We start from the raw sequence: 126,286 nt of genomic DNA on the forward strand, positions 1-126,286 counted from the left end.
ACTGCTGTGCTCTTTGGAAACGTCAGCAGTTGAATCTCTGTTTCTAGTTAATTTAGCCACTGTGTCAAATAAATACCTAGGATTATGTTTGTTTTCTATTAAGAGATTTGAAAAATAAGTAGATCTAGCAGAATGTTTCAAAACATTTTCAAAATATATATGAATGTTTTGACACATAGCGGCATTGGTGAGTGGACTTTATTCCCCACTGCCGCAGCAGTGATTCCAGCCACAGCTCTCTCAACAGCTTTCAAACTAAAACTTTGTTGCCCACTGCCACAGCAGTGATTTCGGCCACCACTCTCGCAACACTTTTCAGATCAAACTTTATTTCCCCACTGCCGCAGCAGTGATTTCAGCCACTGCTCTCGCATCAGCTTTCAGATTAAAACTTTATTTCTATCTACCACAGCAATGATATCTCCCCCACTGCTCTCTCAACTCACTTCTCACTGCCGCAGCAGCGATTTCAGCCTCCACTCTCGAAGCAGTTCTCCAACTAACCATCTGCAGGGACAGAAAAGTATCCATACACTACCCCAGCAGTGATTTCTCACTCTGTTCCTGCAGGAGCCTTTCATTTTCTCTTTTAGCTCCCGCAGGAAATTCACCACACAAGCTTTCTTATTTTTCCCCCAATATGGCAACAGCAAAAAATATTCTACTCATCTTTGGGGGTGGAGAGGGATTAAATCCTTTAAGTCTTCTGTACTTTTATCGCTGAACTACTCTTAGTTGACTGCCCAGCTTGCTGTCCTTGTAAATATCTTTTTGGGGGTTTAACTCGGAGCTCGAGCCGAGCCTCAGGTTCGAGACTCCTTCGAGGACAGCAAGCCAAGTTTGTTTTACCATTAATCATTCAGATTGAATAGGCAGGCAAACTTGTGAAATGGATTATAAGCAATTTATCTTAGATGATGACCACAATTTTGTGTGTGTGTGTATGTGTGTGTGTGTGTGTGTGTGTGTGTGTGTGTGTGTGTGTGTGTGTGTGTGTGTGTGTGTGTGTTTGTGTGTATGTGTGTGGTCCTGGTAAACACTGTGTTGTGAACCAAATGTCCCAACAAGGACGGTAATACCAGTAATTTTAGACCTTGTTTGGACATTTTTTTGGTCCCCATGAGGAAAACAGCTTTACTTTACATACCAAATTATCTTTTTTGTAAATCTAAAATATCAGAAAGTTTTCTGTGATGGGTAGGTTTAGGAGTAGGGGTAGTGTAGGGGGATAGAATTTACAGTTTGTACAGTATAAAAACCATCATGCCTATGGAGAGTCCCCGTAAACCACGCGCGCGTGTGTGTGTGTGTGTGTGTGTGTCTGTCTGTGTGTGTGTGTGAGGATCAGAGGTGGGAAGTCCAGGGGTCAGAGAGTAAAAGTCCTGCCATATTTTTATTCCACCCACTGAAGCATTAATGAGATAAATAAGTGATTAATTGAGTGATGATTGACCATTATTGAAGACACCTGATGATAACAAGCAGAATCACCAAAGGAGAAAATCACAATTTTTAAGTTACCATCATCGAGGTCAGGGTTTGTTTTAGTTGAGCTCTTGACCCTTGACTTTTAAACATTAGGTTTTGTTTGGGCAGTTTTAACTGCGTTAAAGCCAACCAGAAAAGCAAAGTTAGAAGCTGATATTTTCACATAATCATTATTCATTTGATCTGAATCACTGAACTCATTTAGAGCTCAATCTCTGAGTTAGATTTACGTTATTGATTCAATTTTATCAATACAATTTTTTTTTTAAAGTTATCCTTATCACAAAAGAAGATTTATTTTAGGCACACACAGACATCAAGAATCAGCCTGTGAATCTCAACAACGGTGACAAGCAACATATTCTGATAAACAGATCAACTCTGAACATTAGAGCTCCAAGCTACTAAAAAGTCACAGAAAAACAGCAAAATTTAAATAGTGAGAATAAAGAAAATTGCTAAGACAATTCAGCTCATAATTTATTCATGCAGCAATGCATGATGGGAGCCATGGATGAATTTTGATTGGTGGCACCCAGAATGCACTGCAACATGCTTTATTACTCTCACCACTGTTGAGATTCACAGACTGATTCTTGATGTCTGTGTGTTTAAATAAAACTATTTTTTTAAAATCAGACTTTAAAAATATATATATATATTTTTGTATTGATAAAGTTGATTTTCTGCTGTAGAATCACAGGCTCTAAATGAGTTCAGTTCATCTTTTCTCTTTGCTTCTCTGGTTGGTTTTAATGCACTTAAAACTGCCCAAATAAAATCTAATATTATAAAAAAAAAATAAAAGTCAAGGGTCAAGAGCTCAACTAAATCAGACCCTGACCTCGATGATGGTAACTTAAAAATAGTGATTTTCTCCTTTGGTGATTCTGCTTGTTATCATCAGGTGTCTTCAATAACGGTCAATCATCACTCAATTAAACACTTATTTATCTCATTAATGCTTCAGTGGGTGGAATAAAAATATGGCAGGACTTTTACTCTCTGACCCCTGGACTTCCCACCTCTGGTGAGGATTGAGAGAGAGAGAGAGAAAGTGAGAGACAGATACAGAGGGATTTGAAATTTGTGAACACAGAGCAGGACAGAGTAAGGGAAAAGAAACAGTCAATGACTGTATAACATCAGATTGATCAAAGATGCATCAGAGGAAGAGAGACAGATGGCATCGTTTTACATTAAAGTATGCCATGTGGTACTGTAAACAGAGGCATTACCATGGTAGAGACTGTCACATTACTGTTACTCACCCTTAATCTGTAAAGGTCAACTATTGTATAGATACGCTTAAAATTAAGGTATTTGGTATTTTGTTTTAAAATGCATTTTTATGTATTTTTGCCCAACTCTGATTGTGGCTTTAACAGATCAAATATTCACATATCCCTGTGATCTCCCAAATGAAGGTTAGTTTTAAAGTAACCAACAGTTTAATGTTTAACAGTTGCGAATGACTCATATAATTGTATCCTAATTTATTTACTTGGTGTTTGGTAATAAAGGGCCTATTTTGCATCAGAAACACTGACTCAATGACAAACAAGTCATTCATAAGAAGAGAACGGATGGTGCCTGGATTCATAGCAACTAATTTCAAACAAATTAATTATCTGATTGTTAATCATAAATATAGGGGGCTGCTGCTCAGTATAATAGTTTTCAAGAACATTATGTAAACAACTTCATCTAACCAGAATTTCTCTTGCAATTTTTGCTAAAACAAATGTGCTTCAAAAACACACAGTTACTACAGCCAGAAAAACATTAAAGTTATGACATCAAGGGTCAAGAGCCCAACTAAAGCAAACGCTCACCTCCATAACACCTCCATAACTTCAAAATTTACTTATTTATTTTTAATAAAACATCAACATCTAAGAGTTTTGTATGAAAGAAATAGTCAAACTGGATTGTAATAAGTAAATATGCTGAGATCTAGACAGATCTATTAGCGTTTAATGTTCTGTTGCTGCCGGTCATGTGACAGTGTTTTCAGCTTATTTAAATAAGATTTTACTTTACTGCCAGTCATTTGACCGTTTTATCATCTAACTGTTTTGTTATTGTATCAATAACAGATTATTTTTGCAATTTTACAGACATTTGTATGTAATTTAAGAAAACAGAAAATACTGTATAAAAATACAGCCAATCAGAGCATGGGAAACAAAAGTGGGCTGCCTACACAAAACCTGCATGGGCCCACCTGGGCAAGCCCACACTGGGCCTGTTTAGGTTTGGTGTGGGCTGGCCCTAGCCCACTGTGCCCGCAAAAAAAGCCAGCATGGGCCACGCAGGGGCATGTTTGCAGGGTATGGCTGTGTTGCAAGCCTACCAGGCTGATCTGCTGAAGGACCTGGCTTTGCCAGGAGGGGCTCTCACACGTTTTTACATCTGGCCCTAAAGCTGGACCTATGTTGTTTTGGGCAGTTTGTTTTTACTTTTACATCTTCCTTACTGAGGGTTTGGCATTAGTGGCTAGTTGTGAATGCGCTGTCTGATGCCAGCTAGTTTACTGAGTAGCAGGCTCTCTGTGAGCATTCTTGGTGACTACTTAGTTTTAATGGGGTGTGTTTACTAAGCTTTCTGTGTTTGGACATTGCTAGGCCAATATTCGAGGCCCCCGTCTGTAGAGCTCCACCTTCTGGCAATGCTGATTTGTTAGGCTTTTTAGCCTCCTTAGCCATTACTATAAGAAGCACATTATACCTGTGATGCCCCTGCTTTTTCTAGCAGTGTTGTCAAGTCGTTAGGCTCTCTTTGAGCCTCCTTTGCTACTTTCTTTTATAGAATCTGCTAACAGCAGCATCATGCTGTATTGATAGCAGTGTTTTTTTGTATTGCTAGGCCTTCTCTCGCTAGGGTGATATTTTTCTGAGGTCTACGCTTCCCCAGAGCTCAGTTTGCATATTGAGTGCAAGTTATAGGCTCTCTGTGAGCCTCCTTGCAGGATATCCTGAGTTTTTGGGCATTGTTAATTCTCCTCTCGATTTAAAGAGTTGTCATTTGAGACTTCCGCTCCTAGAGCTCAGTTCCATTTGCTAAGTTGTTAGGCTCTCTCTGAGCCTTTTTGGCTACTGCAGTTGTTTGAAAAATTATATTTATTTAGGTCTCCAATCTCCAGGCTCCCCATTAGAAATTTTACTTTCCCAAACTATACATTGTCTAGTAACATTCCCAGTACAGTCAGAGACAGTCACAATCTCTGACAGTGTCACAAACATCATGAACCAGCATATGAACCTGAACAATGGTGACATTTATTTACATTTATTATTTTTCTCACCTGCTGTGTCTCGTGTTTAAAGAAATGAGTCACACACTTCCCAGCCAGCACAGCATGGTGGGGCCCAGATGGGTGTCACCTGGGCTGTCTAACTGGGGTTTAGCCGGTTTTGTCCACGGTTTCCATGTAGGCCCCACATGGTTTAGCCCAGATGAAATGAACACTGCTCAGTGTGCACACTACAGGCTGTTAAATGTAACACAGAAACATGCTGGAGTTAATGAGATAATTAGGTGATAACGAGCAGAATCACTGAAGGACAGAGAAACAAGAACTACAACTTCAGCCACAGCCTTCGATGAAATCAACTGAAGATAAAAGACATTAAATCTCTCAAGATCTGATTAAACATCTCCACAAACAGCATTACCAGCTTCACTTATTACTAACCAGACTGACTTTATTCTGACATACATCTACAAAAGTTGTTATTGAGAATTACCAGAGGTTTAGATGTTGATCATTTGTTGAAAATAATAGTTTGGTTTGATGTCACCGTGATCGAGGTCAGTGTTGACATGGATGGGAGACCTTTTTTGAAAGAACTGGTCTGTCATTGTGAGATGCTTTAGTGAGACCAGCAGGGGGTGCTCACTCCCTGGCCTGTATGGTTTCTAAACACAGAACGCAGGGTTAGGGGCTCTAGACTGTGGGAAAAACCAACCTTTAAAGGGGTCATGAACTGCATTGGTTTATTGTTTTTTAATGTTTCCTGGGGTGCACTTATAATGTTAGTATGCTTTTTACATCCAAAATGTTTGTAATTTATAAATAAAAGGCATTTTTCCTACCCTGATTTTTGCCCTCTGGTTTGGTGCCTGCTGTAAGACTTCAGTGTAAACGCCCACTGCTGTGATTGGCTAACATCTTTGCATATGAAATGGCCAAGTATTACTCTCTTTTAGCGCATTTTTACTATTACAGCTTTAAGGTTATCTAATCGTGAAAAGTGTTGCATTACATTTAGATCTATGGTGTTATATTTAGATTATGGCATGAAAGGTTGCAGAAATGAACACTGTAGCTGATCACAGACATGTTGAGTGAATGAAAGCAGTGATCTCGTCATTGAAACTCAATTTCTGCACACTAACAAATGCTTTCATCTTCACTAACAGTGCAAACGCGATATAACTAAAAGATTTGTTGAATAAAACGGGAGTTTGATTGACAGCTTCAGCGCGCGCTGCTCCAACGATTGCAAAGGGGGCTTTCTTTGATCGCTTTCTTTATATAATTTAATCACCGATAAATAACAGATTATTTTCATCCTACTTAGAGAAAAAAACGCAAGTTGACACACAGACTGACACACAGACAAAGATCATCTGACTGTACATGAATCATTAATATCAGATGAGGCATTAGAATGAACACAGTTACTGACATGTTGTTGCGTTACTGTCGAGTCCAGGTCCTGCACAATATAATCCTCAATGGCTTGTTTATTGCTTGGTAACTCGATCTGGTTTAGCACCACGTAGGCCTATGTTACTTAGGCCAAAGAATATACACTAACAAGAAGCGACACTCAATAAAAAGTTCCTTTGAAACACCGGCGCCCAGCAGCAGCCCTGCATTTCCGCCATTTTGTGGTGAAAGTTTTGTGGTCCACTAGTTTCTGGCAATATCAGCTGCTTTGTTTAAAAAAAAAAAAAAAAAAAATTACAGTTTATTTTACACACTTTGTGTTTAAGCCTTCCACTTTTTTCACAAAACCTTTGCTCTCTAGAAACCCAGTCAGTTTGGGTTAAAATTCTTTGAAGTTCAACTATTAGCATTGTAAACACTGAGTTAATAACAACATATGAAACTAAACTAAGAACATGCATCAGAAAAATTGGGAATGTTGGACAATAAACAACTTGATTTTGCAGTGCTTAATGTCTGTTAAATCTCTTTAACCAGAAAGAACACATGAATGAATGACTGTAACTGTATGTTACTGCCTCTGAAATAAAGCAACATGCAGTATAACATTGATGTTTTCCGGCTCATCCTGGACTGAAGCACAGGCTCTGCTCTCCAGCACAATGGTCAGAGGTGGGAAGTCCAGGGGTCAAAGAGTAAAAGTTCTGCCATATTTTTATTCCACCCACTGAAGCATTAATGAGATAAATAAGTGTTTAATTGAGTGATGATTGACCATTATTGAAGACACCTGATGATAACAAGCAGAATCGCCAAAGGAGAAAATCACAATGTTTAAGTTACCATCATCGAGGTCAGGGTTTGTTTTAGTTGAGCTCTTGACCCTTGACTTTTTAATATTAGATTTTGTTTGGGCAGTTTTAACTGCATTAAAGCCAACCAGAGAGAAAAGATCAACTTTATCAATACATTTTTTTTTTTTTTTTTTTTTAAGTTATACTTACCCTAAAAAAAATAAAAAAATCTTAGGCATATAAATGAGGATTATGTGAAAACATAACCATCACCACCTGATCACTTTCTTTGCTTGTCTGGTTGGTTTTAATGCAGTTAAAACTGCCCAAACAAAATCTAATGTGTAAAAGTCAAGGGTCAAGAGCCCAACTAAAACAAACCCTTACCTCGATGATGGTAACTTAAAAATTGTGATTTTCTCCTTTGGTGATTCTGCTTGTTATCATCAGGTGTCTTCAATAACGGTCAATCATCACTCAATTAAACACTTATTTATCTCATTAATGCTTCAGTGGGTGGAATAAAAATATGGCAGGACTTTTACTCTCTGACCCCTGGACTTCCCACCTCTGGACATCACGGATACAGTTTGATTTAGATCAGGGATGGACAACTCCGGTCCTGGAGGGCCAGTGTCCAGCAGAGTTTAGCTCCAACCCTAATCAAACACACCTGAACCAGCTAATCAAGGTATTTAGGATTAGTACACAGCAAAAACTGCAGTGTTAAATTAACTCTCCTGGGAGTACATATGAGATCATACTCAAGAGTGTTAAAGTGTTAAAATACGAGTGTTAAATGAACACTGAAAAATGTTAAAGTTAATAAGATAATTAAGTGATTAATTGAGTAATGATTGACCATTATTGAAGACACCTGATGATAACAAGCAGAATCACCAAAGGAGAAAATCAAAATTTTTAAGCCACCATCGTGGAGATGAGGGTTTGCTTTAGTTGGGCTCTTGTCCCTTGACTTTTTAAAATAATATTTTGTTTGGGCAGTTTTAACTGAGTTATAACATCCAGACAAACAAATGAAAAAAATGATCAGGTGATGTTGGTTATGTGTTCACATAATCATTATTTGGTCTGAATATCTGAACTCATTTAGAGCCCAATCTCTGAGTTAGATTTACATTGTTGATTACAGCAGTACTGTAACTCTACAGCAGAAGATCAGCTTTATCAATATAATCTGAAGGATTTCACAAACAGTTGTTCTGAGCAAAAAAAAGAAGAATTCTTTTCTTAGGCACACACAGACATCAAGAATCAGCCTGTGAATCTCAACGACGGTGACAAGCAACATATTCTGATCAACAGATCAACTCTGAACATCAGAAAACAAGCTACTAAAAAGTCGCATAAACGGAACAAAATAAAATATGAGAATAAAGGAAATTACTAAGACAATTCAGCTCATAATTTATTCATTCAGCAATGCATGGTGGGAGCCATGGATGAATTTTGATTGGAGGCACCCAGAATGCACTGCAACATGGTTTATTATTCTCACCACTGTTGAGATTCACAGGCTGATTCTTGATGTCTGTGTGTGCCTAAGAGGAAGATTTTTTTTTTTTGCTCAGAACAACTGTTTGTGAAATCCTTCTGATTATATTGATAAAGCTGATTTTGTGCTGTAGAATCACAGTTCTGCTGTAATCAACAATGTGAATCTAACTCAGAGATTGGGCTCTAAATGAGTTCAGTGATTCAGATCAAGCAATGATTATGTAAAAATATAACCAACACCACCTGATCATTTTTTCCATTTGTTTGTCTGGATGTTATAACTTAGTTAAAACTGCCCAAACTAAATTTTATTTTAAAAAGTCAAGGGACAAGAGCCCAACTAAAGCAAACACTCATCTCCACGATGGTGGCTTAAAAATTGTGATTTTCTCCTTTGGTGATTCTACTTGTTATCATCAGGTGTCTTCAATAATGGTCAGTCATCACTCAATTAATCACTTAATTAATTCATTAACTTTAACACCGCTTCAGTGTTCATTTAACACTCGTATTTTAACACTTTAACACTCTTGAGTATGATCTCACATGTACTCCCAAGAGAGTTAATTTAACACTGCAGTTTTTGCTGTGTACTAATCCTAAAGACCTTGATTAGCTTGATTAGTTTGATTAGGGTTGGAGCTAAACTCTGCTGGACACTGGCCCTCCAGGACCGGAGTTGTCCATCCCTGATTTAGATATTACATATAGGTGAAACCGGGGCATATCTTACATTTATGTGAATTCACACCTGAACTCCTGTCGTCACCGGCGCGCAATGAATTGTGGGATAGTGTAGACCGCGAAGTGTTTTGAGATGGGCGCTTCATTCCACTGGGAAACGGAGAGGGTGCACTTGAAGTCGCTCTCGAATTATGTCAGCCCTCCTCGCGCTGCGGTGAATCACACTTCAAAGGTTGCTTTCCCCCCCACATTTCTCAAGAACAGAATACAGTGCATAAAATAGGTACATTAAAATGTGTCGATATAAATAGGCCTACTATTTAAATGTCACAGCCTAATTTACAGCTTATTTTTGTGATGTAAGTTAAAAATGAAATGCATAAGTTGTACATTATATTTGTAATGTAATTTATTTGTAAATAAGCCAGAGTAATTTCTGTTACTGTAATTTCTGTTCTATATGTTTTTTTTTTTACAATTTTTTTAAATAAAATAATTGTTCTGTTCATTGTTTATTTCTTTTATGCAACTTATAATTTTACATGAAACATTATAATGTATACAATCATTTTTTATCATCTAAATTAAATGTTTTTACATTAAAATACATCGTTCTAAAGCTACATTACATAAAGTACATTTACAACTATTTACAACAGAACTAAGGTTTAACATCAGAAAAATAACATTTTCAATTAACAGTACATAAAACAGAACAAAGCATATTTGTGAACACTTTCATTCAGCTGAGCAGGGAGACCCTGGTGGAGTTGCTGGACCTGGATGGGCTTCAGAGACTTGCAGGGCTGATTCAATCAACAGCTGCCATATAAGAATAAAAGAAATTAACTCACATACTCAAATCAAACCATAATATTTGAACATACAAAACAGATGTATGGTCCATTCAGTTTTTGTCTTGATCATCCTAGCTTTAAAATTCTTGCCTGTTACAATTAGTCATGCTCAGCAGGTATATTTTAAGATATGTCAGTGCAAGTTTATTTTAGTTAAAACAACTGAAACATGAATTTTAGTCTGGGACTAAACATTTTTAATGTTTCTTTCATAAAGTGTTATACTGTGTATTTTCACCAATATGTAATATCTAAATAAACTGTAATATCCATGATGTCCAAAGACCAAAATGTCAGTTTTTCATAGATACAATATTTGTCTCTAAGATGGAGTGCAGTTGAATAAAATCCTAAAGTACTGTACTTTAAATTTAGACTTAAATAGAGAGTAAATGTATAAATATCAATGTATATATTTTCAGTTAACGTTTCATTTAACATAAAAAGCAAACAAGGTTAACTAGTTTCTAATGATATAAAACTAACATTACATAGTTTAACCATACATATTTTGGTCCAGTGTCCCGTCGTGAAGCATGTCAGAACCCAATAAAGTCATAAAACTTTAAAATGCACACACAAACACGTCAACTGTCAGCTGTCTGTCACACAGCCGCTAGCCATGTTACGATGCTCGGCTCATTGTTGCCACGTCTGGGATTGGGATACTTTTACACTTGTGCTGTGATTACACTACTTTTGGGATGGTTTTGTTGCACAGACCTGGCAACCCTCCACTCCAAAACCCACCCCTTTCATGCACTTCGAAGTGCATAGCCCCTGAATTGGGACACAGCTAAAAGTCTTTTTCTGCTGCCATTGTTTTCCTTGGATTTGCTTCTCAGTTCCATGCAATTTTTTTATTCACTTTGGTACTATTCTCACAAGGTGTAGCTACATTTTCAAAACTCTTAGTACTAATATCACAACAGATCATCAAAAGTGCACTTTTTTCAAACATTTCAGCATATTTTCAATTGTTTTAGTACAATACACAAAATCACAAAGTATCCTTTTCACTACACAAAATAAGTGTTTCATCTATATAAATGTTTCATTCACAGTAACTGCCTTTCATACTATCAAACTTTTGATTTGCATCTCTTTTCATTCAGTTTAATACATCTGTCTATTATTTAATCCAACTGAACTTAATGGTTAATCAATGGATCATTTGGTACACCTATAGATATCTATAGATATTGATTTTATAGGCCTAAGCATAGTTTCTATAGATTTTTTTTTTTGCAATTTTGGATATGGATAATCAAATGTAATTAATTATAAGCAATTTATCTTAGATGAGGAACACAATTTTCAAAGTGTGTGTGTGGTCCTGCAACACATTGTGAACCAAATATCCCAACAATCATGGTAATACCAGTAATTTTAAACCTTGTTTGGAGCTCAACACTTCACCACAACAGTAATCACCAACTGTTAGTTTTGTCTTTCTATGACAATCAAACATTCAGATCTTAAAGTTCACTACAAAAAGCTTTTGAGCAGTGTCTTTGGGGGTAGAAAATGAATAAACAACTTGAATATTTGTTCCCAACATGTGGGCGGGAATGAAACGCCCCTTTCCGCTGATTGGTCAACCAAACATTAAACTGTGCCGTCATCAGTTCTTCCGCTGTTCAGCTCAGCAGAATAATAGTCCTTCGCTGCGATGGATTTAACGCGTTTATTGCAACTATAATCACTTTTAAATTTACATTTAATCTTAATCTCTATCTCTTGATCTCTATCTCTCAAACAGCCAGACTAACGAATGACTTGAGACACAAATCGAGGCAGAGCCTGTAGAGGGTTTCTTCTGTGTGTCCATAAAAACGCGTGTTTAGCTCAGAAATATTATTATCTCAGATATAATAATTTACTTCGCACCTGCACTCACAACTACCTAATAGCCAATACCTTTGACACACTGTCTGTTTTATTATTGCTGACCACCATCGTAGTTAATGTTCACAGCACATCTATTATAGTTCTATTATGACTTTTATTCAGTCAACACATGTATAATGCCACTATCTAATGTTTCAGTGATTTACTTTAATTAGTGAAATATGAATTTGACATAACGATTTTACGGCGAACTTGTTTGAATTATATGAATAAAACCCTGAAATAAGACACAATAAACCAGAGTTGAAAGGTTTTCATATGTAATGCCATCTACCAGTGTCAGAAATTAACTTAAATGGGACAAATGATTTTCAGGGATATTTTTTTTTTACCTTTATATATAATTTCTTTCCTAATCTTATTAAATATTTATGCTATCTATAATGTTAAATTCTTAAATGTAGTCAAATAAATTAGAATAATATGACACTAGGCTGTTACCAATTAAATCAGTATCAGTCAACTGCATGATGCTTTCAGATGTAGCTACTTACAGTAAATACATTTACACATTAATTACAACTGTATAATATAATGAGATTAATATTTTAAACAACATTTTTATTCAGAAATATGAAATGACAAGATGAAATAATACTTGGATTATGAAAGTAATATCGCCACTAGGTGGCGGTAAGTCATTGTGTTAAAGAAGGAGTCATTTATTCATTTGTCGATTCGTTCAAAGCGCTGGTTCATTCAGGAATAAAATCAAGTGGCTGTCTATATTAACTGGTCACTTAATCATCGTCTATTAATGGGTTGTTCAAAGACTCTTATTCATTCAGGAACGAAACAACTCTGTGTGCCTACTGGGAGTCAGTCGCACAACGGTTCTGTGACTTTATTTGCTTTGGAGGTTTAGTTGGCAGAGAAAATAACCGTTCTGTATGCCATCCGTTAGCCGGCCAATTAATAATAATTAAATAATCTCAGCGTATTGCCTGTATTTTTTTTTTTTTTTTTTTTTTTTTTGAAAAATTGTTAAAAACCACAGTAGAGCTCTATATACTATTTTTGGCGGCTGTTACAGAAACATTTTTACAAAAAAATTCTGATTAAACCTTGAGATTTTAAGCATTAGATAGCTTAGATAGATATTTGCACCACTACAATGACAATAATTCTTAATTTCTGATAGAAATGCAAAATCAATCGGTAGTTATTAACGAGACAAACCTTTACATTCAATCGCGTTTGGTCCCATTTATTTTTGATCACAGTGCATACTGCATACACATACAAACTTTAAGTCCAAAAGTGCGCACATTCGTAGAAATGAACATTTACCTCAGATTTCATTAGCCTAGATAGAATAAGCCGGGCCGTACGCAGGGTTTCATATTTGCCGAGGTCAGAAAATGTAGTTTCCTAGGGGGGTACTGGAGCATGCTCCCCCGACAATTTAGATTTCCCTGGTGTACATGCATTTTTAAGACGTTTTAAGACCAACAAATTGGATAACAATTTAAAACCATGTCAACAAATAAATGCATGCACAGTTTTGAGGCAGCTTTAATCGCATGTTTGGTAATTTCATAACTTAACTTACAACAGAACAACGACGGTCATTGCTCATAGTTTCTATTGCGCTTTGTTTAAGCTATAATAAAGTAATTAAATGCAGCGCGCGCCGGCGCATTTGCTCATGCAATTCTTGAGTGCGCGCCGCTATCTCTGTGCTGTCGCGTGAGTCGCGCAGCGTTGCCACACAGATTATTACGGAGCCCCGCACGTCACCCATAGGAGAAAAAAAAAACAATCCGTGCCGACGGTTTTGCAATCCGTTCCCTCACTTTATAAACCGTACCCACGAATTCTTAAACTGTTCCCTCGGTTTAATAAATCGTGCCCACGGATTAATAAACCGTACCCACGAATTTCCAATCCGTGCGCTCAGATTTTGCAAACCGTACCCTCGGTTTTTAAATCCGTTCCCACAAATTCATAATCCGTGCGCACGCTTTCACAATCCGTTCCCACGGTTTTGTAAAAACTGTACTCACGGATTCATTTTAGAAGAAGAACATAGTATAGGCCTACTTTACTACAGTAAACTGCAGTGTATATTGTAGAAAACTTAGTTCAATATTGGGTAAAGTAATTGTTTATATTACTATAGTTGTTATATTATCACAGCAACTATAGAATTACCACAATAAATTAATTCAGGTACTTCACTATATATGGTTAAAAAACACTATAGTATTTACTATAAATTACTATAGTATTTTTTTCACCTGGGCCAGGTACGTGTTAACGAATCTTATTGTTTTATTGTGTATTATTCATCAAATTATATTAACTGTGCTTCAAAATCTTGTGTTTATTTGTGATAATCTTAGCACTTTATTATTATCGCCCAATAAACCTGGCATTGTGTATTATGACTGACTTTTAATTTCTTTGTTCCTCTTTTCTTCTAAATGCATGTAGCCTAAATGTAACAATAGGCTAATAATAATAACAACAACAACTATTATTATTATTTATTGTATTTATTATTTAAATGTATTTTTTTATTAATTATTTTTATTCATTCATTATTTTTTATTATTTATTACTATAAATTAGTGCACTTAAGACAGTATGTTTATCATAAAATAATTAATGAATGCTTTATTTAAAAAAAAAAAAAAAAACTTTTTACAGTTTTAGAAATGTTTGTGTACTATTCAGTCTGAACATGAAGACTTGTTTTGGTGGTTTTATTATACTAAGCTTTTTACCCAAAATGGACTTTAAAAGATAAAAATAACGGAAATTCTCAAATGAATTCTGAATGGAAGTTCAGGAAATTCTCCATTTTGTAAAATAAAATAAAATAAAATAAAGTTTATTGCATCCCGCACCTAAATAGGTGGCCTGGTTGAATCTGCCGGCAAAGATTGGAGGCGGGGCCACAAATCCGGCAGTTTTTACAAAACCGTGGGAACGGATTGTGAAAGCGTGCGCACGGATTATGAATTTGTGGGAACGGATTTAAAAACCGAGGGTACGGGTTTGCGAAATCTGAGCGCACGGATTGGAAATTCGTGGGTACGGTTTATTAATCCGTGGGCACGATTTGTTAAACCGAGGGAATAGTTTAAGAATCCGTGAGCACGGTTTATAAAGTGAGGGAACGGATTGCAAAACCGTCGGCACGGATTGTTTTTTTTTCTCCTATGGGTGACGTGCGGGGCTCCGTAGTTTTTGATAGGTGGTCAGCAATAATAAAACAGACAGTGTGTCAAAGGTATTGGCTATTAGGTAGTTGTGAGTGCAGGTGCGAAGTAAATTGTTATTTCTGAGGTATAATGATTATAATAGCCTATTTCTGAGCTAAACGCGCGTTTTTATGGACACACAGAAGAACGCCTTGTCTATAGGCTCTGCCTCGATTTGTGTCTCAAATAATTCGTTAGTCTGGCTGTTTGAGAGATAGAGATCAGGAGATAGAGATTAAGATTAAATGTAAATTTAAAAGTGATTATAGTTGCAATAAACGCGTTAAATCCATCGCAGCGAAGGACTATTATTCTGCTGCTCTGAACTGCGGAAGAGCTGATGACGGCACAGTTTAATGTTTGGTTGACCAATCAGCGGAAAGGGGCGTTTCATTTCCGCCCACATGTTGAGATCAAATATTCAAGTTGTTTATTCATTTTCTACCCCTGAACGAAAAACGAAAAATCAAGCCGAATTCTTGTTTTTCGTTTTGTTTGAAAAAAATGAAAAACGAAAAAGGTGCCGTTTTTCATTTTCCGATTTCATTATTAAATCAAAAAACGAATGACCAAAAGATACACGGACCCTACGCAATTATGTGAAAACATACACCTGATCATCTTTTCTCTTTGCTTTTCTGGTTGGTATTAAAGCAGTTAAAACTGCCCAAAAAAAATCTAATATTAAAAAGTCAAGGGTCGAGAGCTCAACTAAAACAAACTCTGACCTCGATGGTCCGTGTACGTTTTGATAGTTTGTTTTCCAATTTGAAATGAAATATGCAGAAACGAGAAAACGGTCGTTTCCCGTTTTTTTGTTTGTTAAAAAAAACGGAAAACGAGATTTTGACTCGATTTTCGTTTTTTTCGGGTCACGGATAGAAAACGGAAACACGACTTCAAAACTCGTTTTCCACATGTGGGCGGTCATTACACGCCCCTTTCAGCCGATTGGTCAATCAAATCTGAGCCAGTGACGTCATCTTCAGTTCGTTCAACAAAATAACAGTCCTCTGCCGCTATATCAGTAGATGTCATAAATCGGCTTTCTTCTGTGCAACCTAACGCATAGCCTATTTCACAGAAATATTTATTTCAGAAATGTTAATCAGCACACAGACTGTTGTAATGCGGTTTGTAGTTTAATATGCATAGTGAAACTGCACTACCCACACAGAGGACCGGATGAAAAGCACAGATTAAAAAAAAAAAAAAAAAACTACAGTTTTTATTTTATTCTATTTTGAATAAATAGAATAAATCACAATAAATAAGTAGTGTAAGCAATTTTGAAAAACGAACAATAGCTCATCTCTCTTTATTTATTTATTTTATATAGCCTAACATTGCCTGCTGAATATAGGCTAATGTTAATAACCCTTTGGTTAAAAGATTGAGGGAATATGTAAAGATCAAACATTAAAGATCAAAATTACAGCTACATAGCTATTTTAGTTATCACAAAAATAATATATAAATGTTAAGCCAAAACTAATTAATTTAAAGCTGAACTGAAACAGAAACCAGCGTTATAACCTAGGCTACCTCTCTAATTTGACACAAATCCAAATGTTTCAATATTCACGATTTGGAGGCTAAACTGTATTTATTATTTAAACGCTTTTATTGTACACAGACTACTTAAAATGAGCAGTATAACTTTTTATATATTTGGTTGAATTTTGACAGTTGAGATTCATCATCATCACGCAGCTGCCGCGCTTCTGTGAATGGAGAACAAAGGATTCAATTATATAAAAGGAATAAATAGCCTATGTCTATGCGCGAAATTTATTTCACTTAAGTAATTAACATATTACCAAAATGAAAGGGGAAAAAATGCGACAATATGAGTGTCGGTTCATTTTTGAGAAGTTCACAGAAAGGAAACCGAGACGGCAGAAAATGTCTTTGTTTATTTTACGAGCAATGTTTTGTTTTTATTGTGAGTACAAAAATAATAGGCCTATTTAACCCTTCACAGATTCGAATGGTGTTACATATATTTGACCATAAATGTCTGAGTATTTTAAGTTGTTTCGGCTTTTAGGATAAGAAAATTCAAGTGAACGCGTCGGCGCCTCACGCGCAACATCATTTTTAGTAACTTGACATCACAGCCTGTTAACTGTCAAAATAACATACATTCAACCAAATATATAAAAAGTTATACTGCTCATTTTAAGTAGTCTGTGTAGGCTACAATAAAAGCGTTTAAATAATAAATATAGTTTAGCCTCCAAATCGTGAATATTGAAACATTTGGATTTGTGTCAAATTAGAGAGGTAGTTATAACGCCGGTTTCCGTTTCAATTCAGCTTTAAATTAATTCGTTTTGGCTTAACATTTATATATTATTAAAATATATATAATATTATTATATATTATTAAAATATATTATAACTAAAATAGCTATGTAGCTGTAATTTTGATCTTTAATGTTTGATCTTTACATATTCCCTCAATCTTTTAACCAAAGGGTTATTAACATTAGCCTATATCAGCAGGCAATGTTAGGCTATATAAAATAAATAAATAAAGAGAGATGAGCTATTGTTCGTTTTTCAAAATTGCTTACACTACTTATTTATTGTGATTTATTGTATTTATTCAAAATAGAATAAAATAAAAACTATAGTTTTTTTTTTTTTTTTTTTTTTTTTTTTTTTTAAATCTGTGCTTTTCATCCGCTCCTCTATGTGGGTGCAGTTTCACTATGCATATTAAACTACAAACAGCATTACAACAGTCTGTGTGCTGATTAACATTTCTGAAATAAATATTTCTGTGAAATACGCGTTAGGTTGCACAGAAGAAAGCCGATTTATGACATCTACTGATATAGCGGCAGAGGACTGTTATTTTGTTGAACGAACTGAAAATGACGTCACTGGCTCAGATTTGATTGACCAATCGGCTGAAAGGGGCGTGTAATGACCGCCCACATGTGGAAAACGAGTTTTGAAGTCGTGTTTCCGTTTTCTATCCGTGACCCGAAAAAAACGAAAATCGAGTCAAAATCTCGTTTTTCTGTTTTTTTTAACAAACGAAAAAACGGGAAACGACCGTTTTCTCGTTTCTGCCTATTTCATTTCAAATTGGAAAACAAACTATCAAAACGTACACGGACCCAAGTTGTTATTTAATATGTAAAAATGCTAAATTTAATTTCCAGTGTTTTGCGTCATACACACAGACGCTAAAGCGCCCTCTAGTGCCTTTTCCTCTGGCGTCAATAGAATGACTCACTTCAAGAGCTAGCCTAAATTACATTGATTGATTTTCATTCATTAAATTACTACTATTATTTGTACATTTATATTTTAACCTAAACATTAAATTTCTAAACCTTATAGCCTCTTGTTTAGCGCTCTAACATGGTCGAGTTCCCGCTTGTGGTCTCAATCCCGTCATTTTGCTTTTTACTCTGTTTTATGCGAATAAAGGCCAAAACGATCTAAATTACTGACTTTTTTGTCTGGCTCTGTTAGGGGTTTTACATAGTTTTATATTGAAAAATTGTTTGGGATTAGGAGTCACTTTATAGCTATGCTATGCTGTTCAAATTGAAAATATTTGTTATGATGACAAAATTATACCCGAATAAATATTTCTCATTTCTTATTGAAAGCAATGCGTTACGGTTGTGTCGCTGGACATTACGCTTTACGTGGCTTAATCCTACTAAAACAACCAGGCAGAAACTACATTTTCTCACACATTTTCTTGTCATCACTAGCATCTGCTATAACTGCAACGTAAACAAAATGGAAGGACAATATAAAGTTATGCGTTTATAACTGTTTTCTACAAGTGGAAAACGCTGAACGTTGAAAGCACGTTGCCTTCGGCCTGACCTGCTTGTCTGCACATCTTTATTGGTAATTTAATATCAGTGTCTTAATGCATAAGCGTTTTCTTCATAACTGTGTTTTATTTTCTAGGAAAATGCTTAACGTGTTATTAATTGTGTTCATAGTGGGCTGCTTATAAGGTGTAGTGAATTTGCTCCTCCAATATCACCATTAAGCCACATTAATATTTTTCACGTTAAGCACTTAGAATGTCCCGCTTCGCTGGACGCGTTTGCTGCCAGTATCTCTTGAACATGCGGCAGTATCGGACCCCTCGTGAGTGAGAACGGGGTGGAAATCAAGTCAAGATAGGGTGACCACCCGTCTCGCATTTTGCGGGACAGTCCCGAATTTGGGAGCTTTGTCCCGCTTCCCGCAAGACTTAAGTAGAGTCTCGCATTTCATTTATGTCTGTATTATTTTTTTTTTCATCCCTGAAATTACAATACCACAGTAAGAAATATAATAAAAACTAGGAACATTTAAAAATCTATTTGCGCAGCCGTCATATTCTAGCTGTGAAAATAACCAACGCAATCATAGAGAGAGGTTTTCCCTCTGATGACAACTGAATGGACAGCGCAAAGAGCAGGCCTCGTCTGTAAACACAACTACACTAGCAAGGATTTCATCTTACATACTGGATAAGAACCTCAAGACCTGCTTAAAGCTGCCCAAATCGATTAAAGCATGTAATCATCCATCCTGATGTTAAATATTTCCAACGCACGGCGACGATCAAGCGCCACACACGGAAATGGTTGAGCACCTACAGAAAAACGAGATATTCTCCATTTGTTTTAACCAATACAAAATTGCGAAATTCAGACACGACTTTCTTCACACGTTAATAGTTCATTTAATGCGGGTTTTATGGCGTTATTATAATGAAAAATATCGAGAGCGCATTATTGTATCACGAGAGCGCATTAAATACGCGAGCAGGAATCTCTCCGCTCACAGGCGGATTCACTTGCACAAAACTGGACGCGCGCGCGCTATCGCTCAGATATTACATCTGCGCGCTCAAACTTTGTCCTCCTGCATGCAGCCGTGAATCTATCTTCTCTCCAGGATTTAATGTTGCCATAGGCGCAACATTATAAGCACCTACCGGCAGAAACATTAATCGGCGCATATGCCAAGTTTGCCAACAAATGTAAATCAATATTTACATAGCGTAATAGTTGTAAATGTATCTGTCTCATGTGTCTCGCAAAATCACATCTACTGTCCTACAGATCAATAGCCAGGTGGTCACCCTAAGTCATGTATTATCATGTTTCAGAGACATGGCTCTCGAAAGTGTGGGGGAAACAACAATTTTACAAAAGAAAACTTGTAAATTGACATTTCTTCAACTTTAATCTGTCCTTTTTTAATTTTGGTTTATGAAGATGCAAAACGTAATAAACAAAAATCTGAAAATAAGTCAATATTTATTTTGTGCACATGAAATTTGTGTATTCGGTTTTGTTTTTCTTGACGTGGTTAAAAAACGAAAAAGGAATGGATGCAAAAGTACACGGACCCCATACACACTGATTTTTTTTAATCTCTATTATTTACTTAATCATTGAGTATCTCTCTAAAGCTACTAAAATAGAACAACAAAATGATCAAGTAGTCTTTGATATTTGTTTCTCTTTTTCTCTGTGGATTTTTAAAAATATTTCCTGTTTCAGACTATACATAAGGTTATTTTAAAAAATAATCCCACACCCCCAAGTCACATGTTTCTTCCTCCACAGCCTCTGCTCTGCTGTAACATGATATCTGAGAATTTTCCAGGAAATAAAACTTGCAACTTGCTTGACTTGTTACAAACCTCTTTCCTGGACACATTTACTAAATGTGGCAGTAGAGGAATACAACTTTTTACCAGCTTGAGAACAGCATGATATTTTTTGTTTTTCTGTGTGTGCTGTCATTTCCAGCAGCTGTTTTTACTGGTAGGATTTGCCTTTAATCAGGTAGTAAGTGTTGTGTGTTTTAATTGTGTATTTTAAACAAGTACAGTTACAGTCAGCATGTTGAGATTCAACCCCCCCCCCCCCCCCCCCCCCCAAAGAAAAAAAAAAAAATATAATAAAAAAATATATATATAAAAAATACTGCTTCAGTTTTGTTGTGGGATGTCAACATGCTGACTAACTGAAAATGACTTTTATTACTGTTTCTTACAGGTTCTCACTCCTTGCAGTTCCTTGTAACTTGCATTAAAAGAGAGGCACCACTTCCTGAATTTAGTGTTTTATATATGTTGGATGACATCCCAGTTGGATATTATGATTCAGAGACGAGAATCTACATTCCAAGAGGAAATACTACAAATGAAGATGAGGAGGTTGATCACATAAGTTATAACATAAGGGAATTTTTGCAACCTATTATTTTGAGTAGACTTGCAGGAAGGTTTGTGAACAAAACAAAAGGTAAGTGCAAGTGGAAAACATACAAGTGATATTGAGACAAAATTTGCATGAATCAATATATGCAATGTTGTAATTTCTTAAAAATAACACTTAAGCTTCTAAAGTTATAAAAAAAAAGTGAAATGCTAAATTTTGGTGGTATTTGTTTAGAATATTCTTCTCAATCTTAACAGGTCCTTTGGTTCATCAGATGTTGAGTCTGTGTGAAGTGTCGGACAATGACAAACCTGGGCAAATGATCACTAAGATTGCTTTTGAAGGCTCCACTACAGATGAAATACGTTTCATTGATGACACATTAACACATCAAGGCATTGAAAAACAATCAACACTACATCTAGAGATATACAGATATCGTCATGCGACTGTACACTACCCACGCTGCACAACAGGTCTCAGAAAGTACCTTAAAAAAAGAGGAATGCAAGGAAAGAGGAGAGGTAAGCATCTACAGTGTTTCTCCAGTCTTCTGGTGCCATAAGAAAAGCAATTATATTTTATGCTGCTTATGGGCAGAGGTGGGAAGTCCAGGGATCAAAGAGTAAAAGTCCTGCCATATTTTTATTCCACCCACTGAAGCATTAATGAGATAAATAAGTGTTTAATTGAGTGATGATTGACCATTATTGAAGACACCTGATGATAACAAGCAGAATCACCAAAGGAGAAAATCACAATGTTTAAGTTACCATCATCGAGATCAGGGTTTGCTTTAGTTGAGCTCTTGACCCTTAACTTTTAAATATAAGATTTTGTTTGGGCAGTTTTAACTGCATTAAAACCAGCCAGACAAGTAAATAAAAAAAGATGATCAGGTGGTGTTGGTTGTTTTCACATAATCATTATTTGATCTGAATCACTGAACTCATTTAGAGCCCAATTTTAGTTAGATTTACATTATTGATTACAGCAGCACTGTGATTCTACAGATCAACTTTATCAATACAATTTTTTTTTTGAAAGTTATCCTTACCACAAAAAAAAAAAACATTATTTTAGGCACACACAGACATCAAGAATCAGCGAATGAATCTCAACAACGGTGACAAGCAACATATTCTGATAAACAGATCAACTCTGAACATTAGAAAACAAGCTACTAAAAAGTCACAGAAAAACAGCAAAATTTAAATAGTGACAATAAAGAAAATTACTAAGACAATTCAGCTCATAATTTATTCATGCAGCAATGCATGATGGGAGGCATGGATGAATTTTGATTGGTGGCACCCAGAATGCATTGCAACATGCTTTATTACTCTCTGCTGAGATTCACACACTGATTCTTGATGTCTGTGTGTTTAAAGGAAGCTTTTTTTTTTATCAGAACTTAAAAAAATATATATATTTTTGTATTGCTGTACTGCTGTAGAGTCACAGTGCTGCTGTAATCATTAACGTAAATCTAACTCAGAACTCCACATCGTGACCGTCTCTGAACGTTCTGGGAAAGTTACTAAGTGACAGGTTACCCCGCTAAAAATTTTACGTTCCCAGAACATTCTCAGAATGTCCCCACTTGTGTAAGGATGTTGTCTAATAACGTTCCCAGTACGTTCACGATGTGGAGTTCTTTTAAGAACCCATATGCAGAATCTTGATATCTTTGTGAATCTACATGATCCCTTCTGAATTTCTGCATAATGACAAAAACAATCAAAATATCAAAGCAGGATTATATTACTACAATAACATGAGAGAAATACCACATACAGAAATCATTGAATGATGATGAAATCATCAACAAAAAACAATTAAAACTATTTAAACAGATTTTCTAAAAGATGCGCTTTAGAAACACATAGTTACGACAATTGGATAAAAATTAAAGTTAAAAAGTCAAGGTTCAGGAGCCCAACTAAAGCAAGCGCTTACCTCTATAATGGTGACATTTATAAATTTTAATAAAACAACACCTCATTAAGAAGTTTTGAATGAAAGAAATAAAGTCAGAGTGGTTTGTAATAAGTGAAGATGCTGATATCTAGAGAGATCTGTTAGTGTTTAATGTTCTCTTTCTGTTATAGTTTTGTGAGGTCACCATTGTGCTGGAGAGTAGAGCCTGTGCTTCAGTCAGTGATGATCCAGAAACACTGATGTTCTGCTGCATGTTACTTTATTTAAAGACAGTAACTGTGTAGTTGCTGATGCAGTGATACAGCAGTTACATTAGCTCATGCATGTGCTGTTGTCAGCTAATGACTTACTGCAAGAGATTTGCATTTAAATAAAAGGTTTCATAACAATAAACCAGGAAATACCCATAAAGAACATTTTTTGTAAGTCATTAAAGAAGACGTGTTGGTTTGAACAGCCACTTTTGTTCAATTTAGCTCTAATTTTCATTTCAATTTTTTTCACAAGGGCAGCAGGGATGTTCTGAGAACATTTCCAAATAAAATATGTTTATAAAATATTTCAGTACCACTGTTTTGTCTTAAGATGCACTCCAGTAAGGCATATTTTAAAAAGGTACTTAAATGTCTTAATTGAACTAAGGCCCAATCCTGGCTTAATCTAAGCCCTGTCTGTGAAACAAGGCCATAACCTTCAGAAAATGTTTATCATCAAGTTCAGGAGATCAAACTAAATATTACTTGTAAGAATTAACAAAATGTTGTGAAAAGAGTCTAAATTATGCTATTTCTTCAGTGTCTTGATTTTAAGTCTACTGTAGAATACTAGTATTGTATAATTTATTACATAAAAGATAATATCCCTATATTCATTAGTCATTTTCCTCACAGTGAAACCACGAGTCAGGCTCTTCAAGACAGAACTGTCTTCTGGGTTTAGTGTGAGTTGTTTGGCGACAGGATTTTACCCTCGTCACATCAACCTGACCCTGTTCAGAGATGGACAGCCTGTACCTGATCATGAGATCACTGGAGGAGATCTGCTGCCCAATGGTGACGGGACGTACCAGATGAGGAAGAGTCTAGAGATCAGTGCAGACGAACACAAATACACCTGCTCTGCCACACACCTCAGTCTGGACAACAAACTGGACGTCACTTTAGGTAATCAGGTCTTACAGAAAACATCATTTAACAATCAAAACAAAAACCATTAAAGTCAATCACTCAGTCTGTGGTTCATGTTTCAGAGTATGATCACAAGGAACCATTTAAATCAGTGATTCCTTCGATTCTGACAGTTTTGGCTCTGACATTGGTGTTTGGAGTTGCAGCTGCTATATGGAAAAAACGATGTGCAGGTACAACAAGAACTGAAAGAAAATAAAACGCCTAGTATAGCAACAAGGGATAGTTCACCGTAAAAAGGAAAATGCTGTCATCATTTACTTACGCTGATGTTGTTCCAAACCTGTATGAGTTTTTTTTTTTTTTATATGTTGAACTTTTTTTGAAGAATTTTGGTACCCAGACAGTTGAAAGGAGCCACTGACTTTCATAGTATTTTTTTTTTTCCTACTATGGAAGTCAATGGCTACCGTCAACTGTCTGGTTACAAACATTCTTCAAAATATCTTCTTTTTAGTTCAACAGAAGAAAGAAACTCATACAGGTCTGGAACAGGTTCGAAAAAAATTTCATTTTTGGGCAAACTATTCCTTTAAAAATTGTTTTAAAAAACGTGTTTAGAATAACATTAAGAAATTTGTCATTTTTTGGGTGAAGTATTCATTTAAGAGAAATCCAAGATAAATATTTGAAATGTATTGTTAATAACAATAATTCTCTCTTAATTCCTTTGGTGTTTAGACTCCTTAAAAAATGGTTATTCTAATCCAAGTAAGTACTTTTAGTTACTACTTTATTTGTTAGTAAATAGAAGTTTTGCTTTTCTTTACATTAGTAGATCAGATTATATTTTGTCCTCATACAGAACACATTTTGGTTTGGCACAAACAATGTTTATCCTTGTTGCACGTGAATCTAATGTAGTCCGGCCCGTTTTGTTCATGGTTTCAGAGCATGACAGAATGTCACAAAACCAGACCATGTTGGCATCTTATTTGTTCTGACAGATGTTTGTGCTAAAATACCACAGAGTTAGATTGGTTGCAATGTAACACACTATGCATTAACTTCCTTGAACACTTGAGAGCGTCTGATGTTAGGAAACATTTGAGTAAATATAACCCAAGCCCAAACAGACATCATGAAAGGTGGGGATTTTCAGAGTGAAGCTGATGCTGGCCACATGGTGAAACTCGACACACTAGGGTCTGATTGGAAAAATACTGCTTTCCCGTGTGAACATGTTGCATTTACTTCCTTATCCCATCCTCCACTGTATAAGCATCTTTTGTGATCAAATAGCTCGGCTTCAATTCCATCTCAACTTTACATTTTCTCTTTAATCTGGCCTGTTATTAATAGTCTAAGACACTTTCTGACATGTCTTGATTATCAGTCAGAATATGTTCACATACCTGCATACAACTTTATATTAGATTTATTGTTATACTGTATTGATATTAAATGATTATACTAGTCTTGTTTTTGTAATGTTGCTGATGTCCTAGATTATGGTTACTGACTAGACTTCCAGATTTAGTAGGCTGTGTAAAATTTGAGCTGTAATTTCTCATGAACAATCACTAAATATTATATTTCATTTTCAGCATCTGAAGAAACTGTGGGAACAAAATAAAAAAAGATTATATAATGTCCTGGATGAGTGAAATATCTTCAAACAATGAACAAAAAATTCAGGATGCTCATAAATGGATCATACATCTTTAACAACACAATTAACAAACTACAGTGCATAAATCCACTTGTTACATATGCACACAATACCAAACGAAGGAAGCATAATGTCTGTTTGGTTTTCACCTGCTCCATGAGGAGCTATATTCTGAAAATGCTAATCAACGCTAGGAAACTGCTGGAAATGGACGGTGCATAGTGTCTTTACGTTGCTGCTTTGACAGTGTTCTCTGACATTGGCTGATTGCCACAGCAAGTCTCACAAACACAAAAACTTAAAACATTTACAATGGGTATTTTTAACACATGTAATTTTCGCAGTTAAAGGTTGCATACACTGTTAGACCTTGCCGGGCTTTTTTACAGTAAAATACTGGCAACACTGTCGCCAGTTATTTACTGTAATCTACAGTATGTTACTGTAAAGATACCATGCACTAAATTAAAACTCGTGTTACCTCATTTCATTTGCAGAAACCAAAGGCCTCAAATTGTCAGAGTGCCATTTAAATTTACAAACTAATTTTTATTATACGCTAATAATAGGAGCATATCATCACAATGAACTTATTTCTTTAGAATTCAATAAAAACATTTTAAATAAAAAGACTGTCACTGCACCAGCAACTACACAGTCACCATCTGTTAAATAAAACAACATGCAGCACATCACCATTGTCTCTCGATCTTCTCCTGAACCTAAGCACAGGCTCTACTCTTCAGCACAATGGTGACCCACAAAACTCAATTTTACAGTAAACTACTGGCAACAGTGTTTGTAACTGTTAAATTACATTTTGTGAGTGTGTCTTTTTATCTTACACCTTTAACCCTTTCAACCCCACAGGAACATCCTCTAGTGTCCACGCTACAGAGTAAAAGTAACATTGACGCTGTGTTGCAGTGAGATAATTAAGTTTATACTTAAGTGATGTTTGAGCATTAATGATGAACACCTGCTGTTAACAAGCAGAACTACTGAAAAGAGGAACAAGAACAGAATAAATACTAGCAGAAACTACAACTACGAGCAGAATTACAACTGTCTTCCAGCCATTACACATTATTACACTTATTACTAACCAGTTTAACTTTACTTCTACAGAAGATCTTATTGAGAATTAACAGAAGTTTAGATGTTGATATTTTGGTGAAAATGTTTGGTTTGATGTTACCATTGAGGAGATAAGCGTTTGCTTTAGTTGAGCTCTTTACCCATGACCTTCTAATACATCAGTTTTATTTTTTTCTTTGACTGATTAAACTGTTCAAAAATTGTTGGTGATAATACAACCATCACATAGTCTCTTGAATCACTGAATTCATGCTTTTTTTTATCTGTTGTTACAATATTAAAGGTCCTGTTTTTTTTGAAGCTTTTATTGTGTTTATAGTGTGCAATATAACATGTGTTCATGTTTCACGTGTAAAAAAACACAGTATTTTTCACATAATTTACTTATCTGTATACCGCTGTTTCCACTGTCATAAAAACGGGCTGATGACTTCCTTGTTCTATGAAGTCCCTCTTTCAGAAATACGTAACGAGTTCTGATTGTGCCAGCGGTTCCTGTGTTGTGATTCGACAGCAGTTTAGCGCATCTTGCCCGGAAAGGTCACGCCTCTTACCATAACGTGGAGATGCACACGCTCAGTGTTATTGTAAACATGTCTTTAATTTTACCCTATCAATTTGAGCCGGAATCAGACCCGGTGATTGGACTGCGGGATGAAAATAACAGCGTTTCGACGACATGGCGTGTATTCCTGTGGGCGGAGGTTAGTCAAAAAACTGTTTTAGTGACGTCATTAAAGAAGGAAGTAGAGGGATGTAGTCCAAACTGGCCGTTCGATGTAGGCGACTTCTGTTAAATAAAATATCTCGCTTGGCATTGAACTTTGAGCTTTAAAATTTTACAGATTTTATTTATACTCTAACAACAACATTACACACTAACTAAAGTTTGAAACATGGGATCACGAAGAACGGGACCTTTAACAGGCTAATATTTTTCATTATTGCCACTGTGAGACTACAGCAAGAGATCCAACAGCAGTCAGCTAAAAAGAGACAGCTGCATCAGTATTTAGACACACACAGATATAAAAATCAGCACATCAATTTCAACAATGGTGGCAATAAAGCTGCATAATTCATTCTGGAGTGCATGCTGGGAGTTTTGTACTATGCGTTGCAACATTAAACTTTTAGATGTCACCATTGTTGAGATTCATATTCTGATTGTTGATGTCTCTGCTGTGCAAGTTAAACAGGAACTCAAAGTATTTTATGCGTTATAAGGGCTAATATATTCTCATAAATAGCTGATTACTGAAACGTTGCTTGTTTGTATGCTGTTGAATCACAGATATAGTACAATCAATAAAGATAAATTACCCATTTAATCAAAGACTAGACACAGAAATAGATCAGTGAATTAGACAAGCCCAGGATGATTACAGAATCATCACAACAGCCAAACACCTGATCAACTTTACTTTGGCCTTTTGTGTTGGCCAAATGTGTTTTTTAAACAATCAGTTACAGCAGCCAGAGAAAGCTAATGTAAAAGAGTCAAGAGCCCAACTAAAGCAGACACTTTTCACCACGATGGTGAAAACTTAAATACATTTTTATTTTCAATAAAACATCAACATCCATATCTGTTCATTCTCAACAAGAACTTCTGAACATGTATGAAAAAAATAATGTCAAACTGGTTTGACACTGAAGTCAGTTGTAGTTCTTGTGTTTCTGCTCGTGTCATTTTTCTGGTCTTGTTTCTCTGTTCTTCAGTGTTTCTGCTTATCAGGTGTTCATAAAGTGTCTGAATTCACTCACTTCTTTTAATTAACTCTGTCAAGTGGACTATATAATGAACTAATGTAAGGAATAGTGAATGAGGGTATAGGGTGTGATTTAGAACACAGCCTCTGAGTGTCGACTTTGAGCATTGTTAACTAACGGTATATCCCTGTAGGCTATTTTCTCGAAGATGACAAATATTACCCAGAATGCAGTGTTTTCTACAGTATATTACTGTTTTAATGGAAAATGGTTTGTTACTGTCAGAATTTGGCTGTTTTTCTACAGCAAGGTCTAACAGTGTATTCAAAACAATAACAAAGGCATAGATGACACTGTGAAGGAGTGTGGAATGATGGGAATCAAGGTATCTTCCGTTCATTCATTTTTTGGGGAAAAACAAAAAATGAAGAAAAAAAACCCTGAATTTAGGCCAGTTAAATTAAGTTGGTGCAACTCAATTAAATTGAGTTTAAATGAACTTAAACAGACTATTATGCCTTACTAGATGCCTTAAAATACTTGATTGGCATTTATAATTCTGATGTTTTTTCTGATGTCTTTCTTTAGGCCAATTCACACCGCACCGACAAAAGCCAACAAACGCCAACAAACTCGTCTGTTGGAGTTTGTTGGATCGGTGTGATACCCCTCTTGGTATCTGTTGGCGTTGGTCGGAGTTGGTTTTCACCCGACTGAACATGTTTAATCGGCGTTTGTCGGGTCGTGGAATGTCTGCGCGGTGTGAACAGTTTTCCAACAAACGGCAACAAACTCTGACGTAATCTGACTTGGCTACGAACCGTTGCCATGGCGATGAGGCAAGTCCCCTGCAAAGACAGCTTGATCGCGCACGCGCCTCACGCACACACAACAACATGCAGCGGAAATGTGACATCGCAGCTTGTTTGTTATAAAAAATAAAATACAGTAAAAAAAATAAAAATATACAAAAGGTAGAATAGTCCATAGTGCAATCCGTGCCATTCAGCAAGAGCAGCTGCTCCACTTCACCGAAAGAGTGGTAACGTTATAACCACCATGAGAGCAATGCAGGTTTGCCTTCAGTTTCGTTTTTAATAATTCGTTTTGGCTTGTTTAGCTCTATGGTTTAGCTACATGGTTGTATATGCTTATGGGTCTCGTTAATAACGCGAAAAAAAAAAGTTTAAAAAGTTTAAAAACCAACCTACAGCGCTTCGGATTTTAGGTTAGTATTTTTGTTTTGCCTCATACTTTAATACAATGAAAATATATATGATACTATATTATTAATATAATAAACTTGCCTGACAATGTTGTTAACATGGTTACATATGTAGTTGTGGAATTTTCCCAGTCAGACGTCACTCGTTGGTCAGTGTTTGTTGGGGCGGTGTGAACATGACAGTTTTTTCTCATCGAATTCTAAATCCAACGGCCAACTTGTTCGTTGGTGTTTGTTGGTCCATGGGTTTCAAAGACGTCACTTCCGCTATGCCCGCCGCCATATTTGTGTCCGGTCACAGCTGCGCGCTCTGTTTAAGTCTATGGTGACAGCAGCTACAACTACCAGAGGAAGGCCAACAAAACACTCTCAGAAGGTTCACAACAAATTTACAATATGTCTGGGATATGTGGTGCTGTTAGCCATTTTAACAGTCGTCAGAACTACAAATTTATTTGATCCCAAAGGAGTTAGATCGGCGGAATTATTGGCTTCATTCAAAAAGGACCACACCACTGGCAGCCAAACAGCAATGCACAACATTAATAACTGCTGGGACTGTCATTTACGTAACTTTATAACGAGAACACTTTTGTAATAAAATGTTGTGAATTCTCTATGTTGTTGTTTCAGCGTGTTGTTGTGGGAAGAGGGCGTCTACTGGAGTTAAACATTGATTACATAACTTGTTCAAACTTCACTTGTGCATTCGCGTCATTTTGTTCTGATAAAACTTGTAATATTAATTTTATGAAGTATAAATATGATATTTATACACATATAAAGATGTGTTTCGTTGAGGTAAATAACCCACAGAGCTGAAAGTAAGGCAAAACATTAATATGATTGGGACTGTCTTATAAATTATATTATAATCGTATATACTTGTAACATAACGTTGTGAATTATTTGGGCTTATTTGCTGTGTTTCTGAGTTCCATGACGTTACTTCAAGTTCATATATGCGTGACTTTGTGCAAATACTAGTTGTAGTATTATTTTCATTTTGTATAAATATCTGAATTATTTTATATAGGATGTGTTCCGTTGAGTTAATTAACTTTGTTTACGGGTTTTTATTCTCTTCAGCTTTAGCGTGCGCAGCTCAAACAGCAACGATTAAGTCATTAAAATGTTTACAGTAATATTAAAACTTTCATGTTTTTTTAAAAAAAATAATGCATTATATTTAATAACTAGCTCTTATATTGTTCTCGTATTATATTCAGCAACACATGGTTTGATTAATAAGGATCACGAACAATAACAGATTTTTTTCTCAAATTATCTTATTTTTGATAACAGTTAGCCTATTATTTGAGCTGCACGCGCTGAATGAACACTCGTAAAATGAAGCACTTTGCTAGAAGGTTAACTCAAAGGAACACATCCTATATAGGGTAATTCATATATATTTATACAAGATAGACATAAAATTACAACTTATATTTGCACAAAATCATGCACGCATCATGTACTTAAACTAATGTGATCAGCTCATGTCGTGAATTTGTTCATCCTGTAATAACACGCCGAAACACAGCAACTAGAATTCACAATATTTTAATACAATATTATATACAATTATAATGTTATGTAAATTACAGTCCCAGCAAGTTATTATGCGTTGCTGTTTGGCTGCCAGTGGTGTGGTCCTTTCTGAATGAAGCCAATAATTCCGCCGATCTAACTCCTTTGGAATCAAATAAATGTGTAGTTCTGACGACTGTTGAAACGGCTAACAGCACCACATATCCCAGACATATTGTAAATTTGTTGTGAACCTTCTGAGAGTGTTTCGTTGGCCTTCCTCTGCTAGTTGTAGCTGCTGTCACCATAGACTTAAACAGAGCGCACAGCTGTGACCGGACACAAATATGGCGGCGATAGAATACAGTGACGTCACATGAAACCCATGGATAGTCCAGGGGGTCAGAAAGTAGAAGTCCTGCCATATTTTTCATTCCACCCACTGAAGCAGTGTTAAAGTTAATGAGATAATTAAGTGATAAATTGAGTGATGATTGACCATTATTGAAGACACCTGATGATAACAAGCAGAATCACCAAAGGAGAAAATCACTATTTTTAAGCCACCATCGTGGAGATGAGTGTTTGCTTTAGTTTGGCTCTTGACCCTTGACTCTTAATATTAGTTCTTGTTTGGGCTTTTAACTGAGTTGTAACAACTAGACAAGCAAAGAAAAAAGAAAATCAAGTGGTGTTGGTTATGTTTTCACATAATCATTATTTGATCTGAATCACTGAACTCATTTAATTCTGAGTTAGATTTATATTATTGATTACAGCAACACTGTGATTCTACAGCACAAGATCAACTATAATACAATACAATCAATATAATCCAAAGGATTTCACAAAAGTTGTTCTGAATAAAACAAAAAAAAAAGAATCCTTTAGGCACACACAGACATCAAGAATCAACATATGAATCTCAACGACGGTGACAAGCAACATATTCTGATCAACTCTGAACACTAGAAAACAAGCTACTAAAAAGTCACAGAAAAACAGAAAAAAATAAAATAGTGAGAATAAAGGAAATTACTAAAACAATTAAGCTCATAATTTATTCATGCAGAAATGCATGATGGGAGCCATGGATGAATTTTGATTGGAGGCACCCAGAATGCATTGCAACATGCTTTTTGATGGTCACCACTGTTGAGATTCACAGGACGATTCTTGATGTCTGTGTCTCTACCTGAAAGTGTTTTTTTTTTTTTTAATCAGAACATCTTTTGCAAAATCCATCAGATTATATTGATAAAGCTGATGATCTGCTGTTGAACCACAGTTCAATAATGTAAATCTAACTCAGAGATTGAGCTCTAAATGAGTTCAGGTCAAATTACAATTATGTGAAAACATAACCAACTCCTGATAATTTTTTTCTCTTTGCTTGTCTGGTTGTTATAACTCAGTCAACAGCCCAAACAAGATCTAATATTAACAATCAAGGGTCAAGAGCTCAACTAAAGCAAACACTCATCTCCACGATGGTGGCTTAAAAATAGTGATTTTCTCCTTTGGTGATTCTGCTTGTTATCATCAGGTGTCGTCAATAATGGTCAATCATCACTCAATTTATCACTTAATTATCTCATTAACTTTAACACCGCTTCAGTGGGTGGAATGAAAAATATGGCAGGACTTCTACTTTCTAACCCCTGGACTATACACCTCTGGGTGTGAATTGGCCTTAAGTGATTATTCTGCTGAATATTTGGTTCTAAATTGTATTTTATTTTATCTCATGCTCACTAATTCTAATTAAAATTTAAATGAAAATTATTTTGTTTTCAGTATCTGAAGACAGTCATGAAACAACATCAACACATAAAACACAACAGGAGGCCCCACAGATGAGTGAAACATCTCTGAACTAGTAAATGAATGATCTATCCCCAGCCAATACAGCATGGTGGGGCCCAGATGGGTGTCACCTGGGCAGCCTAACTGGGGGCCAGACCTTTTTGTCCATGGTTTCCATGGAGGCTCCACATGGGTTAGCCCAGATTAACTGAACACTGCTCAGTGTGTGCACTACAGGCTGTTAAATGTAACACAGAAACATGCTGGAGTTAATGAGATAATTAGGTGATAACAAGCAGAATCACTGAAAGACAGAGGAACAACAAGAACTACAACTCCAGCCACAGCCTTCGATGAAATCAACTGAAGATAAAAGACATTAAATCTCTCAAGATCTGATTAAACATCTCCACAAACAGCATTACCAGCTTCACTTATTACTAACCAGACTGACTTTATTTCTGACATACATCTACAAAAGTTGTTATTGAGAATCACCAGAGGTTTAGATGTTCATGATTTGTTGAAAATACGTTTGGTTTGATGTCACCGTGATCGAGGTCAGTGCTTACTTCAGTTAGGCAGTTTGACTCTTGACTGTTTTAGTAATAGCGTTTGTTATGGCAAGAAAAACAAGAGACAATGTAGTCAGCTGTTTGGTTATAAAAAAATAATAATTGTCATTTAGTGGTTTAATTCACTGATCTAATGACTGAGCTTTTATGAGCAAGATGTGTTTAACTTTGTGTTAGATCTCTTCTAGAATTATAACAATAAACACATTTTAATCAGAAAATTTACAAAACACAATGTTCACTAAACACTTCAAACCTCCTGCAAGTTTCACTTACACACAGACATCAAGAATCAGCGTATGAATCTCAACAATGGTGACATGCTTCATGGTGCAATGCATTCTGGGAGCCATGGATGAGTTTTGTATGAGGCACCCAGAATCAGAGGTGGAAAGTAAAAGTCCTGCCATATTTTTATTCCACCCACTGAAGCATTAATGAGATAAATAAGTGTTTAATTGAGTGATGATTGACCGTTATTGAAGACACCTGATGATAACAAGCAGAATCACCAAAGGAGAAAATCACTATTTTTAAGTTATCATCATCGAGGTCAGGGTTTGTTTTAGTTGAGGTTGAGTTGAGTTTTAACTGTGTTAAAACCAACCAGACAAGTAAAGTTAAAAGATGAGCTGGTGGTGTTGGTTATGTTTTCACATAATCATTATTAGCCCAGTCTTAGTTAGATTTACATTAGTGATTATAGCAGTACTGTGATTATACAGCAGAAAACCCAGTTTTTTTTTTTTTCAAAATAATTCAAAGGGTTCATCAAAAGTTGTTCTTAAAAATAAAAAAAAGACACACAGAAATCAAGAATGTGTGCCTAAAAGAAAGATTTATTTATTTATTTTTTTGGATCAGAAAAACTTAAGAAATCTTTTGGATTATATTGATAAAGCTGATCTTCTGCTGTAGAATCACAGTGCTGCTGTAATCAATAATGTAAATCTAACTAAAATTGGACTCTAAATGAGTTCAGTGATTCGGATGAAATAATGATTATGTGAAAACAACCAACACCTGATCATCTTTTTTTTCCTTGGTTTGTCTGGCTGTTATAACTCAGTTGAAACTGCCCAAACAAAATCTAACATTAAAAAGTCAAGGGTCAAGAGCTCAACTAAATCAAACCCTGACCTCGATGATGGTAACTTAAAAATAGTGATTTTCTCCTTTGGTGATTCTGCTTGTTATCATTAGGTGTCTTCAATAATGGTCAATCATCACTTAATTAATCACTTAATTATCTCATTAACTTTGACACTGCTTCAGTGGGTATGAAAAAAAATATGGCAGGACTTTTACTTTCTGACCCCTGGACTTTCCACCTCTGCCGTGAACGGACCCGTATCGGCGTCTACTTGCGCGCAGTGACGGATCTGTAATGAAGGCGGATCGTGGACCCCGCCCAGAGGTGTATAGTCCAGGGGTCAGAAAGTAGAAGTCCTGCCATATTTTTCATTCCACCCACTGAAGCGGTGTTAAAGTTAATGAGATAATTAAGTGATAAATTGAGTGATGATTGACCATTATTGAAGACACCTGATGATAACAAGCAGAATCACCAAAGGAGAAAATCACAATTTTTAAGCCACCATCGTGGAGATGAGTGTTTGCTTTAGTTGAGCTCTTGACCCTTGACTTTTTAACATTACAGCTTGTTTGGGCTTTTGACTGAATTGTAACAGCCAGCCAAGCAAAGAAAAAACGAAAATCAAGTGGTGTTGGTTATGTTTTCACATAATCATTATTTGATCTGAGCTCAATCTCTGAGTTAGATTTACATTATTGATTACAGCAGCACTGTGAAACTAATCCTATAACCCTGAGTTTGTTCATCTACCATCATGGTACAGGCCCCAGATCTAGTCAACTACAAAAACATTGGGATAAGAATGAAACAGAAAGCAGAATTAATATTAGATTTTGTTTGGGCAGTTTTAACAGCATGAAACAGAAAATACAATGGATCACTAAAGATGTACTTTCACTAGAGGATGTGATGGAAAGTAAATGCAACATGTTCACACAGAAAGCGGTAACCAAACTGCCGATGAGCCTCGCTGACTTCCAGAAAAATACTATGAAAATTAATGGGGTCCATCAACTGTTTGGTTACCAGCATTCTTCAAAATGTCATCTTTTGTGTTCAGCAGAAGAAATAAATTCAGACAGGTTTGGAACTTGAGGGTGAGTAAATGATGACAGAATTTTCATTTTTGGGTGAACTATACCTTTATTCATTAATTACTCACCCTCATGTCGTTCCACATCTGTAAGACCTTTGCTCATCTTCAGAACACAATTTAAGACACTTTTGATCAAATGGCTATACAGAATCATCTGTAAATCAAACACTGATTCTAAATTGGTTAAGGTGATTTGTTTGATCTGAAAATGTCTTCACATTTTTATTAAAGCAGTTGGGTAAAAATTTCCTGTTGGAATGTTGTTTTTCTGCTTGATAGTAGGTAAGGTTTTACTGTGAGAAATTTTATATAGGGGATAAAGAAAGTAACTATGTTTAATATATTGTCTGTTTGGACCATCTTTGAAAGTTCCTGACATTCTGGTTTTATTTCAGACAACAATCAATCAAATATTTCAATGCTTTAAAGGAATATAAATCAAAGGTCTCGAGCCAAAGTGGCACTGAAAATGCAATGAACAGTGAACTAGACCTAATGCCCATTTGGCTCCAATTCCAAAAATGTAACGTATCTTAACATACTGTAGATGTGTGGGGGCAAGGCATTGTCCTATGCTACTCTTTAAAGATCTTCTCTCCAGATACACTTTATTGCAGGATGCTTGATCTCAGTTTTCGTTTAACAGGAAAATCAAGCCTTACACAAATCAGTTATAGCAACCAACAAAATCTAATATTAAAAAGTCAAGGGTCAAGAGCTCAACTAAAACAAACCCTGACCTCGATGATGGTAACTTAAAAATAGTGATTTTCTCTTTTGGTGATTCTGGTTGTTATCATCAGGTGTCTTCAATAATGGTCAATCATCACTCAATTAAACACTTATTTATCTCATTAATGCTTCATTGGGTGGAATAAAAATATGGCACAACTATTACTTTCTGACCCCTGGACTTTCTACCTTTGTTCCCAGAACGTTCAGAGACGGTATGGGAGTGCATAAGTGCATACGGTATGGGCAGCTTGCATGTTTTGGAAGGCACTATGAATGCTGAAAGGTATATAAAGGTTTTAGAGCAACATATGCTCCCCTCCAGATGACGTCTACTTCAGGGAAGCCCTTGTGTATTTCAGCAGGACAATGCAAAACCACATACTGCAGCTATTACAACAGCATGGCTTCGTCGTAGAAGAGTCCGGGTGCTGAACTGGCCTGCAGTCCAGATCTTTCTCCTATAGAGAAAAATACATCCAAGGCAACCACAAACTCTGTGCCTGTAGCAGGCATCAAATTTGAAATTTTGTGCATAAAATTGTAAAAAAAATTCAGTTTAAACATGTATGTTATCCATGTTCTATTGTGAATAAAATATTGCCTCATGTGATTTGTCTTTAAGTCTTTTAGTTTTCATTTTATTCAAATTTAAAAAATGTCCCAACATTTCCAGAATTCGTGTTGTAATTAGAATATGAAAAGTGGGAAAATCCAAATAATAAGCTGAATGTGATAATAAGAATATAAAAAAGTGTGGTAAAAGACAATCTAAACATTTATTGTGTGTTTTAAACAAACATTATTGTGTAGCGGTATTGCACATTATAAACTTTAAAATAGTATTCTACACATTACATAATAAATGTTACATTTTAACAACATTTCAGTAACTACAAAGATACAAGATTAGAGATAGATTACAAGTGTACATATTCATGGTGTAAAATAAATTCTTACAAACTTCTCACAAAAAGAAAAAAAAAAAGCACACACACCAGGATGTTTTATCTTTCTTAAGCTAATCACGTTATTTTACCTATAAACCTTATGAATCTGCTGTTGCTGAAAAGGAAGTTCAGATAGTTAGAAAATATTCATTTAAATCAAAGATACAGTTAATGTAATGTTGAAATTAAAATTAATGTATGACCAGGGGCATATGAAAATGAAAACATGACAATACTCACTAGAAGCAGAGGAGTAGTCGCTTTTAGAGGAAGCTACAACAAAACACAGGAAATTAAGAGATGGACATTAATCATTTAAAAAAGGAATTCACCCACATTATTATTTTCAAACTTATCTTTATATGTATCTCTAAAAGGAACTATCCTTTATCATTGAGTTTTACAGTTTTATCTCTTGTATTACCTGAATGCCATCTTTTCCTCCATATAATGATACATATAACAGCAGCCAATAACACCAACCCCAGGATCCAAACCACAAGCACTGAAGAAGGAACTGACTCAAATGTTTCCCCTGGATACTCTGAAGTGTGACAAAAAAGGTCACAAAGACATTAATTTATCAGAAATATTATGTGCACTAGTCTCAATTGCACTCATTAGCCTACCTAAATCAACATCCAGTTTGTTGTCCAGACTGAGGTGTGTGGCAGAGCAGGTGTATTTGTGTTTGTCTGCACTGATCTCCAGACTCTTCCTCATCTGGTACGTCCCGTCACCATTGGGCAGCAGATCTCCTCCAGTGATCTCATGATCAGATACAGGCTGTCCATCTCTGAACAGGGTCAGGTTGATGTGACGAGGGTAAAATCCTGTCGCCAAACAACTCACACGAAACCCTCCAGAATCTGAGTTTGCTTTCATGATGAGTCTGACTCGCGGTTTCACTGTTGAAGAAAGTTGAAAAGAGGGCTTAATGCATCCCTGGAAACATGCATTTCCTGGTCTAGACATTGTATATCTCTAGCTGACAGAGTGAGTACACAGAAATGGTAGACTCTGTGCTTCTTGCTCAAGGGTGTGTCTATGCTAACAGGGCAGACTGTCAGCAGTCATAGGCGGGGTTTCCCTACTCTTACGTAGGAGTAGGGTGAAATATCAAACAGTGTGTTCGGAGAGATTGAAAATGATAAAAGGGGATTATAAAAAAAAAGTATTGGGTGGATTTTTACCATTATAGGCTGGTTGTTTACACACACTGTGGACACACATCTGTGTTCAAACACCTTAAAAAGTGAATTTTGCATAATAGGTCCCCTTTAGGGGTGTTTGGAATTTGCCATATTCAAAAAAGGTGTTTGGAATTTGCCAGAGCTCTCTGCAAAGTGGAACAACCTGTCACTCACATGAGATCAACCAATAGCAAACCACAACGATTCAATTATCCAATTCAGATGGACAAAATCAAGTCCCGGCTTCACTCTAAACTTCAGTTTATTTTCTCATCAAAGAATGTTGATGGAAAATATGCTTTTGACTTACCTTTTCTATTGACTTGATTTCTTCTCATTTTAAGGTTAGCCTCCAGAGTTTTCATGCAAAGTGAGTAGTATATTTGTTCATAATGATCTTGGAGAAATTTTACAAATGGTTTGACCCTCTCTGTATTGAATGTAGAACTGAAAGTTTTCTTCTTATTAAGAAAATGCAGCTCAACTACAGTGGATCCTCCAGTAGCACCTTTAGCTGTGATTTGTCCTGACTTCATGTTGTCCAAGAGCTCACAATGAACCAGTGTCTGATGAACCTCAAGATCTGTGAGTGAGGAGGAAAGTGAGTCTTCACTTCACCCCCCGTAATCTGTTAAATTGTTATAATGCTAATATACAACCACTGAATCTGAATATACACTGCTCAAATAAATTACAGCAACACTTTGAAAACACATCATATCTCAAATGGGGAAAAATATCATGCTGGATGTCTATACTGATACAGACTGGGTAATGTATTAGGAATGAAAGGATGCCACATCGTTTCTTGGAAATGAAAGGCCACTGCACCAGCAATGGGTCCAAGGATTTCATCCCAATACCTAATGGCAGTCAGGGTGCCATTCTAGCCTGTAGAGGTCTGTGCGTCCCTCCATGGATATGCCTCCCCAGACCATCACTGACCCACCATCAAATCGGTCATGCTGAACGATATTACAGGCAGCATAACGTTCTCAACCGCTTCCCCCGACCCTTTCATGTCTGTCACGTGCTCAGGGTGAACCTGCACAGAGTGCCAGTGACTGACCTACCAACCAATTCTGGAGTTCAATGGCAAACGCCAATCGAGCTCCACAGTGCCAGGCAGTGAGCACAGGGGCCATTAGAGGATGTCGGGTCCTCAGGCCACCCTCACGAAGACTGTTTCTGATTGTTTGGCTAAAGACATTCACACCAGTGGCCTGCTGGAGGTCATTTCGTAGGGCTCTGGCAGCGCTCATCCTGTTCCTCCTTGCACAAAGCAGCAGATACCGGTCCTGCTGATGGGTTAAGGACCTTCTACGGCCCTGTCCAACTCTCCTAGTAACTGCCTGTAGCCAAAAGGTACAGGTTTAATTAATTTATGGGTGAAATATATTATTATAATAAACCATAAAGCTTTATGATTAATTATGATACATATATCGACCCAAGAGGGAATTATGCACATATATTGTTACTCAATTACAACAAATTATAACCAATTACATATATGATCAGTTCTAATTTAATAGTTGTTTAGAAAGACAGTCTAAGTTTGTCCACCAAACTATCAGTCTCTTCTGATGATTGAGAAAGTTGATTTTCTGCTGTAGAATCACAGTGCTGCTGTAATCAATAATGTAAATCTAACTCAGAGATTGGGCTCTAAATGAGTTCAGAACAAATAAGTATTATGTGAAAACATAACCAACACCACCTGATCATCTTTTAACTTTTCTTGTCTGGTTGGTTTTAATGCTGTTAAAACTGCTCAAACAAAATCTAATATTAAAAAGTCAAGGGTCAAGAGCTCAACTAAAACAAACCCTGACCTCGATGATGGTGAATTAAAAATAGTGATTTTCTCCTTTGGTGATTCTGCTTGTTATCATCAGGTGTCTTCAATAATGGTCAATTAAACACTTATTCATCTCATTAATGCTTCAGTGGGTGGGAAAAAAATATGGCGGAACTTTTACTCTCTGACCCCTGGACTTCCCACCTCTGATTATTTGTAATGTATTATAAAGTAACAAACATGATGTACATTATCACTTACATATAGGACCTTAATTTCAATGCTATTCTCTGATTAATAAGTGTTCCTTTAATTTTTTTGAGCAGTGTATGTTACTGTGGTGTGGGGATGTAAAATCATCCTCTTGCAGAAAGTTAATCAATACTTTAAGAAATTATTCATAAAACATATTATATTTAGTATATCATTTGCAACATGCATTGTCAAACACTCAACTTACTGTTTGTACGATTATGAAATTGTAACTTCAGTCTATAGTCTAAAATATTGTACATATATACACTTATATCCTTGTGATAATTTTCATTAAAAGAATCATTTTCTTCTGTTGTATTTCCCCTCAGAATATAGAGGTTTGTCTCTGAATCATAATATCCAATCATGATGTCATCCAAAATAAATGTGATACTATATTCAGGAAAGGGTGACTGCCCTTTCATGTAAGTTGCATGCAACTGTAAAGAGTGAGAACCTGTGAGAAACAACAACAAAAACAATCAACAGAACTCAAATATACATGTGAAATGCAATAATAAGAGATTCAATAAACTACATCGAGAGAATTAGAGAGAACTCCTTGCATTACAATTAGACCCTAACAAATCAACTTTATGTAGAATCAGCAGGGTTTTTTAATTTTAAAAAAACATTGTTTAATGATTGTAGCAATAATTTAAAATGCCTTGAAATGACCAGATCTTTATCAACAAAAAAAAAGGTGTTCTCAAAAGTGAATTATTGATTTCAACTATTATCTGTTTTGACCTGTAAATTAAGCATAATGTTCAATAGACTTTTAAAAATGTTGGTCTGATGCCTTGTGTTTGGGTACTATTACTGTGACTGAGATTATGTCCATATTCCAAATACAACAAAAAAAGATTGTATTCTGTGGTTATTTGACTACTAATTTAGTAATCAAGCACATCAGTAATCGTAAGTTGGTAATCAAATAATCAGCACATTTACTTTTAAAAAAGGTATAGATGGCAATAATACATTTTAATGCTGTAGTCTTCTGAGAACTTACCCTTTGAAGCAGCTGCTGGTAGTAAAAGCACAAAAAAGAGTAGAATTTTGTCCATATTGTTGCGAATATAGACCTCCGTGTTCAAGAAACTAACAGGAAAATCAGGTTAAATATCCTGATACCTTGACGTACTTCAGTTTTAGTTTTACACTTCCTTTCTGTAATCGGTGTAGCTGAAATGTTTTGTTTATTTGTTTGACTAACTCATACTAACACATATTAAACATGGAGGTTCCCTTTATCTGTTTTATTTTCTGTCTTTATTCACCAACAGGCAGCTCAAATGAGAACTTAAAGAATGTGAATAACACACTGTGGTAACTCAATGGGGGAAAAAAAATGTGTAAAATCTCTGTATTGTACGTTGACTTGTTTTGCTGTCTTTCTATCTATTCTATCTCTTTATCTGTATCTAAGGCATGTCAACGATTGTTGTTGACATTGAGACTAAAGGTCCCAACTGCAAATACAATGACATTCTTTAAAGTGAAAAAAAAAAAAAAGTTTCTTCTTTGAAAATGATGTGAACCAATAGCAGGTAACCAGTAACACTAAACACACCTCTAGTAAATGCCATTCAAATAATGCCAGCATAATAGTTCTTGCTGTCATCTACAATAATTAGTTAATAATAATTAGTGTAGCCTACAAACTGTTATCTGTTGTACATTTTCACTTTGCCCATCAAGGATTCCAAAGTTGTAACAATTAGACACTAGAATATAATAAACATTCATTGGGTATATAAATTATAATATAAAGCATATTTTACAGATGTTTGAAACTGCAAACACATACAGAAAAACAAATTGGTCATCTTGTTCTCAGACTAGTGAAAACCCAACCATTGTGAAAATGTAGTTCACTAAAGCAACACTGAGTTTATGAGTCCGGTAACAAAGTAAGTTTTATTTCCTGGAAAATGATCAGTGAACATCTGAGTATGTCAGTTATGCCAGATGAACTTTAAACACACAGGTCAAAACAAGATGTTGTCGTTTTCAGTTGATCATCATTTATCATTATGTCTTCTTTGAATGTGAGAGCATTTTAACTTTCTACCTGATGTGCCATTCAGTAGACTCCTGAAAAACATATTCACTGAAATATACATTTTATTATGTACACTGTAAAAAAATATTTTCATGATTTGTTATCACAACATTTTTTCTTTTGTCACATCAACTTAGATAATTAGTGTGGTTTGGATAACATATTTTGAGTTTCAGTTGATTAAAATCACCTTCATTGCATTAAGTCATTTTTTAAGTTCAATGAACTCAATTTTAAGGCAACAACTTACTTTAAGTTCAACCAGCAATTCTTTTTTTACATGTAGCACACAGTGACTTGTTACTGTATTTGTTTCTTGAAAAAATGGCAGTTTCTCTTTGTTTAAAATAACAATATATTTCAGTTTGATGCAAACAAACATGTTAAATTGCACATTAAGACACTCCTTTCGTGTGGGTAGTGATAAAATTAGCACATTTCACCATGATTAAATCTGACTTATTAATGACAATCCATGTAATGAAAAAAGCACTGGTCAGTTGACGTTATACAATAAGGCTATAAATACAGACAAATAACTGAAATATAATGACAGGCCTATACAAGAGTAATGCTATGGGATCTAAGCCATTTAATTCCATTGATAATTGTATTATTATCTGTACTTTATATTATTGCCCATTTAAGTTACCCATAAACCTAATCATGTTTTATCCACGTTGTCTTCAGTTGCTGAAAATGAAGTTAGAATTTAAATATTGGTTAGAAAATATTCAGATTAATAAAAATTGCTGTTATTCTTCATGCAAATCTATTATTACCAACAATAGATGTTAAAAAGCTAAAATGTTTACAGAATTACAAAAATATACATAAACTAAAATACTCACAAGAAGTGGAGGAGTAGTCACATGTATAGGAAGCTACAAAAAACACGAGATTAAGAAATTGCAGAATTTCAGCACAGTTTTATTGATTAATTAATATTTATAGTCTTTGCATATAATCTAATATATTTTGTTTTGGACTATATGTCATGTATTACCTGAATAACGCCTTCTTCTCCATATAATAATAGCAACCACAGTAAATAACACAATCCCCAATGCTAAAACCACAAGCACTGAGGAAATCACCTGCTTAAATTCTCCCTCAGGATACTCTGAAGTGTGACAATTAAAAAAAACATTCTTTCATCAGTTTGATACTGCTTTTAAACAACTGCTCAGTGACTGCTCATTTTACACACCAGTTAGTTTGTCTGTTGAATTAAATGGTTCCAGACACTGCCACAGAATGAAGCCAAACAAGTTTGAGAACCGAAACGAACTAAAATGACCTAAAGTCCTTACCTAAAGTGACGTCCAGTTTGTTGTCCAGACTGAGGTGTGTGGCAGAGCAGGTGTATTTGTGTTTGTCTGCACTGATCTCCAGACTCTTCCTCATCTGGTACGTCCCGTCACCATTGGGCAGCAGATCTCCTCCAGTGATCTCATGATCAGATACAGGCTGTCCATCTCTGAACAGGGTCAGGTTGATGTGACGAGGGTAAAATCCTGTCGCCAAACAACTCACACGAAACCCTCCAGAATCTGAGTTTGCTTTCTGAATGAGTCTGACTCGCGGTTTCCCTGTGGAAAGCATGAATAATAAATATGGGAATGCACTACTTTGTATCATATGATACAATTTAATACTAGCATTCTACAGAAGACCTAAAATGACAATCAAGAAATAGTTTCCTGCAGCACACTTTCTACAACATTTCTACAAAATTACAACATCAAATTATTACATGTGATATTTAGTTTGTCCTCCTGATCTTGATTAAAATCTTGTGTAGGTTAAACACCTGTTTACTCTTTGAAAAAAAAAAAAAGAAACAAGTGAGATTTAAATTTTGAGGCTCTATTTTGTCTCTATCTTTTTGTGTGCCTTTCCTCATATCTGTGACTCAAAAATCACACATACTAGATGAAATAGAATTGCTTTTCTGACAGTGCATATAAAGGCAGTAGAGAAAACAGTGGAAAAGTACCTCTCCTTTTCCCTTGAGTTCCTCTCTTTTTAAGGTAATTCCTGAGATTTGTTGTGCAGAGTGGGTATCCTATATTTACATAGCGCCATTTGTGCATCTCCAGATATATTGTTGATTGTTTTTCTATGCTTTGATATGTGAATGTGTCATCAATAAAACGCATTTCTTCTGTAGTAGAACCTTCAAAAGCAAACTTAGTGATCATTTGCCCGGGTTTGTCATTGTCCAACACTTCACACTGCCTCAGTATTTGTAAAACTACAGGACCTGTTTAGATCGAGAAGAATATCAGATGTCAAAACAAACTCCAGCATCTTGTTTCATGTCTCACTGACCTCATGACTCCCAAGATCAGTGCTTTAAAAGCATAGGTCCAACTTTTTTTTTAATTTCAGTTGTGTTTTCTACCCAAATAAACTTACCTTCTGTTTTGTTATAAACTGTTTCTGTTAGTTTTCCTGAAATAAAAGAATGCAAATATTTAATTATACTATAATTTATATAATCAACCTCCTCATCTTCATTTGTAGTATTTCCTCTTGGAACGTAGCTGTTTGACTCTGAATCATAATATCCAACTATAATGTCATCCAACATAAATATGACACTAAGTGTAGGAAATGGTGTCTCTCCTTTAATGTAAGTTGTGATAAACTGCAAGGAGTGAGAACCTGTGAGAGAAGGTAACACACAAAGACATTTTCATTTGTATTCATACTGGAGAAACAGTCAGTATATTGAGATCCTACACAAAACTGAAGCAATAATAACATTTTGTAAATGTTTAAAATAAGCATGTCGTGGAAAGCAGAGGACCCAGAAGCGAATAGACAATTCAGATGAAGTTTATTAATAGGAACAGAATCAAAACTCAAAACTCTTCTTGGGTGCTCACAGCTGGCAAACAGCTCAAGAAAAGCAAAAGAGATCCTGGTCTTGGCGGAGGGCTCACAGTAACACTGGGGCTCTGTCCCGGACTTGGAGTGACTGTACCGCAGGTGGCAGGTGATCCACACGATCTCTGGCTGCAGGGAGACTGGGCAGAGAACAGGTATGACATACACGGCGGTGCAAAAATAAGTTTGGGACTTGGACTGAGACAAACAAACAGTTAACACTTGAAGGAGATCCTGTTAGCATGAAGAGCAGAGTAACACGTAAGATAACGTATAATAATCAGGCGAGAAAACAACAGAGAGAAATAGCAAAGGAAATCAGAGCCGAGAAGGAACAGGTCGCAAGCGCTGATTGTAACGACATACAGCTGAGTCTAAGTAGCAATAATGATAGAGGAAAAAAGAAACAGAGAGAATATCAAACCCGACTCATGACAGTACCCCTCCCGCGAGGAGCGCTCCCGAGGAAGAATACTGGAGAGAGCGAAAGAAAGTCCTCGATAAGCGAGCGGTCCAGGATGTCCCGGGCTGGAATCCAGCTTCTCTCCTCAGGACCGTATCCCTCCCAATCGACTAGATACTGATGACAACGGCCCTGGCGGCGCACATCCAGCAGTCTCCTAACCCTGTAAACAGGAGAACCTTCGACAAGAACGGGACAGGGGGTGGATCAGGAGGGAGCACGAATAACCGGCTTAATACATGCTACTTGGAAAACAGGATGGACACGTCACAGATAATGAGGTAATTTGAGTCTGATGGCTACAGAACTGAGAACCTTGATGACGGGAAAAGGACCAATAAAGCGCGGTGCCAGTTTACGAGAAGTGAATTGCAGAGGCAAATCACGGGTGGAAAGCCACGCTTTCTGGCCACAAATGTATCTGGGCGCTTTGACGCGACGTTGATTAGCAGCTTGACGTGTGCGCTCTCTGTTTTGGCAGAGCGTGGTTCTCACCCCTCTCCAGGTATGCCGGCAACGCTGCATAAATGCTTGAACCGAGGGAACAGACGCCTCTGTCTCCTGAGAAGAGAACAGAGGTGGCTGGTACCCGAGACAGCAGCCCAGAATCTGATTTGTACGTTCGGCCTGTCCGTTAGTTTGAGGATGGAACCCTGACGACAAACTGGCAGACTCGCCAATCTGTCGGCAGAACTCCCTCCAGAATTGAGAAGCAAATTGGGGACCTCTGTCAGATACAATATCAGAGGGAAGCCCATGGAGTTTGAAAACATGTTCAAACATTACCTGTGCTGTCTCCTTAACGGTGGGAAGTTTACAGAGGGGAACGAAATGGGCGGCCTTAGAGAAACGTTCGACAATTGTTAAAATAACGGTGTTATTGGCGGACAAGGGCAGCCCTTTTAACGAAGTCCACCGCAATATGGGATCAAGGGTGAGACGGAATAGGGAGCGGCCTGAGAAGACCAGCGGGCAGAGAATTACTCGACTTGGTCTGGGCGCAAATGGATTAAGAGGAGACAAAACGGCGAACATCGCGAGCCCTCGTGGGCCACCAGAATCTTTGACTTATTGCAGCAAGAGTGTCCCTCACCCCAGGATGGACGACCAATTTGGAAGAATGCCCCCAGCGAAGAACAGCGGGACGAACGGGCTTAGGAACAAACAATTGACCCTGGGGGCAACGCTGAGGTATAGCGACATGAGTGAGTGCTGCCTTTACCTGTTTCTCGATTGCCCAGATAACGGCCCCAACCACGCAACTGTTTGGCAAGATAGTCTCCGTGGTTGAGGCGTTCTCTGACAAACCGAACTGACGAGAGAGGGCGTCAGGCTTCACGTTCTTAGCACCGGGTCTAAAAGAAATAGAAAAATGGAAACGGCCAAAAAAAAAAAGAGCCCAGCGAGCTTGACGAGCATTTAGTCTCTTAGCCGAACGAATGTACTCGATATTTCTGTGGTCTGTCCAGACAATGAAAGGAACAGAGGAGCCTTCTAACCAGTGGCGCCATTCTCCAAGAGCCAGGCGGATAGCTAGAAGTTTACAGTTCCCTATATCGTAATTATGTTCGGCCGGAGAGAGTCGGTGGGAAAAAAAAAGCACACAGGTGAACCTTTCCATCAAGTGGCGAACGCTGCAAAAGCACCGCTCCCACCGCCACATCAGAAGCATCTACTTCGACGATAAATTGTCTCTTGGGGTCAGGTGTAATCAGAATGGGCACAGAGGTGAATAATTCCTTGAGATAGTCAAATGCGTCTTGGGCGGACTTTGACCAGATGAAACGAGATTTAGCCGAGGTGAGCGCAGTCAAAGGAGCCGCCACCTGATTAAAATTCGAAGTGAAACGGCAATAAAAATTTGCAAACCCCAAAAACCGTTGGAGCATGGTACGAGAGTCAGGAATAGGCCATTCAACGACCGCACAAACCTTAGCAGGGTCCATACTGATACCCTCTGTGGATACAACCGAGCCTAGGAACGTGACAGACCTGACGTGAAAGGCGTACTTCTCAGCATTTACAAAGAGACGATTCTCCAAGAGACACTGTAATACACGACAAAAACGTGTTGGACATGCACATGGAGAGACAGAGAAAAAATCAGGATATCGTCCAGGTAAACGAAAATATTGAGCATGTCTCTCAAAACGTCGTTAACAAGGGCTTAAAAAACAGCCGGTGCGTTGACTAGCCTGAACGGTAAAACCCGATATTCAAAGTGCCCTAAGGGAGTATTGAACGCGGTCTTCCATTCGTCGCCCTCCTTAATGCGCAATGAAAACTTTGGCTCCCTGCAAGATCTCAAAAGCAGATGACATAAGTGGCAAGGGGTACCGATTCTTAACTGTTATGTCGTTCAGCCCACAATAATCTATGCAGGGACGCAAGGACACGTCCTTTTTCACGAAGAAGAACCCCGCACTGGCGGGCGAGGATGACAGAACAATAGTACCAGCGGCGAGACACTCAGCTAGATACTTCTCTAGAGCCTCACGTTCGGGAGCAGATAACAAATACAAATGCCCATGAGGAGGGGTGGTACCGGGAAGAAGCTCTATGCTACAGTCATACAGTCAATGGGGAGGGAGAGAAGCAGCCCGGGAATGACTGAACACAGCCCGTAGATCGTGGTACTCCTCCGGCACTCTAGACAATTCACTGGGTTCCTCCTGAAACACAGACACAGAAGAAACAGCAGGAACAGCCGAGACTAAACACTTAACATGACAAGACAATTTCCATGACAGTATAGTCCCCTCAGCCCAGTTAATCTGGGGACTATGCTGAACGAGCCAAGGGTAACCTAAAACAATAGGCGTGACAAAGGAATGAAAAATTAAAGCACCTCCCCTGATGCAGAACAGCAAGCAGATGTGAAGCCTCATGTCCGTTGACTGACCGATCGAATACCTTGGTCATTTCCTCCTTGAACGAGGTGAACCTCTCACAGGCGGCCGTAGCCCAGTCACGAGCTCGCCCAGACAACAGAGAGATGACAAAAGCGACCTTGGCACGGTCCTCAGCATAAGTGGAGGGCTGTACGGAGAACACAACCTCACACTGGGTTAGAAACGCTCTGCATTCAGTGGGCTGTTGTTTACTCTCGGCTCGGAGGCACAGCTGGAAGTCGGAGCGCTTGGTTGATCCCAATGAAGATAGTGAAAGTGATTGTTTAAGTCCGTTACCTGAGCAGCGAGATTCTCTACGGCCTTTATGACAGCAGACAGATTCTCCTCGTGTCTGGCCAACAGAATTCCCTGCCATTTGACTGCGGAGTAAATGGATGCCAGATTTGCGGGGTTCATGTTGGCCACATTATTCTGTGGTGGAAAGCAGAGGACCCAGAAGCGAATGGACAATTCAGATGAAGTTTATTAATAGCAATCAGAATCAAAGCTTCTTGGGTGCTCGCAGCTGGCAAACAGTTCAAGAAAAGCAAAAGAGATCCTGGCCTAGGCGGAGGGCTCGCAGTAACACTGAGGCTCTGTCCCGGACTTAAAGTGACTGTACCGCAGGTGGCAGGTGATCCACATGATCTCTGGCTGCAGAGAACAGAGAACAGGGCAGAGAACAGGCCAGAACAGGCCAGCAGAGACTGGGCAGAGAACAGGTATGACGTACATGGCGGTGCAAAAATAAGTCTGGGACTTGGACTGAGACGAACAAACAGTTAACACTTGATGGAGATCCTGTTAGCATGAAGAGCAGAGTAACACGTAAGATAACATGTATAATAATCTGGCAAAGAGGCGAGAAAACAACAGAGAGAAATAGCAAAGGAAATCAGAGCCGAGAAGGAACAGGTCGCAAGCGCTGATTGTAACGACATACAGCTGAGTCTAAGTAGCAATAATGATAGAGGAAAAAAGAAACAGGGAGAATATCAAACCCGACTCATGACAAAGCATGTACAAATTAAATTTCACAACACCTGAGAGCACCTGATTTTAAGGAAAATCCTATGAAATCCTACCTGTAAAAACAGCTTTTGGAAACGAGAGCACACAAAGGAAAACTAATAACTTCATGTTGTTCTCAACGCTAGTGAAAACATGTCTTTCACTACAGACATTTTCAGTATGTTCAGAACAAGTTAAACAAGTCTTATTTCCTGGAACCACCTCAGTTAACACGAGAGTCACACTGTCACTTTTAAAGCGTAGTAATGTACAAATGGTGGCAATCACAATTTTTATTTAAATCTCAGATCTCAGTTAGCACAGAAAAACATAAATAATCTTGAGAGAAATATGTTTTCAACTCGATAGGAGCTAGTCATAAACAAATTTTAAAAAATCATCTTTTCTTTTTTCTTTTTTTTTTTTTTTTGCTATAACACATGTACTTTAAACACACAATTACAGCAGACAAAGAAAAACTGATGTTGAAAAGTCAAGGGTCAAGAGCCCAACCAAACAAACACTGACCACCACATCAAATAAAACAATAAAACATCAACATCTAAACCTCTGTTAATTCTCAATGAGAACTTGTGTAGATGTTTGACAAAAATAAAGTCAGTCTGGTTAGTAATAAGTGAAGCTGGTAATGCTGTTAAATCAGATCTTAAAACTTTTCATTTATTCTTTCATCTTAAGTTGATTTCATCCAAGTCCAGTTCTTGTGTTTCTCTTCCCTTCACTGATTCTGCTTGTTGACAGCAGGTGTTCATCAGTGTAATTCACTGTCTCAAGTGGACTTTATTAGTAAACTAATGTAGGGAATAGTGAATGAGGGTATAGGGTGTGATTTGCTACACAGCCTCTGTGTGTCGACTTTGGAGCGCTGCTAATTCACGTTATAATGCTATAGGCTACTTTCTCGAAAATAACAGATATTACCCAGAATGCATTGTGTTGCATGGTATATTACTGATTACTTACAAAACAGCAAATATCTGTAAAACAACAAGTATTTCATTGTATAATGACAGACTATTGCCTGTAAAATTACATTTATTTTTAACCCTTTCACATGTAAGTGCAAAATATTCTGGCTGCGCCCCCAGCGTGAGTTTTTTAAGGCGACCGTTATTTAGAAAGTATCACTTTATTGTTTCCATGGTGATGCGTCATTGCTTGTTACGTGACACACTGAAGCCACAATAGCGCTGTATGACTGATGATCTGCTTTTATTACATTTTTCCTTTTTTATTTGAAATATTCACAAATTTGTTAACTATGAACTATCTGATATTCCCATTGACAAATATGTGCAAGTGGATGTGTTTTGTTGTTTAAACACGTTTATAATGATGGCATTAGTTGAACTATATGCGATGGGCACCGCCATGTCAGTTTGCGCACCAGTGCAGAGAAACGGATCTGTTGGATTTACAACGTGCAAATTCATCCACATCTTCCGAAATACATGAAAGTGAGCCGGTGAACTGGGAGAAGAATAGAGTAAACTTTAAAGTTACTTACATAATGTGTATCTGATATGAATAAAACGTGCATATTTATATTTATTATATGCATATTTATGATATATGAAAACCGCTGTGTGCCTCCGTCTCTGGTTTAGCGCCAGCCAAAGCGCGCACGCACATTTGAATTTGGCAGTTGATCACGTGATGCACTGAACGTTCTAATCACACCGGTGTGATCATATGCGTCAAAGGGTTAACACTGCTGTAGAGACAAAAATGTAGAAACGTAATGAATCCACTTTATTAATACCATCTCTGTGGCAAGCATGACTTATCTTATAAGCATGAACTTTTTGTGTTACAATAATAAAATGTATAACATTAAAGGATAATATGCACCGATATTACACCAGAAAAACACCAACAATTAAATGACTAAAAGTGTTGGTAAGGGCACTTATGGTTTGTAGTAATTATGTACATTTGTCCGAAACTTTTCAACATCTTTGTATTTAAGGTCAACAAATCAAAGGATTTACAATGACCTTTGCAGACATAGTCTTGATATTATAGGCTTCATACAAAAAAGAAAAAAAGAAACACTCATGACACTTTGGCAGAATATACTTTGTCTGCTGTTTAAAAGATGTTTCTCCACTCATTAGTGTCGATCTGTCTCATGACATTGACAAAGTTTGATGTGTCACACTTTCTTTAGATGCTGAAATTAAAATTGAATGTTTAATGAGTGTACAATGAATAAAAAAACTGACATAAACTTACTATAATTTCATTTTATTCAGTGCTGTAAATTAAGAGAATAACTTAGCTAAACTACATACCAGAAGCAGTATAATAGCCACTTTTAATGGAATCTAAAACCCAAAAATAAGACTGGTTGACATGTATATGTACAGTATATGTGTGTGTCTGTGAAATATATAAATATCAGTTCTTGTCATACCTGCACATTGTCTTTTCCATGAAGTTATAGCAGCTATAACCAACATCAGAGCCAAAACCATCAGAACTGAAGGAATCACCAAATTAAATGGTTCCCCGTGATCATACTCTGAAACATGAACCAGACTGAGAGAATGACTTTAATTGTTTTTGTTTTGAAAGATTGTGTTTTCTGAAAAAGCTTATTACCCAAAGTGACGTCCAGTTTGTTGTCCAGACTGAGGTGTGTGGCAGAGCAGGTGTATTTGTGTTTGTCTGCACTGATCTCCAGACTCTTCCTCATCTGGTACGTCCCGTCACCATTGGGCAGCAGATCTCCTCCAGTGATCTCATGATCAGATACAGGCTGTCCATCTCTGAACAGGGTCAGGTTGATGTGACGAGGGTAAAATCCTGTCGCCAAACAACTCACACGAGACCCAGAAGACAGTTCTGTCTTGAGAAGCCTGACTCTGGGTTTCACTGTGGATAAAGGTTACAGAAAGATATTATTATTTCATTATATACTGGTTTGAAAAATTATAAATATGAATGAAAACATAAGTTTAGCTGTTAGTCAGTCATTGTACCTTTTATATTGACTTGATTTCTCCTTTTTTCAAGGTAACCCTTGAGTGTTTTGATGCAAAACGGCTGGTATAAATGTTCATGATTCCACATGCTGATTTTAAGATGGAGATTCAGCACTTGGGTTGAGACGTTTAAATTCCCCTGGTATGTGAAGTTCTTGTCAACATACAGCAACTCATCAGTGGTGGAGCCTCTGACAGCATCCCGTGTGATCATTTGTCCCGGTTCACCGTCGTCCCTCAGTTCACACACAACCAGCCTCTGGAGGGCAAGAACACCTTTGATGGAGAGATAAAGTTTTAAGGTAGTGTTTATTAAAAATCATAAAACAACAACAATCATAATGGTTTATAATAATGATAATACTTCATTATTATTATTGCCCAAAAGACTGTATTTGTATTATGTGTAGTATATAATGTTTCTATTAAAATGTCGTGTTTTTGATTGTACTTACTGTAAGTTTTATTTATATTATTTGTTGCTACTACCCATTTTTCCATAAAAGATGATTGTATGTTGTCACTTATGGTGAGGAGAACATTTGGATTGAACACTTCTTCTTCAGTTGTTGTATTTCCTCTGGGAATGAGAGTCTTCGTCTCACCGTTATAGTACAAAACTCTGACATCATCCAACATCACTACATAGCTAAATTCAGGAAACTGCGTTTGTCCTTTAATGTACGTTGCAAGCACCCACAAAGAATGAGATCCTGTGAAAAATAACATAAAATGGATGGATGGATGGATGGAAACATTTTCCAATTTAAATATAAAATGATATATAATGTTTTTAATCAGTCTAGTTGTTAGCCTGTGTTATTTGGTTCTATATTTGTGTCCTATTGTTATTTATTGGAATTATAATGTTTCCCATATGTTTAATATGTTAATTTAATTAAGCACATTTTGTAACTATACTTTTAATTTCTTTTCAACCTGAATAAACAAGACTGTAAAAATACATATGCCTTGATCTATACCTCAAATGAGAAGTTTTGCTTCCCCCCAAAGGTCTATGGAATGAACAGTTGCTATGCAACCAGGAAATTTTGAATCCTAATATGTAAATCTACTTTCGATTTTTGCTTACTCAGTCATTGACTGACAAATCTGTACAAATACATATATTAAGCAGGCAGCGCTGGGAAAAAAAGGTTAAAGACCCATATTTCAGTCAATCACCTTTAAAAATAACACAAATATTAAAACCTCAAAAGTCTATTCATATGGTTTGGTTTTCATCTAAATTTCTTGCAATAGGCCACTGGAAGCACATTGTTCTGTTTAGCTCTTGATCAACAATATTTTTCCATATTCCATATTTTTAACTTAAATAAATCTTTTGAAATCTTACCTTTTGGAGCAGCTATTGGAAGCGAAAGCAGAAAAAGATGAAAAATGTTGTCCATATTGCTGCTCACCTGTAAATGATCAACACTGAAATAGACAACAGTATTGTTCACCACTTAGTTAGAGAGTGTGTCCTCTGAGCTTTTCAGCTGTTAATGTTTTGCTAGCCAAGAGAAATGAATGTTTCTGGTATATGCAATAATCAACCTTTATACCATAAACAGGCTCGGACTTCCCCTTTCACATTTGTCTGAAACTTTAATGACTAATAACAGACCACTGGTAATTTTTAGATCTTAACTGACAGTTTAACATTTATATTTCTCTACTCATCTACTATATATTGCTTTGTGTCGAGACATTGTTTAAACATTTTCTTCAGATTTTACTTTAATAAATGTACAGTATGCAAAAAGAAAACTTATCTTCTTTGTTGAGCTGCGTGAAGAAAAAAGTAGAACAAGGGCAGGTAAGGCACAAGATAAAGCGATTGATTACGCAAGATGGCGCCAGTTTTGTTTGTATGAAACAAGAGCGGTGTGATATGAGAAGCACAAACGTAGCGCTGGTTTCAGTTACCCGGATGAGTGTTTCCACGACGACAGCCAATCCCTGATCCCAAGTAGGCTTACTCCAGAGTGCCGTGTAATTCTGAATGAACTCTTATTTTAAATAGACATTTAAATTGATTGAACAACACGAGAAACTGTTACACCTTGGAGAGATACACTTTTAAGGTAGAATTTATTTAAAACACAATTAACAAATCTTCCTCCGATATTTTACAATCAGAAAATAATTGTACGTTTTGATTTCATAAAGGAACCACAAAGAGAGAGAGAGACTATGATACAACATAAAATTAGAAACAACACAATGAACAAAACTGTAGTATGTTAAAGTAAGCATGAAACAAGTTGGGATAGTATTTTCTTCCCTTTTCTCTGAGTGAAATGGCTACAGGAATGAGAAAAAAAAATGTAGGGCGGGAATTGATTTCATACTTGAAAGCTGATTGGATCGTAGGAAGTTGGGCATTGCTAACTAAATGGAGGAAGTTTGCCATCAGTTGTTTAGGGAGTTGTGTTCATGAAATGAGACAAACAAGCAAGCCCAGCCCATGTTAGAAAAAAATAATAATAACAAACATTTATCAGAAACATTCCCATTACTAACACTGGTTAACTATAGTCTTCTGTCTGCAGACAGAACTTTTAATTCTCAGTTATAGTTAATTAAACTTCCCGGTCTACTGACATTTGTTAAGACATCTGCTTTAAACATAACAATGCTCATGATAACTTTCATTAACTCTACAACAAGTAAATCCACTTCACCAGCTAATTATTCTTCAACAGCGCTGCCATAGAAATATACAGAGCTACCGCAAAAACGGAAGTTCAAAGACAATATTCCAAAGATGGCGGCGCGCTTGTTTCTCTGGTAAATAAGGTCTATAGATTTTATTTTGTTCATTGTCTGAAGATGTTTTGCTCATCCATGTTGTTTTGTGTCAGATCAGGACATCGCATCATCTTTTTATTTTGTTTCCACAGATTCTTCAGATGCTGAAAATGAAATATAATGTTTAGTGATTGTTCATGAGAAATTACAGCTCAAATGAATTTTACACAGCCTACTAAATCTGGAAGTCCAGTCAGTAACCGTAATCTAGGACATCAGCAACATTACAAAAACTGTATAATAATTTAATGTTAATATAAAAATAAATCTAATATAAAAGTGATATGCAGATATGTGAACATGTGAACAAAATATTGATAACACAAAACATTTAAGAAAAAATACAAAGTTAAAATGAAACTGAACCCGAGATTTGATCACAAAAGATGTGCTTGCATTGGAGGACGGAATAGGGAAGTAAATGCAACATGTTCACATGGGAAAGTGGCGTTTTAGTTCAGAATATTTTCAGACCTGTGTGTAGAGTTTCATACATGCGGCATCATACGGCGAGCATCAGTTTTGCCATGAAAATCCCCTGCGTTGTGCCTTTCAAGCCCCATTCGAGATACAAACATGGGCTTGGGTTATATTTACTCAAATGTTTCCTAAGATCAGATGCCCTCACGTGTGTTCAAGGAAGTTATTGTGCTGTGTGTTATCTAACTCGGTGGTATTTTAGCACAAACATCTGTCAAAACAAATAAGATGCCAACATTGTCTGGTTTTGTGACATTCTGTCATGTTCTGAAACCATGAACAAAATGGGCCGGACTACATTAGGTTCATGTACAACGAGGATAAACATAGTTTGTGCCGACCACAATGTGTTCTGTATGAGGACAAAATATAAATTGATCAATTAATGTAAAGACAAGCAGAACTTCTTCTTACTAACAAATTAAGTAGTAACTAAAAATACTTACTTGAAGGAGAAGAATAACCATTTTTTAAGGAGTCTAAACACCAAAGGAATTAAGAAATTATTATTTTTGACAATACATTTTACGAATAGTTCATCCAAAAATTAAAAATGATGTATGCTGTTCTAAACTGATCATTTTCTGAACAATTTTTAAGTTGCTATACTAAGCTCTTTATTTTCTTTCAGTTCTTGTTGTACCTGCACGTCGTCTTTTCCATATAAAAGCTGCAGCTCCAAATACAATCATCAGAGCCAAAAGAACCGTCAGAACTGAAGGAATCACTGATTTAAATGGTTCTCCATGATCATACTCTGAAACATGAACCACAGACTGAGTGATTGACTTTAATTATTTTTGTTTTGATAGATTATGTTTTTTGAAAAAGCTTATTACCCAAAGTGACGTCCAGTTTGTTGTCCAGACTGAGGTGTGTGGCAGAGCAGGTGTATTTGTGTTCGTCTGCACTGATCTCCAGACTCTTCCTCATCTGGTACGTCCCGTCACCATTGGGCAGCAGATCTCCTCCAGTGATCTCATGATCAGATACAGGCTGTCCATCTCTGAACAGGGTCAGGTTGATGTGACGAGGGTAAAATCCTGTCGCCAAACAACTCACACGAAACCCTCCAGAATCTGAGTTTGCTTTCTGAATGAGTCTGACTCGCGGTTTCACTGCAGAAGGAAAGAATGGCAAAGAAAAACGTTTATAAAAGAGAATATTACCAACAATTTTTAAAATCTTACTGATTATAGACTGCATTCTACCTTTTCTTTTTACTTGAGTTCCTCTCTTTTTAAGGCAATTCTGCAGGGTTTCTATGCAGGCTGGGTAGTATACCGTCTCAAGACGCCACATGGCCAGTTCTAGATAAGGTTTTATTTCTTGTGCCGTATAATTGAGTGAGTTCTGATATGTGAATTTCCCATCAAGAAAACGCAGTTCGTCAGTTGTAGAGCCTCTAAAAGCAGCTTTCATGATCATTTGTGTAGGTTTATTGTCTCTCTGTTCACAAAGATTCATCACCTGATAAACTACATGACCTGTTAGGAAAGAAAGAAAGTGATATGTCAACACATTTGTCCTCAGGAGCCCTTTAGAAATTTCTAAAAGTCTAAATGTTTAATTAACATGACTTTTTATAACCTATTTGTATAATATCTGACTCAAAGCCAGCTGAACTTACTTTCTGTATTGTTGATGGGTCTCAGATGATTTGATCTTCTCATAAAATGAGCACTCACATAGTCACTTATAGTACTGAGGTGATTTGGATCCACTACATCATCTTCATTTGTAGTATTCCCTCTTGCGACATAGATTTTTGTCTCTGAATTATAATATCCTACTGTGCATTGGAGTCATACATATATTTTTATTTATTATGAATAAGTAGTAACTTTCTGTTTCTATAGTATATTTGAAACTGTATACAATAAAACTTTTAAGCTTTATCCTGCATTTATTTTTAATATAAGCCTTGGAATCTTGGCAATGACTCACTTTTATTCAGCATGAAAATTATATGAGTAGGAGGAGCAGGGCACAACCTAACACTTTTTTACTTTCTTGGTTTATGTAAATATATGGTCTTGTTTCATTAATACAGTGTATATTTTTTTCATGATTTACCCAGAAAGAAGGGAAGTGAACAGATGCCCCTTTGGTGGGGCACAGTGTAACATGAGGGGCACATTGTAACACAACCATATTACAGCTTAAAATGTTATCTGATCTAATCAAAACTTATACTACACAAACTAAAATATTTTGCCAATAAAATACAATAATAAATCAGACATCTACGAGATCAATGGTGAATATCGCAGGATTCACACTTGTGAGCTGTGTTGCTGGTAAGTAAAGTTCTGTTGCTTTTATATGAAAATAAATATAATGAACAAGACACCCACAAACTTATTTATTTCCAATCGAAAGGCATGTGTATCAATCATTTTTATTTTAACTACAGACATGTTTTTATATATTTTTATAAATATTACAAAAATTCCATAACCCATAGAGAAATCGCACTGTCAGAGACTTTATGAATATTTTTTTGTGATTATTTTTTTATTGCAGAAAAGAACATGGTCAACATGTGTGACAGCTTAACTATATACAAAACCAGGGTTTGCATATATAAAAAATAAAACAAATAACAATAATAAATAATAGATGGGTAAAAATAAATAAAAAGAGGAGGAAGAGGGGTTGAGTAGATAACACCAACACGGATCTAAGATTCCAACTGCACCTTCTTCCTGGACTTAAAGAGTGAACAGTACAGCTGCTCAATGAGATATTAAATGGGGACTTTATGAATATTCACACATAATTTATACACATAATAAGCTATGTCGTCAGCAAGTCGTTTCCCATCATTCTTTTGGTCAGCGCAGTCGGTGGAGAGCAACTGCGCTTGACTGCAGAATCCGATGAGGCCTCCTCATGTCGACATGACATCAGAACAAGGCGGCCCACCCTCAGACACATTTTAACTGGCATGCATCTCGCAGTGATCACAGTGATCGGTTCTGCGCAGATTTTGCTAATCTCAAACGAGCCTACTTGCTCTTGATTGGTGAGTGTGTCAAAAATGTCAGCCCAATCAGCAACATGTATATAAAGCATGTGGTATTAAAGAGACCGCTTGCACAATGGGACCAAGTAGATTCGTTTACAAATGTGTCCACTGCAGCTTGGTATACGCAACAATTGAGGATATTAGAAGACATGTTTGCCGTAAGAGTTTTATAGCAAAAATTATGTGTCTGATTTTCAATTTCCAACCTATTTTGGGTTCATTTTAAGCCAGACATAAAGTAATTTTTAAAAAATAGTTGGGTTAAATAAAACTATCCAGCAGGTTGAGCAAACAATTAACCCAACTGCTGGGTTAAAATAACCCAGTCGCTGGGATTGTCCATTTTCAACCCAACTTGGGTTGTTTTTAAACCAGCATTTTTTAGAGTTTAACAATAATGGAAAGATGAGGTTTATCACTATGTCACAATATCACCCTGTTTGGACTTTGTTTTCTGTTTTGCACCATGTCCTGCCAGTCTGTCATTATAGTTATGCATTTCAATTCACTAACTTGTATTTTGATTCAATACCAGTTATTTTGGATATACTGTATATCAGGTACAGTACATGGCAAATGTTATCAAGAAAAAAAAAAATCTCTCAATTAATGCTGTAAATTATACATGGGAAACAGTTCCCAGCCAGCACAGCATGGTGGAACCCAGATGGGTGTCATAACAAACAGCCAGAGAAACACTAACATTAAAGGAGTCAAGAGTCAAACTGCCTAACTGAAGTAAGCACTGACCTCGATCACGGTGACATCAAACCAAACTTATTTTCAACAAATCATCAACATCTAAACCTCTGGTAATTCTCAATAACAACTTTTGTAGATGTATGTCAGAAATAAAGTCAGTCTGGTTAGTAATAAGTGAAGCTGGTAATGCTGTTTGTGGAGATGTTTAATCAGATCTTGAGAGATTTAATGTCTTTTATCTTCAGTTGATTTCATCGAAGGCTGTGGCTGAAGTCGTAGTTCTTGTTGTTTCTCTGTCCTTCAGTGATTCTGCTCGTTATCACCTAATTATCTCATTAACTCCAGCATGTTTCTGTGTTACATTTAACAGCCTGTAGTGTGCACACTGAGCAGTGTTCATTTCATCTGGGCTAACCCACGTGGGGCCTCCATGGAAACTGTGGACAAAACTGTCTGGGCCCCAGTTAGACAGCCCAGGTGACACCCATCTGGGCCCCACCATGCTGTGCTGGCTGTGTGGTACTACATTAATATTGAAGGTTAAAATTAACTGATTTGTATACAAACTTAAATTACGCTTAAGGAAATTTTATAAAAGGAAATAACAAAATTATAATAGGCCTACTAACTTCAAAATTATTTCTACTCCAATTCGTTTTTTTGAAATATAAACATTTAAATGGTGGGTGTCAACTTGATGGATTTATTCAAACATGCATAATATAGGCTACTGGAGAACATTACAAATTATAATTAATATGTAATATGGTGTAGGATATATTTAGCTAAATGCTCCTCTCTAGAGTTAATTTTCTAGCTGACTAACAGTTTATGGTCCCTGAATATGTTTGTTCTGAGGTAAATGTGACGTTACGTGACATTGTTTACAAGCTGTTATTAACATCTTTCCGCTGCTGAAACACTGATTAAGCGATTACAGACATCCCAAGTCTCCCGGAAGTTCCGGGAGTCTCCCGCATATTGATAGCGGCTCCCTGATGCCCGCAAATTAGTTAAAATCTCCCGGAATCTAGAGCGAGCGAGCAAGAGCGCGCATGGAGACTGTGTTTCAAACCAGCGCGCGCACGGCAGAGAGGGAGAGGGAGTGAGAGAGAGACCTTGCGTGTGTGTGCGAAGCGCATGTAAGACAGAGAGCATCCCGAATGGCCTTTTTCGGCAAATCAACCAATCAATTATCAGTGAGGTGAGTTGACAAGTTTCATTTCATGTGCATATTATTCAGGCTAGTTGCCAAGGCTACATGAAAACAACAAACTCCTTAGACCTGTTTAAAGTTGCAATGGAAAATAAATAAAAGCAGTTTACATAAATAGTATAAGCAGCTTATATAAATAGTAAAAGTAATCTACATATTTAAAAAATAATTAACGAGTAATTGCATATGCCTATAGCTTATAGCTCCTTCCTCTTTTTTTTTTTTTTTGGGGGGGGGGGGGGGGGGGGGTGTACCTCCCTGAAATGACTTTTTGCATGTTGGGATGTCTGCGATTATACAAGACATGATACAGATTTTGTTAAGTTGTACTGTATCTTTTATCATACCTTGAGATGTTCATTCATGTTTATTTCGCACTGTAACTGCCCAGCCAGCAGAGCCATGTGGGGCCCAAATGGGTTTGACCTGGGCTGTCTAACTGTGACTGATAATTAAGTGATTGAATAATGATTTTGTATTAGTGAAGAACACCTGCTGTTAACAAGCATAATCACTGAAGGAAAGAGAAACACAAGAACTACTTCCAGCCACAGCCTTGGATGAAATCAACTGAAGATAAAATACATTACATCTCTCAAGATCTGATTAAACAACTCCACAAATAGCTTCACTTATTACTAACCAGACTGACTTTATTTCTGTCAGACATCTACAGAAGTTCGTATTAAGAATTAAGAAGAGGCTTAGATGTTGATTACTTATTTGAAAGTAATAGTTTGATTTGATGTTACCATTGTGGCGATCAGTGTGTGCTTTAGTCAGGCTCTTGACTTTTTAACCTTAGTTTTTCTCTTGACAGCTGTGTCTGTTTGTTATGGCAAGAACAGCAAGAGAAAATATAATCAGTAAGCTGATTGATGATAAGAATATAATCATCATATATTGGCTTAACTCATTGATATTATGTGGGAGGTTTATACGGGTAGTATGTTATTAATTCTGTTTTATTGTTATGATTCTACAGCAAGAGAATAATAGAATTTAATCAGAACATCAAACAATTTATAACACACCATTTACATATTTTGGGCTCCTGTGAGTTTTACTCGCACACAGACATCAAGAAACAGCATATGAATCTCAACAATGGTGACATGCTTCATGGTGCAATGCATTCTGGGTGCATCATACGAAACTTATCCATGGCTCCCAGAATGCATTGCACCATTGAAGCATGTCACCATTGTTGAGATTCATATGCTGATGTCATGAGTTTTTTTATAACTCATCCATTTAAATTATATTAAGCCTTAAAGTTCTGCATAATTAAGGGCATGGTCATTTAAGTGACAAGTCACTTTACCTCTGCTAATTCCTGCCGCTGAATTTGGCATCTCTGCCGTATTTGTGCTTTTGTTGGGGTTATACAATTATAAAATAATAAGGCTTGCTGCGTTAATGGTCGAGACACGAGACAGATGTGCATCTGTGTCAATGTGGACACATCCAGAAGATAAACAGAACACACGTTTTTGGATCATGGCATTGGCTAAAAGTTTTGTTCATGAGATTTACTACAATGACAATGGTGGGAGGATATAAAACTTGACAGCACTGCTTGGATATTATAACTAAAACTGCTGCATTTTGAAAAAAATATAATTTGGACGCGGGCTCATTTGTTTGTTATAGATATATACGATCATATACAGTTTTACAACATAAACGCTGCTCAGGTTGCATCATTTCTTGAAGAATGATGATGGAGAGCGGATCATTCAAAAGAAATGTGATGTAAACAATGGATAATATATCAATATTTCATGGATTTAATGCTTTTGTGGACAAAATCTTTTGTTTTTCAATGGACACTCATGGACATTTTACCCAAGTGCCATGGATTGGATTTATCTCCCGATCGCTATTTCATTACTAAGGTTTTGTTTTTGCATGTTGTCATTTGACCTGCCGGCACAAATTACAATTACTGGTGCTGGTGCATCTATATCTTAAAACAACACCGCAGATTGACAGTAAACATACAGAACTTTCTAATGATATAACTTGTTATCTTTATTAATATTTTAGATAATTTCTAAGATAGATAGATAGCTCCTTTGCCTGCTAACATGATCACGTCACATGGTTTCAGCAACCAGTAGGGGTGCAACGGTTCAGATTACTCACGGTTCGGTTTGTATCACGGTTTCGGTACGGTATGTGCTATGTTCAGAGAAAAAAATTATTACTGTCAAATAAAAATAAAGAAAATAAGAACAAATAATCAAACGGCACAAATAAATACAGTAAAGCAAAGATACAAATAAATAAAGCTTTTCAGGTTTTTAATGTATCCAGTTTTCAGGTACAGAAATTGAATAAAGCAGCAAGACTTGAAAGAGACCTCTATATTTGCGCGCTGTACACACACTTCCGCGTGCGCGCTTCGGATGAGTGCACAAATCTTCTCAAAGCGTGCGCGTAAGTTCTCTTTCGCGTCTTGCACTCGGATGTTTAAATTGGCAAGGCTTAAATGAGTTTAGTTTAAACGCAGATAGCAATGTGTGCTGTTCAGGTCTCACCTGCTCGTGAGCTATCAACACTTGGTGATGACGAAGTAAATGACTGCTCATATAGAGCATGCGGCACTCGCAGTGAACAAAGTTTAGGGGAAGCCAGAATGCGTATCCATCGACAGAAACAAATATTAGCCTAACTCTGTCTGTCTGTTTTATTTACTTTCTACAAACCATATTATAGATGCGTATGCGTCATTAGATATGAAATGAATCGTGGTGCAAGTGTGTGCCGAACCGAGTGTGCAGAACGATACGGTTCGGTTTTTTTACCGAGAACCGTTTCACCCCTAGTAACCAGGCAGCTCAGTTCCAACTATGTCCCGCCTCTTTGCCCATTGATGTGCGGTGACGCACAGCTAAGATGGCAGCGGCCTCATTTTCGCTTCAAAAATGCTCTTCAGAAATCTACAGGTGACATCACGGACAATACGTCCATAGTGTTTTACAGTCTATGATGTAGTTGTTTATATTTCCACTCGATTTTCTCTTTTATTCTGGACGGCAAGGGCAGTGACTGTAACATCGAGCGTATTTTGCAGTATTAAACACATAGGCTATTTATATCGATTTCATCAGGCTTCGAAAATTCTTCAAAGAGAACACAAAGAATGGCCTTCTCAGCTGCCATAGTTGCAACTTTTGCATTATCAGAACAGGGTGTTCAACAAACCACCGTTTCCGTTTAAAAAACGTTTTGCAACGTTTTGATCGGGCCTGAACACAGCCCTGATTTATACTCGACGCGTCCGCAAGTTCGCGCGACAACAGTGATGTCATCGCGGCGTTGGCGGAAGTGCGCGCGAACCCAATTCGCTTATGTCTATGGTGTGCACGGCAAATTTTGTAACTTTCCGCGCGGCTCCGCATTCGAAGATGCACGAATGCGAGGCGAATCTGGCCGAGGCTGTACGTCTCATTAGTTGTTCACATTTACTAAATGCAGTGTTGGGGAGTAGTTAACTACATGTAGCGGCGCAACTAGTTTAACTACATATTTCAGTAGCTTGTATGTAGTTCAGCTACTTTTAAAACAGTGTATAGCTTTTCCATTAGTTAACTACATTTTCAAGCAAGTAGCCTATCGGTGTAGCGCGACCAAAAGCTACAAGCTACATTCCGTTTTGTGTTACGTTCTGACGAGCTCATTCATGAAGCAGCACAGCGTCTTCAGATCACGAACTAAAATCGTGCATTACTGCCATCTATTGTTATATTACGCATCTTGCGGCTTTGTAAGTTCGTCAGCAGTTCATCGAGAAGAGATCGCCCGATGGTTAGGCCTATGTAAAGGACAGGAGTGGGTTCACACTGCACGAATCGATTAAGGTTATAAACATGATTAAAACGATGCCAGGTGAATAATAGCCTTTTTAAATGGATTATTCTGCTTTATTGCAGTCTATCAAATGTATGCAAACTATATTATTGCAGTGGTGACCCGCCATAGTCTCATCTGTCCCCCAGTTTTGTAATGAACATAAGATCACTAACGCGGTGTTTTAAGTCATTGCATTGGCAAAGCATCCGTCAACTGAACAGAAAACAACAACATAGCTTAGTGCGCTGATCTAATAAAATCAGTTGCTCAGGTATAAGAATGTTCACGCGAGAAGCGCATGATTCACGTAGAGACATTTAAGATGTTAAGTCAATTTACAAATAATTGGAATAGAATTTCAAAAATATTGATACAAAAATTCTAATATTTTTCTAGTCCGCATTTATGCATATTTTAATTATTGCATATTTTTGTCCCGTGTTATGGTTATGGTAGCAATTTTGAGCGTGAATCCTGCATTTCTGTGTAGGCTAGAAATCACTTCTGAAACTGCAGAGTGCAATTGGTCGTCGGTCCTCTCGCATGAAAAACAAAACTTATAATACATTCAGAATTTTAATATATATAAAGCGTGCAAAGAGAGTCAGTGTGAGATATAGGAGTATTGACATTTGAGTAGCCTATATACATTTGAGTATTATATTTTTTGATATAGTTTACAAAATAAAACACTATGCTTTGAAATCATAATTGTAGTGCATTGCTTTGTTTAAACCCCAAACAAATTACTGAAACATTCTTCATTAACAGTTATCCAGTTATTTGTAATATGCTATGTCATTTAAAAAAAAAAAATTAAAAGTAGTTTCAATGTAGCTAGCTACTTTTTGATAGTAACGTAGTGTAGCTAACTACTTTTTCAAAAGGGTAGCTTGACTGTAGTTTAACTACTTTAATTCATGAGTAGCTTGTAGCTTGTCAAACTACATTTTTAGAGTAAAAATGTAAACTGACTAAATGTGCCAACAATACCAGAAATAATCAATTTTAATGAAAATAAAGGGCCATGTTTAATAAAAATGTTCACAAAATGAAAATGTTTGGGGAAATTAGAAAATATTTAAGAGATCGTTAATTTAGTTGTATATTATGTTCTCATATCCATATTTTGTTCTACTGTCACAAGTAATAATCTCAATGTTTACTGGGTTTTACTGGGATTCTTTTTGCAGTGTGGTTTTGGTGAAGTAGTTACTACAATAAACATCGTCACGTATAGGCTACCTTCTTCTCACCGCTGCTTCCCAGCTAACAGGGAACGTTTCCATAACTTTCACTAACGTTATGTAAAAGTTATGTAAATGTTAGAAATAAACATTCCTAAAATAATGTTTCAAGAACATTCTTTTAATGTCGTCATAGTTAAAATACATTCTCATAACGTTGAGAGGAAACATTCTTAGAACAACATTGTTGGAACGTTTTTACCATGTTATTTGTACTTGACTGATGTTCTCATAATGTTGGGCAAAAACGTTCTCATAACAACGTTCTTGAAACGTCTTTATCACGTTATTTGTACTTGACTGATGTTCTCGTAATGTTGAGCGAAAACGTTCTCATAACAACGTTCTTGTAACGTCTTTATCACGTTATTTGTACTTGACTGATGTTCTCGTAATGTTGAGCGAAAACGTTCTCATAACAACGTTCTTGAAACGTCTTTATCACGTTATTTGTACTTGACTGATGTTCTCGTAATGTTGGGTGAAAACGTTCTTAGGATAACATTCTGAGAACATGCTTTTAATGTTATTATTATTTGCTAAATGTTTTCAGAATGTTACCATAATACGTTCTGAGTACAATGTTTATAAAAAGCGTCCTTACATTGTAATCTGTACTTAATGAATGTTCTCAATATATAGAGAAAACGTTGTGAGAACAACATTGCTGTAGCCGTAACGTCTTTATGATGTTATTAATATTTGCTAAATGTTTTTGAAGTTCAATGTTTTGAACGTTCTTATGTGACCATAAAATGACCCAAATTGGAATGTCCCCCTAAAGTCATATAAGGAACCTTGAACTGCAGCACTTTTATTACCAAAAGAGGACGTTTATGTCACAAATGTTCTGTAAAATGTCAGAATTTTTGTCACTTTTAGAGAACTTTTAGGCAAAGTTGAACAAGGTCACGAGAACATCGCCTTCTGCGTGTGTGTTTTAAAGAAAATAATAAAGTTTGAAGTCACCGTTATAGAGGTGAGCGTTTGCTTTAGATGGGTGTCATTATCAAGACATGATAGTGATAGCAATAAACGCAAGAGAACTTCTGATCAGATGAATTGAGTAGTTTAGTGCTGATGATTTAGTCATCATCACTAAAGCCTCAAGCTGTGAATGTATTAACTGTTAGTTTTATTAATGCTTTATTATATTTAATTCTTTATACAGACAAGAGTTTTGAGGAGGGCTTTTTATTCAAACTTCAACACAGACATCATGAATCAGAGTATGATCCTCAACGATGTTGACACTAAACAAAATCTTTTTTGTGACTTTAGTAGCTTGTTTTGTGATGTTCAGAGTTAATCTGTTTATCTGAAAATTTTGTCACCATTGTTGAGGATCATACGCAGAATCTTGATGTCTGTGTGAATCTGTATGACACTGTTTGAATCATTTCTGCCCAATAATGAAAGCTTTCAAAATATCAAAGAATGGCAGGATTTTATACACTATCATTGGACTGTAACATAATGAAAGAAAATACAATATTCAGAGACCAGAGAAAAAGGCCACTGTATGATGAGAAAAATAACAATGAACAATCAAATCCATATGACCAGATTTTTTTCACGATTTCTTTTGCAATGCATGCTTTAAAACAAAATTGCAACTGGAGAAAAATAATCAAAATGTAAAGGGTCAGGAGCTCAACTAAAACAAGCGCTTACCTCCATAACGGTGGCATTTATAAATTTGATAAAACATCAACACCTCATAAAGAAGATTTGTATGAAAGAAACAAAGTCAGAGTGGTTTGTAATAAGTGAAGATGCAGAGATCTAGAGAGATCTGTGTGTTTAATGTTGTTTCTGTTATCTGAGTTTTGTGGGTCACCATTGTGCTGGAGAGTAGATCCTGAGCTTCAGTCAGTGATGATCCAGAAACACTGATGCTCTGCTGCATGTTGCTTTATTTAAAGACAGTAACTGTGTAGTTACTGATGCAGTGATAAAGCAGTTACATTAGCTCATGCATGTGCTGTTGTTTTTTGTAAGACATTTAAGAAAAATTAGTTTTTGTTTGAGCAGATACTCTTATTAATCGACATTTTTGACGAGGGCAGCAGGGATGTTCCCTAAAAAAAATAAAAATAAAATATGGCTCCCTAAATGTTCTGTGAATGTCCGCCAAATAACGTCCCCCAAACCTTAAAAGAGCTCCACATCGTGACCGTCTCTGAACGTTCTGGGAACATTATTAGACAACGTCCTTAACACCAGTGGGGAATGTTTTGAGAATGTTCTGGGAACGTAAAATTTCTAGCGGGGCAGGGTGTTGTGAACGTTCAGAAAATAACGTTTTCATAACATTTCCAAAATGATAGAATGGAATGTTCCTCTATCGTTCTCATAAACCAAGAAAAAACGTTCTTAAAAACAGTTAATTTGAACGTTCCAAAAATATTACAAAATAACGTTTTTATACATTTCCAAAATGATAGAATGGAATGTTCTTCTAACGTTAACATAAACCAAGAAAAAACATCCTTGATACATTAAAAAAACTGGACGTTTTGAACGTTTAAAAAACATTCCGAAATAACGTTTTCATAACATTTCCAAAATGATAGAATGGAATGTTCCTCTAACGTTAACATAAACCAAGAAAAAACATTCTTGATACATTAAAAAAACTGGACGTTTTGAACGTTTAGAAAACATTCCAAAATAACGTTTTCATAACTTAAAGAGAATGTTAACAAAACGTTCTGACAACTCCTTTTTGTTAGCTGAGTTCCTGCAGATTTAGAGAACAATTTACCTGTCGTTTTAAAGAATAGAACAACAGCGAGCGTTTGAGACGCGCGCGAGGCTCGAGATGCACATGAGAAAGTATAAATCAGGATTTTAAGATCAGAGAGGTCATGATAGGCGATAATCTTCATTAATTTGTTGAAAAAGATTAAGTTTTAACTTAGCCTACAATAACATTTTAAAACGTAGGCTTAACAACTTACCATCTGACGCAGATGCAAGTGAAAGTGCAAGTGCAAGTAAAAAAAAGAGGACATGCGATTCTGCCCAAGTGCCCATGCTTGTAGTCTTTAAATATGTAGCAAAAATGTACTTGCACAGGTACGAAGTTACCAGAGTCTGCGTTCCACTCCAATTTTTTATGCCCTTCACTCGCTTAATTTCCCTCCATCTCTTGGACTCGGATGTGAGTCTTTGCTTACGTTGCGTCTCTGACTGGCCAGGGAGTAAAAACCCCCTGTTGGCCTCACCAGGGGCGGCGCCAGCCGATTTTGCCGGGGCTTTAGCCCCGGATGTTTTGAGTCAAGCCCCGAATGTAATGACTGTCACTGAGCAAATATGACACTGGACAATAGCCTATGTAAACCCCCGAAATCATAAGTTGCTTTATTTCATTGCGCTTTGGCTTTGCATATACTGCATACAGTATCCGACCATACACCGGCAGCGCTTTCTCTCTCTCCTCTCCGACAGCGCGTTTACGCACACCGCAGTTGTACAGAGCCACGCCTCCTGTCACTCACTCAGAGCAGCGGCAGGCCTCGAGACTCTCTCTCGGTCCAGTGGAAGGGTTTTTGTTATATAACAACCGATATGACAACTTTAGCACATTTATCAGCTATACATTCATTCAGTTTTTCCCATTAATGGCCCTCTACTGCTGCCACCGTTTCATAATGAGCTGAACATTTAAAACATACTACGTTTTACAACGAGCTAAAATCGAAACCGTGATATGGCTTTGTGCCTATATAAAACAGCAAAAGACAGCGATTAATTATATATACACTCTGTCTGTGCTGCGTGTTTTAAAGAGAAGTGCGCACATCTGCGCACGCGATCGGCTGGTGATCTGGTGATCAAAATAAAAGCTCAAGGATTTATCTTTTAAAAAGAAATCGTACAAAAGTATTGTAAAAAAGATGTTTGAACCCTTTTTAATGTCCAGGTACAAGTCAATGCTGTTTCTTTGTTCAATTTGCACACTGTACATGGGTTGAAGCTCTTAATTTTGAGTTTCCAGAGAGCACCAGATTGATGCATTTAACCTTAAAATTTTCAAAATTTTCTTCCGGGGGGCATGCCCCCGGACCCCCCTAGAGCTGGTACATCCAACAAAGTTTTACAAATTACAGTGTCGAATAATGTACATTTTCTGAACAAGAATACGTCAACAAAAGCTCCTTTCATGTCAGTAAAGCTGTTAATAGAAAATTAAATTGTCTTTGGACAAATATAGATTTGGTCTAAGCCCCGAATGTTTACAATGTCTGGCTCCGCCCCTGGGCCTCACTAAAGCATCTTCCAATGACAATCAAGTTTTTTTCAAAAAAAGCCTGCTTAGCTTCAGTTGTGAGCATAGACTGTAAAAAAATATGGACATAGTGTCCGTGACGTCACCTATAGAGTTCTGAACAGCAGTTTTGACGCGTAAATGAGGCCGCGGCCATCTTAGCTGCACGTGACCGCACGTCACTCACGGATAACTGAAAATGGGCAAAGAGGCGGGACGAAGTTGGAGCCCATGCGACTTGTTGCTGAAACCACGCCCGCCCTAGCTATCTATCTTAGATACTATCTAAAATATTAATAAAGATAGCAATATCATTAGAAAGTACTAAAGGATTACTGTCAATCTACGTTGAATCTACAATCTAAGTTTTTTTACCATCAGGTTGAGGCTACAGTGTCTGTGGTCAATAAAATGATTATAAAGTTTAAAGTCTTCGTCATCATTTCAGGTTAACACATTTTCTTTATTTTAATGCTTACACGAGTAAATAGTCTCATTAATACATATAAAGCTCATACTTATACAATATACGCTGAGACAGTCATGTGTTTCTGTGTGGTTGATAGCCTATAAAAAAAAACAATTACACTTAAAATTAAAGTTAGCCTACTTATAAATCGCAAGCACTGTCTAGCCTACGTATTCTCTCTGCTCGTCTGTTGACTATAGTGAAGTAGTTAATGTCACTTTAATATCTTTTATGACAAAGGTTTACACGTGTCACGTTTATCACGTTAAATTTGGCATGCGAGAGATTTAAATAAAATAGGCTGTTGATCGCGTGTCATTGCGGTGTTCTTCTGCGTTATTCATATTGAAGAGCAAAATTAGCCTATACAAGACTTGTAGCACATAAAGGTGAAATATCTAGCCTTAAGAAACGATTTGACTAATTATAATTCTTGTAGCCCTCCGGGTGAAAAAATACGGTAGTAATTTATAGTAAATACTGTAGTGTTTTTGAACCATACTAAAGTACTTGAATTAATTTGCTGTGGTAATTCTATAGGCTATTGCTTTGTAATAACAATTATAATATAAACAAATTATGTTACCCAATACTCTACTAAGTTTTCTTTAAACTATACTACAATACACGCAGTTTACTGTAGTAAAAACCAAACAGCCTGCTGTAACATTTATTAACAAAGTAAATAGCTACTATAATATATACAGTATACTACAATTTACTATAGTATGGTTCAAAAACACTATTTACTATCAGTTACTGTAGTATTTTTTTACCTGGGCCATGTCCAACCTCAAATGACGCTGATTGGATAAGTTCAGACAAATGACGAAATGTGTAGCCTATGTAAAATATAGACTACAGTAGCCATATTGTGACAAAATTACATCCCGTGTCATTATAATTTGTAGTTTATGCAGCAAAATAATAATAATAAAATAAAAAACTAAGCAATAAAAAACGGAATAGGCTAATCATAAAACTTGCATAAACCATCCCAGATAGCAACTTTGTGTCGGCCCAAATCCGGCCCACATCTGGCACATGCGGAATGATGATCTGGCCCACATGTGGCAGGAATGATGGCACTTGGGCGGACCACTCCTGTTTGCCAGATCTGGACCATAAGGAGGCCATAGAAATGCCAAATGTCAGCCAAGAGCAAAGAACTGGACCTTATCTGATCCACAAAATATTTATATATTATTTATAGAGTCATCTCAGCATTAACAATCCTGTTATCAAGCAGAATCACTGAAGGAAAGAAGGAAACAGAAAAAAAGAGATGAGCAGAAACACAAGAACTACAACTGACTTCAGTCACAGCCTTAGAGGAAATCAACTAAAGATAAAAGACATTAAATCTCTGAAGATCTGATTAAACAACTCCACAAACAGCATTTCCAGCTTCACTTATTACTAACCAGACTGACTTTATTTCTGTCACATGTCTACAGAAGTTCCTGCTGAGAATTAACAGAAGTTTAACTCTCATGTTTGTTTCATTTCAGGTTACCATGATGGTGATTGATGTTTCCATTAGTTGGCCTCTTAACTTTTAATATATATATTTGTCTTCTCTGGCTGCTGTGGTAGTGTTTCTGTTAAACACATTAGCAGTAGCAAAGAAAACTGAAGCATGATCATGTGATCATTGTAAACTATTGATGATTTTGTAATCATCGTATAACCTGTGAACAACAGTGTGTCCAACAATTAGTTATCAAATAGCCTGCTTCACTGAAGTCATAATTGAATATAAATGTTACTGCAAAATGAAATCCAGATGATTTGCAGAAATCACTTAGAAGATGAAAATAAATAAAAACACAAGAAGTAAAACTATGTTGACAAACACAGATATCAGTAATCAGCATATGAATCTCAATGATGGTGACAATAAACAAAATATTTAGACAATCAGATCAGCTGCATAATGCTCTGATGCATTCTGGGAGTTTTGTACTATAGTACCCAGCATGCATTGCGGCTACATGATGCTTTTGATTGTCACCATAGTTGAGATTCATGTGCTGATTCTTGATGTCTTAGTGTGTCATCTCAAAGTACCTTTTTTTTAAAAAAAAAATAATAATTATTTCTGCAATACAGCTCAAGCTCATGTCACAGAAACACAGGGTTTGTAATGTTAGTGTATTAATGGCGCAAAACATTTTTTTTCATCTAAACAACATCGATTAGTAAAATCACCAACGGCTAACAGCCAACACCTGATCTCATTTTAATTTTTATTGCTGCTGCTAATGTGTTTGGTAAACACACTATCACAGCAGTCAGAAAAGACAGTTATATATGTATAAAGTTAAGAGGCCAACTAATGGAAATATCAATCACCATCATGGTAACCTCAAATGTAACGAGTTAAACCTGTTAATTCTCAAAAAGAGCTTCTGTAGATGAATGTCAGAAATAAAGTCAGTCAGGTTAGTAATAAGTGAAGCTGGTAATGCTGTTTGTGGAGTTGTTTAATCAGATCTTCAGAGATTTAATGTCTTTTATCTTTAGTTGATTTCCTCTAAGGCTGTGACTGAAGTCAGTTGTAGTTCTTGTGTTTCTGCTCATCTCTTTTTTTCTTCTTTCCCTCAGTGATTCTGCTTGAAAACAGGCTTGTTAATGTTGAAATGACTCTATAAATAATACATAAGATTTTGTGGATCAGATAAGGTCCAGTTCTTTGCTCTTGGCTGACATTTGGCATTTTTGTGGCCTGCTTGTGGTCCAGATCTGGCAAACAGGAGCGGTCCGCCCAAGTGCCATCATTCCTGCCACATGTGGGCCAGATCATCATTCCGCATGTGCCAGATGTGGGCCAGATTTGGGCCGACACAGTGTTGCTATCTGGGTAATGGTTGTATTAAAGAAACAAGCATGCCATTAAATCATCATGAGTAGTGGGTTGTGAACACTCACTGTCCTCCCCTCTCACAGCAGATCTTGAGGTTCATCAGATACTGATTCACTGTGAAATGTTGGACAAAATGGAGTCAGGACGAATCACAGCCAAGGGTGCTACAGGAGGATCCACAGTTCTTGAGCTGCATTTTCTTAATAGGAAGACAACTTTCTTCTTTCCATAAAAAGAATATCCAACCATTTCATATCATTATGAAAATTTTTATTTTATTCAATTTTATTTCAATTTTATTCACTTTGCATGGAAACCCTGAAGGGTTACGTTAAAAAGAGAGGAAATCAAGTCAATAGGAAAGGTAAATTACATGCACAATTTTAACCAAACCCTTAAGGTGGAGTTTTCATTGTATTCAAATTTAAAAAACGTCCCAACATTTCCGGAATTCAGGTTGTATTACATTTATGCAACAGTAATATTTTCACAGTATTTCAATGTTTGCATAAAACCTATTATGTCAATAGTATGTATGCAAATATCACTGTCAATCAATGTAACCATTTTGATTTGTTGATCTATAATGCAAAGTTCTATCATGACAACTCTCGGAAGGACTAGCATGGTGCAGAGACTTGCTGCTATGGCGGGCCGGAAGGTCCAAAAATATGGCTACCGACTTGTCGCGGGAATTCACTATACAATTGCCAGCAGCCACTGAGTTTACCACTGATAGGCCGGCGGTGCATCTGCATACACACTCTCCTCACGCAGCGACTCACCACTCACCACTGACTCTCCTCAGCCGGCGACTCACTTTCCTCACGCAACGAACGACTCACTTTCCTCACACAGCTGACCACTGACTCTCCTCAGCCGGCGACTCACTTTCCTCACGCAGCGGACGAATCACTTTCCTCACGCAGCCGGCGACTCACTTTCCTCACGCAGCCGGCGAGTCACTTTCCGCAGCCGGCGACTCACTTTCCGCAGCCGACGACTCACTTTCCGCAGCCGGCGAGTCACTTTCCGCAGCCGGCGAGTCACTTTCTGCAGCCGGCGACTCACTTTCCTCACGCAGCATTAACTCTCCTCACGTTTCTTTTCAAATACTGTGATGGTGCAATAACTAACTACATCTAGTAAAATTGATCATTTTTGTGTTGTAAATGTAATTTATTCTGAAGCAATATTCCCATCAGTGTTCTGTAAACTGTTACTGTTAAGATGTAAACTGTTAATCATCAGATTTGTATATGCCCCCTTAAAGGGATAGGTCAATCAAAAATAAAAATTCTGTCATCATTGACTTACCTTCTAGTTGTTCCGAACCTGTATGAGTTTCTTTCTTCTGTTGAACTAAAAATATATTTTGAATGTCAGTAAACAAACAGCTGACTGTAGCGAGTGACTTTCATAGTAGGAAAAAAAAAAAAAATATGGAAGTCACTGGCTACCATCAACTGGTTACTGACATTCTTCAAAATATCATCCTTTTTCTTTCTTCTGTTGAACTAAACTCATATAGGTTTGGAACAAACTAGAGTGTAAGTCAATGATGACAGAATTATCATTATCATTATTATCATCAATTATCACAGGTTTAACGATCCCTTGAAATTGATTGTCATGGCATTTTTTTTTTTTTTTTTACCTTTTTAAAAAGGTACTTTTCCCCTAACCTTGGCTATCAGTCTCATGTTAATTAGAATAACTCACTGTAGGGCTTTTACCGTTATTTTTTCCACGGCAGAGGAAACAGAATCTGAATCAGAAGTGGCATTTAGATGCATGTATAAAATTGAATATGAATGTGCAAAACAAGCATGAAAAACACTGTTTAACAACTTTACAATAAAGATCTATAAAGCTTTTGTGGATTTTACAAATTATCTTTAATATACAATATTCTGAAAAAGTGACATTTCCCTTTTTGCAAAGTTCAAATGTTGATAAAATATATAACTTTAACTAAAGATACATTTTTGATTTGCAGCTGTCATGCTTAAACACTGGTTCTGCAGATTTTTGACATTTCAAAATTGCATTGTTTTTGTAACCATCACATTAGACTCAGTGAAACAGTCACTGTTTAGGGGCCCAAGCTGTTGGTGCCTTGTTTAAAATGTTATTTGTAGTGAATGCTCTTTTGAATAGTGTTATCAAATAAGGAATCTGTTGTAAGCTGATTACATTTTTTTTTTAAAAAAAACATGAAAGTAGCGTATACCATAAACTAATGTGATGGTTACAAAAACAATGCAAATTTGAAATGTCAAAAATCTGCAGAACCAGTGTTTAAGCATGACAGCTGCAAATCAAAAATTTATCTTTAGTTAAAGTTATATATTTTATCAACATCTGAACTTTGCAAAAAGGGAAATGTCACTTTTTCAGAATATTGTATATATTGTATAAAGATAATTTGTAAAATCCACAAAAGCTTTATATATCTTTATTGTAAAGTTGTTAAACAGTGTTTTTCATGCTTGTTTTGCACATTCATATTCAATTTTATACATGCATCTAAATGCCACTTCTGATGCAGATTCTGTTTCCTCTGCCGTGGAAAAAATAATAAAAGCCCTAGAGTGAGTTATTCTAATTAACATGAGATTGATAGCCAAGGTTAGGGGAAAATTACCTTTTTATAAAGGTAAAAAAAAAATAAAAAAATGCCATGACAATCAATTCCAAGGGACAGTTAAACCTAAATGATAATTCTGTCATCATTGACTTACACTCTAGTTTGTTCCAAACCTATATGAGTTTAGTTCAACAGAAGAAAGAAAAAGGATGATATTTTGAAGAATGTCAGTAACCAGTTGATGGTAGCCAGTGACTTCCATATTTTTTTTTTTTTTCCTACTATGAAAGTCACTCTCTACAGTCAGCTGTTTGTTTACTGACATTCAAAATATATTTTTAGTTCAACAGAAGAAAGAAACTCATACAGGTTCGGAACAACTAGAAGGTAAGTCAATGATGACAGAATTTTTATTTTTGATTGACCTATCCCTTTAAGGGGGCATATACAAATCTGATGATTAACAGTTTACATCTTAACAGTAACAGTTTACAGAACATTGATGGGAATATTGCTTCAGAATAAATTACATTTACAACACAAAAATGATCAATTTTACTTGATGTAGTTAGTTATTGCACCATCACAGTATTTGAAAAGAAACGTGAGGAGAGTTAATGCTGCGTGAGGAAAGTGAGTCGCCGGCTGCAGAAAGTGAGTCGCCGGCTGCAGAAAGTGAGTCGCCGGCTGCGGAAAGTGACTCGCCGGCTGCGGAAAGTGACTCGCCGGCTGCGGAAAGTGAGTCGCCGGCTGCGGAAAGTGAGTCGCCGGCTGCGTGAGGAAAGTGAGTCGCCGGCTGCGTGAGGAAAGTGATTCGTCCGCTGCGTGAGGAAAGTGAGTCGCCGGCTGCGTGAGGAAAGTGATTCGTCCGCTGCGTGAGGAAAGTGAGTCGCCGGCTGAGGAGAGTCAGTGGTCAGCTGTGTGAGGAAAGTGAGTCGTTCGCTGCGTGAGGAGAGTGTGTATGCAGATGCACCGCCGGCCTATCAGTGGTAAACTCAGTGGCTACTGGCAATTGTATAGTGAATTCCCGCGACAAGTCGGTAGCCATATTTTTGGACCTTCCGGCCCGCCATATGCTGCTGCCAATATATTCACAGACATTGCAGTGAGCATTAGTGATGCGCGGGTCGTCTCATAACCCGCGGACCCCGCGGGTAAACCTTTGGCGTTACGAAAGGCCGTGTGTCCACCAAAGCGTTTTTAGCCAGCTGAAAACGCTAGGCGCTCTGCTTAAAACGCCTAGCTGTGAGCGCTTGAGAGCGCTTCTGCAGCGCAGCGTTTTTTTCCGTTGAGACGCTTAGTTGCTATGATACGGAATATCATGGCACTGTTACTTATAACTGATTTTGCAGGTAATTTGTTTCAGACTTAAAATGTTCACACAATGTGAAATTACTTTGCTATGTATTTTCGGAGAGCAGTAATATTAAATTCTCATCCATTTTGTTCCGTTCTCTGTTTGTTGATGTTGTTGTACAGCAAGAATGTTGTGACGGTTGGCCGGTGTAGTATTTGTCCCGCCCCTCCTCCACTCTGATTGGACGGCTGGCTAAAAAGTGACAGTGATGAGCGCAGCGTTTTCCTCAAAGTTGAACATTCTTCAACTCGAGGCGACCAGTAAAAAACGCCGAGCTCTCAGCGCTTGAGCGTGAAAAAGACGCTCAGCGGCTCGTTACGCTCCTGGCATTTAAAAAACGCGGCGCTCCTATTGAAAACAATTGAAAAAGTACGCTAGCAGCTGGAAAAAACGCTTAGGTGGACACACGGCCTTAGGGTTCATATTCATAATCGTATGTTGTTGCCAGTTTACAGGGGATGTTTCCAAGCACTTTCAGGTTGAAATAAAGGCTGTTTTAATTTATATTACAATGCCTAGTATGTCTATTAAATGGTCGCGGGTGCGGGTCGGGCGGGTTGTAAAAATAGATACAGTGGTGCGGGGCGGGCTGGGGCGGGCAAATAATTTCATAAAAGCGGGACCCGCGGGTTGGAAAAAAAGCCGACCCGCGCATCACTAGTGAGCATGTAAGACATGCTGCTGCACATGACATGTAACATACATGAAATACCCCAACATAGCAAATCTATACAGGTGGAGCTGGGGAAGATGGAGGGTTTCTGAAAGTACGCTGCAGACTTCCAACAGCAACACTACCGTTATTTGAATGTTGAGACGCAGCTCATTGGCCACTGATGCAACAGAAACCATTCAGCTGCGCTATAGATGATGATGCGATCGCTACCAAATTGAGTTAAAAAACCTGCAAATGACCACAAATTACAATCTAGATACTTGTTTCAACATACAATTATTTGTGTTGCATGCTATATAGTATGTACATACAATATGAAATGGGATGCAGGTCTCATTGGAGACTTACTGAAAGATGAGCTCATAAGTTAGAATGTAGGCATCACTGTAGACATACAGCAGATGATCTCTGGGGTCATAGTTTAGAAACTCAATATTAGTCTGCATCTTCTTAATGTGAATTCTCAAATCATATCGCTCTTCATTGGTTTTGGTATCATAAGAGTAAAAAATCTCTTCTCTTTCTTTATCCAGGTAACGAGTAGCATAAAGCACACCACACACCATGAAGGTGTTTGTGACGGTCTTTTTGTAAAGAGAAGTGGACCATGTTTGGTTCAAAGCAGGCGGGTTGCTAGTCTCAACTTTACTGATAACCACATTTCCAAAGTTGCTTGTGGACGCGTATATAACATAGACGCTTGATTCATCTGTGGCAAAATCCATATCTGTATAACTGTATGTGGTGCCGAGATGTGCGAAAGGAAACTTGTTGTTGTAACCTGCATCTTTAGGTAAAGCCACAGTACTGACAGCACGAGTCTTCATGTTGAACTGACAGACAGAGTATGTGTTGTAACAGTTATAGTAGAGCGCATTGCCGTACATGACCATGTTTGGCCCCTGAATTGTGTTTGTTGTGGGGTTGGAGCTTGATATATATGTATCTGATGGTCCTATACCTACTAAAAGAGTACTCAATGTATTGTACTGGCGGACATAGTGGCCATACACATTACTACTTGACAACACCACCAGCCAGTACTTTTTCTCCTCTCCTGGAGCCGGCTTTGCATCTCGACCCCAAGCACCGTAAGGATAGGAGGTGCCATATACCGTTAGGGAATACGTTTTAGGTCCTGATACACTGACCATACGGCCCAGACCACAGCGATCTAAAAACAGAAGAAAACTGTGTAATGTTCAACTGGAAAATTTCTGTGATTAATTAAAAAAATATGGAATATTTTTATGGAATATTGCAGTGTTTATTATACATAATTTATCCAGAAAAGACTATCGCAACTTCCACTTCATGTCGACTTTAAGGGACTATAGGGTCTTTAGCGTACCTGAGGAAACTGTTGGAGGAGGTGCTGTAGTCTTGAGCTCTTTTTTGCACTCTTCCAATTTCTTCTTGATCTGGATCTCTCTATATTTTTTAATCGTTTGCATTTTATCAAACTTCTCCAACTTCACCATTGAGTCATTCATAGCTGAAAGCTATAAAAGGTGAAAAATAAGAATTTAGGCAATTAAAAATGAGTAATGAAATAATATTTTAAAAAACTGCAGAAATGTCCCATCATTTATCATCCATTAGCATTTAAATAATATTAATGTCAGTGGTCACTTTCTTTTACATAATTATCCGACCTCTATTTGAAAATCTCATGGTAACACTTTACAAGAAGTTTTTGTTTGTTAACATTAGTTAACATTGACTGAACAATGCTTCTACAGCATTTATTATTCTTAATGTTAACATATATAGTAATACATTATCAAAATCAAAAGTTGTATTTGTCGACATTAGTTAATGCACTGTGAACTAACATAAACAATGAACAATTATATTTTTACTAACATTAAGAAAGATTAATAAATCCTTTAAAAATATATATTGTTCATGTTAGCAAACCAAACCTTATTGTTTTTTTTATTATTATTATTTATGAGATTGTTTATGTATATCTACTTAAGCTATATTTCTGTTTTTTACATTTATAATTAAAATTACTTATTATTTTAGTGTTTTTTCTTAGGAAGAAAGTACTTTACATTGCAGCAGATTTGTACTTTTTTGTACCTGATCTGCAGTCTGTACACTGAGATGCTGGTAATTTTGGGTGGTCCTGTTGAGTTTGTCGACGAGGTCCTGAATCTCGGAAATCTCTAACTCAATGATGCGCAGAGACACGGCCCCATAAATATTCCTGTTATCCTCCTTTTCTAGCATGACCACGTTGTCCTCTAGTTGCTTGATGCGTTGTTGTAGACCCAGCACAAGCCTGTCTAATTCTGTCATCTGCAGATATTTACATTTAAATTATTCATGTAATTTGATTTAATTTACTTAAATGATTTAAAATCCAATTGAATGAAATATATTAAGAGGAGAAAAGGTGTAATTTAAAAATCTTTTTTTTTACCTTTTCCAAAGTGATGGTCTTGATGCATTGTAAAGCAGTGGTCTCTACTTCCGTTAGTTCATTCTTAGGAAAAGGAGGGTCTACATTTTTTAGATCACACACACATTCTTTCCCTCTCGCTGACTGTAAAGACCAAATACATTATAAGAATAAAAACTCTATGAAACAATAAATGCACTCTTTACAATATATTAGTGTTTTGAGAATTAGGTCAATAATAATTAATTGTAAAGTGACTTTATTTTTCTTACCTGAGAGAAACTTAGATGAATGATAATCAAAATGAATACATTAGACTGACTCATCTCTAAACGAAAGGAACCTTAAATCCTCAGAATAAACAACTTTGTGTGGCAGCAGCAGAGTTTTAAAGCCATATCGTTATGGTGAAATAATAAAAGTGAGAGAGGCATCTTCATTTCTTTGGGTGAAGCTGCTCATCTGTCGCAACAGAGCTTGCTTTTCATTTTTAACCCTTTTCTCACTGTCTAAATGATGCTGAAACAAACTAATGGTGACTTGAAGATTTGTTTGAATTTCTTAATTTCAAAGATTGTCACATAGATCTTTTATAGGTGTACAAAAGTTTAAAAAATGTGTTTAAAATGAATGTGAAACATGATAAATGATGAAATAAGAGAGGATGTGTTGTCTTATCTCTGTGGACACCTTTGGTAGGTCCATGAGTAGAGTAAAATTGTAATGATTACAGCTGTGATAACATGAATTGGCAAAAAATGTTTGCCTCACAATTTCACCACAGTGTTGCTTTATACAGCAGCGTTTGCAACATCTAGCGTTTGTGTGCAGGTTAAAGTAGGCCTACACACACACAGAGAGACAAATTATTATATAACAATATATAATATAACAATCATAATATTAATGTTAAAATTTATCATATTAAACACACACGAAATAAATATTCGAAATACACGAAATGATAATACCCTGCTATTATTGTTAAAAGAAGTAATCGTAGACACCTGGGTATTAAAAAGCTAATTTCAGCTAATATCTGCTTGGGAAACATCACTCACCTTCACAACCACCTTCACAGGAAAACAACTTTTAACAAAGAGTTTAACTGAAATGACAGCATTGCATACAGACAACAGAGGGCAGTGTGCACACAATGGCTTATTATAACCAGGGGTGGAAATGGAGGTAACGCAGGGGGACGGCATCCCAGGAGTGAATTTCGAGGGCGTTCCAGTTCAAATTGGTTCGATTTTTTTATAGAAATGAAGGGATTTATGTATTTATTCATTCAACAGCCTACAAAACCGATTCAGCGCAAAAACATAGCTCAATAAAATTGCATGATTAACCCTTTGACGCGTACGATCACACCGGTGTGGTCTTGACTGGTTCTTGTAAAGTCCACACTAGTGGCTTAGTAACTACTTAATATCACAAATATGCTGTGTTTTCAACCACACTGTAATAAATTGCTGTAAAAATTACAGCAATATTTTACAGCCGATGGCTGTATTTTAATAATACAGCATATTGCTGTAAATTGCAATGAATTCCGGGGGTGTGGCGGTTTGAATCAAATTTACAGAATATTGCTGTAAATTTCAAATATACAGAGGCATTATGGGATCTTCAACGGTCGAGGTTCGGGTAGCGGCAAGAGGAGTGATTTACAACTGTGGTAAGTGACTTATTATTTCATTTCATATGTATGTATCTACATTCGCGATTCATATTGGTAACCCCGGATTGACGCATCCTCCGTCCGCGGGGCGCGAAGCAGACTGGCGCGGGGTTTTCCACAGCGCGGTCGCGGTAGGATCTCACACATTCCCCGGCGCTTTAGCATAGCAGCTATGGGCCGAAAATTAATAATTAGAAAGTTGGAATTCACGAAAACTTCGTATTCATCAGCACACTTGGTCGTGATTATTTTATGGCATAAATCACATTTGAACATGCAGACAGTCATCTGTTAACACGGGCCGAAACGAAAAAGCCTCACGACGCGATCAGGCCACTCACGGAGGATGTGTCACACAAAATGGTGCTGCTTCATGCTGTTAACATAACCAATGTGATGTATTTGTGGACATTTGCTAACTTAAGGTAATGCAAACACTTTAACATCTCTGTTTGATATAAGTTTACCTTATATAGTTAATTTATTACCATTACCAAAACCAAATCATTTTTAACTTGAAATGAAATGTGCTTTTTACAGATATGAACAAACTGATCATCCTGTACTTGTCTTTTAGATATACATTATCTATTGAGTATCTGTTGAATTGCCTTTAACACAACTACAACTAACTAGTTGTTTCTCAACTAGATTAGACATTTATTTTTTAGGGTGAATGTTTTAGACGTCTCTCTATTTGACACCGGCAAACAAATTAGTTAAATAAGGTGTTTTGATTAGTGGGACATCTAAAACTTTCTGGGAGGTAAGTATTCAGGACTGGAGTTGTAGGCTAATACTGCTCTATCACATGGTATAATTTCAAAAACATGATTACATGCCTCAAAAGCTAAAACTGAATTCCTGACCCTTTAGGCACTTTGTAGGTATTTATCTGGAGAGAGGAACAAAGACGAAATGAAAAGTGCCATCTAAAACAACAGGCCAGACAGTTCAGAAGAAACGGGTTGCGTTCAGCCACTCCTCTGTGCAAAGTGATGGATTTTCAGTGGAATTTCTGAAATGTAAGAAATACACACACACACCAAGATCTATTTTTCCTTTTATTATATACTTTTATTATTCTATATCTGTATCTGACTGTATCTGTCATCCCTCTTTCAGTCTCTGAAAATATTATGTTTTGTAATATATCTAATGTATTGTCCTCTTTGTTCCTTTCAATATTTCTAGCCTCTCTTTGAATCCTGGAACATCATCTGGAGCAGAATTGTTCTTTTTTGATCGCAAGTTTGTTGGACTTGTTTGGCCATGTTGGTCTGTTCATGAAGTGATAAAAGTGATGTGGGTTTTAAGAAATGTTTTTATATGACCCTGTTGGTCAAGTTATAGTTATCATTGTATTTCTTTGTGTGAAGGGCCATGATGGCCAATAAGTAATTTAAAAACATTTTCATGACAAAATTTTGTCCATTTCAAAAATAAAATGATTTTCTAAATAAAAAAATTAATTCAAAATAATACACTTTTTATGGCTTTTTTAATGTAAATTTGAAAGATATATATATTACATTTTGACCTGTTTTTCAAGATTAAGAAGCATCATTTTTTTTGGGGGGGGGGGGGGGGTGAATTAAGTTATGCATTATACAACACTTTATGCAGTTAAAATTTGTTTAAAGCTTATACAGTTAATAGTCATTAAGTGAGCAATAGGGAAAATATATTGTATACTGCATTTTACATATTCTACTTGACTAAACTACTTGAATGCGTGTATTTGCTATTTAAAGAAGTATGTTAAATGCAGTATACAATATATTTTTTTGTAAAAATGCAGTATACAAAATATATAAATTGCTGTAAATTTTACAGTAAAATACTGGCAGCAGGGTTGCCAGCCAGTTACTGTAATTTTTACAGTAGTGTTTCTGTAATTTAATTTACAGAATTTTACTGTATTCTCGATTACAGTAAAATTCTGTAAATTAAATTACAGTAACACTACTGTAAATATTACAGTAACTGGCTGGCAACCCTGCTGCCAGTATTTTACTGTAAAATTTACAGTAATTTTTTAACAGTGCACATAATGTTTATTTTAGGTTTCAGACGTTTAAATACACATAAGTACAAAAAAAACCAAACAATACATCTAGAGTTTGTAAAATACACACTGATGTCTACAGAAGCGACAATAACAATTCTTTCTATTATAATTAGACAACACGTTTATTCATATTTTAACTTTCAATGACTTTTCAGATGTATTTAAATATAAAATGTATTATATAATATGCTAACAAACAGGCCTATTTCATGTTTCCTCCAACAACATTTTCTTAATTATCAAGCAAGCACATGAAAGGTCAATGAACAACATTTATGAATTGTGTGTGGCACAAACATGATCATTCAACAGAATCTTTGCTTGGAGAAAATTACCTGTTTGATTTTGGCCAAATTAAAGATACATTGTCTAAGAATTTGCAAATTGAACAGGTCACAAGCATTTTAAATACATCTGTCCTCAGGTTAAAGTTATATTTTTTAAGAAATCCTTTGGCTTATATTAAAAAAAGCTGATCTTCTGTTGTAGAATCACAGTGCTGCTGTAGTCAATAATGTAAATCTAACTCAGAGATTGGGCTCTAAATGAGTTCAATGATTCAGATCAAATGTAAAAAAAATAATAACCTACACCACATGATCATCTTTTCTCTTTGCTTGTCTGAGTGTTATAACTCAGTTACAGACAAACAAAATATAATATTCAGTATAAAATATAACATTAAACAATCAAGGGCCAAGACCTCAACTAAAACAAACCCTGACCTCGATGATGGTAACTTAAAAATTAGATTTTTCTCCTTTGTTGATTCTGCTTGTTATCATCAGGTGTCTTCAATAATGGTCAATCATCACTCAATTAATCACTTAATTTTCTCATTAACTTTAACGCTGTTTCAGCTGGTTGGAATAAAAATATGGCAGGACTTTTACTTTCTGACCCCTGGACTTTCCACCTCTGGTGAAAACTGGCAGAACGGTAAGTTATTGAACTAATATTCATTTTCATGGTATCCCACATGCAAAAAAGGAAGGAATAAAATAATCATTTAAGTGTTTTTTTTTTGTTTTTTATTATTATTATGATCTATTTACCATGTAGCAGTTCTTTGCAATAAGTATAAATAGTAATTAAATGCTATTTATTTTTTATACTGGCAGATACATACTTGCAACTCAGTATTGTTGTACATTAAAAGGATGCAATAATAACAGAGTGTAAATGATTTTATCATTATTAAACACTTGTTAGGCAATTAACATAATTTTTTATTGAAAATCAATGCCTTTCTGATGTTATATGTGATGGGAAAAGGGAGAGTAGTGAGTTCGACAGAAAGCAGATTTGAACCCAGGCAATCATGTCACAAGTTACTTCATCGTGCTCAACACACTACTCCACTGAAGCCATTCAGTAAGTGTGTTGATTTTTAACCTTGTATGACATTGCTGGGCAGGGCTTCTGTAAATTCACACTTAGTAATAGACACTCCGAATAATCTTGGAGAGAAATCAAACAGATCTCTTGAGAGATTTAATGTCTTCTTTTATCTTCAGTTGATTTCATCCATAGCTGTGGCTGGAAGTCAGTTTTAGTTTGTGTTTCTCTGATCTTCAGTGATTCTGCTTGTTAACAGCAGGTGTTCATTACTAATGCTCAATCATCACTTAATTATACAATTATTATCCAATTATCATGCTGGAAATTATAATTTTCTATAACTCATTCAGTTTGAGTTCTGTTTCAGTTATTGTGTCCACATAACTTTCGGTAATATTTGAGTGCAATGAACTCAATTTTATTTAGTACATATCACTGTTAGGTTTTACAGTGCAGCACTCGAGACACGCTTGCTGTCAATGGTCTGGATGTGCTTCTGTACCCATGAATCAGCAGGATTGGCGCACACCTGACGGCCCTTTGTGGTCTTGAACCTGTGAAGTGAATTTCAATATATCACTTGAACATATTCCGTTGCTCAAAAGTTCAAAACCCACTTTAACCTTAAATTCACATTGTACATTTATTTTTTTTATTATTATAAACATTATATTATTACATTCTTATGTAATATTTCTCCTCCCACATGTAAACACAGATATATTGTTGTTACACTTACAGCACGGCTTCTTTGGGGCACTGCGGGCTTGTCATGCTGTAATCGGCCACTAGTTTGATTGGCAGAGGACGGTCAGTAAAGGAGAAACAGCATCTTTGTGATTCAACACGCATTCCTGTATTACCATATTTGAAACAACATGAGGGTGAATAAATGATGACAGAGTTGGTATTTAATTTATGGTGACAACAAATAAAAATGCCAATAAACAACCTAAAAAAAAAAAAAAAAAACATTTATCACAAATTTGTTCATTCATGCACAAAAAATAAGACAAAAGTTTTCAAGATCATAATTAGTATCTATATTTTCAAATCACCAAATGCAACACTAAATTGCAAAAAGTAAAACTAAGATTTTCTGTCATAAATTATCTAATGAAAAGAGCACTCACCGCTCACCAGCACAGAACAGAAGAGCACCAGGAATATCAGAGACACCAGGCATTTCATTCTTCAAGATGTTTCTTCACAATGACAGAATAACTCAAAAAGATGTTCTTTAGAGCTTCACAGGTCCTGCTCAGGAGGTTGAGAAAACAGATAAAAATTTACTGAGAAAATGAAGAAGCACATCTGCTATCACAGATTTTCTGATGCTGTGATTATTTAAAATGTTTAGTTTGGTTTCTGTTAAACAGTTACTTCTCAAAAGCATGAATAAAATATTATTTAACAACATTTACCTCAGCATCCTTTTTCACTAATCAGTCAAATTTAGAATAATCAGTTAAAAAAATAATCACTTTCTATTTCTTACACACCTCATTACAATCACTTTACATTTAGGCAGTGTTTCTGGCTTTATTTAAAGTAGAAAAAAGCACAACAACTAGTTTTTAATCATTAAACGGTGGAAAAACACCCAGTTTAAAAAAGCTCACTGATGGAAACAATTGTTCTAGGCCAGGCGCGATCACAGAGTGACCTTTTTATTAGAAGCAACAATTCTACATAGTTCGTTAGCATTAGCAAATATTATATGTAGCACTACTATTCAATGTGATCGCTGGAGCTTCCATAGAATCACTTTTGTCATTTTAGAAAACGCGAACATTAGGACTCAAGAACACAGATTATTGGATTATCTTAAAAATGCCACGGTTTACATTCTTTATAGTCAGTCAAAGTATCATTCTACTTTAAATGGTTTCTTTTTTAGTTTCCCGTATTTTACCTACCTTTAAGAAGAGGAAAAATTAAGATGCAGAAATGGCGTCCGATCGGTCACCGCTCCTCGGATGGCATGAGTAAGCTGGCGCAGTGTTGCCAACTATTTTCAAAGGAAAGTAGCTAAAGCCTTCCCAAAAGGGCGCTAAAGGTCGCTAGATGGCGTCATACGTTAATTAGCATATTCCTGACATCATCACGTCGTCCCGTTATTCTGCCTGCCTGTTTTTTCTCTCCTAATCCATGCTCACATAGTACTGAATTTTGATATAAGTTAACCCATATCGCACATACATGCATATTTAAATTAAGCACAGGCTAATGCTAGCCTACATTCTGCAAATGTACAGTACAGTCCAAAAGTTTGGAACCACTAAGATTTTTAATGTTTTTAAAAGAAGTTTCATCTGCTCACCAAGGCTACATTTATTTAATTAAAAATACAGTAAAAACAGTAATATTGTGAAATATTATTACAATTTAAAATAACTGTGTACTATTTAAATATATTTGACAAAGTATTTTTTAAGCATCATTAAAGAATTTTCAGCATCATTACTCCAGTCTTCAGTGTCACATGATCCTTCAGAAATCATTCTAATATGCTGATCTGCTGCTCAAGAAACATTTAATGTGTACAATTGTACAAAATATTTGTGTACAATATTTGTTTTCAGGATTATTTGATGAATAGAAAGTTCAAAAGAACAGTGTTTATCTGAAATCTAATCTTTTGTAACATTATAAATGTCTTTACTGCCACTTTTGATTGATTTAATGCATCCTTGCTGAATAAAAGTATTAATTTCTTTAATTTCTTTTCAAAAAAATAAAAATAAAAATTCTTACTGACCCCAAACTTTTGAACGGTAGTGTATAATGCTACAGAAGCTTTGTATTTCAGATAAATGCTGTTCTTTTGAACTTTCTATTCATCAAGGAATCCTGAAAAAAAAGTACACAACTGTTTTCAACATTGAAAATAATCATAAATGTTTATTGAGCAGCAGATCAGCATATTAGAATGATTTCTGAAGGATCATGTGACACTGAAGACTGGAGTAACGATGCTGAAAATTCGGCTTTGCATCACAGGAATAAATTACTTTGTCAAATATATTTAAATAGTACACAGTTATTTTAAATTGTAATAATATTTCACAATATTACTGTTTTTTACTGTATTTTTAATTAAATAAATGTAGCCTTGGTGAGCAGACGAAACTTCTTTTAAAAACATTAAAAATCTTAGTGGTTCCAAACTTTTGGACTGTACTGTATATATATAAAATTCATGTGTAAAACAAAACATTACATTGTTTAAAGACAAAAAATAGGATTGGCTGAAAAAAAATTGGATTTTTATCCTATTATTTAATTACAGTAAAGCAACACAATGATGAAAGTAGTCTTTGGTATCTGTTTCTCTTTTTCTCTCTGTGAATTTTAAAAACATTTCCCGTTTCAGATTATACATCAGATTATTGTAAAATTAATGTTTTTTTTTTTAAATTCTGTAGCTTCCTCATGCCTCTGCCCTAACAGAATATCTGATATATAAATAAAAGTGAATGACTATCCTATGCTTTTAACCTTTGAATTGACTGACATCTTTCTGAGATTTTTCCAGGAAATAAAACCCTGAAACTTGTTTGACTTGTTCCAAACCTTGTTCTTGGCCTCATTCACTGACTGTGGCTGTAGAGAAAAACATATTTTTACCAGCTTGAGAACAGCATGATATTTTTTGTTTTTCTGTGTATGCTGTCATTTCCAACAGCTGTTTTTACAGGTAGGATTTGCTTTTAAATCACATGTAATACAGCTAATTCTATATTTTAAATAGGCCTATGTACAGTAACTTACTGTAACTGAAAATTAATTTTGTTACTGTTTCTCACAGGTTCTCACTCCTTGCGGCTCCTTGTAACTTACATTAAAAGAGAGGCGCCACTTCCTGAATTTAGTGCTGTATATTTGTTGGATGACATTATAGTTGGATATTATGATTCAGAGATGAGAAGCTACATTCCAAGGGGAAATACTACAAATGAAGACGAGGAGGCTGATCGTGCAAATTATATCATAAGGGAATTTCGCGAAAACTACATGAAAACATATGCAAAAAGGTTTGGGAACAAAACTGAAGGCAAGTTCAACTGGAAAACATACAAGTCACACTGAGACAAATTTTGCAATGCTTGCAGTGTTATAATTTCTTAAATCAAGAGATCAGACATCAAAGTTATACATTTTAAAATTAAAATTTTGGTGGTTATTTGTTCAGAATATTCTTTATCCTAACAGGTCCTGCTGTTTATCAGATGATGAGGATGTGTGAAGTATCAGACAATGATAAACCTGGGCAATTGATCCATAAGTTTGCTTTTGACAGCTCCATTACAGACGAAGCTCGTTATTTTGACGACATATTAACATATCAAGGCATAGAAATGCCATCAACACTACTTCTAGAGATATACAAATGGCGGCAAGTAAATATATGTTACCCAATCTGCACAACGAATCTCATGAGCTATCTTAAAAAGAGAGGAACTCGAGTAAACAGAAGAGGTAAGCACTGTCTTTCTCCTGTCCTTCACCACTGTAAGAAAAGCAACTGCATTTTATACGGCTTAGGGGTGTGTGTTAGGCCTGGGCAAAAAAAACGACATTGAACATAATATCTGATTGATGTTAATCAGAGTAGTTTAGTTTAGTTGTTGTTTATTTGTAGTTTTATTATTTGTTCTTTTTTATTAATGATTGTTTACTTATCTTAAATAATCTTTGAAATTTATATTAGTAAGTAGTTTAAGCTGTGGTATTGAAAATGGAGTCAAGAATGGTTAAATGGTGTCATAACTTTAATACAATACAAGGATACATTGGTCAAAAACAACAAAAACAATAACTATTCTTTTATTACTTTTTTGTGGTGGGGCCAGTGAAAATTTAATAATTGAATTAACCCTTTGATGTGTACGATCACACCGGTGTGATTAGAACGTTCAGTGCATTACGTGATCAACTGCCAAATTCAAATGTGCGTGTGCGCTTTAACTGGCGCTAAACCAGAGACGGACACGCGCAGCGCTTTTCATGTATCACATATGCAGTGTTTTCAACCAAATAATGTTCATTTCAGGTTTCAGACATTTAAATACACATGAGTACTAACAAAACAATATATTTAGAGTTTGTAAAATACACAATGATGTCTATAGAAGCGGAAATAACAACCCTTTCCATTATAACTTGACAACACGTTTAATTCATATCAGATACACATTGTGAAAGTAACTTAAAAGATTACTCTATTCTTCCCCAGTTCACCGGCACACTTACTTTAACGTATTTCGGGAGAAGTGGATAAATTCACGGGTTGTAAATCCAACAGATCCGATTCTCTGCGCGGTGCAAACTAACATGGCGGCGCCCATCGCTCATTTGGCTCAACTAACGCGATCGTTATAAAGGTGTTTAAACAGCAAAACACATCCACTTGCACATATTTGGCAATCAGAATATTAGATATTTCATGCTATAGTTAACACATTTGTGAATATTTTGAATAAAAAAGGAAAACTTAAATGAAAGCAGATCATCATTCATACAGTGCTGCGGTGTGTCACATAACAAGCAATGACGCGTCACCATGGAAACCATAAAGTGATACATTCTAAATAACGGTCGCCTTAAAAAACTCACGCTGGGGGGGTCAGCCAGAATATTTGAAACTTACGTGCGAAAGGGTTAATTGAACTGAATCAAGAAACAAACTGAGATCTTGTGAATCAGAATCGAATAGAATCGGGACATATGAATCGATACCCAGCCCTAGTGTGTGTAGACTCAGAAACAGGGGAGAGCTGGATCCAAATGCATTTGAAGAGGTTTATTAATAAAATGACAAAAATGCACATAGCCAAGTACTAAACCCAAAACAGAATAAAGCAACTAGAACAGAACTGTGTCAACACCCACATAACCTGAGTTATGTGGGAGTTATGTGGGTGGGAAAACACATGGGTTTAAATACACAAAATAACAAGGGGCTGACAAGGGACAGGTGAAGGTGATTCGTAGTTAGGGAAACAAAAGAGGGTAACTATAGAAACATACAAACTAATTATTACTTGTAAGAGTTAAAAAATGCCTACAGAAACAGTCTAAATTTCTTCAGTGTCCTAATTTTAAGTCTACTGTAGAATATTAAATTATATCATTTACTATATAAAGGAGAATATTCCCATATTCATTATTCATGTCTTCCACAGTGAAACCGCGAGTCAGACTCATTCAGAAAGCAAACCCAGATTCTGGAGGGTTTCGTGTGAGTTGTTTGGCGACAGGATTTTACCCTCGTCACATCAACCTGACCCTGTTCAGAGATGGACAGCCTGTATCTGATCATGAGATCACTGGAGGAGATCTGCTGCCCAATGGTGACGGGACGTACCAGATGAGGAAGAGTCTGGAGATCAGTGCAGACAAACACAAATACACCTGCTCTGCCACACACCTCAGTCTGGACAACAAACTGGACGTCACTTTGGGTAATAATGAGGTCATACAGAAAACATTGCCAATTAAAGTCAGTCTCTCAGTCTGTGGTTCATGTTTCAGAGTATGATCACGGGGAACCTTTTAAATCAGTGATTCCTTCAGTTCTGATGGTTTTGACTCTGGTGATGGTGTTTGGAATTGCAGTTGCTATAACTGCATGGAAAAGACGACATAAAGGTACAAGAAGAAAATAACGAGTCTAGTATAGCAACTTAAAAATTGTTCACAGCGAAATATGAGTTTGAAACAACATTTTGAGTTCACTTTTGAGTTAACTATTCATTTAAGAGAAATCCAAAATAAATATTTGAAATGTATTGTCATTAACAATAATTCTTTTTCAATTCTTTTGCTGTTTAGACTCCTTTAAAAATGGTTATTCTACTCCCTCATGTAAGTAATTTTTTTTGTTAGTAATAATACTGTATGTTCTGATTGTCTTTACATTAGTTGTAAAATGTATCTTTTGTCATACAGGACACATTGTGGTCGGCACAAACAATGTTTATCCTCGTTTCACGTGAAACTGTTGTTAATCTAGAATGGCTCTTTTACCTTGAGTTGTTTTATTTGTGGTTTTTGAGCATGAGAGAATGTTACAAAACCAGTTTATGGCATCTTATCTGTTTGTGCTAAAAACACCACTGAGTAAGATTGGTCGTACTGCAATAACTTCCTTGAACCTGTGTAAGAGCATCCAATGTTAGGAAACATTTGAGTAGAAATAAATAACTCAAGCCCAGACAATACAGAGACCAAAACTGTTCACCGAAGCATTACTATAAGCGTTAGTATCTCTCATGTGGCATGAAAGGCACAATGTACAGTGGGTACGGAAAGTATTCAGACCCCCTTAAATTTTTCACTCTTTGTTATATTGCAGCCATTTGCTAAAATCATTTAAGTTAATTTTTTTCCTCATTAATGTACACACAGCACCCCATATTGACAGAAAAACACAGAATTGTTGACATTTTTGCAGATTTATTAAAAAAGAAAAACTGAAGTATCACATGGTCCTAAGTATTCAGACCCTTTGCTGTGACACTCATATATTTAACTCAGGTGCTGTCCATTTCTTCTGATCATCCTTGAGATGGTTCTACACCTTCATTTGAGTCCAGCTGTGTTTGATTATACTGATTGGACTTGATTAGGAAAGCCACACACCTGTCTATATAAGACCTACAGCTCACAGTGCATGTCAGAGCAAATGAGAATCATGAGGTCAAAGGAACTGCCTGAAGAGCTCAGAGACAGAATTGTGGCAAGGCACAGGCCTAGGTTAAAAAAAAATTTCTGCTGCACTTAAGGTTCCTAAGAGCACAGTGGCCTCCATAATCCTTAAATGGAAGACATTGGGGATGACCAGAACCCTTCCTAGAGCTGGCCGTCCGGCCAAACTGAGCTATCGGGGGAGAAGAGCCTTGGTGAGAGAGGTAAAGAAGAACCCAAAGATCACTGTGGCTGAGCTCCAGAGATGCAGTCGGGAGATGGGAGAAAGTTGTAGAAAGTCAACCATCACTGCAGCCCTCCACCAGTCGGGGCTTTATGGCAGAGTGGCCCGACGGAAGCCTCTCCTCAGTGCAAGACACATGAAAGCCCGCATGGAGTTTGCCAAGATGGTGAGAAATAAGATTCTCTGGTCTGATGAGACCAAGATAGAACTTTTTGGCCTTAATTCTAAGCGGTATGTGTGGAGAATACCAGGCATTGTTCATCACCTGTCCAATACAGTCCCAACAGTGAAGGATGGTGGTGGCAGCATCATGCTGTGGGGGTGTTTTTCAGCTGCAGGGACAGGACTTGACTTAAACCCAATTGAGCATCTCTGGAGAGACCTAAAAATGGCTGTCCATTCTGTCCAACGTTTACCATCCAACCTGACAGAACTGGAGAGGATCTGCAAGGAGGAATGGCAGAGGATCCCCAAATCCAGGTGTGAAAAACTTGTTGCATCTTTCCCAAAAAGACTCATGGCTGTATTAGATCAAAAGGGTGCTTCTACTAAATACTGAGCAAAGGGTCTGAATACTGAGGACCATGTGATATTTCAGTTTTTCTTTTTTAATAAATCTGCAAAAATGTCAACAATTCTGTGTTTTTCTGTCAATATGGGGTGCTGTGTGTACATTAATGAGGAAAAAATGAACTTAAATGATTTTAGAAAATGGCTGCAATATAACAAAGAGTGAAAAATTTAAGGGGGTCTGAATACTTTCTGTACCCACTGTATATTCGTGGCAAAACTGATGCTTGCCATATGACTCTGGTGATGCTTGTACGAAATTGGACACATGGGCTGTGTCTGAAATTGCCCCCCCCATACCCTTAAATAGGGCACTATTGAGGTGACAGCCATTTGTAGTAGTGTTCAAAACCATATGTTATCATGTGCACTCGTTCAATCCCACAATGCACTGCAACAACAAGTGTACAACCGATGTACGCTAACGACTAGAGAATACCCATAATGCATTGTGAGAGTTGCATGCCGAATGAAGAAGATTGCACCCGTATCCATCCATCATTTTTCCAAACCGCTAGTCTAATGTGGCTACAACTTAATATCATACAGGTATAAACTCATTTTTAATTAATTATTAAATTGTTTAATTTAGGTTTATACTTGCTAGATTACATGGCAGAGTTCAAAATAAATATTTTCATTACTACTGGAGGAGTTTGCTAAGATTCAAATAATTATTAAACAACAAGAACAAACTATGCAAAAGCGGCAGCCCTTCCAGCGCACTCAGTGTCTGGATTCATTTACTCATTTTCATTCACTCCTTCAAGTGGATTATATTATTGGAGTAATGTAGGGAATAGTGAATGAGCGATTTTGAACACAGCTATGGGGTTTTCTTTCCCGTCCGTGTGAACATGTTGCATTTACTTCCCTATTCCATAATCCAATGCAAGGATGATCAAATCTCAGGTTCAGTTCCATTTTAAATTTGTATTTTCTCTTTAATGTGGTGTGTTATCAATATCCACATCTTAAAACACTTTATGACTTGATTATCTGTCAGAACATGTTCACATATCTGCGTACCACTTTTATAGCCTGTTAGATTTATTGTTGTATTAATATTAAATTATTATGCTAATTGTGTTTTTCAAATATTGCTGATGTCCTGGATTTTGGTTACTAACTAAAGACTTCCAAATTTAATAGGCTATGTAAAATTCATTCTAAGGAACATTCACTAAACATTATATTTCATTTTCAGCATCTGAAAAAATCTGTGGAAACCAACATGGATGAGTGAAACATCTTCAAACAATGGACAAAACACATTATACTGAAAAACTGTCAGATTTTTTTTTTCTCCTAGAGAAACTATACACTTTTTTCCACTACCAGTATTGTTCATTGATGCTACACAACTCCCGCTATAATTCATAATTGATCATTAAAAGTTCTATGTCTGTGGGTTGCATAGTAACTGTTGATTCCAAAAAGAACTTAATGGAACACCTATCAGTTGTTTGAAGTCACCATGAAATAAAATGTCTTCTTTTCATTTATTTTTTTTACAGAATCTTGCAGTGTTTATTCTAAATGATTTATACAACATATCACCATGCGATATTCTATGTATGTCTCAGTGGTGGGACTAATGCTGTGTTCACGTCATGTCGTAATTTACCGTACTTACGAGATGACAACATGTTCTACTCAGAGCCAGAGGTATTTATTCATGTCCTCGGACTCAAATCAACTGAACACCAATATGATTCTACAGCGGTCAAGTCGGAGCTCTCTCATTTTCTTGTCCTCTTACCTCCATATATAGTAGTGTTTATAAGTGCAGTGCTGTTTTGTGTACAGCAGTAAACAAGAAAACACTAGAGTGAATTTGCATTCTTATAAAGTCCGTCTGCTGTTTTTGTTTTGTGCAGGTGTCTTCAAGCATAATTATAGCATAATTTCACAAAACAAAAGTCAGAGCATTCTGGTTTTGCTTTAAATCTCGAAATTATACAATCTAATAATAATAATAATAATAATAAATAGTTTGCATCATGATTAAAATGTAGTAAGATGTAATCATTGACACCTCAAACTCCAGCCTGAGTATAGAAAAGCTAATTTGAAATACCTGCTTTGGACACTTCACTCAGTTTCAAAACCACCTTCACAGGTAAGACAACTTTTAACAAAATATTGAACTGAAATGACAGCACTGCATAAAAACAACAGAGGGCAGCATAAGCACACAATAGGTTATTACATAACCCATGTGGCTACACATCCATACAGTATATGAACATTTAAATAAAGCATGATGCTAGCCTATGTTCTGCAAATGTGTGTAGTTGTTTGTATGCAAACCAGTAAACCAGAATTAATATCTTCACACCAATCTTTATTTCAAGAATCAAAATGTGGGATACACATTTAAATGATTTTTAATTACAAAACCATGTCAAATATGTAAAGTCATTACATTTATTGGCCACATAAAATACATTATACAGTATAGTTCATTGAACTTCCTGAAACATGGTTTCATATGTCACAATGTAGGCATCACTGTAGACATAGAGCAAATGATCTCTGGGGTTATAATTCATATACTTAATATTAGGCTGCATCTTCTTAATATTAATTTTCAAATCATATCGCTCTTCATTGGTTTTGGTGTCATAAGTGTAAAAGATCTCTTCTATTTCTTTATCCAGGTAACGAGTAGCATAAAGCACACCACACACCATGAAGGTGTTTGTGACGGTCTTTTTGTGAAGAGAAGTGGTCCATGTTTGGCTCAAAACAGGCGGGTTGCTAGTCTCAACTTTACTGATAACCACATTTCCAAAGTTGCTTGTGGACGCGTATATAACATAGACGCCTGATTCATCTGTGGCAAAATCCATATCTGTATAGACATATGTGGTGCCGAGGTGTGCGAAAGGAAACTTGTTGTTGTAACCTGCATCATTAGGTAAAGCCACAGTACTGACAGCACGAGTCGTCATGTTGAACTGACAGACGGAGTATGTGTTGTAACAGTTATAGTAGAGCGCATTGCCGTACATGACCATGTTTGGACCCTGAATTGTGTTTGTTGTGGGGTTGGAGCTTGATATATATGTATCTGTTGGTCCTATACCTAATATAAGAGTACTCAATGTACCGTACTGGCGGATAAAGTTGCCATGTACATTACTGCTTGACAACACCACCAGCCAGTACTTGTTCTCTTCTCCTGGAGCAGGATTTGCATCTCGACCCCAAGCACCGTAAACATAAGAAGTTCCATACACAGTGAGGGAATATGTTCTAGGTCCTGATACACTGACCATACGGCCCAGACCACAGCGACCTGAAAATAAAGCAAAAATGTAAGTCTAATACATTAGCACAGGGGTGTCCAATCCTGTTTTTGGAGGGCCAATGTCCTGCAGAGTTTAGCTCAAACACTTGCCTGTAAGTCTGAAGACCTTCGCTGCATTCAAAAATCACATTCATGTATAGTAGGTAGGTACTACATTTGGTTTGCAACTGTTAAAAAAAGTACATTCTATATAGCATGAATGTGTGTTGTATGAAGGAAATTTGGACGCACTACATCTGCCATGTTGTTACTGTCACCTTCTAGCATCAGTTGCGTCACTTCACTGCCATTCATAAATCCTTTCCGGTGGTCTCACGGGATAGTAAAGTGTCCATCGAATGCAAACTTCAGAATCTCGGCAGAAGTAGTGAGTCATCTGAGTTGTTTTCACCCAGCGTTTTTCGAATACTATGTATTCGGACATACTACTCTGTTGGCATATTGTTTAGCATACTATATAGTAGGGTTGTCAAAAGTACCGTCTTTGATACCAAGTTAGTACACAGTAAAATCCCCAGAGTTAAATCAACTCTGCTTAGAGAACATATGGTCCCTCTCTAAATAGTGTTAAAATAACACTGAAGCAGAGTTAAAGTTAATGAGATAATTAAGCAATTAATAAGGCTGTGACTGAAGTCAGCTGTAGTTCTTGTGTTTCTCTTTTCTTCAGTGATTCTGCTTGTTAACAGCAGGTGTTCATCACTAATGCACAATCATCACTTAATTATTGCTTAATTATCTCATTAACTTTAACTCTGCTTCGATGTTATTTTAACACTATTTAGAGAGGGACCATATGTACTCTGAGCAGAGTTGATTTAACTCTGGAGATTTTGCTGTGTACTGAAATTTAAAAATTGTAACGATACCAGCATTTCCCCCTAGCATTTTAAGCACTGTTGAGTGAAATATTAAAGGGATAGTTCACCCAAAAATTAAAATTTTATGTTTATCTGCTTATCCCCAGGGCATCCAAGATGTAGGTGACTTTGTTTCTTCAGTAGAACACAAATGATGATTTTTAACTCCAACCATTGCAGTCTGTCAGCAGTATAATGCATGTCAATGGGAACTTTGTCTCTAAGAGTAAAAAAAAAAACATGCACAGACAAATCCAAATTAAACCCTGCGGCTCGTGACGACACATTGATGTCCTAAGACACGAAACGAACGGTTTGTGCGAGAAACCGAACTGTATTTATATCATTTTTTACCTCTAATACACCACTATTTCCAACTGCCTTGAGGCAGATGACGTTTTGATGTAATAAAACCATGTTTTTAGTGGTTTACTTCCATTTGTATAACAACTGTTGTACTACAGGCATCATGTTTAAACTACACCAGAGACACGATCGTTTCGTGTCTTAGGACATCAATGTGTCGTCACGAGCCGCAGGGTTTAATTTGGATTTGTCTGTGCATGTTTTTTTTTACTCTTATAGACGAAGTTCCCATTGACATGCATTAAACGGCTGACAGACTGCAATGGTTGGAGTTAAAAATCATAATTTGTGTTCTACTGAAGAAACAAAGTCACCTACATCTTGGATGCCCTGGGTGTAAGCAGATAAACATCACATTTTCATTTTTGGGTGAACTATCCCTTTAAACACCTCTGATTGGCTATTGTATTCACACACTCAACAGATACATCTGTGATTGGCTACAATGATCAATGCCTCAAAAACATGTTGTAAATAGACATTTGTGACACTCTTCACTCAGAGATTACACAGACACACACGGGAGTATTTGAAACAGGCGTCTATTAGCAGATCCCTAATATGTCTGCTGATAGACGGATCCGCTGATAAGACTCCTGCTTTCAAACACTTCCGTGCGTGTCTGTGTAATCGCTGAGTGAAGAGCATCACAAATGTCTATTTATAATATGTTTTTGAAGCGTTGATCATTGTACAGACGTATCTGTTGAGTGTGTGAACACAACGGCCAATCAGAGTTGTTTAAGAATCCTATCAACAGCACTAGGGGGAAATACTGGTATCGTCACATTTTTAAAATTTCAGTACTGACTTGGTACTGAAGTCTGTACTTTTTACAACCCTAATACATGGTAGGGAAGTATTCAATTTCACAGTGCTTAATTAGCTGGTTCATGTGTGTTTAATTAGGGTTGAAGCTAAACTCTGCAGTATAGTGGCCCTCCAGGAGCAGGTTTGGATTGAACACTTTAGCTGTGGCTATAATAGTTTATACGTGCCTGGGGAAAGTGTAGGAGCTGGTGTTGTACTATTGAGCGCATCTTTGCACCATTCCAGGTCCCTCTTAATACGCTGGTTCTCACGCTGTTTCAACATCACCTGCGTGTGGTCAAACTTCTCAAGCTCCTCCATCGTGTCCTCCATATCCTGAAGCTGTAGGAATGAAGGGTTAAATAAGCACAAAATTCACAAAATGTCCCAGTGAAATAATATTGAGTAATTGCAGACCCGAAAAGTATTAAAAAAGGCAAATAGGCAAATAATAAATTATTTAAACATCTCTGTTTAATATGTTTTTGATTAATATTATTTTTTTTCTTGGCATGACATAAAGCACTGCAGAAAATAATAAAACAATAAATAAATAAAAAGAGGAAATTAAACTTTTAAACATTTAAATACACTGTAAATTCAATGTTTTAATTTATTTTAAATAAACATTTACATTTAATTCAATTAAATATTTAATTTAATGTTATATATTTAAAAAATGATCATGTTCTACGATACCTAACATAACTATGAAATGACATTTTTATAATTTGATCTTTTTATTTGTCTTATAAATGCAAATATACGTGACAGTTAATTTTACTCAATTAGCAATTAACACATTACATAAAATTGTTATAGAAATGTAAAAGTTCTGTGGTGTAGATAAATTCACCTCTGCAGAAGTCTGTTCACTGAGAAGCTGGTATTTGTTGGTGGTCCTGTTGAGTTTGTTCAGAAGGTCTTGAATCTCCACTAACTCTAATTCAATAATGCGTAAAGACACAGCTGCGTACAGATTTCCATTGTCTTCTTTTTCCAGCATGGACACATTGTCCAGAAGCTGCCAGATACGTTGTTGTAGACCCAACACAAGGCTGTTAATCTCTGTCATCTGTACACAGTTGAAGAGGAAACAATTTAGCTTCAATAACAGATTGTACAGAATTATACGGCAAACTGTAAAATGAGGTTTTTAACTTACATGACTGATTTGCAATCATAAACTCCTCAATACTATGTTTTGATATTTTTCTACCTTTTCTGAAGTGATGTTCCCATTGCATTGTGAAACAGTGAACTCAACGTTCAAGAGTTTATTCTCAGGGAAAGCAGGATCAGAACTTTGCAGCTCACACACACAGTCCTTCCCTCTCGCTGACTGTGGAGATGAAATAACAGGGCATAAGTAATTCCAACATACAAGCAAAATTACACTTCAAAAAAAAAAAAAAAAAAAGATGTATAACTAAATTTGATAAACACTTTTTAAAAAAATACTGTCAGAAACAATGTAAAATGTCAGTTAAATCTTACCTGTGACAAAATTAAAGGAATGATGACCATCAAAATGAACATGTTTGACTGACTCATGTTTAAGATAGAAAAGATTGCCATCCTGATAGCCTTGATTATAAAACGCAGTTCCCCTGACAGAAGCAGAGATTTAAAGCCAAAAACCCAGATTTGGTCAGTGAGCCGGCAGTGCTGACATGAGAAAAATGATGAAATAAGGAAGTTCATCACCTGATCCTGCAAATATTTTGAGATTGCAAAAGGGTTTGCTTAACTGATATATATATATATATATATATATATATATATATATATATATATATATATATATATATATATATATATATATATATACATACAGTTGCAAGAAAATGTATGTGAGTAAGATATTTTACATAAAAGATGTTTATATAGTCGACAAGAAAAAAAAATAGCAGAATTTATTCAAATGGCCCGGTCAAAAGTTTCTGAACCATTGCCTCTTAATACTTTGTGTGGTTACCTGGTTGATCTATGACTGTTTTTATGTTTTGTGATGGTTGTTCATGAGTCTTTTTTTTGTCCTGAGCAGTTAAACTGAGCTCTGTTCTTCAGAAAAATCCTCCAGCTCCTGCAGATTCATCAGTTTTCAAGCTTTTTTTTTTCATATTTGAACCCTTTCCAGCAGTGACTGTATGATTTTGGGATCCATTTTTCACACTGAGGACAATTGAGGGACTCTTAAAAAAAAGGTTCAAACATTCACTGATGTTCCAGAAAGAAACATGATGCATTAAGAGCCGGGGGGTGAAAACTTTTGAACGGGATGAAGCTGTCCAATTTTTTTTATTTTGTTGAAATATCTTTTTTTTTTTCATTTAGTACTTCCCTTCGGAAGCAAAAGAAGATATTTTCACATTTCCTGGAAGACAAATTAAGTACAATTTACCTCGATATTCAAATTCAAAAAGTTTTCACCTGAAAACTTTGAACCTTTTTTAATAGTTGTATTTGAGTCCCTCAATTGTCCTCAGTGTAAAAAGATGGAGCTCAAAATCATACAGTCACTGCTGGAAAGGGTTCAAATATGCAAAAAACAAAGCTTGAAAACTGATGAATCTGCAGGCCTGGTATTCAGACCCCCTTAAATTTTTCACTCTTTGTTATATTGCAGCCATTTGCTAAAATCATTTAAGTTAATTTTTTTCCTCATTAATGTACACACAGCACCCCATATTGACAGAAAAACACAGAATTGTTGACATTTTTGCAGATTTATTAAAAAAGAAAAACTGAAATATCACATGGTCCTAAGTATTCAGACCCTTTGCTGTGACACTCATATATTTAACTCAGGTGCTGTCCATTTCTTCTGATCATCCTTGAGATGGTTCTACACCTTCATTTGAGTCCAGCTGTGTTTGATTATACTGATTGGACTTGATTAGGAAAGCCACACACCTGTCTATATAAGACCTACAGCTCACAGTGCATGTCAGAGCAAATGAGAATCATGAGGTCAAAGGAACTGCCTGAAGAGCTCAGAGACAGAACTGTGGCAAGGCACAGGCCTAGGTTAAAAAAAAATTCTGCTGCACTTAAGGTTCCTAAGAGCACAGTGGCCTTCATAATCCTTAAATGGAAGACATTGGGGATGACCAGAACCCTTCCTAGAGCTGGCCGTCCGGCCAAACTGAGCTATCGGGAGAGAAGAGCCTTGGTGAGAGAGATAAAGAAGAACCCAAAGATCACTGTGGCTGAGCTCCAGAGATGCAGTCGGGAGATGGGAGAAAGTTGTAGAAAGTCAACCATCACTGCAGCCCTCCACCAGTCGGGGCTTTATGGCAGAGTGGCCACTCTCCTCAGTGCAAGACACATGAAAGCCTGCATGGAGTCTGCTAAAAAACACCTGAAGGACTCAAAGATGGTGAGAAATAAGATTCTCTGGTCTGATGAGACCAAGATAGAACTTTTTGGCCTTAATTCTAAGCGGTATGTGTGGAGAAAACCAGGCACTGCTCATCACCTGTCCAATACAGTCCCAACAGTGAAGCATGGTGGTGGCAGCATCATGCTGTGGGGGTGTTTTTCAGCTGCAGGGACAGGACGACTGGTTGCAATCGAGGGAAAGATGAATGCGGCCAAGTACAGGGATATCCTGGACGAAAACCTTCTCCAGAGTGCTCAGGACCTTAGACTGGGCCGAAGGTTTACCTTCCAACAAGACAATGACCCTAAGCACACAGCTAAAATAACGAAGGAGTGGCTTCACAACAACTCCGTGACTGTTCTTGAATGGCCCAGCCAGAGCCCTGACTTAAACCCAATTGGGCATCTCTGGAGAGACCTAAAAATGGCTGTCCACCAACGTTTACCATCCAACCTGACAGAACTGGAGAGGATCTGCAAGGAGGAATGGCAGAGGATCCCTAAATCCAGGTGTGAAAAACTTGTTGCATCTTTCCCAAAAAGACTCATGGCTGTATCAGATCAAAAGGGTGTTTCTACTAAATACTGAGCAAAGGGTCTGAATACTGAGGACCATGTGATATTTCAGTTTTTCTTTTTTTAATAAATCTGCAAAAATGTCAACAATTCTGTGTTTTTCTGTCAATATGGGGTGCTGTGTGTACATTAATGAGGAAAAAAATTAACTTAAATGATTTTAGCAAATGGCTGCAATATAACAAAGAGTGAAAAATTTAAGGGGGTCTGAATACTTTCCGTACCCACTGTATATTCACAGGTTTGATCATCTTATGTGATTTATACCAATATAAGAATTAAGGATATACAACAAATTTTAAAAAATTATATCAACACCAATACCAATTGTAAGAAGAATACCAGATTTTTGCTGACATGAGAAAAAGTTAAAAATTGTCCTCTTCATGAATGACATTTTTCCTTGAAATCTTCATTAGTAAAATGCATGTATTTACATATTTTTGTTATATTGTACTGACGTAAGAAAAACTAAAACTAGTTAACTAAAAGATTGTGTTTCCTTAATTTCTGTAGTTTCAGTATCATGCAGTACTGAAATCAGTTTGCAGTCTTCATGATGTAATAAAAGTGCAGATGTTGACATAAAATCTATAATGAACTGGGGTTGAAAAATTTTAGGGGGGAACTTGTGGTAGAATTTTTTCCACATTTCTCAACTAAATTTTTTCCTGAATTGCTGAAATGAGCAATATGTGCAGTTTCACATCCTCTTCAACAGACCCCCAAAACTGCAAATTAGCATAAATAAAATTTGCGTCATCTTAGTGTTTGCGTGGTGGTTTAAAGCAGATCTTTAGTCTTTCAGTCCATTCGGTCAACATGTTCGTCAACCTGCTCCTCCTCACAGTCATCGTAAGTTTTTTATTTGTGTCTTGAATTAGCTCACAGGTTTCTACAATTCTGATATCTCTGAAAAATGATTAAGAAATGATGATAGAACTTGTACATGTATGGCATTGTAATCTAATTGTGTTTGTACATAAGGCGACTGTTGAAGCTCAGAGAATTCCAGGTCTACAGAAGACAGATTCATGTTTGTGCAAAATAAACAGCTCTATCTGGACCTTCCCTGCTGTACAGTTTGTGGAAGTCACAAAACAGGTCCAGACCTGTGAGAAGAATCTGAATGAATTTGAGGAAAAGGTAAGGTATCAGTTAAGGTTCTTTATAAGAGTTGCAACTACACTGCATTGATTTTTAGATGTGGTTCATTTAAATTGAGAAGAATCTTGAATTATATCAATAAACTACTTCCAGTTGAGGAACACAGATGCAGAACTGCCGTTGATGGGAGCCAATCTTCAGAACATCACAGCCCGTCTGAAAGCATTTAATTACCTTCACACAAGTGGACTGTACAACGCCCTTCACCTGCGACAGCTGAACCAGGAACTCGAGGAAATCCATCAAATTGTCAATGAAGCACACATGGAGAACCCCAACAACGAGACACATAACCTGCTAAGTGAGGTAGACATTGATCATAAATATTTCTAAGCTATTTTCTTTTCGTGATCAGTGTTTCGAATGACAAAACTACTTAAACAAAATAATAGTGAATGTGATCACAGTTTTTAATGGTGCCATCTGTGGTGTTCTCAGTTAAATAAGGCAAAACATGATGTCCAGAGGATGTACAAAGATGATTTCTTCAACCTGGAGACCATGAAGAAGAGGTTACGTAACCTCAACAACCGAGCACAGGCTTGCAAGACCATACCAAACAATTTCAGAAGTAAGTACATTACTATTTGTGAGATTTTTTTTTTTTCTCTGAAGGAAGGATTTAAGGTTCTAACAAACTAAGAAAAGGCTCAAACTGTGTTACTACAATTACTTGCAGGCACTTGTCATCAGCGCATCATGACCAGAATAAGTTCTCCAAGTGTCACCAAGCTCAATTCCTTTAGCAAGTCCTATATTTCTGGTGCCTGGGGTCGTGATGCCCTACTAACCAATAAGGAACGTTATTGGGAACACTGTTTGGTGAGTGGACACAAGCATGGGAACACAATCAGGATTTACAACTCACATGAAGACTTCATGTCTAACAAGAACTACAAAGATGAACCGATAGCACCATCCTACAGTGACAAAAATGCCGTTCAGGGCTCTGGCACTATACTGTATGACAATACCGTATTTTACCAATGCTACAGCACTGCTGAAATCTGCAGCTTCAACATTACAACAAAAGCAACCAAACGTATGAAACTGGATGGTGCCGGAATCGACAACAAGTTCCCTTTCTGCTACTACAGCTGCCGTGACTGGACAGACATCGACCTGGAGGCTGATCAAGACGCCGTGTGGGTGATATATGCCACTGAAGAGAACCACGGCAACATTGTTGTGAGTCGCTTAGATCCGCTGGAGCTCAATATCACACATACCTGGAAGACACATCTCTTTAAGAGGTCCGTCACCAGCACTTTTATGGTGTGCGGGGTCCTGTACGCTACACGCTATGTTAGTACTTACCAAGAAGAGGTGTTTTATGCCTTTGATACAACCACTGGCCAAGAGATAAACACTCTTTCTTTGCCTTTTGAGAAGGTTTCTGCTGGAATAGCCAATCTCAACTACAATCCTGTTGATGGCAAACTCTACTTGTATAATGATGCATATCTTTTAGCATATGATACTTTCTTCTGAGGGCGTTTCAAATGCAATTACCCAATAAAAAGTGTCTTGTGTTTCAAATTCAAAACTGGTCTTGTTTATTTCCCAAAGTTGGTATATAGATGGTCAGAGACTTTTACTTCTGGGAGCCAAGAGAGCAACTCTCAAAACATGACATTCATAAACTACTGTATATGAGACAGAGGTACAACATACAAACAAATGCAAAAATAACAAATATTCCCAAAAATGTGACAATTGACATCAAACAATTAAAGGTGCCATCAAACGTTTTTTTTACAAGATGTAATATGTCTAAGGTGTCCCCTGAATGTGTCTGTGAAGTTTCAGCTCAAAATACCCCATAGATTTTTTTTTATTCATTTTTTTAACTGCCTATTTTGGGGCATCATTAAACATGAGCCGATTTATGCTGTGCGGCCCCTTTAAATCTCGTGCTCTCCACCCACGGAGCTCACGCTTGCTTTAACCAGCATAAACACAGTTTACACAGCTAATATAACCCTCAAAATGGATCTTTACAAAGTGTTCGTCATGCATACTGCATGCATGCGTCGGATTATGTGAGTATTGTATTTATTTGGATGTTTACATTCGATTCTGAATGAATTTGAGGTTTTGCTCTGTGGCTAAAGCTAACATTACACACTATTGGAGAGATTTATAAAGAATGAAGTTGTGTTTATGAATTATACAGACTGCAAGTGTTTAAAAATGAAAATAGCGACGGCTCTCTTGTCTCAGTGAATACAGTAAGAAACGATGGTAACTTTAACCACATTTAACAGTACATTAGCAACATGCTAACTAAACATTTAGAAAGACAATTTACAAATATCACTAAAAATATCATGATATGATGGATTATGTCAGTTATTATTGCTCCATCTGCCATTTTTCGCTGTTGTCCTTGCTTGCTTACCAAGTCTGATGATTCAGCTGTGCACATCCAGACGTTAATACTGGCTGCCCTTGTAAAATGCCTTGATCATGGGCTGGCATATGCAAATATTGTGGGAGTACATATTAATGATCCCGACTGTTACCTAACAGTCGGTGTTATATTGAGATTCGCCTGTTCTTCTGAGGTCTTTTAAACAAATGAGATTTATATAAGAAGGAGAAAACAATGGAGTTTGAGACTCACTGTATGTCATTTCCATGTACTGAACTCTTGTTATTTAACTATGCCAATATAAATTCAATTTTTAATTCTAGGGCACCTTTAACATTTGTCTCTCTCAAGTCTGCAATAAAAGGTACAAAATTTATAATGAAAACAATCCAACTTACATCACCATCAGACATGCCTAAAAATCTGATGAAAATCAATGCATAATAAATAAATATAGTATGTTTAATGCTTATAATCATATCACACATAGCCCTTCATATATTTTAATGTAGAATGTATGGAAGTAAAATAATGCCAAATGTTTTTGAAATAAAAAGCTTGTTGAATTGCACTATTTGAAAAAAAATATGCATTACATTAGCTGTACTTGCATTTAGATGCACTGTATTTTTAAGGCTTGCATTTTTATGGGCTGAAATTCAACATGGTCGTATATTTAGGCTGTGAATATTTCAATTAAAAATATTTCACACACATTTTCATTATTAAAAATTCAATAATTCATATTCACCTTTTAGATTTCACTTCCAAAATATTCATTCTGTTTAAAAATACAACCTATAAAATTCGACTAGCAATTCTCAGTCCATTTTATTTCGCTTTACAAATTCGCTTCCACAAATTCAGTGGCTCAAATTCGGCAGAAAATTCAACATTTCACATCCGGGAACTGCAGGAAGAGCAGTAGAGTGCCGATGCATCATCTCTATCTGCTGTTAGTCTTCTTCACCAGCAGGTGCCGCTAGCGGCTGTTTAGGAAGACCAAAGCAACGCTAGTAAGTCATCATTCATTCATAAAAACGGATTTACAGAATTAGAGCAAGCGGTAAGTGAATGTGTGATGATTATCAGGGCCAGTATAAATGCAGAAAAGCTGATAAAGACACAAAAGCTGCATTTATGTTTAATTCAGTGTATTTACGCTTACTTTCCCAGTGTAGCTACAGCTTTCTCTCCAGTGAACAAGATAACGTTATTGCCCGATGCTGGTGTATAGATCAAACGTTAAATCTGAGATAGACATATATTTCTCTCTGTTGTTTAGTTTCCTTAACTTTATATGGCAGCGCTGTGTTGTAATACTAGGGCTTCCCTCCATAGGCGCCGATTTATGGCGCCTATGGAGGGAATACAATACAGAAGTTACAATACAGAATGTCGTAACTTTAGAGACGGTCCCTAAATTTGCGAATATCATAATCAAACGTTCAGCGTCAAATCAACTTTATGCCAGTATCTGCTTTCTTGGAGCCTATATAGTCTAACCTACATCACAAATGAGGTGCGAGTTTGGTCTTTTATATCACTGTACGAGTCCATTAAGCTGTGTTAAGAGTTTATATGTCCTGATGGCAGCTATGACGGATGAGGGAAGCCCTAGTATTACAACACAGCGCTGCAATACAAAGTTAAGGAAACTAAACAACAGAGAGAAATATATGTCTATCTCAGATTTAACGTTTGATCTATACACCAGCATCGGGCAATAACGTTATCTTGTTCACTGTAGAGAAAGCTGTAGCTACACAGGGAAAGTAAGCATAAAGACACTGAATTAAACATAAATGCAGCTTTTGTGTCTTTATCATCTTTTCTGCATTTATACTGGCCCTGATAATCATCACACATTCACTTACCGCTTGCTCTAATTCTGTAAATCCGTTTTTATGAATGAATGACTTACTAGCGTTGCTTTGGTCTTCTTAAACAGCCGCTAGCGGCACCTGCTGGTGAAGAAGACTAACAGCAGATAGAGATGATGCATCGGCACTCTACTGCTCTTCCTGCAGTTCCCGGATGTGAAATGTTGAATTTTCTGCCGAATTTGAGCCACTGAATTTGTGGAAGCGAATTTGTAAAGTGAAATAAAATGGACTGAAAATTGCTAGTCGAATTTTATAGGTTGTATTTTTAAACAGAATAAATATCTTGGAAGTGAAATTTGAAATCTGAATATGAATTTTTTAATTTTTAATAATGAAAATGTGTGTGAAATATTTTTAATTGAAATATTCACAGCTTAAATATACGACTGTGTTGAATTTCATCCCATAAAAATGCAAGCCTTAAAAATACAGTGCATCTAAATGCAAGTACAGCTAATGTAATGCATATTTTTTTTCAGTTAGAGCAATTCAACAAGCTTTTTATTTCAAAAACATTTGGCATTAATTTACTTCCATAAGAATGCAGCAGTTTAATCAACAGCCTCCAGCGCCCTCTGGTGTCTGGATTAAAGGTTCTTTGGACTGTGCTTGTTCTTGCTCTTCTGTTCCTGGTTTTGAATGCTCCTGGTCATCTGGAAATTAGACAATCAAATATGTTCAAAACACTTTATGTTGCATGTTGTTCCTTACAACTCAACTTTAGCTTTATCTATGAGACAAAAAGCATTGGATGAGGCAAGTTCTTTCATCATATACTCCACTTCATGTCCTGCTTAAAATGTCCTATTTCTTCACTAAATGTCTACTTGTTCTGACTGAAGCGAATTCGCACTTGTTGAGTACTCATTATCGTACCTCTCTTGGCTTTCTTTTTATAGACAGCATCGATCTTATGGGTTTTTCTTCGCCCTTCACTGTTGAGCCAGTGGAGCTTTATGAGTCATTATAACTCTGTTCTATGAGTCACAGGCTAGAAGACAAGCGGCTCTTATAATTGGATGTGCAAGCAAAGGTCAGTCTGAGCTTGTTATTGGTCAGGTGCTTCAAAAGGATATCATGGTCGCTTAGTCAATATGACAGGCAGAGACCTTGCGGGTAACCGTTATTACAGCACATGAGCATTTTAGAGCAACTGTTCAAATCAGCTGAGATTGGAGGGTATCATATGTGCCGTTTGCAGCTAATTAAATGTGAATGACCACTGCTAGATGAAACAAGCACTCACCTGAGTCTGAGTCATTACTGCCTAACAGTTTTTGTGCATTCTTCAGCCTGTACATCAAGAACCTGTTTTCTACAGAAATGAGTAAAAGAGATAAATTTAGATTGCATTGGCCCTCATCTAACACTTAAAGGCTTAGTTCACCCAAAAATGAAAACTCTCCCTCATGTCGTTCCACACCTTTGTTCATTTTCGGAACACAAATTAAGATATTTTTGATGAAATCCGATGGCAGTCATCGGATTCATGTGAAGTCAACAGTTCATGTTAGTACCTTAATATTATAAAGCGACGAGAATACTTTTTGTGTGAAAAAAAACCCAAAATAATGACTTTTCAACAACATCTAGAGATGGCCGATTTAAAAAAACTGCTTTATGAAGCTTCAAATCTTTTGTTTCGAATCAGTGATTCGGAGCGCCAAAGTCACATGATTTCAGCAGTTTGATCTGAATCACTGATTCGAAACAAAAGATTTGTTTTTTGGCACACAAAAAGTATTCTCGTCGCTTTATAATATTAAGGTAGAACCACTGTAGTCACATGAACTGTTTTAAATATGTTTTTAGTAGCTTTCTGGACATCTGAAAGTGTTAATTATCTTGCTGGCAATGCAGGCCTCACTGAGTCATCGGATTTTACCAAAAATATCTCAATTTGTGTTCTGAAGATGAACGAAGGTCTTACAGGTGTAGAAAGACATGAGGGTGAGTAATTAATGACATTATTTTCATTTTTTGGTGAACTAACCCTTTAATGTAAAATTGGAAGGGAAATATTGGGGCATAATGAATTTGCACCTGTACAAACATACCTACATCATGCCTCTTTTGTTTTTCGAGTTCTAGTTTGGAGTTGAGACGGTCCACTTCCTCACGTTCTAGACCTATCTGAAAAACCACTCGCCATGGAAGTGCACACACACACACATTAGAAAATTGATATAGAAACACAGTCTATCTGTGATTATAACAAATTGACACGTTTCAGTAAGTAAGAGGACCATCAAATATTGTACAAAATGTAATATCACCTGTTCACGTAAGGTCTTGACTTCTTTGAGTAGCCTGGTGACACACATCACCTGTTGCTGATATGCATTGAGAGCCTGTGACCTTCTAAGAAACAGAGACACCATTAATCTTGTAATCAGATGTTGTTTAATACATTTTAGGTTATTATTAGTGGTGCTTGCTAAGATTGTTGCTCATATTTAGGGTTAGAACAAACTTAGCAAACGCACTCACAACAAGTCAGTGAAGATTAACTCACGCCATATCCATGTCCATCTCCAACTCTCGTAAACTCGTAAAAACAGGATTTCTCATCTGTAGGTCTAAAGGGAAATGTGTTGAACGAAAACATGAAGTTGTAATTGTGTGTTCATGAGTGTGTGTGTGTGTCTCACCTGTAGTAAAGGGTGGCAGGTAGCTCATGAGAATACTGTTGGTCCAGTCATCTTTCAGCTCTCTGTGCAGTATACCAAAACAAAACTTTCAGAATTTATTGAGTATCATTAAATCAAATTTGAAAAAAAGGTTTTTATATGATTGCTTAATAAACATAGCTGAATTACAGTCAAACCAACATTTATTCAGACACCTTGAACATTTCATTCATTAATACAGTTTATTCACTATAGTTTAAAAAAATGGTAATAAAATATGACAAAATCTCAGTTAAACTGTGTCAGAAAAAATAATCCTAATTATGTCAGATAACACTTAAATAAAACATGGTCAGGTCAAAGTGTCTGAATAATTTTTGGTTCCAAATGTTTAGCAATTTTACTGGTAGTCCGCTGAATGAAGAATTTTTGGGTATAATATGTCACACTTTACTTTATTTTGCATAAATGAACTATAATGTCCTGCATCCACTAGTAAAAATATACCAAAAATATCAAAAATGTCTGAATAATTTTTGGTTTGACTGTATTTTTGATTGTATTATCTGTTTTATTTCAGTATTATTTATAGTATTATAGTATTTATTAAGACTTTGAATTAGCTTTTATTTTTATATTTTCAGTTTATATTTTAGTTTAAGTTTTAGTAATTTTGTTATGTGGTATCATAATTTTTATTAGATTTTTATATATTTTTGTTTAGCTTTCATTTAAAATTTAGTAATTGTAGTCATTTAAAATTTTGTAAAATTTTGTAATTTTATATAAACGTATTTATTTTGGTTATTTGCAAAGGCAAAAAAATTTATTTTTCATTTAATTTTAAAATTTAAGGTTTATATTTTACATTATTCCAGCTTTACTTCAATTATAAAACTGATTTTTAATAGTTTTTGTTAACAATAACAACACTGTTTATTATTATTGAATTACTGAATGGTTAAAATGGTTGTTTTAATAAATTATTAAAAGTTCAGTCAAAGTTAATGTTGTATAATGCATGATTAGATATTTTTTAAATACCTAATAAATATTTTTGAATGCCTAATTTTTTTTAAAGGTCCCGTTCTTCGTGATCCCATGTTTCAAACTTTAGTTAGTGTGTAATGTTGTTGTCAGAGTATAAATAAAATCTGTAAAATTTTAAAGCTCAAAGTTCAATGCCAAGCGAGATATTTTATTTAACAGAAGTCGCCTACATCGAACGGCCAGTTTGGACTACATCCCTCTACTTCCTCCTTTAATGACGTCACTAAAACAGTTTTTTGACTAACCTCCGCCCACAGGAATACACAAGAGTTGCGTTTGTAGAGTGTGTTTGTCGCCATGTCGTCGAAACGCTGTTATTTTCATCCCGCAGTCCAATCACCGGGTCTGATTCCGGCTCAAATTGATAGGGTAAAATTAAAGACATGTTTACAATAACACTGAGCGCGTGCATCTCCACGTTATGGTAAGAGGCGTGACCTTTCCGGGCAAGGAGCGCTAAGCTGCTGTCGAATCACAACACAGGAACCGCTGGCACAATCAGAACTCGTTACGTATTTCTGAAGGAGGGACTTCATAGAACAAGGAAGTCATCAGCCCGTTTTTATGACAGTGGAAACAGCGGTATACAGATAAGTAAATTATGTGAAAAATACTGTGTTTTTTTACACGCGAAACATGAACACGTTATAATGCACACTATAAACAATCAAAGCTTCAAAAAAACACGAAAAACAGGACCTTTAAAGGAACTAAATGCATTAACTACAGAAACATTTTGAGATTTATTGCAACTAAATATTAAACTAGATTGACAGCCCTAATTATTAATAAAATTAATTTATTGCATTTATAAATTTATACAGTAAGTCGTACACCACCTGGCATAAGATGGCACTGTTTGTTTAAACAATAATAAAATAATCAGCAACTCCCGCCTCATATCCGCTGTCAATATAGACATATTGGTCTCACAGACGCAGCAAGATTTTTAATAATCAGCATAAAGTCTAGTCCAGTTTTCGGCGTATTCTGGCTAAGAATGACCCACTTAGATGGACCATCTGTTCAATTGCCTTGTTTTATATGGCATTTAGAGGAAAGTAAATATGATTGCCATTTTGAGAAAGTCTTTTTATGAGATGGTCCATGGGCAGTCTGTGAGCGTGATTTTTGTATCATCTGTACTTGAACTTGTCATTGAGGAGGAGGTCGTCTGTGAACCCGTGTCGTTTGAAGAAACCTATTGCATCTGTGTCAACGTGAGCAACAAGTGCATCATATTGTCCTACTGCAGACTGAGTCTTCAGCAGCTGAAACAAAGTCCATAAAACAAACAAAAGAATTATAACCGTCAGACTGAATTTTTACAAAAAAACTAAATAGCAGTACCACATGCAATCAACAGAGGGCAGTGTCTAAGCAAAATACAAACTTCTAGGCCGTGTTTATTAACTTGCACCCCAAGTAATTGTTAAGACACAGCAGCGCTGATATACAGTGTCATTCACAACTATTCAAAGCAGAACATATACAAGAAGTTTGACAAGGTCTAAACAGAAGCAATTTGTGTTTATGTTTACCTCCATGATGTAGCTGCCAATCCCAAGGCGCCAGTGGCATTTCCTAACAGCCAAAAGAGACAGCTGAAGCACCGTTTCTCCTGTAGACCTAGTTTCACAGACAGAAACAGAAGACTCCAAATCATTAGATCAGCATATTGCTTGATTTCCAGAGAAACGTCCCTTTTACATGTTTCCACATTCTAGTAAGGGTGTGTATGGCAGACACTTGAGGTTAAACTTAAACCACAGGCCATGTGGAAGCCATTGGCTCAAATACAGAGTGCAGAAGAGGGAAAAGAGCGAGAGAGGAAGCTAAAGTCTCTCATTGACTGGTAATAACACCCCACAGTCAGCAGGGCAGGGCAGGTTTCTCCACTCTTCAGCCCCTCTGGACTGGAAATAGACTCAGGGTGGAGCAACAGCATTCAGTGGGATCTCATAATGACAAGGCTTGTTTCAGTTTGATGATATAAATAAAGTCTTTTTTAGGAATCCTGGATGGATTCCACTCATAAAGAGCTGAAATGCTGACTGAGGCTACAGGGAAGGACAGTTAGGAGCTTGTTCTTGCAGGTGGACTAAGTTTGATTTAGACTTGTGGATTGTAGGTGGAAGATGATTTTGCACAGAGGATATTCTATTACCTTTTAATGCAAAAAGAACGAAACAGACAAAATGGAAAGTTTTGTAAATCAGTCACTTGCAATAAAAAGTATGTGAATGGGAGTAGGGTTCAAGGGGTTGTTGTAATAAATTGTAAGCATGCAAAATTATGCATGTCGTCAAACCTGAGAGCTTTTGAATTGATTAAGATAACATGAAAATAATTTTGCGCATCCCTAGTTTGCATGTGTATGAAGTTTGGTGTGAACATCCCTTGTTGAATGCAACAAATTAGCTCGACTTTGGTTTACATTTTGTGTAATATCCATATTTTGTCTGCGAAACTTCCTCTTTATTGCAAAAAATGACTTCAAAATGCAATTGACAAAGCTTTACTGCATTGCCAAATGATGTTATAGGATACTAACAGAAGAAAAGTATCTTGCTTTAAACCATTAGTGTTTTATTTCACAAAATAGTATTATATGGCTCTTTCACAGCTGTTTGATTGAATCAGGCACAGTGCTTGTACTTTGCTTACAGTAGCTTGACTTCATAGCAAGCAGCAGCCACAATCAGAGATTCAACTCCTACGGCGGATGGCGGGATCTTTCCGTCTTCTCCTTGTACTGCTCTTCTTTCTTTCCTATCCCTCACTCCTTCCACAAACTCCTGTAGGCCTTCACAGAATCGCTCCCAAGACCAACTACAGGGAAACAGAGAACAGGCTCATACAAACTTTAACTTAAAAATGTTCTGGAATTTTATATCAACAGAACAGTAACTAGAAGACTTGAAACTATAAGAAGCATGACTGCAATCAAATGTTAAAATAATATTTTGGATATTCACACACCCTTACATTAAAGGCACATTATGTAGTTTTCACCTCTAGAGGTCACTTATTTAAAGGTGCCCTAGAACGTCTTTTTAAAGATGTAATATAGGTCTAAGGTGTCTCCTGAATGTGTCTGTGAAGTTTCAGCTCAAAATACCCCATAGATTTTTTTTTAATTAATTTTTTTAACTGCCTATTTTGGGGCATCATTAAATATGAGCCGATTTAGGCTGCGGCCCCTTTAAATGCTCACGCTCCCCGCCCACGGAGCTCGCGCTTGCCTTAAACAGTGCATAAACAAAGTTCACACAACTAATATAACCCTCAAAATGGATCTTTACAAAGTATTTGTCATGCAACATGTCTAATCGCGTAAGTATAGTATTTATTTGGATGTTTACATTTGTTTCTGAATGAGTTTGATAGTGCTCCGTGGCTAACGGCTAATGCTACACTGTTGGAGAGATTTATAAAGAATGAAGTTGTGTTTATGAATTATACAGACTGCAAGTGTTTAAAAAATGAAAATAACGACAGTCTTGTCTCCGTGAATACAGTAATAAACGATGGTAACTTTAACCACATTTAACTGTACATTAGCAACATGCTAACGAAACATTTAGAAAGACAATTTACAAATATCACTAAAAATATCATGGATCATGTCAGTTATTATTGCTCCATCTGCCATTTTTCGCTGTTGTCCTTGCTTGCTTACCTAGTATGATGATTCAGCTGTGCAGCTCCAGACGTTAATACTGGCTGCCCTTGTCTAATGCTTGATCATGGGCTGGCATATGCAAATATTGGGGGCGTACACCCAGACTGTTACGTAACAGTCAGTGTTATGTTGAGATTCGCCTGTTCATCGGAGGTCTTTTAAACAAATGAGATTCAAGTGTATGTCATTTCCATGTACTGAACTCTTGTTATTCAACTCTGCCAAGATAAATTCAATTTTTAATTCTAGGGCACCTTTAAAACAAAGGCGTAGTTTGATGACGCCATGATCTGGCGGAATCATGGGAGGTGTTGTCTTCACGTCTACAGCCAGTGGAAAACAATCCGACGAGACTCGGGCAGAAATCATATTCATGGATGAGCTAATGTATTAAAGATTTATTAACATTACTGTCATATGAAGCAGGGTGTGGCTGAAAACCGTTGGAGAGGAACGAGGCCGCTCGAGCGATTGCTAATGAGAGACAAGTGTGACACACTCAAGCGCAGCGTAACTATTATTATTAATCATGGTAAAACATGGTAACGTGGTTAAATTAATTATTAATCATGGTAAAACATGGTTTATCGCTGTAAATCAAGTAAATGAGATTTAAACAATAAGACTGTGTTGAGCTATATAATGATTAGTTTTCTGTCAATAAATGTATTAAAACAGTTGCTCACCTGTCTAACAAAACAATATATTAGAGTCTTTGTTGTTTCCATGATTTCTACAAAATGATATGATAACACAGGTATGATGTCATTGATAGGCAATGTGTTCTGGTTAAAATTACAGATTTCTCTGGATTTAAACATTCTTGGAAACATTTGGGATAATGATACTACACAAGTCAACAAAATATATAACGCTGTTCTAGGGGTTTTTGGATATTTCAATCCAAAAATCTTACATATTGTGCCTTTAAGTATTATCAAAATTAAAATTGTATTCCTTTTGTGAACCTGGGGAGCATTTCCCAAAACCATAGTTGCTAACTAAGTTAGCAATTTTGTTGGTTGCAATACAATTTCCCATTGCCAACCAACTAAGTTGCTAACAGGTTAGCAACTATGCTTTTGGGAAACACACCCCTGGGTAGCAATTTTGTACAAAACCAACCAACTTTTTGCCATCTTCAACAATATTCTGTCACACTATGCACTAACATTGTCCTAGTAAGTTACCATAATAGGATACAATTGTCACTGAAACACAGTTGCGTTAACATAGAAACTTACCGGCATACAGGCATGGTGGCATTTGTCATTGTTATTGACCATAATAAGGTCATGATGATCTCTGTTAAATTTATTCCTTCCAAATTGTCATAAATAAATAAACATTCACTCCAGTTCGCTCCTTTCCAAATCTGTGCCTATAGAAGGAGGGATGGAGCTGATAAGCAACACTTGGCAAACTGTTTACCAAAGAGGATCTGGGAAAAAGCCTTCGTAATCCCATTATCTTTAACAGAATCAGCAAACGATTTGTGTCAAATCATGTCATACTCTGTCACATTAATTCTCAATCGGAATGACTGATTAATTTTCAATCAAGTGTTTCTCACACAACACAATTATATGGTTTCAGAAAACCTGGAACATAGCCATTTTTATGATACTTTTGTGGTGTTTTTGAGTCTATTTTGGAGTTTGACAGCATAAATCACTACCATTTTTCTTGGACACTTGTGGTTCCATGAAGATCCTTTCACAAAAGGCTCTTTATAGTGGAAAAATGTTCTTCAGATTATTAAAATGTTCTTCATACTAAGAAAATAATGGTTTTCTGTTGGTCAATGCAGCGATACCAGTTGCGAAATCTGTGTGGGGAAATCTTTCGCCCTCACACGAAATTCCCAATCATGGATTCCTATTCATATGACTGGATTTCGTACTTGAAAACGGAACAATGGCAAATGCAAGCACACCTTTAGAGTTACTTTTTAAAAAAGCTCAACCTGTTACTTGTCTCCACTTCTGGCGTCTCCTCTGAGGTTTCCTCTGGATCCTCTTCAGAGTCACTGTATAGCTCAGCAAACAGCTTGAGTGTGGAATTGGGTCTGTCTGTTGTTTTACAGGGCACTGGGCTCACATTTATCCCCTTGTTTCTGGTAGTCCTGCCCCTATAGTCCTCTAAAACATCTGCAAAGAGAAATCAGCATAAAATACTCTTAGGTCAACACTCATGCTCACTAGCATAATTTATGCTCTATTGCCCAACCAAGGTGAATTTCATACCTGCATGGTCCCGTGATAAAATAATAGTACATGTCCCAGGGTAGTGCACTGTTTCGTGCACGTCTCTGGGGCCGACATCAGGCAAGGATGTGTCCAACAGAGCCACCACAGCCCGAAGAACATCCTCATTCCTTATCTGCAAGATCAAGAGAATCTCTGAGCACACATGCTCGCACAAACATATGCATGTAAATGTCAACACAGAACACAAAAAATCAAAACATCTGCCTTAGGTTATGAAGAAAAGAGCAGTGGACTCAAGACGTCATGCGGCCGGCAATTCAGCGCAAAAGGACGACTGCAGCATGACGCCCACCCCCCACACCAGTGTTTGCAAAGCTCTAGCTGTGCAGCAGTGAGGAAAAATCCATTCAATTAAGACTGGGAGTTCCTTGACAACACGATGGGATGCTGAAATGTGACCTATATTCCTGATCGTGCTGGCTCTATAATTTCATATTTTGTGGAGTGAGAGCTATAAAAGCCCAGATAAAATTTCAAAAACAAGGAGGGAGTTAATATGTGGAAAGGAAGTGGAATACAGCACTCAATAATCAATAAACATCAATGAAGGGAAAGCAAGCAAGATAATAAAAGAGGCTAAGTGGGATTGAAATGAATTAGCGTGTGGGTGGGTGTAAATGTATGGGCGTGTATGAGGCAATTTTTCACATTTATGTTGTTCCACATCCAAGTGAGCTGCCTACATAGGAAGCATTTTAAGGTACTCTGACGCAAAGGCACTTCCAAAAAAAAAAGTATGCAACTTAATTATGTTGCCTACTAATATATCTTCTTTTGGCCAAATTCTATTGTATACATCCTTTGCGGAGAAGGCAATCCTAGAGAGTATTGCAACGTCAGTGAAAAATGAATCAAACAGCAAATGAGGTGAGAGTGATGATTATACATTATACTGAAAATATATATTTACACTAAAGTGTAAAATATATTATTACACTATTACACTAAAGTACATTTATATTTCTTACAAAAACTCATTGTTTTGCTTCAGAAGGCCTTTATTAACCCTCTGGAGCCGTATGGATTACTTTTATGATGGATGGATGTGCTTTTTTGGGCTTGAAAATCTTGGTGACTATAGGTTGTTTGCAATCACGTGGTTCTGGTGGCGCGCGAAATACCGGTGGAGGGCAAGCAGTGAAAATTAGAATGGAAGAGATGGAGAAAAGTCCTTTCTGTGCTGGTTTAGAAAGGTATAAACAGAAAATCACAACATATGTTGGACGTGATCTTTATGTTATGAAGATGAGTGACTTTTCCACTGAATTGAAAGACTTGATTGCCATCGAGGAGGTAGATATAGAGAATGTGAAGCTGCCGTCACGCCGCGTTCAGGTCTAATCTGGGTTTGTTTTTGTTGCCTTTCTGCTAGTGAAGTTAAGGCAGTATTTTGATTTTCTGTCGCGATTGTGAAAAATGTCGCCATTGTAGGTCATTTATGCCGAATCGAGAATTGCAACAGGAGCTCACATCATCGTTCAGGGAAAAAACTGGACTGTGTAATACAATTGTTGCCTTTTATATGCCGTATATCAAATCTAATAATGTCACTGATTTAACCCACTGCCTATCAATAAAATAATCACATAGCTGAGTGTTTTTGAAAGTGTTGTCTTGCTGAATCGACTTCTGTCAGCTTGTTAAACATTTATTTATTTGGACATTTTCTACCATGCTGAAGCAGCAGCGTGACTCTGTTCTCATGGTAACCAGATCAACATTGTGAACGGAAAACTACAAAACTGAAGTGAAAACATTATCATTCAATGAGATAAAATAGCTTCTCTTCCCTGCAAACGATAGCATGAAGAATGTGGATATTTAACCAAGTCAAAAACGAATAAGGTAAGCAGGTATCCATCTTCATTTCAGTATCAGCAGAAGCAAAAGGCTATTAAAGGCAACAACTTTTAAAGTTAAAAAACGTTATAAGTTATACAAAACGGTATAAGTTATGTAAACGATATAAACACCTTCTGGGTTCTCGATTTTATCGATTTGAGCAACCATAAACGACACAAACATACAAATTTTGAGTTTTTGATAGGATTCCTATATGGAAAAATCACTCCCTGCCCTCCAGACTCATTCGCGCTGCTGCTGTGATGTCATGTGCAAACAACCTATTGACTCCCATTCTAAAGCTTGGAAGAGCCAGAATATTTTTAATATCAGATTGTGTTTGACTGAAAGATATAGTCATATACACCTAGGATGGCTTGAGGGTGAGTAAATTAATAATTTTAGATTATTTTCATTTTAAAGAGATAATTTTCATTTTTGGGTGAACTAACCCTTTAATTTACTTTGTTTATCTAATTGATTTGTCCAATGTTTTGAACAGACAAAATTAAAAAAAGTTATCTCAACTTTTGGGAAATAAGTAAATCTAAAAAAAAAAATCAAATGCAAAAAAAGAAACAAAATATAACAAGTTGAGATTTTTTTTGTGTTTTTTTTTTTTTTTTTTTTCGGAAAAATCCCTTAGAAAGCAGCAGCCTATTTAGGCAGTAAGCAGCAAGGCAGCTCACTAGGTTTTAGAAAAAAGCTTTAGGGTATGTTTAAATGACAACAATGTCATAAAAACTTTTTATGCATTTTGGCCGTTCATTTTCATGACAACGGCATTTTGTGGGCCTGAAAACGAGAACTTTTAAGTGCAAGTTTTTGAAAACAATACCATTACTGTGTCCGTATAAACTACAAATTTGTGAAAACGGTGATGTCATGAGCATATGTAATATGTATTCAGTCTATAGCAGGTGTTCCCAAACACATTCCTGGAGCCTCCCCAATACTGCACATTTTGCATGTCTCCTTTATCCGACACACCCATTTCAGGGCTGCGTCTGAAAACCTAGGTAGCTGACTTGCTGCCTCGCTGCATTATCAAGCAATGACTCATAAGGCAGCGTTTGTGCATGAAGCACCTCACGAAACTGATTTCGGACAGACTTCTGAGGCAGCATAAGAGTTTAATGATCTACAGCAATATAGGGCGAGCTTTGGTGAGAACTAAACAAATATTTAATTACTACACTAGTAATTTCTCTCTAGAAATGACATCAAAAGTGGAAAATGTTGGTCATCTACATCTACATACATCTATGCTGCCTTCAGAAATCGGATGAAGGTATCTCAGGAGATAGGAAGTGAAGCTAACATTGGATTCGGACATGCCTTGATGCCTTCCTACCTTGAAATGTGTCCTCCGAAGGCAGCATTTTCCAGTTTTCGGACACAGCCCAGGTCTTGGAGTCTCGACTAATGAGCTGATGATCTGAATCAGGTGTGTTTGATTAAGGAGACATGGAAAACACGCAGGCTACTTCTGAAAACTGGAAAATGCTGCCTTCGGAGGACACATTTCAAGGTAGGAAGGCATCAAGGCACGTCCGAATGCAATGTCAGCTTTACTTCCTATCTCCTGAGATACCTTCCTCCGATTTCTGAAGGCAGCATAGATGTATCCTTCTCTGTCTTTGATATCCCACAGTCCTGTGCGCTCCATTCTGTGAAAGTAGAGCTAGAAAAATAAAGATGGCGTCCGAAAGTTGCGTTTGCTGGTCAGCTTGTGTGTACCAACATTTTTCCACTTTTGATGTCATTTCTAGTGAGAAATTACTACTGTAGTAATTAAATATTTGTTTAGTTCTCACCAAAGCTCGCGCTATATTGCTGTAGATCATTAAACTGTTATGCCGCCTCAGAAGTCTGTCCGAAATCAGTTTCGTGAGGTGCCTTCATGCGCAAACGCTGCCTTACAAGTCATTGCCTGATAAGGCAGTGAGGTAACAAGTCAGCAGCCTAGGTTTTCTGATGCAGCCGCAGTTTGGGGGAAGCTCCAGGAATGTGTTTGGGAACCCCTGGTCTATTCGGTTGTTAAGTCTGACGTCACGCGGCAGCGCTTCCGGGTCCAAACGCTCATTTCTCATACCACAAGAAAAACAACAAACGGTGCTAATATACACACACAATGTGGTGTAATACTACAAAAAATTATCTCCATACCAAAATTCCAGATGGCCAGACAGTGATTCATCTTTTATAAATCGTTAAAATATTAATATCTGTGACGCTGTGAGCACGGAGACTGTTGTGTAGACTGTTAGTATTTTAAATGTTTAACTTTTTTAAATGTTTGATGTTTAATATGAATAAATAGCGCTCATAAACAGCTGTCGATGGCATTCTCAAGTGAAACGAGTTGAGGCTTGGACCCAGAAATTACGTTCCTTACGTCACTACTTAACAAGCGGATAGTGTTTCTTTACAAAGTGACATTGCCAACTACTGGCCTGGCGTGAATAATACAGCATTTTTAGTCGTTTTCACAGAACCGTGTGAACGGCAATCATTTTGACAACACTGTATGTGAAAATTGCAAAGGAAGTTTTCTGTTTTTAGTTGAAAATGTTGTTGTGTAAACTGCCCCTAAGTGTTCATAATAAATGTATTTTCTGTTGTAATATGCTGGTGTAGTGAGCATATCTGTGATCATCCTGAACTTTTTGGCCTTTCAAATGTGGTGTCTTTTAATGTTTTTTGGAGATGAACCAAAGCACAGAGAAATCTTTCCAAATCTAAAATAGCACTCGAGACCTCACCAACAAAAAGATATGAGAGCAAGAGAAAACACTGCAAATGCCTTGTGATATTTGCATTTTCTGGTGGGATGCTTATACCAATATTTCCCATCATTTCCAATCATTTACAGTTATCTGTAGTTATAAATGACAACCTTTATGGGAAATCAAATTTTGGACTTCTAATGTGATATCGATCTAGTTCTTTACTAAGAATGTTAATGTAAAATAAGAGAGAAAGGTATACTGACCGTAGGCAGAATTGCAGGAGCATCTCTGGTTTGGAAGAGTTGGTGGAAGTTGATTATGATGGGTTGAGCAGTTAAATCACCCATGAAATGAACACTGTGGTGACGGACCACACATCCCTCCATCGCAAACCGTAGACCACCTAAAAAGAGAGGACACAGCTTTATAAACATTCATGAAATTAAACTTTATAACACTTGGCCCTGCTATAAGGGAGTTTTATAGAGGACGCTGGGGCTAGTTGTCACATGTTGAAATATATTCTCAGGACAACAGTATTTTTCATAAATGTCCATATTTTGTACAGTAATTTTGTTAAGGGGGGACACTACAGGCAAAAACACTGTTTTTTCAGGCACCTGTCAACTTTGAGATTTTGAGCTTTTTGGCTTTTCATAAAGTGTTTTTTCAGACCGGTGGAAAGAAAACATCCAAAATATACTTTTAAGTGTATATTTTATAGCACTTTATCTATTTGCGTCTATAGATTTCAATTACAGTAAATATCTTTAAAGGCCTTTTTCTCAAAATGAGTCAGAAATTTCCACTTCAGCATAACTTACATACAGTTTTATTCCTATCTATATTCTGAAGGTTTTTACAGAGGGATTTGTTGATATATAATTAGCCTGATTTTATACAACATTTTATTCTTAAAAAATTTTGTTTTTTTCTGGCTGTTGATAGTATTTTCTGATTTATGGAGTGATAAAAAGAGATATCCAAAATTCCCTCTGTAAAAACCTTTGAATTTAATATGTCCAAAAAATTCAACAAGAATTTTGAAACTGACGTCATCCTATATTCAGATTTTTGTTCTAGAAATGTATGCAAATTAGCGCATATTTAATTAGATAACGCCTCATTTGCATATTTAAACATAACATTTTAGAAAACTTGTAATACAAAAAATGGCTGGGGAAGTATGGCGATATCTATTAGGTAATTTTTTATCCTATTCACCTGGGGTGTCTCACCTTAAATTTATAAATTACTTTTGGCCAAAACAATGTTTTAAAATGTTAGTATGGTACTTTTTACGTTTGTGGGGTTTTTTTATGAATTGTTTTTGTTTCGTTCATAATTTTGTTCATGGTTGACTGTTTACTTTTTAACTTAAAATAAACTATAAAACCTGTAAATACAGATGTGGAAGATGGGCTTTTTTGGAGAGTATTTCATATTTTAAACAAAAGTACTTTACTTAAATCCGCTTCAGTAGGTTCCCATTTTTGTGACTAAACCATATCATGACATGTTGTCACAAAAGTGTTAAATAAACTATGCTAATATTATAACTTTTTGTCGTCAAGACGTCGTGTTACGTTGACGTTGAAAAATAAAACAAATGTGAAATGTTAACTGGAGTGTGACAACTAACACCGGTCTCCCGTAAATCCATTTGTTTAGTCGTGTTTAAACACAAACGGCGTGTAATATCTATTCATATTTAAAGCTGTAAATATATTATTAAGCTAAATACCTCTAATGCCTGCTTCAGAAATGCTGATAGTTTAGACACCTTCCTTCTCAAAGTTGGCTGCGTTGTGCTGTTAGGCACTTGGACAGCCGGTGTAACTATGGCAACGGTGGAGCTGGAACTCAATCGCAGTGTCTCCTGGGATTTGGAGTCCCCAATAACGAACATGCGACGACCACGTATGACGGTTTCTTTTCCACTTGGTGGTTCTTAAAGGGATAGTTCACCCAAAATGAAAATCTGTCATAATTTACACACCATCAAAGCTAGAATGACTTACTTTATTGCGTTGAACACAAAACGGGTGTTGGGTATAATAATAGACTCAGCAGTCATGCATTCACTTAAACTGTAGCCTGTTAGAAAAAAGTCAGTGGTCAGTTTTTTATGTTTTGTGTTCCACCTAAGAAAGTTGTAGAGGTGTTTCGTTCGTAAACAAATCTTTTAAGTAAAAAAATCATATCAACCGACTCAGATCAGACTCTCTCCTTTTTGACTGCCTTCCTGCTTCA

General features: G+C 36.5%; 10 protein-coding genes across 20 annotated transcripts; 3 read left to right on the forward strand and 7 right to left on the reverse strand.

The window, feature by feature from the left end:
- Positions 1–20,821: 20,821 nt before the first annotated feature.
- On the forward strand, positions 20,822–27,481 carry LOC125247859 (major histocompatibility complex class I-related gene protein-like). Of its 2 annotated transcripts, none has more exons than XM_048159382.1 (7): positions 20,822–20,946; positions 21,181–21,429; positions 21,603–21,869; positions 24,177–24,449; positions 24,536–24,646; positions 25,155–25,184; positions 26,021–27,481. In XM_048159382.1, the coding sequence occupies exons 1-7, from the start codon at positions 20,892–20,894 to the stop codon at positions 26,047–26,049; spliced, it is 1,014 nt and encodes a 337-aa protein (XP_048015339.1). In that variant the 5' UTR covers positions 20,822–20,891; the 3' UTR covers positions 26,050–27,481. The 2 variants fall into 2 exon arrangements, with proteins under 2 accessions (XP_048015339.1, XP_048015340.1); XM_048159383.1 differs by having other exon boundaries at positions 20,838–20,967.
- A 10,230-nt stretch (positions 27,482–37,711) lies between these two features.
- Positions 37,712–42,447, reverse strand: LOC125247858 (hereditary hemochromatosis protein homolog). Its single transcript, XM_048159381.1, has 7 exons — positions 42,171–42,447; positions 41,361–41,612; positions 39,410–39,682; positions 38,536–38,814; positions 38,331–38,450; positions 38,147–38,179; positions 37,712–38,021 (listed from the first exon to the last, which is right to left on the reverse strand). Exons 1-7 carry the CDS (start codon positions 42,223–42,225, stop codon positions 38,005–38,007), a joined length of 1,029 nt encoding a protein of 342 aa, XP_048015338.1. The 5' UTR covers positions 42,226–42,447; the 3' UTR covers positions 37,712–38,004.
- Positions 42,448–43,040: 593 nt separating this feature from the next.
- On the reverse strand, positions 43,041–56,166 carry LOC125247474 (hereditary hemochromatosis protein homolog). 3 transcript variants are annotated; one of them, XM_048158791.1, is made up of 11 exons: positions 54,849–56,165; positions 53,947–54,204; positions 53,489–53,767; positions 53,109–53,381; positions 52,921–53,028; positions 45,645–45,680; positions 45,223–45,489; positions 44,537–44,815; positions 44,230–44,346; positions 44,075–44,107; positions 43,041–43,916 (listed from the first exon to the last, which is right to left on the reverse strand). In XM_048158791.1, the coding sequence occupies exons 1-11, from the start codon at positions 54,901–54,903 to the stop codon at positions 43,888–43,890; spliced, it is 1,734 nt and encodes a 577-aa protein (XP_048014748.1). In that variant the 5' UTR covers positions 54,904–56,165; the 3' UTR covers positions 43,041–43,887. The 3 variants fall into 3 exon arrangements, with proteins under 3 accessions (XP_048014748.1, XP_048014749.1, XP_048014750.1); XM_048158792.1 differs by lacking the exon at positions 44,230–44,346 and having other exon boundaries at positions 54,849–56,164; XM_048158793.1 differs by lacking the exons at positions 43,041–43,916; positions 44,075–44,107; positions 44,230–44,346; ... (1 more) ...; positions 45,223–45,489; positions 45,645–45,680 and adding exons at positions 52,236–52,677; positions 52,799–52,831 and having other exon boundaries at positions 54,849–56,166.
- A 36-nt stretch (positions 56,167–56,202) lies between these two features.
- Positions 56,203–60,107, reverse strand: LOC125247476 (hereditary hemochromatosis protein homolog). 2 transcript variants are annotated; one of them, XM_048158794.1, is made up of 6 exons: positions 58,419–60,106; positions 58,000–58,275; positions 57,628–57,906; positions 57,432–57,545; positions 57,235–57,267; positions 56,203–56,412 (listed from the first exon to the last, which is right to left on the reverse strand). In XM_048158794.1, exons 1-6 carry the CDS (start codon positions 58,459–58,461, stop codon positions 56,384–56,386), a joined length of 774 nt encoding a protein of 257 aa, XP_048014751.1. In that variant the 5' UTR covers positions 58,462–60,106; the 3' UTR covers positions 56,203–56,383. The 2 variants fall into 2 exon arrangements, with proteins under 2 accessions (XP_048014751.1, XP_048014752.1); XM_048158795.1 differs by lacking the exon at positions 56,203–56,412 and adding an exon at positions 56,761–56,999 and having other exon boundaries at positions 58,419–60,107.
- Positions 60,108–78,723: 18,616 nt separating this feature from the next.
- Positions 78,724–81,912, reverse strand: LOC125247504 (olfactomedin-4-like). Its single transcript, XM_048158839.1, has 5 exons — positions 81,756–81,912; positions 81,505–81,627; positions 81,162–81,380; positions 80,425–80,575; positions 78,724–80,247 (listed from the first exon to the last, which is right to left on the reverse strand). The coding sequence occupies exons 1-5, from the start codon at positions 81,807–81,809 to the stop codon at positions 79,418–79,420; spliced, it is 1,377 nt and encodes a 458-aa protein (XP_048014796.1). The 5' UTR covers positions 81,810–81,912; the 3' UTR covers positions 78,724–79,417.
- Positions 81,913–86,446: 4,534 nt separating this feature from the next.
- LOC125247874 (C-C motif chemokine 18-like) lies at positions 86,447–88,653 on the reverse strand. 2 transcript variants are annotated; one of them, XM_048159402.1, is made up of 4 exons: positions 88,499–88,653; positions 87,720–87,836; positions 87,319–87,433; positions 86,447–87,133 (listed from the first exon to the last, which is right to left on the reverse strand). In XM_048159402.1, the coding sequence occupies exons 2-4, from the start codon at positions 87,763–87,765 to the stop codon at positions 87,025–87,027; spliced, it is 270 nt and encodes an 89-aa protein (XP_048015359.1). In that variant the 5' UTR covers positions 87,766–87,836; positions 88,499–88,653; the 3' UTR covers positions 86,447–87,024. The 2 variants fall into 2 exon arrangements, with proteins under 2 accessions (XP_048015359.1, XP_048015358.1); XM_048159401.1 differs by having other exon boundaries at positions 87,713–87,836.
- A 1,483-nt stretch (positions 88,654–90,136) lies between these two features.
- LOC125247723 (major histocompatibility complex class I-related gene protein-like) lies at positions 90,137–96,590 on the forward strand. The gene is made up of 7 exons (XM_048159173.1): positions 90,137–90,279; positions 90,391–90,636; positions 90,795–91,061; positions 92,768–93,046; positions 93,117–93,233; positions 93,417–93,449; positions 96,293–96,590. The coding sequence occupies exons 1-7, from the start codon at positions 90,225–90,227 to the stop codon at positions 96,325–96,327; spliced, it is 1,032 nt and encodes a 343-aa protein (XP_048015130.1). The 5' UTR covers positions 90,137–90,224; the 3' UTR covers positions 96,328–96,590.
- Positions 96,591–97,415: 825 nt separating this feature from the next.
- Positions 97,416–102,136, reverse strand: LOC125247722 (olfactomedin-4-like). The gene is made up of 5 exons (XM_048159171.1): positions 101,935–102,136; positions 101,657–101,779; positions 101,294–101,512; positions 100,626–100,779; positions 97,416–98,389 (listed from the first exon to the last, which is right to left on the reverse strand). The coding sequence occupies exons 1-5, from the start codon at positions 102,013–102,015 to the stop codon at positions 97,551–97,553; spliced, it is 1,416 nt and encodes a 471-aa protein (XP_048015128.1). The 5' UTR covers positions 102,016–102,136; the 3' UTR covers positions 97,416–97,550.
- A 3,011-nt stretch (positions 102,137–105,147) lies between these two features.
- On the forward strand, positions 105,148–107,110 carry LOC125247894 (olfactomedin-like). The gene is made up of 5 exons (XM_048159435.1): positions 105,148–105,252; positions 105,385–105,543; positions 105,658–105,870; positions 106,003–106,135; positions 106,244–107,110. The coding sequence occupies exons 1-5, from the start codon at positions 105,220–105,222 to the stop codon at positions 107,053–107,055; spliced, it is 1,350 nt and encodes a 449-aa protein (XP_048015392.1). The 5' UTR covers positions 105,148–105,219; the 3' UTR covers positions 107,056–107,110.
- Positions 107,111–108,158: 1,048 nt separating this feature from the next.
- si:dkeyp-50b9.1 lies at positions 108,159–125,999 on the reverse strand. Of its 6 annotated transcripts, none has more exons than XM_048159558.1 (14): positions 125,778–125,999; positions 124,297–124,436; positions 119,436–119,571; positions 119,156–119,339; positions 116,172–116,336; positions 115,046–115,133; positions 114,651–114,787; positions 112,476–112,537; positions 112,340–112,403; positions 112,101–112,185; positions 111,882–111,957; positions 111,071–111,139; positions 110,368–110,477; positions 108,159–108,453 (listed from the first exon to the last, which is right to left on the reverse strand). In XM_048159558.1, exons 2-13 carry the CDS (start codon positions 124,417–124,419, stop codon positions 110,380–110,382), a joined length of 1,287 nt encoding a protein of 428 aa, XP_048015515.1. In that variant the 5' UTR covers positions 124,420–124,436; positions 125,778–125,999; the 3' UTR covers positions 108,159–108,453; positions 110,368–110,379. The 6 variants fall into 6 exon arrangements, 5 of the variants coding, with proteins under 5 accessions (XP_048015515.1, XP_048015517.1, XP_048015518.1 ...); XM_048159560.1 differs by having other exon boundaries at positions 108,162–108,453; positions 114,651–114,775; positions 125,778–125,986; XR_007180214.1 differs by lacking the exon at positions 108,159–108,453 and having other exon boundaries at positions 111,886–111,957; positions 125,778–125,996.
- Positions 126,000–126,286: the final 287 nt, after the last annotated feature.

This window comes from Megalobrama amblycephala, linkage group LG15 (genome assembly GCF_018812025.1).
Source record: "Megalobrama amblycephala isolate DHTTF-2021 linkage group LG15, ASM1881202v1, whole genome shotgun sequence".
In the NCBI taxonomy this organism is placed as follows: Eukaryota; Metazoa; Chordata; class Actinopteri; order Cypriniformes; family Xenocyprididae; genus Megalobrama; species Megalobrama amblycephala.

Bases quoted from the DNA above. Each gene is read 5' to 3' on its own strand.
- LOC125247474 (XM_048158791.1), bottom strand. From the start codon at position 54,903: ATGGACAACATTTTTCATCTTTTTCTGCTTTCGCTTCCAATAGCTGCT. The intron at 53,768-53,946 runs GTAAGTACAATC...TCTCCATCAAAG, and splicing joins TAATATAAATAAAACTTACA to GTGTTCTTGCCCTCCAGAGG. The intron at 53,382-53,488 runs GTACAATGACTG...CTTTATCCACAG, and splicing joins AAATCAAGTCAATATAAAAG to TGAAACCCAGAGTCAGGCTT.
- LOC125247723 (XM_048159173.1), top strand. From the start codon at position 90,225: ATGATATTTTTTGTTTTTCTGTGTATGCTGTCATTTCCAACAGCTGTT. The intron at 90,637-90,794 runs GCAAGTTCAACT...TTATCCTAACAG, and splicing joins GTTTGGGAACAAAACTGAAG to GTCCTGCTGTTTATCAGATG. The intron at 93,047-93,116 runs GTAATAATGAGG...TTCATGTTTCAG, and splicing joins CAAACTGGACGTCACTTTGG to AGTATGATCACGGGGAACCT.
- LOC125247874 (XM_048159401.1), bottom strand. From the start codon at position 87,770: ATGAAATGCCTGGTGTCTCTGATATTCCTGGTGCTCTTCTGTTCTGTG. The intron at 87,434-87,712 runs GTGAGTGCTCTT...ATGGTAATACAG, and splicing joins CTGTTCTGTGCTGGTGAGCG to GAATGCGTGTTGAATCACAA. The intron at 87,134-87,318 runs GTAAGTGTAACA...TTCACTTCACAG, and splicing joins TGCCCCAAAGAAGCCGTGCT to GTTCAAGACCACAAAGGGCC.
- LOC125247894 (XM_048159435.1), top strand. From the start codon at position 105,220: ATGTTCGTCAACCTGCTCCTCCTCACAGTCATC. The intron at 105,544-105,657 runs GTAAGGTATCAG...AACTACTTCCAG, and splicing joins TGAATGAATTTGAGGAAAAG to TTGAGGAACACAGATGCAGA. The intron at 106,136-106,243 runs GTAAGTACATTA...AATTACTTGCAG, and splicing joins CATACCAAACAATTTCAGAA to GCACTTGTCATCAGCGCATC.
- LOC125247858 (XM_048159381.1), bottom strand. From the start codon at position 42,225: ATGGACAAAATTCTACTCTTTTTTGTGCTTTTACTACCAGCAGCTGCT. The intron at 41,613-42,170 runs GTAAGTTCTCAG...TGTTTCTCACAG, and splicing joins ACCAGCAGCTGCTTCAAAGG to GTTCTCACTCTTTACAGTTG. The intron at 38,180-38,330 runs GTAATACAAGAG...GTTTTGTTGTAG, and splicing joins GAGGAAAAGATGGCATTCAG to CTTCCTCTAAAAGCGACTAC.
- si:dkeyp-50b9.1 (XM_048159558.1), bottom strand. From the start codon at position 124,419: ATGGAGGGATGTGTGGTCCGTCACCACAGTGTTCATTTCATGGGTGAT. The intron at 111,958-112,100 runs GTGATATTACAT...GTGGTTTTTCAG, and splicing joins TCAAGACCTTACGTGAACAG to ATAGGTCTAGAACGTGAGGA. The intron at 111,140-111,881 runs GTATGTTTGTAC...TCATTTCTGTAG, and splicing joins ACAAAAGAGGCATGATGTAG to AAAACAGGTTCTTGATGTAC.
- LOC125247722 (XM_048159171.1), bottom strand. From the start codon at position 102,015: ATGGCAATCTTTTCTATCTTAAACATGAGTCAGTCAAACATGTTCATT. The intron at 101,780-101,934 runs GTAAGATTTAAC...TCATCTCCACAG, and splicing joins TTCCTTTAATTTTGTCACAG to TCAGCGAGAGGGAAGGACTG. The intron at 98,390-100,625 runs GCACGTATAAAC...CTTTATTTTCAG, and splicing joins AGCTCCTACACTTTCCCCAG to GTCGCTGTGGTCTGGGCCGT.
- LOC125247859 (XM_048159382.1), top strand. From the start codon at position 20,892: ATGATATTTTTTGTTTTTCTGTGTGTGCTGTCATTTCCAGCAGCTGTT. The intron at 20,947-21,180 runs GTAGGATTTGCC...TGTTTCTTACAG, and splicing joins TCCAGCAGCTGTTTTTACTG to GTTCTCACTCCTTGCAGTTC. The intron at 24,647-25,154 runs GTACAACAAGAA...TTTGGTGTTTAG, and splicing joins ATGGAAAAAACGATGTGCAG to ACTCCTTAAAAAATGGTTAT.
- LOC125247476 (XM_048158794.1), bottom strand. From the start codon at position 58,461: ATGAGAAGATCAAATCATCTGAGACCCATCAACAATACAGAAA. The intron at 57,268-57,431 runs GTACAACAAGAA...TTTGGTGTTTAG, and splicing joins ATGGAAAAGACGACGTGCAG to ACTCCTTAAAAAATGGTTAT. The intron at 56,413-57,234 runs GTAAGTATTTTT...TTTCATTTTCAG, and splicing joins TGGTTATTCTTCTCCTTCAA to CATCTGAAGAATCTGTGGAA.
- LOC125247504 (XM_048158839.1), bottom strand. From the start codon at position 81,809: ATGAGTCAGTCTAATGTATTCATTTTGATTATCATTCATCTAAGTTTC. The intron at 81,628-81,755 runs GTAAGAAAAATA...TGGTCTTTACAG, and splicing joins TTCATCTAAGTTTCTCTCAG to TCAGCGAGAGGGAAAGAATG. The intron at 80,248-80,424 runs GTACGCTAAAGA...TTCTGTTTTTAG, and splicing joins TCCTCCAACAGTTTCCTCAG to ATCGCTGTGGTCTGGGCCGT.